This window comes from Scaptodrosophila lebanonensis, unplaced genomic scaffold (genome assembly GCF_003285725.1).
Source record: "Scaptodrosophila lebanonensis strain 11010-0011.00,11010-0021.00 unplaced genomic scaffold, SlebRS2 tig00000001-arrow-pilon, whole genome shotgun sequence".
NCBI classification, from domain to species: domain Eukaryota; kingdom Metazoa; phylum Arthropoda; class Insecta; order Diptera; family Drosophilidae; genus Scaptodrosophila; species Scaptodrosophila lebanonensis.
Window position 1 is genome coordinate 15,056,381 of NW_022060529.1, and position 137,016 is coordinate 15,193,396.

At 39.6% G+C, this 137,016-nt stretch overlaps 22 protein-coding genes across 42 annotated transcripts; 11 read left to right on the plus strand and 11 right to left on the minus strand.

Annotated features, from left to right (window-relative positions):
* The first annotated feature begins 16,627 nt into the window (after positions 1 to 16,627).
* Positions 16,628 to 17,245, plus strand: LOC115629117. The gene is made up of 2 exons (XM_030525450.1): positions 16,628 to 16,996; positions 17,050 to 17,245. Exons 1-2 carry the CDS (start codon positions 16,718 to 16,720, stop codon positions 17,212 to 17,214), a joined length of 444 nt encoding a protein of 147 aa, XP_030381310.1. The 5' UTR covers positions 16,628 to 16,717; the 3' UTR covers positions 17,215 to 17,245.
* Positions 17,246 to 20,156: 2,911 nt separating this feature from the next.
* LOC115633441 (NADH dehydrogenase [ubiquinone] 1 alpha subcomplex subunit 11) lies at positions 20,157 to 21,299 on the minus strand. Its single transcript, XM_030530899.1, has 4 exons — positions 21,222 to 21,299; positions 20,753 to 21,014; positions 20,596 to 20,690; positions 20,157 to 20,527 (listed from the first exon to the last, which is right to left on the minus strand). The coding sequence occupies exons 2-4, from the start codon at positions 21,007 to 21,009 to the stop codon at positions 20,328 to 20,330; spliced, it is 552 nt and encodes a 183-aa protein (XP_030386759.1). The 5' UTR covers positions 21,010 to 21,014; positions 21,222 to 21,299; the 3' UTR covers positions 20,157 to 20,327.
* A 453-nt stretch (positions 21,300 to 21,752) lies between these two features.
* On the minus strand, positions 21,753 to 29,889 carry LOC115634690 (resistance to inhibitors of cholinesterase protein 3). 12 transcript variants are annotated; one of them, XM_030532556.1, is made up of 12 exons: positions 29,841 to 29,889; positions 27,898 to 28,343; positions 27,630 to 27,743; positions 27,129 to 27,283; positions 25,914 to 26,054; positions 25,731 to 25,857; positions 25,479 to 25,499; positions 24,504 to 24,805; positions 22,776 to 22,946; positions 22,566 to 22,658; positions 22,240 to 22,389; positions 21,753 to 22,178 (listed from the first exon to the last, which is right to left on the minus strand). In XM_030532556.1, the coding sequence occupies exons 2-12, from the start codon at positions 28,106 to 28,108 to the stop codon at positions 22,044 to 22,046; spliced, it is 1,620 nt and encodes a 539-aa protein (XP_030388416.1). In that variant the 5' UTR covers positions 28,109 to 28,343; positions 29,841 to 29,889; the 3' UTR covers positions 21,753 to 22,043. The 12 variants fall into 12 exon arrangements, 10 of the variants coding, with proteins under 10 accessions (XP_030388416.1, XP_030388415.1, XP_030388417.1 ...); XM_030532555.1 differs by lacking the exon at positions 29,841 to 29,889 and adding an exon at positions 28,969 to 29,063; XM_030532557.1 differs by lacking the exons at positions 25,479 to 25,499; positions 29,841 to 29,889 and adding an exon at positions 28,969 to 29,063 and having other exon boundaries at positions 21,754 to 22,178.
* A 379-nt stretch (positions 29,890 to 30,268) lies between these two features.
* LOC115627750 (cyclin-Q) lies at positions 30,269 to 33,904 on the plus strand. Of its 2 annotated transcripts, none has more exons than XM_030523537.1 (5): positions 30,269 to 30,407; positions 32,688 to 32,839; positions 32,898 to 33,042; positions 33,099 to 33,320; positions 33,389 to 33,903. In XM_030523537.1, exons 2-5 carry the CDS (start codon positions 32,703 to 32,705, stop codon positions 33,716 to 33,718), a joined length of 834 nt encoding a protein of 277 aa, XP_030379397.1. In that variant the 5' UTR covers positions 30,269 to 30,407; positions 32,688 to 32,702; the 3' UTR covers positions 33,719 to 33,903. The 2 variants fall into 2 exon arrangements, with proteins under 2 accessions (XP_030379397.1, XP_030379404.1); XM_030523544.1 differs by lacking the exon at positions 30,269 to 30,407 and adding an exon at positions 32,511 to 32,527 and having other exon boundaries at positions 33,389 to 33,904.
* On the plus strand, positions 30,594 to 32,375 carry LOC115627745 (E3 ubiquitin-protein ligase RMND5A). Its single transcript, XM_030523524.1, has one exon. The coding sequence runs from the start codon at positions 30,744 to 30,746 to the stop codon at positions 32,049 to 32,051; it is 1,308 nt and encodes a 435-aa protein (XP_030379384.1). The 5' UTR covers positions 30,594 to 30,743; the 3' UTR covers positions 32,052 to 32,375.
* LOC115627737 (U2 snRNP-associated SURP motif-containing protein) lies at positions 33,799 to 37,783 on the minus strand. The gene is made up of 14 exons (XM_030523511.1): positions 37,680 to 37,783; positions 37,510 to 37,626; positions 37,357 to 37,450; positions 37,106 to 37,298; positions 36,862 to 37,042; positions 36,415 to 36,804; positions 36,314 to 36,357; positions 35,925 to 36,257; positions 35,623 to 35,865; positions 35,366 to 35,549; positions 35,052 to 35,307; positions 34,605 to 34,984; positions 34,164 to 34,525; positions 33,799 to 34,091 (listed from the first exon to the last, which is right to left on the minus strand). The coding sequence occupies exons 1-14, from the start codon at positions 37,683 to 37,685 to the stop codon at positions 33,968 to 33,970; spliced, it is 2,907 nt and encodes a 968-aa protein (XP_030379371.1). The 5' UTR covers positions 37,686 to 37,783; the 3' UTR covers positions 33,799 to 33,967.
* Positions 37,784 to 37,886: 103 nt separating this feature from the next.
* LOC115629443 (transcription factor grauzone) lies at positions 37,887 to 40,031 on the plus strand. Its single transcript, XM_030525901.1, has 4 exons — positions 37,887 to 38,075; positions 38,169 to 38,923; positions 38,988 to 39,573; positions 39,637 to 40,031. Exons 1-4 carry the CDS (start codon positions 37,941 to 37,943, stop codon positions 39,868 to 39,870), a joined length of 1,710 nt encoding a protein of 569 aa, XP_030381761.1. The 5' UTR covers positions 37,887 to 37,940; the 3' UTR covers positions 39,871 to 40,031.
* A 789-nt stretch (positions 40,032 to 40,820) lies between these two features.
* On the minus strand, positions 40,821 to 42,300 carry LOC115625554 (GPI-anchored wall transfer protein 1). Its single transcript, XM_030520685.1, has 2 exons — positions 41,559 to 42,300; positions 40,821 to 41,503 (listed from the first exon to the last, which is right to left on the minus strand). Exons 1-2 carry the CDS (start codon positions 42,298 to 42,300, stop codon positions 40,821 to 40,823), a joined length of 1,425 nt encoding a protein of 474 aa, XP_030376545.1.
* A 917-nt stretch (positions 42,301 to 43,217) lies between these two features.
* LOC115630504 (CDK5RAP3-like protein) lies at positions 43,218 to 45,204 on the plus strand. Its single transcript, XM_030527100.1, has 4 exons — positions 43,218 to 43,256; positions 43,382 to 43,556; positions 43,619 to 44,470; positions 44,537 to 45,204. Exons 1-4 carry the CDS (start codon positions 43,251 to 43,253, stop codon positions 45,040 to 45,042), a joined length of 1,539 nt encoding a protein of 512 aa, XP_030382960.1. The 5' UTR covers positions 43,218 to 43,250; the 3' UTR covers positions 45,043 to 45,204.
* A 65-nt stretch (positions 45,205 to 45,269) lies between these two features.
* Positions 45,270 to 60,793, minus strand: LOC115622049. Of its 2 annotated transcripts, XR_003995316.1 has the most exons (8): positions 60,076 to 60,793; positions 51,785 to 53,172; positions 50,905 to 51,715; positions 50,708 to 50,840; positions 50,126 to 50,580; positions 49,404 to 49,506; positions 47,071 to 49,334; positions 45,270 to 45,634 (listed from the first exon to the last, which is right to left on the minus strand). XR_003995316.1 is itself a non-coding variant. In XM_030515925.1 (7 exons), the coding sequence occupies exons 1-7, from the start codon at positions 60,112 to 60,114 to the stop codon at positions 47,299 to 47,301; spliced, it is 4,965 nt and encodes a 1,654-aa protein (XP_030371785.1). In that variant the 5' UTR covers positions 60,115 to 60,793; the 3' UTR covers positions 45,270 to 47,298. The 2 variants fall into 2 exon arrangements, 1 of the variants encoding a protein (XP_030371785.1); XM_030515925.1 differs by having other exon boundaries at positions 45,270 to 49,334.
* Positions 60,794 to 61,030: 237 nt separating this feature from the next.
* On the minus strand, positions 61,031 to 62,257 carry LOC115629995 (proteasome subunit alpha type-4). Its single transcript, XM_030526627.1, has 3 exons — positions 62,126 to 62,257; positions 61,778 to 61,983; positions 61,031 to 61,721 (listed from the first exon to the last, which is right to left on the minus strand). Exons 1-3 carry the CDS (start codon positions 62,126 to 62,128, stop codon positions 61,139 to 61,141), a joined length of 792 nt encoding a protein of 263 aa, XP_030382487.1. The 5' UTR covers positions 62,129 to 62,257; the 3' UTR covers positions 61,031 to 61,138.
* Positions 62,258 to 62,388: 131 nt separating this feature from the next.
* Positions 62,389 to 64,554, plus strand: LOC115633892 (augmin complex subunit dgt3). The gene is made up of 7 exons (XM_030531397.1): positions 62,389 to 62,406; positions 62,487 to 62,815; positions 62,871 to 63,048; positions 63,105 to 63,289; positions 63,357 to 64,019; positions 64,080 to 64,257; positions 64,313 to 64,554. The coding sequence occupies exons 1-7, from the start codon at positions 62,389 to 62,391 to the stop codon at positions 64,475 to 64,477; spliced, it is 1,716 nt and encodes a 571-aa protein (XP_030387257.1). The 3' UTR covers positions 64,478 to 64,554.
* Positions 64,555 to 67,136: 2,582 nt separating this feature from the next.
* Positions 67,137 to 75,107, plus strand: LOC115625632 (atrial natriuretic peptide receptor 1). The gene is made up of 16 exons (XM_030520798.1): positions 67,137 to 67,419; positions 67,485 to 67,596; positions 69,106 to 69,271; positions 69,787 to 69,861; positions 71,582 to 71,858; positions 71,927 to 72,036; positions 72,092 to 72,422; positions 72,492 to 72,575; positions 72,668 to 72,695; positions 72,755 to 72,870; positions 72,928 to 73,006; positions 73,073 to 73,716; positions 73,772 to 74,099; positions 74,155 to 74,494; positions 74,554 to 74,827; positions 74,887 to 75,107. Exons 1-16 carry the CDS (start codon positions 67,137 to 67,139, stop codon positions 75,105 to 75,107), a joined length of 3,468 nt encoding a protein of 1,155 aa, XP_030376658.1.
* A 2,125-nt stretch (positions 75,108 to 77,232) lies between these two features.
* LOC115633886 (fukutin-related protein) lies at positions 77,233 to 79,500 on the plus strand. The gene is made up of 3 exons (XM_030531389.1): positions 77,233 to 78,196; positions 78,268 to 78,384; positions 78,451 to 79,500. Exons 1-3 carry the CDS (start codon positions 77,453 to 77,455, stop codon positions 79,318 to 79,320), a joined length of 1,731 nt encoding a protein of 576 aa, XP_030387249.1. The 5' UTR covers positions 77,233 to 77,452; the 3' UTR covers positions 79,321 to 79,500.
* Positions 79,501 to 79,764: 264 nt separating this feature from the next.
* Positions 79,765 to 82,915, minus strand: LOC115625727 (dynein intermediate chain 1, axonemal). The gene is made up of 7 exons (XM_030520915.1): positions 82,838 to 82,915; positions 81,906 to 82,224; positions 81,497 to 81,840; positions 81,015 to 81,441; positions 80,871 to 80,948; positions 80,001 to 80,814; positions 79,765 to 79,948 (listed from the first exon to the last, which is right to left on the minus strand). The coding sequence occupies exons 1-7, from the start codon at positions 82,913 to 82,915 to the stop codon at positions 79,765 to 79,767; spliced, it is 2,244 nt and encodes a 747-aa protein (XP_030376775.1).
* A 3,699-nt stretch (positions 82,916 to 86,614) lies between these two features.
* On the minus strand, positions 86,615 to 90,345 carry LOC115632034. 3 transcript variants are annotated; one of them, XM_030529004.1, is made up of 3 exons: positions 90,044 to 90,345; positions 88,444 to 88,704; positions 86,615 to 87,124 (listed from the first exon to the last, which is right to left on the minus strand). In XM_030529004.1, exon 3 carries the CDS (start codon positions 86,870 to 86,872, stop codon positions 86,735 to 86,737), a length of 138 nt encoding a protein of 45 aa, XP_030384864.1. In that variant the 5' UTR covers positions 86,873 to 87,124; positions 88,444 to 88,704; positions 90,044 to 90,345; the 3' UTR covers positions 86,615 to 86,734. The 3 variants fall into 3 exon arrangements, with proteins under 3 accessions (XP_030384864.1, XP_030384872.1, XP_030384855.1); XM_030528995.1 differs by having other exon boundaries at positions 86,888 to 87,124; XM_030529012.1 differs by lacking the exons at positions 88,444 to 88,704; positions 90,044 to 90,345 and adding an exon at positions 87,211 to 87,506.
* A 1,846-nt stretch (positions 90,346 to 92,191) lies between these two features.
* On the plus strand, positions 92,192 to 93,992 carry LOC115625812. The gene is made up of 3 exons (XM_030521039.1): positions 92,192 to 93,145; positions 93,670 to 93,831; positions 93,885 to 93,992. The coding sequence occupies exons 1-3, from the start codon at positions 92,192 to 92,194 to the stop codon at positions 93,990 to 93,992; spliced, it is 1,224 nt and encodes a 407-aa protein (XP_030376899.1).
* A 111-nt stretch (positions 93,993 to 94,103) lies between these two features.
* On the minus strand, positions 94,104 to 96,194 carry LOC115625893 (beta-alanine transporter). The gene is made up of 5 exons (XM_030521160.1): positions 96,057 to 96,194; positions 95,607 to 95,916; positions 95,293 to 95,551; positions 94,449 to 95,242; positions 94,104 to 94,391 (listed from the first exon to the last, which is right to left on the minus strand). The coding sequence occupies exons 1-5, from the start codon at positions 96,167 to 96,169 to the stop codon at positions 94,104 to 94,106; spliced, it is 1,764 nt and encodes a 587-aa protein (XP_030377020.1). The 5' UTR covers positions 96,170 to 96,194.
* A 369-nt stretch (positions 96,195 to 96,563) lies between these two features.
* Positions 96,564 to 98,365, minus strand: LOC115632003 (protein lifeguard 1). 3 transcript variants are annotated; one of them, XM_030528953.1, is made up of 3 exons: positions 98,231 to 98,365; positions 97,339 to 97,448; positions 96,564 to 97,280 (listed from the first exon to the last, which is right to left on the minus strand). In XM_030528953.1, exons 1-3 carry the CDS (start codon positions 98,244 to 98,246, stop codon positions 96,672 to 96,674), a joined length of 735 nt encoding a protein of 244 aa, XP_030384813.1. In that variant the 5' UTR covers positions 98,247 to 98,365; the 3' UTR covers positions 96,564 to 96,671. The 3 variants fall into 3 exon arrangements, with proteins under 3 accessions (XP_030384813.1, XP_030384804.1, XP_030384795.1); XM_030528944.1 differs by lacking the exon at positions 98,231 to 98,365 and adding an exon at positions 97,508 to 97,614 and having other exon boundaries at positions 97,339 to 97,445; XM_030528935.1 differs by lacking the exon at positions 98,231 to 98,365 and adding an exon at positions 97,508 to 97,585.
* A 577-nt stretch (positions 98,366 to 98,942) lies between these two features.
* On the minus strand, positions 98,943 to 101,946 carry LOC115634142 (protein lifeguard 1). Of its 3 annotated transcripts, none has more exons than XM_030531755.1 (5): positions 101,853 to 101,946; positions 101,030 to 101,147; positions 100,211 to 100,536; positions 99,887 to 100,135; positions 98,943 to 99,823 (listed from the first exon to the last, which is right to left on the minus strand). In XM_030531755.1, exons 2-5 carry the CDS (start codon positions 101,067 to 101,069, stop codon positions 99,464 to 99,466), a joined length of 975 nt encoding a protein of 324 aa, XP_030387615.1. In that variant the 5' UTR covers positions 101,070 to 101,147; positions 101,853 to 101,946; the 3' UTR covers positions 98,943 to 99,463. The 3 variants fall into 3 exon arrangements, with proteins under 3 accessions (XP_030387615.1, XP_030387774.1, XP_030387688.1); XM_030531914.1 differs by lacking the exon at positions 101,030 to 101,147 and adding an exon at positions 101,204 to 101,256 and having other exon boundaries at positions 101,853 to 101,944; XM_030531828.1 differs by lacking the exon at positions 101,853 to 101,946 and adding an exon at positions 101,204 to 101,240.
* Positions 101,947 to 102,028: 82 nt separating this feature from the next.
* LOC115633900 (aspartate--tRNA ligase, cytoplasmic) lies at positions 102,029 to 104,438 on the plus strand. 2 transcript variants are annotated; one of them, XM_030531444.1, is made up of 5 exons: positions 102,029 to 102,111; positions 102,538 to 102,644; positions 102,748 to 103,073; positions 103,137 to 104,161; positions 104,227 to 104,438. In XM_030531444.1, the coding sequence occupies exons 2-5, from the start codon at positions 102,558 to 102,560 to the stop codon at positions 104,388 to 104,390; spliced, it is 1,602 nt and encodes a 533-aa protein (XP_030387304.1). In that variant the 5' UTR covers positions 102,029 to 102,111; positions 102,538 to 102,557; the 3' UTR covers positions 104,391 to 104,438. The 2 variants fall into 2 exon arrangements, with proteins under 2 accessions (XP_030387304.1, XP_030387378.1); XM_030531518.1 differs by lacking the exon at positions 102,029 to 102,111 and adding an exon at positions 102,251 to 102,437.
* Positions 104,439 to 108,478: 4,040 nt separating this feature from the next.
* On the plus strand, positions 108,479 to 126,119 carry LOC115634054 (protein vestigial). The gene is made up of 7 exons (XM_030531638.1): positions 108,479 to 108,574; positions 115,193 to 115,640; positions 116,953 to 117,288; positions 123,899 to 123,990; positions 124,225 to 124,412; positions 125,509 to 125,582; positions 125,773 to 126,119. The coding sequence occupies exons 1-7, from the start codon at positions 108,479 to 108,481 to the stop codon at positions 125,820 to 125,822; spliced, it is 1,284 nt and encodes a 427-aa protein (XP_030387498.1). The 3' UTR covers positions 125,823 to 126,119.
* Positions 126,120 to 137,016: the final 10,897 nt, after the last annotated feature.

Here is a 137,016-nt window from a genome sequence, read left to right on the forward strand (position 1 = left end):
GTGTGGGTTTTTTGTATATACATACATATGTATGTATGTATTTTCAAATGATTTTCTAAAGCCAGCCCATGACATTATTGATTTGACACGGTCGTCATCATCATTTTTACATTGACACTGAAAACCATTTAAATTGCTTGTTGCTGGTGTTGTTGCTACGAGTACTACTACGGGCACTAATTAAGTTTACTAGTTTTCTGAATGAATTGAAATTGTTTTGCGGTATAGAAACAATTATTATCGTTTGCACTCCCCATATCTTGCCCGAGCTTCGGCTCCGGCTCCGGCTCCGGCTCTATCTGATCTCAAGTTGACTGTGTCAAGGGCTGTCATGCTTAATTGCAATTACGTAATTTTTGGTAAGCATAACTGTTCTTGAAGACAATTATGTGAAGAAAAAAAAGCATGCGAAATGCTGACCCAAGATTTTTACTTGTTCAGCAACAAAGAGTGCTCGGCAATCAACGCTGTTGGCATTCTGAGCGTTGCGATACATGTACGATACATAATATGTTTGTATATACTTCCATACACATGTATATACACCGTTGCATGCATATGTACATATGTATATATGTATGTAGGTTTATGTGTAGCAAGCGTAATTTATCAATTTCATAAGAAATATGGCGACTAAAGGTGTGATTCATTTGAAACAGAGCGTTCAAGAACAGAGGTATCAACATCAGAACACCTCGACGAATGAATCAACAATACAAACGTGACATTTCTCTTCACTGGTTGGGCATCGATGTGGAGAGGCCGACGAGCCGGTGGCCAAGCGGAAGTAAACAATATCGTGACAAAGCAAGCATTCATAAGTGGAGCGGGGACGCGTGCATATACATAGTAGCAGCATAGAATGAATTGATGGCGAACGTATGACCATTTGAGAGAACAAAAGGTGAAGCACATTTCCACGACATTAACACCCACAATTGTGTGTCGGATTCGAGCAACCCCCTGCCCCCACCGCTCCAATAAGTTGCCTTGCACGTGCATGCGTTTACCAACACTGCATAATGGGGTGCAGCTTCGCGTGTGGGTGTGCATGCCACTTGCGAAAGATCATAAATAAATGTCAGATTGCAAAGAAAAAAATATTCTACTACACAAGAATTTTGCGAATGCATTGGCTGACTTTTTTAAAATTTCTATTTCCATTGTTTTAAAATTGTTTAGTTCTTGTAAAAGTTCTTACGGATTGAAAAAGCTTTGCTGTTTTATTTTGTTAAAATTATAGTGCGATCACAAATGATAATAATAAATGAACAAGTGCAAAATAAACCAAGTAAAAATTTAGTTCTGATGATAGATACAAACACACGCACAAACGCACACGAGGAAAACTGTTTTGATTGATCTAAGTTTATATACAGGGTGCGCCATCTTTTATGTCGGTATGTAGATATTGAATAATTTTGTCATTAGTGAACCGATTGACTTGAGTAGACCAGTGTTGAAAACCTCAGTTCAAGAAATTGTACAGAACCAAATTAAATAAAAATATCTCATACTTGAAAATTGGTTGTTTATTTTCAAGGATATTGAATGTTCAAACATAAAAGATAGTGCACCCTGTAGCTTCGAAGATGAAGGAAATCAATTTTTAGCTTCTTCCAGCCAGCCTGGCTTTTAAGTGTCCTGTAGCCAGCCTTTTCCTTGATACAGCACTCAATTGAAATACATTTTGTTGCACCAGCTATTTCTATGAAAAGTACCAATACGAGAGTTTTCTGTTTAAACCACAACAACATCTGAAAATTCGTTATTTCTGTAGCGATTATGATCCAAAAACAGTTTTTGTCAAAGCTCAAGTTTTTCACAGTTCGTCTCGTTATATGTATGTAAACGCGCCTACCATTTCTGCTTCTGAGCTACACACCTAAAGCGTATAAGACACCCTATATTCAATCTCAGGCTATCTCACCTATCTCAAATATGTTTTGGTATTACTCATTTCTGGCTAATGTGTAATGTGGATGGCATTTCAAAGTAATCACGTGACGTCATTGTTTTATTTTCGATATAATGTCGTTTGACACTAGTCGAAATCTGCACGAGATCTATATAAATATACATATGGTATGTAGTAAGGAGGCAGCGTACTTAACGAACCAACAACTTGTGGCGTGCTTGAAAACAAAGGTGTGCTCCAAAAATCTGAAGCGGGTTCACACAAATCCAGAGTCAGTAGCTGTTTATTGTTAAGACAGTCAAATTATAAGTGCTATGTACTCTTACATATACTTGTATACTATATATTTTTTCACCCTCTTCCTTTCTCTCTCTCTCTCTCTCTCTCTCTCTCTCTCTCTGGCAGTGGGACTCGCACTCGCTAAGCCACAGAAATCTACATATAAAGATATCCAGCTGCTCTTAAGCACGCAAAACCGTAGTCGTAATTTATGCAACACCCACGCTGTGGCAGGCAGTGACGCAGGCGCAGAAGGTGGAAGATGGTAGGGGCCCCGATTTTTGGTTTCGTTTTCTCTGTTTTTTTTTTCGCACTAAAGCGCTCAACCATTACCAAAGCATATTCGCATGTTTTGTGTGTTAAGCTGACAATGCTACGAGCTTGTGACACATTCTGACAACATTTTACATTAAAATTGTAAAAAATGTTGTGTTATTTTTTTTAGTTTAAATATATGAGCCGCTTTATCGCCTGTTTAATCGCAGACCTTGCATTCAGCGCAGTTAACCAACAAGACTTGCATATACTATAAGTCTATTGCAGTAGTACTGTCAGTTTGAGTTTGTTTTTGCATCGCTTACACATACATATGTATACATAAATACACACACACATATGTTCATATCTATGTATGTAGGTACATTCGCATTTAGTGAGCGTGTAAATCGCTGTGGGTTTTGGTTTAACGCTACGGATCGGTCGTTTTTCACAGCATTCAGTTGGACGCAAAGAAGTTCAGTTCATGCTTTCCGGTCAGTGGTTCTATTGTCTTGCTGCGTGTTGGTGAAAATTAAAGTTTATGTCTCTAATTAATGCGGGTTAATGTTTTTCCATTTTAGGTAAAGGCATACTAGCATGCGAACTTTCGCTTTCCATGGACCTACAGAAATGTACAGAATTGGATTTGTACATATGAACGGATTTATACATACACACATATGTATGTATGCATATATAACAAATAAATGCGTCGAAAACAAAAAACCTCACTTCATTTAATTTCATCATTATCGCAAATGATCAAAAGCCTTTTCACTTTCACTCAATTTTTGCAATTTCTGGAAACGTTGATAGGACCTTGGCGATTTTTATCAATCTTCATAGGCAATCAAACCAAATTAAATTCAACATTTTTAATTATTTGTTGTGATTGGTAATATTGCGCATTATTCACATTTCAATAAGCAAAATGTCTTTAATAAAAATATATATATTAAATATTACAAATATTAAAAAGAAACCCAATCTGCAATTGGAATAATATCGAGGTCAAAATTAGTATTATTAGTCTTGAGAGGCAGCACCCTTTTGATCTCCAAATAATAATGCTGGGCTTATATACGAGTAGACGACGGTCTATTACCGCCTCCATTACATTCTCCTATAAAAAGTCTCTCTGCACTGATTTAAATATCTTATATCTGAACTGGAGAAATACAATAGGTTAGATAAGTTTTCTAAAAATGCACCTTGTGTATCCGATACTGTGGTTATAGAAATGGTTATTGTTCACGACCTATAAATTGACTAGCATTCCTGGTTTTCGCTAGTACTAAATATAATAATTTCTATTTAACATATCATGTCTGGGACAGCTTTTCAATAGTATGGACTAAGTTTGCAGATTTTTGTGTGTATTCCAAACTTTCATATTAAATAGAATGTACCCTTTCACTAAAGTGAAGGGTACTACTTATGTCAAATATCATAAATAAAACAGCCCATATCGTGCTTGCAGTCGCGTTTGTTTAGGATTTTGTGAAAATCTTGTGTTCTTCGCATTTCTGCGGAATGAAGGCAATAAATACCGAGTTAAAGGAGCTGAAGTGACAACCAACAGAGGGTTGCTTTGTTTATTTTGGTTTGCTTGAGGACTTAAGTGGAGATAAACGGCGACTTTTACAAGACCGCCAAATACCAAATACCAGTTGTGCAATTTCAAAAAAAAAAAACAGAAATGCGTCAGGGGAGTCGACGTTATTGAGGGCTGAGGGAATGAGAATGACTAGGGACGGGGCGGGGCTGAGCTCAATGTTGTGCGCAATCAGAATCAGTGCAGTCAGCATTAAAATAAACGTGAGTAATGAAATCAGCGAGGCATTGCCTAAGCTCAGCAGACAAGGGTCCGCATCCAGATCCCGTGCAGCCCTTTCAGCTTTGAGCACTAAGGGGCAGCTGCCGTGTTTCTGTTTGCCCACCGGGGTTAATTCGACTTCCTTCCGTTTCTATTCGTCGAGGACGCGTGCGGTAGTCACATTACTCAAATCGCCGCAGGATGCCACGTAAGTGTGTCCTTATGCTGTGCGCGTAATTCTATTTATTTCGTTTCATTTTCTTTTCTTAAGGGTTGTCTGCCCCCCTCTGGTGTACCGGTTCCATTCCATTGGATTGTGCTGCAATTTACTTAAAAATTTATGCAATGCAAATGCAAACCAAATTAACTTGAAAATGAGAAACTTTCCTTTCATCCCATGCAGCGTCTGTTTACATTTTCTATACACTGCCCCCACCCTCAACCCGCCGCAACCATGTCGAATGCAGCTGAGTAAGGTCCACCCCCGAGACCGCCCGCTTTCGCATTTATTTAGTTCGACTTCGTTTTATTGTTTTGACAGTTCGACTTTGAAATTGTCGGCCCATAGAATGCTGTTAAAATGTTTGCAAGGCGTGCGTCACAAATTGCTTAAGTGATTGAATTTCGATAATGTTTTCGAGCAATACACAAAGGTTTCTGAGATCTAATACGAGTATACTGCCCCACATGTGCTCACTTGCTTCGGGGTTGTTTGTTGTGCCATGTGCGCCGAACATAAATTTCATAATATGACACTCAATAAATATTGAAATAGAAATAGAAACAACACTATATTTTGTTAATTTTACATTACCAACAAAGGATCTGATTTGTAAGGTCTGCACTCCCCTCCGCATACTTGCAACGTCCCAAGGCCACTTCGGAGCTTGTTACGCACAGTTGTTGAAGAAATACAGTTTTCAGAACGATTTATGGGGTAACTCATATTTCAGAAGGTTTTATGTACTCGCATGCTCTGAGGAGGTGCAGTCTTAAGCCTAAAGCTATATTATTTAAAAATCCTTTGTTATGATTGACTTTTATTTTGAAAGCTAGAAAATATTTTGTTATATTAATCTTCAAATGGCATCACATATTCGCTGTTCTTAAAAATAAATAGGTGTTTTGATATCTCTCTGATGTAATACCTCTCTTGACCAGGCAACAACCATCGGATGCAGGTTCTTCTCAGCCAGAAAACGACTTTCGTAAAATGAATAAATAAAATTGTCTCAGACCATCCAAAAGCTATTGTTTCAAATATGAATGACTCTAGAGAACATGCTTTACAAATATTTGAGTACCCGTTAATTGAAGATGTTAATACTATGTTGTAAATGAAACAATTTTGATTTAATTAACTTGTCTACAAAACTCTATACATGTACGTATTATCGGATCTGGGAAAAGTTTTCAACATCAATTTAGCCAAATGTCACTATTTACTGAATTGAAAGCCTATGCTGACCCAAATAGAACAACCTACCCATTGTTGTCGACACTTTTTTTTTTAAACGACGCGGCACGCTAGAATTACAACTATGTATTTTAAATTGAATGAAATGTCGCCCCTCCCCCGCCCAAGACGCCAACTTTATGGGAGTTGTGCGTGTTGACAGTAAATTATGCGACCAGCAGAAGCAGCAACAGAAGCACACGACTCCCAAGTTGTGTGGCGGTAAAAATTGTGAGTTGTCAGCGACAAATCTCGAATGCTGGAGCTACGAACTCGTCATAAAATCAAAACCATGTCGGAAAGTGATAATCGCTTTAGTGGAGGCGCAGAAAATGTGTCTACGCGTACTATGTACTTAGTTGTAAGAAGCATGATGTTTATTAATTTTAGGAACAAACATTAAAGCGCAATAAGAGAACTGTAAACTAGACTACAATAACATGAAGAAATGGAAAATGTCACGAATTGTTACGCACAGGTAGGTAAGTGGGAAGCTTTGCTGCTACAATATAATTGCAGCCAGAAGTTCTTCTCTACTGGATATATGATGGGGAATAGTAATAGAACTTGGTATCTGAAAATGGCGGAGACTGCTCTCCATAGCAGTCAATGGCCCATAGTTTGCAGAGAGCGGCAGAATTGCAAGTCTCATGGGTACGTGTGTATCTAAAAGATGGCGTACGCATAGATAATAAAAAGCGATACAATGCGATCAAAAATAAATGACAGTATAAAAGCCAAAGCTAACAAATATACCGCAAATTGGCACACAACGGCAACGGACTCCGGAAGCTAACGAAGCAAATATCAGACACGACGATGGTGACGACAACAGCCACGACTCGTACAAGTTTGGTAATTAAAGCAGCAGTAAAAACGCCGCACGACGCGCCATACAAAAAGAAAAAGTTCAATAGATAAATGCGAATCAGCCCCCAGACATACTCGTACATAGCAGGCCCAATAAACGAATATACGAGAGTCTATCTATTTTCTATGTACGTCTATTGACTTCCACTCGCCGCACATTGGTGCGCCACAAATTGAATGTTGCCTGCTGAGTGGGGAGCACGGTAACAATGCCGCCCATGAGTGTGTTTGTGTGTATGTGGACGCCAACTGAATAAAAACAATAGCTACAGCAACAACAACAACAACAATTGGCCCGGTCACTCACTTCATCCGCCAAACAACAGACGAATCAATCGCCCCAGTTTGGGAGCCCAAGCAAAATTAAACGCCCTGCCTCCCAGCCAATGCACAGTGCAGTAATTTAGAATCCCAGTGAATAAAATCATTAACATCATAAATAAAGTTCTAATATAGAATACGTAACATAAGATCATTCGCAAAGACTTTAAATGCAGCTTCTGGATATATGGAGATACATAAGTACCCCTGTAAAAGAATTGTATGTTCAAAAAAGGGTTTTCTGTGTTCCCCATTGGAAAATAACGGTACTTTCTCTCATTTTGGAATGCAGTTTTTTTCTTTTAAGTCCAATAATGTTTGGTTTTGGCTTAAACGTCATTTTATGCATTACACATATAATTATTGTACTCTTATAATATTCTTAAGTTTCAAAATATATAATCATAGCGATTCTTACTGTTTTTAAAGACAATGAATGAAAAGGGAACATTTACAATTTTTCACCAACTTTTGTTTCACCAACCATATAAATTTAGACAATATACTTATGTGAATAATTTCAAATGGCATCTAGTGTTCCTAAGGCACAAATTTTGATGAAACTTCAGAAAAAGCTCATGGTTGCATAAGTTTTCTTCCAAAAAAGTTATCAATGTTCTATGTGACATCTATTAATTAATAAGACTATATATGGTTTGTAATAAAAGCAAACTCTACATACCTAGTGTCACCAGATGTTATGAATTAAAACTTCTCGGGTTTCACACGGACAGACAGACATGTCTATATCGATCCCTAGGCTCTGCCACGTCTCTTTCTGCCTGGCACATACATTCGGCGTAGAGCCATGGCTCTTCGGGAACAGAGTTTATTTTTGTAATTTATAAAACTAGAGGTGATAATGAAGCATGACTTAAAACCCATCTGAAAAGGAAGGACGGTTTTCAAATCGAACAATAACAATTTTATATTTCAAACAAGATTAATTCTCATTTTATTTTATCCACATGCATTTGCAAAGCCACCTACTGTGCGATGCTAGCAAGCCATGTCGTTTAATACAATTTCCCCTGCAACTCTTAGTAAGTATGTATTTGTATCTAAGTATCGCCTAGCCATGTTCTTGGCATTAGATACGCTCGAGTTTTTGTGATTCTGATTGGAAAATTGGCGGGCTGCGTTGGCTGTGGCGTCGACTTTCCTCCCTTCGTTCGGTGCTCGCATTTCACTTCCTGGATAAGTGCAACTCTAATTGCAACGCAGCAGTATTATCTGGGTCAAGTGGTTAATACTAAGTTATGGCAGGCTTACCAACAATAATAACTGCCATTAGATATGTAGTTAATAGAGTGAGTAACAGTTGCAGGCATTCCCAGCGAATTTTTGCACATGACGCTATTTTTAGGCTCCCTTTCGAGCTCATTATTCATTTATTATTTCAACAGCCCACAGAATTGATAATAGAAAGTTATGATGGCCTACAAAGCTGTCACTTATAATTGTAAGCATTATGGCTCTCAAGTGTATAATGCTCATGTGAATCTTTATAAATAGAACATATGAATGTTTTTCACGCTCAGAAATATGTCCACGGGGATCCTGGTCATCCATCAACAGTCCGTGAATGAACTGTAGTGAGAACAAATTGCAGTTGACAGTAACACTTAGGGCATTCAAAATTGTAGTCTACCGAGAGCCAAACCCAAACCCTAAGTTATGTGAGTCATGCTGTAAACTGTAAAGGCCGTATAGAATTACAGCGATTGGGCCGTTGAGGACGCCATTTTGCCTCTGGCCTAATTGAAATTATTGTATTTTACGAGTACGAGTTGATGGAATGGATGGGGAAAACAAAAAACAAAAATTATGATTTGTTCTCCATAATTGAATCAATTGGGTGAGGCCACATTAAGATTATGTTGCTGCCGGTCTGAACGTTTTCATAAACATTTCGGAGGCGCATTTAATAAAATTGTTAATAATGCGCCGCACAGATTTCTATGCGCCTGCATAAAAATGCAGAGCACTCATGAGTGTGTGGTTGAAAAAGAAATACATGTGTACAATAAAATATCACTGAGATAGTGTAGGGGCTACAAGTAGCTCAAGCCAGTTGCTGGAAAGCTTCAAAAGCGTTCAGGTCTTTTCCGTTTTGGGGGAAATGTTGCTAATGGCCGCGCATGCGTTGCCATTAAGAGCACTTAGCTGTCTGTCCCCCCAGTTATGCGTCCCTCTTGTGTGGCGACGTAAACAATAAAGGCGCCCAAATCATTTCTAAATTGCCTGGCAATAAAGTCAAATCGTTTATTTTGCGTGCTTTAATTTCATTTCTTTTTTATCAATTGATAAAGTTTACTGAACTACTGGCTACCTTCTTCCCCTTCTTCCTGAATCTGCTGATGATGGTTCTGCTGCTACTGCTTCAAAAGAGTTCAACTGAGTCATGGCGAGCAAGATCGCCCACACCCACCGCGAGTGGCGACGCCCCCTTAAGAGATTTATTGTGCTGGCTGCGCCACCGACTAGAGCAGAGCAGAACTTCCAAGAGGACCAGGCAAACGGAAGCCACTTCAAGTATCAAAAGGCAAAAAGGCAGCCCAAGAATGCCACTCGAGCAGCGAACGATGCTACAAAGTATGATATATATCCCCAACTCACAGACACTAACAAAGAGTTGAACACAACATACATATTAATGTATGTATAGTATATATGCGATCTGCGCAGATCTTGTGTAAACTGCGAAATATTCGCAGACAACAGCAATGAACTGAGCAATCGAAGAAGTAAAGACACCCAACAAAAGAAATTTGTAGCAGGCCTTATAATTGAAGGCGATCTGTCGTCTGGTGGTTCAGAAGCCGCCCAGTGTGGGCTTGGCTCGTCCGAAGAACATGGGCGCATAACTCAAGATCAGCAGAAATCCATTGGCAATGGCATGTTGGACCACGCCCGACTGCTGGCCAGGAGTTTCTGCTTTTGCTGCATCATCATCATCATCATCATGCTGCTTCATCTTCAGCATCAGCATCAGCATCAACATCGGGCTGATCACTGGAATCGGACGTAATTGCTGGCGAACCAACAACTGCGGCTGAAAGTATTGAGGCAGCTGCATTCGCTGCCAAAGTGTCGCACTTCATTTGCCACAAATGTTGCATGTCCGTGGCCACCACCAGCAGCTAAAGTCAACCCACGATGTTGTTGTGCTTGTGACGAATCTTCGGTTGATTTATGTATTTGTTTTTCGCGCCTCTTACAACTCTTTCATTGTCCCACTCTGGGGAATCATGTGTGGTTTTTGGCTGTGGTTTTATGACCAAATCAAAACCAATTCGTTTCTAGTTGCTGCCTGAGGCACAACATTTCCATCTGCAATGCTTGTATGTTGCTCATAAAGGGGGCGATTCACAACCAAACGGGCACAATTATGGAAACTTGGATCTTAAATTTTAAAATTAATTTCTAGGACAACAACCCATACAACATTTGTCCAACATTTGAGATAAATACTTTCAAAATGTTTCAATTCTTACCATATAGGTTTTGATTCAAAAATAAAAAATAGATCGTACTAAGATAAAACTTTGAATCTTGTAATTGATTAGCTTAGACTTGTTTCGTTTAAATTTCCACTTTCCGCTAAGAATATTGTCAATGTTTACTCGAATAATGTTGCTCTTGCAACATTGCTCTTGCCAACAAAAATGAATGACAGAATAAATGCCCTCTTAACATTGAAAGACTTCAATCACAACAAATGAAGCAACCATCGGACCATCATGGCATACGAGTTTTGTGATGAGGGTGGCTGATGAAGTAGAATCTGCTTTAGAGAACATATGCATGTACTTAGGGCATTTGTTATTGATGTTATCCCATGTCTTGGGTAAGGAAAGGGTCATATGCATACACATCTTATACATATAACCATGAAGAGAAAAATTGAAACACAGAGCACATTCAATAAATTAAACCGAGAGAGAGTGTACAATTATTTTCTATTTTATTACACAGAAATAAAGAAATAAATAAGTTATATGCATATATATGGTAGAGCAATGTCCACTGTACACAATTAAATGGGTGGTCGATTGACGTATTTGATAGATTCAAAAAGGAAAGTCTTTAAGAAATCAATCTCGTGCTGCTGCGACTGTATCCCCCATCTCAATGCGATGCTCCCCCGCCTCCAGCATCCTCACAGCTGTCAAATGTTATTGTCAAACTATCGAATGAATCAACCACACAAATTGCTGGATGCTCATAAAACCCAACCCGAACGCGTGCTATTGTCATTTGGAGACCAACATCGTCTCAGTTCCAGACCAGGCAGCTGCGTCTGCGAAACGCATTCAATCAGTTCATTTGTTTCGTCTTCGTCCGCCTTCGCCGTTGCCTAACACAAAAATATTTTATTTACTCTGCACTTATGACCCCAATGTTCGCGCTGGCTGTCGCAGATCGGGTTAAGTGAATCTGATACTGTGCCGCTGCATTTGCATCTCGCCACTACGATCGTACTACAAGTATATGTGTGTGTGTGAGTGAGAGAGTGGCTGGAGGTTATTGAATGTCATTGCAACGACGAACACGAAGCTTCTTCATGCATCCATGTACATACACATGTACCTAGATTGCCAGCGCCAGCAGCCCGCTCAGCTTCATGCCGCGCTTGTTGAGGCTGTTGTGGCAGTTGCGGACGCCTTGGAGTTCTGTGCGATGATGAATTGTGGCCCTGGCCTATAACCATCTTTAGACTCACACTGGGACAAAGATAGAGCAAATAAATCTTCTCCAAAAGGAAAGAATGTTGATTTTTCGAAAATTAAAACTAATTTCAACCCAAACCAGAAGCTCCCAGTACCAATTGAGTCCGAATTTGTATCTCTGTTATACAATTTTTTTTTAGTAACAAGGGCTGTGGTAAACAACAGTGCTTAACATATTTTAAAAATATTAGTTGCTTCTCATTTCTTGTGAGAGTTAGACGAAATACCTCTCTGGCATGAAATTAAAAAGAATTAAGCATCTGCAGACCTGCTCTACATTCCGAACGTCTTTTTAATTTTTAGACTCATCTACAAGTATAATGAAGCATTTAAGAAACATGGATGTCATATGAAACTCGAATTTAAATATTTAAAGAATGAGTAGCTTTTAATAGCAGTTTTTTAGTTTGGTAATAATTTGATAATAAACGCATGACTTGATCAATTTAAAATAGATTTTAAAGAAGAATCTTCAGTATATTTGTTAGTCTAATATTATTAGGCCATTGCAAATTCTTCTGGCCCCAGTCACTCCACTTTTATAATTTATCCCTTTTTCCTAATATAATATCTTTAAGCATGAAACTACTCGTCTTTGCGCTTTAAGGTAACATTAAATGTTTACTAATAAGCTGCATTACGTTTTTTTTTTTTTTTGAAAAGACCTTGTATTTAATATACAAACATTTCAATTATATACTATATGATGGGATTTTAAGTTTAATAATAAAACTGTTTTTATTAACAAATAAGTTTTTATACCAATACTCTATAAATATTAAACAATAGATTTGCAACCAACGAATTGGCTTGGAATAACTATAATTGCACTTATTTCCGAGGCACCTCTTTAGAGCTTAGTTAAAAAACAATTTGAGCGAAGCGAATTCCATACGGAGGCGGAGAGATTTATGCAGATGTGTTATATGTTCGATAAATTCACTGCTATGGCCCACTGTGGAAGAGGCGAAACGCCAAGTCGTTGGAGTTTGACACCGATTGAATGGCAACAGCTTATGCGCATCCACAAAACAAACTCTGAGATATTTTTTGTATCTATAGGAGCCCACATACTATATGTATGTATGCATATATGAATAGGAATATATGTATACATATAGTATGTACAGCTGTATATTAAAAATGCCGCGTTTCGTGTGTGAGTTACTGTGTCGCCGATCTTTAATTGCAGAATTGTGTAGCCGCCGTTTGCATCCATCTACGTTGCCTAAGACGATATGCTAACAGTCTTCCACAAATGCAGATGCGCGCTGTCTTTCTGATTAATTGCCGTTGGTGTCGCGTGAATAGCGCGGGTTTATTAAAAGGATTACATGAAGTGCGCCGTCAGCTTGATGTGCGTTTCCATAAAAAAGAGAGACAGTGGACCTCGACGACGGCAACAATAATAAGATTAATTACGAGCGACACTCCGAGACGCAAGGCCAGCGGGCTTTGCACTGGAAAACGAATTGAAGAGCCTGTCCCGCACGTGAGTACTTCAAATGCGGACTTGAATAAGAGAATAGTGTTTTGACAGCAGAAATTGAAGTTTCCAATTTGGTCTTCAAGTGTTTCATTTATTTAAAAGCTTCTCTCTGTAAGGGGTGGCCGAAGACGAGCCATAATTTTGAATAGTTATTTTTGGGCGGGCGTACTCTCAGCCAGCTGTACATTCGTGCATCCGCACATACATACATAATCCTTGCTCGAAATTAGCATATTTAATTTTTGTGTGCTGTTGACACGCGAGCATAAATTTTGGCCTGCAACAACTCCCTGGAGAAAAGCAACAACAATGTGTTCTGAGAGGCGAAAATAATTGGTTTTTAATAGCGTGCAGTACTCGGCAGGGTTACGCCAATTAGCAACAATAGCAATAAAGGTATAAGCGAGGGTTTGGGTGTGGATAACTGTCACTTGAGTCGTGCGACCCTCTCAGACAATTTGAATTATGTGCCCCGACTGAAGCATTTCCGTTGACATTCTTCCATTCGAGTGAGAAGGGAATACATACGTAAAAGTGAAATTTGCAAATGTCTTGTAAAAATATGCAATTTATTTTATTTAAAATTAAGTTTTCGTCTCTTTCTATGGCTATCTTTTTCTCAGCCGCCTGTGTAGAATGCACAGATCGGCAAGCCGGCGTGCCATGTTGTTGATGATGATGTCATGCTCCGCGTAAATGTAGCGCAACATGTCCAAATGCTGCGCGCAACATCCAATAAATCACGAGGCCGTAAGCGCACTGGCGAAAATTTCAGATTTCATGCTGAACTCCGGCAGTTGGAGACGCAGACTCTGACAGGCAGCATGCAGTGAAGTGGAGCAGCTGCCACAGATTAGTCACTGACATATTTAGAGACTGGCACACACTTTAATTGTGCTGGGGTAAGCTGCTCAACTGGTTTGCGGTGGGGACAAGAAGTTGATCCGCGTCCGAATACTCACATACATATGTATATACATATGTATCTATGTATAGTGAGCAAAGATCAAGGCGAGTTTCGAAATAAACATACACATGCTGAGTTTAGAATGCAGCAAAATGCAGCAATCAACAAACACTCACTTAATGTATTTAACAATCGATCTAGCTTTACAGCATAATATGTCTTTATAGTATTTGCTCGTTGCAGTAATCAAGACTCGTTTTCTATCCTTTAAATCCTCTTTAGTTATGTAGATTCTTCAGCGCTTTCTTTCAGTATGGTATGTTCAGCAACTTTTTAAAATGACCCTGCTACAAACTGATTTAAATTTCTAGTAAATAAAACTATTACAAATCTATGTCAGTTGCAGGATATTAAGAATAATGAATAATGAATGAATGAAGGGAGGGCTCGGATTTTGGTAGAACAATGTAAAGCTTCTGACTGCCATTAACGTGGAAATGGCCAGAGTGATCTTTGTCTCTGCCATCATCAAGTTGACACACGACCTCCTCGCGGTGCTCTCTGGGTAGCTTTCCGGCTCCATCCGGAGTTGGTAAGTGAGCAAATGTGTGCAGCGCTTTTGTGCGTAGGGCTTGGGACCCACCACATGAAAATTTTTTACTCCCAGTGAAGGACATAACAACAGCCTCGGATAAGGAACACCCAAAAGTTGACGACCCTAGCAAACGTTTAAAGGACCACGATTTAAGGATATGCACCTGGAATGTCCGGACCCTTAACAGAGGAGGTGCTACTATCCAATTGGCGGATGCTCTCAATAAAGTAAGAGCTGACATCACCGCCATCCAGGAAATGCGATGGACAGGTCAGGGTTGCTCCCAAAGAGCAGCCTTTGACATCTACTACAGCTTCCATGCAGAAAGACGCGAATTTGGATGCGGTTTTGCGGTCAGCAAGAGACTGCGTAACTGTGTCTCTAGGTTCACACCTGTGAACGAACGGCTGGCAACCATCCGTGTCAAGGCGAGATTTTTCAACATAAGCCTGATTTGCGTCCACGCTCCGACGGAGGACAAAGACGAGATTACCAAGGACGAGTTCTATGCGAGACTGGAGACAGTCTATGACCGCTGCCCCTCTCATGACATTAAAATTGTTCTTGGCGATTTTAATGCCAAGGTTGGAAGAGAGCGCGTCTTTGCCCCGACAGTCGGACAATTCAGCCTCCACGAGACAACATCCAACAATGGACTGAGGCTAATTGACTTCGCCGCAGCACGAAACATGGTGGTGAGTAGCACCAGATTTGAACACCTTGATATCCACAAAGCTACCTGGCAGTCACCCGATCGAATGACAAAAAATCAAATAGACCATGTTGTGATAGATGGAAGGCATGCATCCAGTGTGCTGGACGTGCGTACGTTCCGTGGTGTGAATATTGATTCGGACCACCAACTTGTTGCAGCCAAGGTCCGCATGCGATTATGCATGGCGAAAAATGTACGCCCCAACACGCAGCGAAAACTAGACGTCGGAAAGCTGCTAGCACAACAGACTGCCGAAGCTTACTCCGCTCAACTCTCTGAGCTGCTTTCTCAACCGCTCTCGGAAACCGATACTGGTAGCGGACTTTGGGCACATATTTCCCGCTCACTGCACACAGCCGCAGAAGATGTCATTGGTTTCCAACAGCCGCTACCGAGAAACCAATGGTACGACGAGGAGTGCCGCGAAGCCACTGCAGCGAAGAATGCCGCGTACAAAAGAACCCTGCAGACGGCGACAACGCGCGCTGTGCATGATGTATATCGGGAGAAGAAGAGGGAGGAGAGGCGGCTTTTTAGACGCAAGAAGAGAGAGCAAGAAAAGCGAGAGCGAGAGGAGATGGAGCTTTGTAGAGACAGGAACGACGCTAGGAAATTTTTCCAGAAGGTGAAGCGTCTAACGCAAGGTTTTAAGCCCGCAGCGTCAGCCTGTAAGAACTCGGAAGGAAATCTGGTGGTGGACGGGCAAGCGGCACTGAGACTGTGGAGGGAACATTTCTCCAATCTTCTATCAGGCGAAGATGTTAACAATTCCGCCAGCGGAGATGACCCCACAGAACCGATCGCCGACGATGGTATTGAAGTACCGTCACCTAGCCATGACGAAGTCGAAACAGCCATCCAGCGGCTCAAAAACAACAAATCTGCGGGAGCAGATGGGCTGCCTGCGGAGCTGTTTAAGGCAGGCGGCAATGAGTTGGTAGGGTGCATGCACCAGCTCATTTGCAAAATATGGCTAACTGAAAGCATGCCTGATGATTGGAATCTCGGTGTCCTATGTCCCGTCTTAAAAAAAGGTGATCCCACGGTCTGCACCAACTATCGTGGAATCAGCCTTCTTTCCGTCGCATATAAGGTCATATCAAGCGTAGTGTGTGATAAGCTAAAGCCATTTGCGATAGCACTGATTGGGCCTTATCAGTGCGGCTTTATGCCTGGTAAATCCACCACTGACCAGATATTCACGCTACGCCAAATCCTGGAGAAAACTCATGAGTTTCAAATCGATACCCACCATCTTTTCGTCGATTATAAAGCAGCATTCGATAGCCCGAGGAGGGAACGTGTATATGCCGCACTGTCTGAGTTCGGTATCCCTGCAAAGCTAGTGCGACTTTGCAGAATGACGTTGAGCAACACTCGTAGCTCCGTCAAGGTAGGAAAGGACCTCTCCGAACCCTTTGATACCGTTCGAGGTTTCAGGCAAGGCGATGCCCTCTCGTGCTATCTCTTCAACTTCCTGCTGGAGAGTGTGGTGCGCAAAGCTGGTGTACACCGAGGCGGAACGATCTTTTTTAAAAGCGTTCAGCTTCTTGCGTACGCTGATGATATAGACATTATCAGCCGTACCAGGAGAGGCGTCACCGGAGCATTTGCGGCTATTGAGAAGGAAGCTGCAAAAGTGGGTTTGGTGATAAATGAGAGCAAAACTAAGTATATGTTTTCCTCTAGCAGGGACACGCGGCAACCAGACTCCCAGATCGCGGTGGAAAACTATACTTTCGAAATGGTGAAAGATTTTATGTATCTTGGCACCACCGTCACAGCAACCAACGATGTCAGCCTAGAAATCAAATGGAGATTAACTCTAGCCAATCGATGCTACTTCAGCCTCAGTAGGCAATTGAGTAGCAGAGACCTTTCCCGAAAAACCAAGCTAACGCTCTACAAGACGCTCATCCTCCCCGTGCTGCTTTATGGTGCAGAAGCATGGGTGATATCGCAGACTGATGCAGCAGCTCTTGCAGTGTTTGAGAGAAAGATGCTTCGGAAGATCTTCGGTCCCATACGCGTTGGCGACGACTACCGCATACGATGGAACAGCGAACTGTACGAGCTCTACGCTGACATTGACATAGTCAAGCGAATAAACATCCAGCGGCTAAGCTGGCTAGGTCATGTCGTGCGTATGGAAGAAGACGCTCCAGCGAAAAAAGTTCTCGATGCGGATGTTGGGGGGAGACGACGACGGGGGAGGCCTTGCCTACGTTGGAAGGACCAGGTAGAGAACGCACTTACTACCTGCGGAGTGACCAACTGGAAGCGACGCGCGCGAAGCAGAGGCGCGTGGAGAGCTGTGTTACGTCAGGTCATAGCCCGATAACGGGTTTGAAGACCAGTCAAGAAGAAGAAGAATGAATGAACATTTTTTCAAATCAATTATTTTTTAAAACAAGTAAAAAAGCTAAAGTCGGGTGTCCCGACTTTGAAATACTCTGTACATATGTTTACAATAATTATAGAAAATAAAAAAATTAAGAAAATAAAAAAAAAAAATTGATCGATTTTACCTCTCTCGGTATTCGAACTCACGTAAAGGGTTTATAATTGCACATTTACATAGCAATTGCGTCTGTGTGAGTGTATGTATGCCTATGCGCATCTATTCGTGTCTGTGTAAGCATTTTCGCAGTCAACCAAACAGCAACATCAACAACAGCCGCGGGTAGCGCTTGAGCAGCGCTGCAGCAGCGCTGCATCAGCAAATATATTTATGGCTATAACTTCTTGTTAAATCGGTCTATCATAATGAAATTTGGTATACGGACACATAATAACCAACTGGGGGTATTTCCAAAATTTATTTTATTTCGAAATTCCAAGAATTACGGGAGTTACGATTTGCGGGGTAGAGGGGGGAGGGAGGGGAATTCCAAAATATACATTTTCTGCGTATTCACATAAGGCATCTGGGACTAAAATTTGGTGTTCCTAGGTCTTATAGTCTCCGAGATATAGGCGATTATACGAATGGAAAATCGGGAAAACCCCCATAGGGGGGAAGTGGGGGGGAAAATCAAAAAAATAAAACAAACTCGTATAGAATACACACATAACGCATCTTTGTGCAAAATTTGGTGTCTCTATCTCTTATAGTCTCTGAGATCCAGGTGTTCATACGGACGGACAGACGGACAGACAGACAGACAGGGCTAGATCGACTCGTCTCGTCATGCTGATCAAGAATATATATACTTTGTGGGGTCTGCCACGCCTTCTTCTGCCTGTTACATTTTTCAGCTCCCGCAAACCTAATATACTCTTGTACATTTCATGTACAGAGTATAAAAAGCTTTACCAATTTTTTAATGGTCAGAATAATAGGTGTTGCCAGCAAAATTGTTTAATTAGTATTGAATTATTTGGAACGCATTTAATATCCTAATTGTTCGCCAATATTCTTCAAGTTATCATCTTTCAACAAGTTTCTAACACACATTTAAAAAATTCGTTTTTTTAAATCTAATTTAATTTTAATTTACATATTGGAAACCCATCAACCTCTTACAAAAATGAAATACACATATGTATCTTCTTAGTTTTAAATTAACGGACTTAAGTTATTTTAAAGCTGCAAAAAGTTAACAACTTTCAAGAGAACTGAAAAAAACTGCACATGAAACCGCAAAATTTATGAAGAGGTCTCCAACTCTGATGCTCCTCTCACCGGCAAGAAAACAAGCTTGCGAAACTACAACGCGGTATCTTCATCGAAACGAGATTCTGTAAGGGGCAGAAAGTTGCGGTTCCTGCCTGGCTTACGCTTAAAATTGGCTAAGGTTAAGGTAGTGCCCAAAAGCAACGCACAAATATACATAAATGTAATAAAATAAGTTACTTTAGAGGTGGGAACAAAATCTGCGACGGCGGACTCCGCAGTTCAACGGCATTTCCTGCCATTTTACCTATGTTTCTGGCTGCCTGACTTGGCAGTGCGTTGGATGCTGCGTCCACATCGTCTTTGCATTTGCATACTACATATGATAAGGAAACCTACGATGGGAGCAATGGCGGCCCTTCTTTACACAGCCTGCCTGCAGTGTGGACCAATCACCAAAACCTGTTTACCACAGGCATGAACCCACCACATTCCCGTGATGCGCTAGTTTCTGATTAGCTAAGCCCCAAACAGCCTAATATAAGTTGAGTTTTCTCCCGAACCGTCTGACGTATGCCCATGTACCTTCATTATACAACCAAATGCACTCAGGCGCGTGCACACCAAGCCATGAATGTTGTTGAACATCGCACGGCACGTTTATGCGGTGTGACTGTGTTAATCGAAAGCTTGGTCATAACTTTTTGATTGCATACACATATGTATGATTGTAAGAATGTGCCTACCACTATGAGTCACTGAGACAGAGACGCGCTTAAGAAAGGTAAAAGAAATAAGAGAAAAGGCCCAACATGAGTAAGTGCACATTCATGGCTTTTTAAATGGGCCGCCGAAAATAAAGAAATAAACATTGTGCCGCTTAGCTGTGAGCGTGACTGGCACCGCAATTCGTATTGCTGCTGTTTGGTTTGTTTTTTGTTTGGTGGCTTTCCAGTGGTCACTTTGGCGTCGTCGACGCCGTCATTCATTCACGCCAAGCGCTGATAACTTTTTGTGACATGTTGACTTATTTGCATATCTTTGTGCCAACGAAGTGGCTTTTCGAGGCTTGGACGCAGACAATAGATACACACATTTCAAATGCAGCTGCAATTGTTGGACACTTATATTTCAACTCGGAGCATTGCAAAATGGCTAACTCTTGGCAACGATGTGGTATACATATGTATGTATGTGTTATCACTTGTTAATTCGCATTTATTCAGTTGCTACATTTTGTTTTCGGGTTTCTAGAAATTCGCATGCTTGACTTGTATTTCGCGATGCAATTACAATGGTCAGTATACCTCCTTCTTCTATAACTTTATTAACTAAACCAATGTAAGAGGATAACTTATTTCCTCTTCTTACTTGGGGCAGGTTCTTCTGGCACTTCTTCTACTGGCTTCTCCGCGGTCCAGTTCTTGGGGCGCTCAGCAAACAAGGTGTAGTCATTATCTATTATATTAACGCCACCAACTTGGTAAGTAGGCGTATCGGGGAAAAATTCCCAGCCCTGTTCAATGGACATCTTCTTGATGACACCAGCGATACCTAACAAATTAAAGTTTGTATGTACTGGCATGTTCGATTATGCACAAAACAAAATTAAATTAACTCACCCAGAAACAGACCGGCGCACAAACCAGCCACATGATTGTGTTTCCATGCACCAAAAACGCCTCCAGCGGCAAAGCCACCAAGGAAATAGTTTATTCTACAATGCACAACCACATTAATGATGGCAGGGACTCGGGATGACTCTTTCCTAGTACTCACTTGTCATCCTTGCCGCGTGCATTTGTGGCAGCAAGCGTGGTTAGCGTAAATGCGGTCGCCATACCCATCAATGGCCCTGTATTGTAGGCGAAACGGCCAAGTGTGGGCAGATAGCCTTGCGTCTTTGACAGCGTCAGCACATCCACTGTGGACCACGCAAGACCAGTGATGGCGGCGTATTTGTTGATGGCCACAATTTTACCAAAAGCGTCCTCGCCCTCTGGAGCGTCATAGTATCCTGAACGCAGGATCGACATGGTTGCTGTTTGGTGCATACGGCAATGAATGAAGATGGTGTTATTAAAGACATATAATTCATGTGCAGGGCTGAGGCGCTCTTGATGCACGCGGGCACATTACGCCATCTTTGGTTGATGGGCACCAAGCGCATAATTGCCCCTTTATCCTGCGTCATTCTTTTACGGTTCTATGAATTTAATTACAGTAAAATATTGTTTAATCAACTAACCTGCCGAATTTACGTAATTCCAAACAGCGCAAACGAATCAGTGTATACCCATTCGGCATTTTGACAGCTGACAAAAACAGCTGTTGAAACAGTGTATACCTGTTCCTATAACAAAATACCATAAAATACTAAACCCTACAACCTACCAACTATTTTAAAAAGCTGTTAAAGAGTATTTAAATAGTTGATAACAAAAACCACTAAAATTATGGTTCCAGCAACATATGAATCTGTGTATTTTTAAAAAGTTAAAGGACAAAATTGTTTGAATGTTTATCGTACCGATTTCAATTTATTCGCGCTTTATTCATATCATATAAACTAGATTCACAAACACTGTGGTACTAATATTAAATCTTTAATCATAAGGTGCAATCGAATAATGGTAATAGTTGGATGTGTATTTTCTGATACCTACAGTTTAGACGATGAACATATAATGTCTACAAATGTTAAATATGCACTTAGTTCTTATGTCGATAGTGGTAGACTAGTTTGAATTACGTCTGAAGCGGAAATAGTTTATACAACAAACATTATTTAATTATACATATAGGGTGATGAAAATATTCATTTAATGAACTTTTTGGCATACAAATACACAGCTGTATTTAATAAGCGGAAATAGTTGAACATATTTGAGGGCAAAATAAAAACTGAATACATACAGGCAAACACAAAATATATATCATATGTACAGACACAAATTAGAGTTGATGAGTTTCAAATTAATAAATTTCTTTTAACAAATTTTTGGTTTTTAAATCAGTCATAATGTTACGCTTCTTAAATTTCGCTCGCATTTTCCACAATATCAAATGTTTACTGTTCCTCGTGTCCAATAATATCGATATCATCTGCCAAGGGACTTTCGATTTCTTCTTTGCTCTCATTACCATTTTGTTGATTTGTATCCAAATTAATTAATGATAATGTCATCTTGCTGCTCAGTACAACCTAATCCAAAGACAAGTGAAATCAACTCTCCATGAGTATTGATTGAGTTCATTAGACTTACCGCAGGTTCCTCGGGTGAACCATTCAACTCGACATCGTATACTTCTTCCCGTTTGGTTTGCGAATCGGTCACTAATATTTGAGCTTCATGACCCAAAGCGCCCTCCAAGTAAATGGAATGCGGCTCGGGCAGTTGTTCTTCCAATTTAGACTGAAAATTGCATAGTCAAATAAATATCTTTGTAAGAGAGGATGTCTTGGGAATGAAAGTGCACAGTTGTTAGATCTCTTCAAAGTGTTTCGTTGCTTAGAACTTTCTTTGAATCGTGGTAAGTGGAAAGTTGGAAGTTGACGGAAGTTATTTAGGTGCAACAAAGGTGCACTTACATGCTCATTCGGGGCGCGCAAAACAGGCGTTGGAGGGCGTCCACTCCACCGTTGGCCACCCTCGCAACTGGCTGTTACCTCCATGCCTAGAACCTAATTGGCGCACATATGTCAACGCACATAAATGCATTCATTTATACATGAACATAAACGAACAGAAGTGTACAAGTATATCAAAATAATTAGATTATCAATTAAATTTGAACTTACCGTTACTTCGCGTTCTGCACTAATATCGCGACGTTTGCGTTGCTGTTGATGTTGTTGACTGTTCCTTTTCTCGATTGCCTCATCCTGCTCCTTGCCGATATTTGTATGCCCATTGGAAATGTTGCGCTTCTCTACATTTTTCAAAGTCGAATTTTCGTCGTCGTTGTTTTCCTGTACGGCAAAAATTGTAAATTAGGCAACTCCAGAACCCAGATTTAGTTTACGTTCAAGATTAACAATTTCTTAACAAACATGTAACGCATTATTGGTTTATTGGGCAAAAAAAATTGTAAAGAACATAAAAATAAAAGATAACGATAACGGTTGAAAACAAATTTAGTTGTTAGAAAAATGCAACAAAATTAAATTAGCTGAGGTAATTCTGTTACTTGCTGGTACACTTAATAAATATATATAATTGCTGGTTAATTAACATAAGAGTAATTAAACGTAATTAAACGGTGGCTGCGATGCCGTTATTCACGGACCCATCAACGGCGCTAACCTTATTCAAATCAGTATCACTTGTCGTCTTAAGCTCATCTCGAACGTTCAATTGCTCGTCGGCAGCGTCTATTAAACCTTGTATCGCAGTTACAACTACACACACACATTTGGATTTGGATGTTTTGTGTCAAGTATAAAATTTATACAAGAATGCATATATGAAAAATGAAAACGAAGAAACGACAAAATGTATAATACATTTAATAAGGATTTCTTAGTGCTTATGTTTCGATTGCCAACTAAAACTAAACTAACGGTAGACTAGAGCTTTAGATGTACGAGGTATGAATGAGTTGTGAACCTGCATCTGCATGATGCTTGCGATGATCATCGGCACTCTTGAAATTAATATAAACGTTGAGAACGTGTTGTTGTTGTTGTTGCTGTTGTTTGATAGTCTCGTTTTCTGATTTGTTTTATAAATATGTCCCCATCATAAGAATTTAGTTGACAGTAGAAAGAGATATGGATAAACATACTCGTATATGTACAAGTATATATTTAGCATAATATCAGATAGTTAGTATGGCATGGTAATATGACGAGATACAGGTTGGCATGCTGTGCAACATACGAGTACGACATTGGTGTCGTAGACGAGCATAGTAAGAACATAGAGGCTTTTAGTAACAGTGCGATAACAAGGTTGCATAATTATTTATGCAAATTCCCGCTCATGCACAGACAGAGAGGCGTAGAGAGTGAGAGAGTACGAGAGTTAAGCCAGAATAATAGGATACACATACATATGTAGGTACCAACGAGCATTAAAACTGCATCTGTATGATCCTCAAGGCTCTTCCACATTGGCGTCAATCTCTGAACTAGTCTGGCCCTCAATGCATATATTTTTAATGCTCGTTGATCAACACAGAGGCGCTTTCAGGAGGAAACAAACAAAATTGCAAACAAATCGAGGGTGAAAAAGAAACTAATTTCGCTAAATTGAAAAACAAACTTATTCGTTGTTTGTACTTGTACTTAGTTTGATCATTTCTGTAAATTGCATGTATGAATTAAATGTTTGTTGTATTAAAAATTGGGTTGCCGCTTGAGAAACTTCATGGCAATCATCTTGAAAATGAGAGTACAAAAATAGGAGAGTTAATTAAAATCGAAAATGTACGGATGAAACTATAAGTTCTAACTAAAACTTTAAAAGAATACTAAGACCTAAAGAGATGGTACCGCCCTGTACTTTGTCACACATTTAATGCTAACCTTTGCCTCATTCTGATCGGTGTTCATTTCGGCAATCAGCTTGGCCATCGCACGCTCCGTATCCTCGAGCTTCTTACGCAATTTCTCAATTTCCATCAATTGTTGTGTTTCCTTATTGAAATGTAACTTTTCCGCCTCACTCAGCGCCTTCGCAGGTTGCTGGCCATGGAATTGCTGCTGATGCTGCTTCAGTGTGGTGGAGAGATTCGTGGCCACCGCCGTGGCCGACAAGCTAGCATTGTAGAGTTCCTTGCCATTGCGCTTGCCATTGGTGGCGACTGGGGACTCGTGAGTTTTAGTTCCTAAAAAGTTGGCGTATGATAGCTTTAACTTTGCCGATTCTTGCAATGCGTGCTTGCCACTAACAATTAGAGACAAACAACTATGTACAGAGATACGAAAATGTGTGTATGTGGTGGAGGAAAACTCTATGTGTAGTCTTTTGGTGTGCTGTGACCAAGTTGTAACGATATAGTATATATAAATGCATGGGAATGCTCTAACATTTATTCGTGCTAATATATACAGACATGATGGCAACGTATACACACATGTAGTACATAGAAATATATGGTAATGGTTGGTGAATTAGTAAGCATTTATGTACAACATTTAGGAATATAAAGCAAAAAACAAAAACAGTCCATCATATACACAATATATATATTATAATCACATCAAATGACATCAATATCCATTGCTTATTATTAAGCTTAATTAAAGATTGTCTAACTTAAAGCCAATTCAACTACGGATCATTGTTCTTGCCAATCGAAGGTCTACTAAACAAAATGAGGAGGACATATTTCAAAACGCATACATAAGCTGCGATTTCGAATTCAATTCTGATTTCGCTCTCGAAACACTCAAACAGCATCCTTTTGCTTACAATCATACAAAACGAATGCCAAAAGATACATACAAATAGTACATAAATATACGTGTAGAATATAAATTTGAATTCTCTGGGCTTACTTGTTTGATGTTCGCGCCAACCTTTTTGCATATGACAAGGTGAGGGCAAAATTTACAAATACAAATGAACGAGTTGATTAGATTTTATTGTGAGTTACGTGTGGAGTGATGTAATGTGTGATGCGAATATGTATTTCTTGGTGCAGTGTGTCTGTGTGACTAACAAAGTATTAAGTATATAAGTATATTGATACCATTTCAAAAATATCCCAAGCAAAAGTTCAAAATTAAAAATGCTGCCCGTGAACTTACCCAATGTGGTGCCATTTAAGTCCTCCACCTGACTGTGATTCTCCTGACCAAAAACTTCGCGACGGAAACTAGGATCGGTTGGAGCTGGTCCGTAAGGCGCATTTGGTATCTGTTTTTTGAACACGATCTGCAAATAGGGCTCGTTTAAGACATGACCATTGCAGAGGAGGCAGCAAAACAAACCTTCATGATTGTATAGCCGAAAAATACGACAATCCCAATAGTATATAGTGGCATTAGAAAGCCCATGCTGCTGCCCCTCTGTTGAGGTTGCTGTAAAGCTCCTGCCCCCATAGGCGGTCGCATACCGGGTATCGGTCCAGGCTGTCAAGTAAACGAATATGCATTTTATATTTATATCTCAATTAAAACTTAAACCTTATAATGCGTACTATTTCCTACTTTAAATGCTATGCTATGCTGCTTGGACTTAAGAACTTTAGTTTTCAAATAGACTGTGGTTCTTCCCCTTCGACTATCATTCAAATAAATGAAAAATAAATGCCCAACTTTTAAAGAAAAGAGCAATTAAGAAACCCGAAAGCCATAAATGTGCTAAGACGTTCGAAAAACCCCTCTATAAATTTCAAATACAAAAGGAAGCCGGGCTTTCAGTATCTCTGACCTTGGCATTCACAATATATTTAATTACTTTTATCAATATTTGGAAAACCTTGGGACTAATATGTGGTACATAATATTATCTGAAAAGATGGTACTGTTTAATGACATGACTGATCAATACTTCCAACTCATTTGGGACTGTAGCTACAAACTTCCACTTGGCGGAGTAACAAAAATTCAAATTAGGAGGATATGTATGTATATGATATTATGAAAACTTTGGAGTAAGCATTAGTATTTAGAATTTGTCATTAATCATAAGCCTAATGAAATGTACTTTTACCAAAAGTCACATTGTATAACATTCCGGTATGCACTTTCTATTGCGTCTGGTCAATAATTGTGACAAATGTCAAACGAATTACAAAATTGGCTGGCTCCTCTAGCCTCTGCTTTTTTTTTGTTTTTCTTAGGCGTACACAACAAATAGATGTGGGGGGCACTGGCACATTTTATTTGGCACAAGTTCAATACAATAATTTGCTTGCTCCCCACCACTCTTTCCTCACACAATTTGTTGTGTATATTTTCTTTTCTTGCCCATTTTGCATGGTTTGTCTATGATTTTTTAACTTTTGGCTTCCTTCATTTTGCGTGCAGTGTCATAAAAACAAAACCTAAAGCCAAATTAAATAAACGAGTCTATTTATAAAGTATGTACAAACATCCAATGAGCGGCAAGTCGAGGGCGCTGATTTATCATCGTTAATATGCAATTCAATGGGAGGAACTCGTAGTACATACTTGTACATACTCGTAAGTAACTAAACTTACCCTTCCATCAACAATGCGAGGCGGTGGATTGCTGGGGGAGCTCTTGCGCTCGACTACAGGCACGGTGGGCGTGGCAGGTATAGCGCGCCCACGTTCGCGCATTGCCTGATATATGGACTCCGGATGCAGGTGGGCCGGACGTTCCTGGCGCAAACCTGTGCGAAAATATTCTTTAATTATTTAATGTTCGCATTCAACAATGCATGCCAAAAAAACAAAATAGGGAACACCTGGGTGTTAAACTAAATAATCAACATAAATAATTCAAGATGTTTAGGAGAAAAGTATAATTAACCAGCGAGCTAGCCAAGCAAACAGTTTTTAGTTTAAAACGGCGTTAGGCTTTCGATTTTGGAATCAAACTGCCTTAAGATGCGCGCAAGAGCGGAACGTGTAACTTACTCCAGATGGAGCGTTGGGTGGGGAGTCTCATGCTAAAGAGCAGTTGTTAGTCAAGCTTAGTTAGTTAACAAACAGTTAACGGCACTTGGGACCACCTACTTATTTCACCCGTATACAAATTGATCTGTTTTCGATACAAATGCGGTCCAAATGGTTCAACGATCTTCGTAGAATTCATGAACTCTTCCCTGTCGAGCACGACATCACAACAACCTATGCAGGCGAAGGGTCATAGGTCATAGGTCACAGATCATGGCAACACAACACCAATACGCACACGTACACAAAGACGCGTCATCAATATTAAATAATAGATGAGCAAATACAGATTTTTTTTTTTTTTAAATATAAAATTTGGGGCACTCACCTCCGGGGCCACCACGCTGATCCTTTAAGTTTTGCTTGGGCGGCGTTCCGCCAAACATCATGGGATAGAACACCTTCGGCCAAAGTATGGCTATGCAGCCAATGACAGTAACTATGATGAGCGCCGTTTTCTTTGGAGTCATGCCCTCATTAAGGGATTGGCTAGCCGCGGGACGCTGCTTCATCTTTGCCTGCTGCGTTGCTGAAGACATTGTGTAATTCTATTTCGTATTTAAATCTAGTTATTAAGGCAGCTTTGCTTGTGCTCTGCTGTTTTTAATTTATTTATGTCTGTGAATTCCTATTTCAAGATTCGTTGGTTCCTTTCCTGTGGCCTTACTTAATTATCAGGTTAGCTCTGACGTTGACACATTTTTGCTAATTTAGTTCCTTTTGCAATTTCTTGTTCATTTATTTGTTTTGGGCCTTTTAATTTTCGCGCATTATCTGGAAAAGACAGCCAACAACATATATGAATCATTTGAAAAATTGTACATACATATGTATGTACGGATGTACAATTAGTATATACACAATTATGTATATGTATGTATATTCTGGGCCGCCCATTAAATTGATGCATATAGTATATGGCATATATAGAATACTTAGTAATTATGCGGTTCACTGAATAAACATTACTGTTTTCAGCACACATATGTTTGTATGTAATTGGTATAGGCCGAGTCTATATACATATGTATTCATATATTACACACAGAAAAAATAATTTCATACTACATAGTCGGACACAAATAAATATTTATGCATTTGAATTTTTTTAACAACACAATTTTATTACATAAATAGCAGTCCCGATATTTTTATTTTTAGCGCTCACAATTCGGTTTTTCTGGTTGTCTAAATTTTTTCACAAATCTCAATGTTTGCTGTTGTATCACAATTTTCACAAAAACGATCGCATAAATAATTATGTATGTACGTATATTTGTATGTATTTTTCCAAAATACATTTTCATAATATTACACTACACAAAACATTATGAATATGTATAGTACTTAACTACATATGTATGAATAAAATATATTTATGTTTTTGGCGACTGCTTACGCAAAGTTCGAATATTGTTTCCGAACTGGTCAAGCGAATTCTTCAAACTATTAGCGAATTTTTAAAAACGGCACAACAACGACAACGACCGAAGACGACGACACGCTACATGCCGCTATTGGCGCTCTGTGTCTGCTCGTCATAATCATCGAGCGTCGCGGTGCGTTATTTTAGCCGCATTGGCTGCGAGTTGGCCAAAATGACGAGCCTGACAAAATGCCTTCCAACGTGCCCTGCGACGATCGTATTTTTTGGCTGTGTGGATGCACATGCCGTTGTCAGAGTGTAGGGTGCCTCTGCATATTTGTTATTTGTTTTGTTTTTTTATATATCGCTATATTTCCACCGCTGGCGCTCTCTATGCCCTACACATGCACATGTGAGCATTTGCCGGGACCAACCAGCCGACAAATGGCTGAGAAACGCTTTTCAATTTTTCCATTTCGCTTTCGTGTACATACATATATGTACATATCTATACTATGTACATATTACCTGGCGAAAGTTTCAAGTGAGCAAAGCGTGTGCAAATTTTCAAATTATTTCACTGCTGCATATTACACAGCCGCATCGTGTGCGTAGCGACATTTACGGAGTTCAACAAGAAAATGGGATGGAGGTAACGAATAACACTTGTAATCATTATCCAGGTCGCAACTTTGACAATTTCTTACGATTTACATCTATTTATAGGTCCACTGGCATTGTAATACAGTTCAATGTCGTACGTTTAACAAATATTTTCATAATTTATTTTTAATCTCGCGAGCTTATAGGTTTCGCTTTTGTTGCTGCTATTTTTTTTAAATTTCGTGGCAAGCGATTCAAACTAGATCGGCATATTTTAATTTATTTTGTTCTTACACAATTACCTTATGTAGCAATTTATTTCTTGATTTTTTCTATTTATTATTAATTCAAACTGCCAGTTGTGTCGTTACTCGTTAGTCGAAAATTGAAAAATCAATATGGCTAGACGACAACAAATGGTATTTTTGGTGGGTATTTTCCAGGGATACACAAAAGAAATACTAAGGAATTTGTCGTAACATTAAAATGTGTTATTCATATATCTATGTTTTTTTAATGTTATATTTAATATAATAACATAAATAATAATATATATATATATATATTTCAATATAAATATAAATGTTTGATACGCCTTCCTTAAATTTATGAAAGTTATATATTGAAGCAGAAATTCACAGACTCAATTTAGTTTTCGGGCTAGTAAGAGTTCTAGTTCCGCTCACCACTGAGTCTGCCCTGGTATCAGCGCACACTTGTATGTACATTCGTATGCATGTGGCGCCGGTTTAATGTGAGAAACATTTTTTTAATTTGCTTGCAGTAAAATAGGCGATTTGCGCAAGTTCAGCAATACTAAAATTACATAAAGCAATAAAATCGGCTCGACGTTAAAAATAACTTAAATGGTGAGTTTTTAACGCAAGTAGTAACAATTTGCATGCGTGTTGGCTTGTTAAACAGCTGCGCAGACGAACAGAGTTGCCGCCAACCGTGGGCCTTTGAGGTAGACAAAAAATAGAGAGGTTTTTGCTTGAAGCCAGCGACCTGGTTACCCTTTTTAGTGATGGTGCTGTAATGTTGCTGACTTCTTTGTTATTGTAGACGTCTTACCCGAAAGCAAGCTGAAATTAGCAATTTTTAGAAACGCAAATTCAAAACGGCAGTGAAAATAATTGTTTTTCTTCAAAGCTATTATATAAAAAAAGAAAACTATATATACTGTGTCTTAAACCCAATGCACAATGGATAACGACGCTTGCGCTTCTGTTGAAAAGGAGCTAGACCGCGTAGTAACGAAATTGGAGCAACTATACGAGACTTCCACCGCCGAAATAGGAGACATTGCGTCTTTAATGTCCGAGCTAGTTAAAGTGCTGAATAAGGCTGAGAACGAGATGGTCACTACACTGAACACCAGCACTCAAATGAATGCACCTGCCAACGTGGACGACCCCATGGGTGATGGCGTTAGCATGCAGGTGGAGACGGAGCCGGCGGAACCACAGCGTCTGACCGAACGCCAAATAGAAATAATAAGAGAAGCGTTGTCCAAGTGCAACGAACGCGTACAAAAACTCTCAACAGAGCATCGGGACCTCCATGGAGCTGTATCAAAGATTGGTAAAGCTATTGATCGCAATTTCAGTGCGGATTTTAGCTCCACCATGCGCGTTGATGTGCTGCAGGAGGAGGACAATCTGATGTTGGTCAACAAAGCTATCGCCAAGCACTACTGCCGTCAGGGTATGGATAGTGTGGCCCGAACCCTGATCAAGGAATGTAACATGGCCGAAGATAATGCCCAAGATGTGTTCGACTCTGAGCGAGAGTTCGCGGAAATCTACAGTATTTGGCTGCAGATACAGAAAAGATATCTAAGGGAAGCGTTGGAATGGACCATACGTCATTCAGAACAACTTTTAGAAAGGCATTCTATCATTGAGTTTCGTCTGCATCGTATGCGTTTTATGCAACTGGTCTCGCAAGGAGTTGGCTCACAAAACGAGGCCATAATGTACGCTCGCACCAATTTCAAGAAGTTTGCAGTACGCTATGAGCATGAGATTGCCAACTTAATGGCCAGCTTCATATATCTGCCCGGCGGACTGGAAAATTCGCCTTATAAACATTTCCTGGAGCAGGAAATGTGGACAGAATTGTCGTTCATATTTTTGAAAGACGCATGTCAATTGCTTGGCATAAGCAAAAATTCTGCGCTCTCCGTGGTGATCAATGCTGGTTGTACAGCTCTGCCAGCACTGTTGAACATCAAGCAGGTGATGCAATCACGCCAGGTGCTGGGCATGTGGAATGGGTGTGACGAGCTGCCAATTGAAATAGATCTCCAGCCTGAATTTCGTTTTCATTCAATTTTTGCCTGTCCGATTTTACGGCAGCAAACCTCGGAGGACAATCCGCCGAAGAAGTTAACGTGCGGCCATGTTATTTCGAACGACGCCTTACACAAGCTAAGCAACGGGCATATCCTTAAGTGTCCATATTGTCCCGTCGAACAGAACTCCGAGGAAGCTGTTCGTATTTACTTTTAATTTTAAGTCTCTGATATGTAAAACGATAGCAAATAAGTGAGCCTGTTTGAAACGAGATGTTTGGCTTGGAGTTTCTTAGATTCGAAATTTCCGTATCAATGAATTTTAATGGTTCCCCAGAATTGCACGGAGCATACATTTGCAATATATGCATCGGCTTTTAGAAATCTTAGCAATTTATAATCAAACCTTCAACCGCGTTTGTACTTGTATGTGCTCCTTCTTGATCCGAATGATACAACCATCAGCCACAATAATAGAGAACAATGTAACGTTTTAGTTTTAAATAAATATACATATATATGAGTAAAACACAAGCGTAAATTTAGCCGTTGTTATTTAATGCAAGAATCGTCTGGTCGCCATGGTTTAAGACATCATCAACGTTTAATGCATTTTACATGCCCAATGCGAACAACAACCAATGTGCCGCATGTCACTGTGACATCGCTTACTGGCAGGCGACCATTGAACCGGTTTGTACACAGTGGTTTTTGGTTGAGTTAGGTAAACAAATGAACGAATGTATCGTATCTCGAAATTTCAACGTTACTGCTACGCATTTGCCAGTCTGCCAACTGATCTGCAATTGGATGTATACCAAAAATTGACCATTTTATATATTTTCATATTTAGTGTCAACGAACCTGAATGCAAATTTGCCATTCATCTCAAAGCAACACCCCCTGTTCAAGTGCTGATAAAATGAAGAACGTTTTGGATGTGATGTCGTTACAGCAGCACGTAGAAACGAGCAAAGCGCAAAGCATGAAGCCCATCGATTATCGGTGAGTGAGTGAAAACGTAGCGCCTATATGGTCAAATATTAATCACTTTCATTTGCAGAAAATCAAGTAAGCCCGGCCTAGTGCCACTCTATATTTTTGAATGTGCCACGAAACTAAAAATGAAGCCACTAACGGCAGCGTGTGCTGCCATTGTTTTCCATCGATTCTATAAGGAGGTCAAGACCAGTGATTACGATGAGTTTGTAAGTGAGCTTAGAAATTAGTAATGAAGAACTTTTGCTGATATTACTCCTTATAGCTGATTGCCGCCTCGTCACTTTACCTGGCTGGGAAAATCAAGGACGATGACAGTGTAAAAATTCGCGATGTTATCAATGTAGCTTACAGTACGCTTAATCGTGGAACGGCCCCTCTAGATCTAAACGATGAATATTGGGCTATGCGGGATGCTATTGTGCAAGCCGAACTTTTAATAACCCGTACCTTAAGCTTTGATTTAAACATTGATTTGGCGCACAAGGTAAGTTTACAGCAAAATATGATATATCCTTTACTATTTTATATTTTATATTGTTTTATTTACTGCAGTATTTATTGTACTACATGAAAACACTTCAGGACTGGATGGGGCCTCAGGTTTGGAATTCTGTGCCCATTGCGCAAGCAGCAGCATCATATTTGCAAGATTTTCACCACAGTCCCAACATTCTTAAATATAAGCCCACACACGTTGCTGTTGGGTGTCTCTCTCTTGCTCTACAAACTTATGGAGTACAAGTTCCACTAACTGACGAATCTGAGGAGGCTGCCATGTGGTATAAACCCCTGGTCAAAGATTTTTCCAGAGAGAAACAATGGGAGATCATTGAAGATGTTATCGAAGTATACAAGAATGAAGCAGCTCTTAAGTCCACATAAGCATCTAACATTGCTAACACTGCATTTCATCATATAGTTAGGTACTTGTGATAGCCCAGCAAATGGTACACTATATGCCATTTCCATTCTGATATAATTTATTTTCGAACATAAATCATGCGAATATAAGCTAACCATATACATATTTATACGGTGTGTACGCACATTCTACACAAATGTTTACTGAATTTAATGCGTAATTATAAAAAAGGTCAATGAAATGAAACACACAACTCCCGTAGTATATTCTTAGTTCCTGTACTTATGCTTGTGTTTATCTGCGCGATATCTTGAAGGTGAAGAGTTTCCACTGGCATACATATCTCGTTCGTCGTGTCGAGTGCGCGATCCGTAAAATGATGGCGATTGTGACCTAAAAGGACCATTAATGCAAATGTCAATGGCATTGTTATCATCAAATGATTACATCCATTAATTTGCATACTTGCGAGACCGTGAACTGGACGATGGTGTAGGACTTTCATAACGAGAGCTGCGCGATGTGCGCTCCGAGTATCGCTTTGGCGACTCTGATGGGCTGCTGGAACGATTGCGCTTTGAGGACTTGGCGCTGCGACTGCTTTCGGCCGAATAGTCCCGTCGACCATGTTCTGGTGAGTAGTCACGACGTCTGCTGTCGCTCCCGCTGTAAGGCGAGTGGGAACGTTTACGACTACTCCGCTGACTCGGACTGGAGCGTGAGCTACTGCTGTAATGCTGTGCGTGCCGACTCTCAGGACTCTCGCTTCGCTGACTCTTTGAATGCATATAGCTGAGTGGTGAGTCTACAATATCCACAACAGCATCCTAAAAAAAATAGTTTTTAGAGAAGAATTCAATAGGGATAAGTATACACGTAAGGAGGGGAACATGATTGAGTACGAACCTTCTTTAGTAAACGTTTGCGATAGTATTCGACTTGCTCTTGCAAGGTCCAGCCTGGTTCCAAGCGTCGCTTGCCGGATTCCAATTCATCTTGATACTGCATAGTTTTGAGCTCTATATCGCGCAATTTCTGACGCTTCTCATCACTGTACTTCTGTGAATTACCTCCGTCACTTTCATCATCAGAGGAGAAGAACTTGGGCGGATCTGGAGGATCCAAAGTATCCCACTTGCTTGTGGTTATGGCTTGGGCTTCAACTTGTTGGGGATCGACCGTTTCCCATTTTGAAGGTATGAAGCCACCGACTTTAGCTTGGGTCTTGGTGCTACTACCTGGCTTCTGCACTTGCTCTAATGGTATACCGTCAAAATCTTCGTCCACTACAATTGATATAAATGATTCATTTTAAACATTAAAAAAATATCTAATATACTTCACACAACTTACAGGGTACACCATCAATTTCATCGGAGTACTCTACATCTCTATGCTTCGGAGTATCCCGCTGTTGTGCAGCAGACTCTGGCAGCACGCGTTTGAGTACACCCTTCAGTAACGCTGCTCCGTCAAGGGGGACACCGTCCAAATCCTCGTCATCCTTTTCCTCACCTGACAGTGGAGCACCATCTATGTCTTCATCTAACGCCTCTTCTGATCGCGCCTCTTCCACTTGAGGCGGGGTGTTTGGTTGCTGCATTACAAACTAAAAATCCAAATTTTAAACATTTGTCGGTTCTATAGTCTCATGAGAGAACATTTACCTGTCTGCCTAGAAATATGGCTCGTAATTGACTTAAAAATTCCTTTGGGTAAATTGTCCATTCTTCCCACGTGCGTATCACGTTACAAACACGTGTTTTAAAACCCTCAGCCTTTAGTCGACTTTCAATTGTGAGATAATAACTGTGAAGACTTTCAAATATGTCCACAAGTTGCTTTTCCACGCTGCAAGGGAATCAAAGCCAACCACATTATTTTCTGAATTTAGGAATAACTTACGATTTTGACAATAACTTACGACTTTCGAAAGAACGAAGCATTTGCCACTTTTACAGTGCAATTGTGAAGAATATCGGATATGAGATATAATCGGCCAATCTTCTTCGAAGCTAGTGTCGATGCATTGGCAAGTGATTCTGCAATGCATTCACATATTTCATCAGCTGCATCTGCATGCTCAATGCAAAAGATCATGGCGTCACCGATGCGTGAACGTTCGGGCGTTAAGTGTCTAATCAAATCCTCCAAACGATCACGTTGGCTGCAAACAAGTGTTATGGCCATAATGGTTACAAATTAAGATTAATGCATTTAACTTACGCATTGGATAAAGCGCCTTTATGAACAACAGGTGCATCGGGATCCACGACTAATTCATCGGGCATGCCTTGTGTGTAAAAATTGGCAACTGGTGGTCGCCAAATAGGGCCGCCTTTAAACATGCGGAACTCTTTTTCTCGCCACTCGCTTGGAGTATCACCTTGCAATAGGGAGAAGAGTTTCCAACGATAATAAATGTGCGCTGGGCTTTCATTGTCAAACAGAAAAGAAAATAGGGGATTATCCATTTCCCGGCTCATAATTAATGCTTCAAACATGGGTCCTTCGCGTATGACAAACTCAATCATTCGATGTATGACATTAAGCACAGATCTGAAAAATATATCACTTTAATACGTCCACATTTTAAATATGGTACTCATGTATACTTTTCAGTAGGGATGAAGACTTTCACAACAGACTTGTGCAAGAGCTATAAAATAATATTATTAGTTAAAGTTTATCAACATTGCGAACTTAACGAATTTACCTTTTCCATATTTTCCTTCTCTTCGACTGATTCAAATTCCTTATAGTTCTTCTTAGGTAAGTTACACATTTCGCTTGGCGGCGGCTGTGCATTGAAGGGCAGACCAGACGATGGTGGTGGCATAGTCAACTCTAACAATGCAGGCGGCACAAAGATCGGAGTATTCATTATGGGTACAGTTTTTCCCCAGCCTAACCGCATCTCGTAGCCCATAAGATAGCGGCCATTGAGTAACTTAAGCGCACGCTCTGCGTCCCTGCGGCTCATATACGCAACAAAACCGCAATTACTACCTCGTTGTTTTTCTTCCTCAGAACGAGGCCACATAATTTTAATGCTAGCCAAAGGCCCATAACGTCCAAATATCTCCATAAGCTGTTGCTCTGAAATCTGCAAACCAAAATGTTTAACAAATGCCATATATTTGTAACTAATGTATGTGGATACCTTCGGATTGAGGTTGCCCAAATAGACATTGGTAGTGTTGGGATCACCGGTATCAAATGAGCCCACCTTACGTGAGGCACTTGAGTGCTGTGTTGAGCTTGAACTTGGCTGTTGTGTTGTTGGGGCATGCGAAACGGCCAGATGTTTATATTTATGTCGCTCTTCACGTTCTTCTTGTATTCTACAAAAAACAAAAATCACTTGAATTTAATTTTCTTACACTCTAAATTCAATTGTTGCTTACTGCCTCAGCTCTTCCTTGAATAGCTCCAAATTGCTTTTCTTCTTCTCCTGGTTTTTCTTTTTTAATGGACCCGTCTCCTTTTTGAGATCTGAGGCCAGCAGCTTGGCATAATCCTCTGCTTTATCAGTTGCATTCTTTTCGCTTAATTTAGATCCGGGTTTGTACAGCTTGCCCTTTTCGCTTTTATCCTCCCCTACACAAATAAGATTGCAGGATTATTTAATCGTTACGGAGACTAAATGAAAACTTACGTCTCGAGCCAGCATCGTAGGTACCGGCTTTAATCCAGACCTTAGACGAGGGTGTCGGCGCTTCTTGAAATGTCTCTACGAACTCTTTAAATGCCTGTTAGTGTACAATACATATATTATGGTTGAAAATAGCTAGAAAATGAGTTGACTAACATGTGCGGCAGCCGCCTCATCCTCCTTTTTCTTTTGCTCCTCGAGCTCCTTTTTCGATAGTTGTCGCTTCGCAAAGGTGCCAACAGTGAATGCCTCCAGTTTTTTTTCGCTGATGCGCTATCCAATACAATTTTAGTATTCCTCAGGATAAATTTTGAATTGCAAGTTACCTTCATGCTGCCAGTTCAGTTCTATTCTGACCAATGTGTTTTATTTATATTTTTCTAAATTGTTTATTCTGATACTCTTCTGACCACTCTACAATTCCGATGGGGTGTAGTGTTATCAAACACCAATATATGAGCTAGCCGCTTTCTCAACACTGAAAATGTGAACTGTCAAACTCACTATATCGAAACAAACTTGTCAACAAGCCGAGAGCTCTACTGAAAGCAATTAAATAGTGAACTTATAATATAAAACTCCAAACAATGGAGCTGCAAATATGCCGATTGTGCTTGCGCGGCTCCAAACATGAAGAAATGTTGAGTATTTTCGACAAAAGCAGACAACATAATCAGAATCCAAACGTTGCAAATGTGCTTCGCCAACATTTTTGGTTTGAGGTAAAGACACACACACGTATACATGCGTACACGCATAAATATGTATACACTCCCTTAGAATGGTTTTATATCGAGAATGCATTGCTTTTTCAGGTAGTGCCGAATGACGAAATATCAAATGTCGTGTGCAATGTTTGTTGGACACAGGTGTCTGAGTTTCACCAATTTTATGTGTCGATACAAGAGGCGCAGGCAATTTACGCGACCACATCAAAATTTAAGCAGGATCCAGAACTAGCCAATACGTCATGGCCAGAGGAAGTAATGTTGCCGGCTGATGTTTTAGCGGTGGACACTGCTAACACGCAGCTTAATGTTAATCCGCTTGATGAACTAGAGGTACCGACTAATTTAATATCGGATGAGGACAACAAGGTAGATATAAAACTGGAGAGGCAATCACCTGATCTGGATGATCGCGAGCCTTGTCCTGACTCCCCTGGGGACGAGAGCAATGATAATGAAGAACACGTTGTTGTGACACGAAGTGGCAGGGGCAGAGGTAGACCGCGCAAGCATGAGAAAGTTGATCTTCCTCCAAAGAAAAAAAGAGCACCAAAGGGAACAGTCAAACCCAGGGAAAAGCGGGGGCCAACAGAACGGAAGCTGTTCAAAAAACAAAAATGGCCGCCATTCTGCAAAGAGGACGAAGAAATAATACGAAAATATATTGTAATGGGCTGTGAGCTGTGTATATTTTTGGCAGAAGATTTCGAAGGCATTAGGGAGCATTTTAAGGAGAAGCACGAAGGTGAACGGCCGTACATAAAGTGCTGTGGGCGTAAACTAAACAAACGCTGCCTAATCGTCGAACATGCGCGGCGACATGAAAACCCCGAATACATAAAGTATGTTTATAGCTTTAGGCATTTTAATAACACTTTAACGTTTATATAATTATTGTTTAAATAGGTGCAATGATTGTGGCAAAGTTTTTGCTAATTCCAGTGTCCTGCGTGCGCATTGGCTTGTTCATCATGTGCCGCCCTCCGAATGCGATTACCAGTGTGACGAGTGCGGAAAACGCTTTTCGCGAAGGAATCTGCTCGAGTTGCATAAAGGCTCTCACGTGCCTGCAGACCAGCGCAAATTCATATGTCAAGAATGTCCAAAACATAACGCATTTGCCACTGAATATCATCTGCAAGTTCATCGGAGCATGCAGCATAGGAAAGCTGCCAACATATGCGATGTTTGTGGAAAAACAATAAAGGATAAGGCAGTTTTCGAAAAGCATGTACGCCTCCATTTTGAGGAAAGTGGGCCCCGCATCAAATGTCCTCGTCCGGATTGCGAGAGTTGGCTCAAGGACGAGGATAACCTCAAACAACATTTGAGGCGTCACAACGATGAAGGCAAACTGTTTATTTGCACTGAGTGTGGCAAAAGCTGCAAAAATTCACGCGCCCTCATTGGCCATAAACGTTACTCACACTCAAACACCATCTACACATGTGAGCAGTGCGGCAAGACATTTAAGAAGGACATTAGCTTAAAGGTGTGTGATGCCGGTTTCATTATATAAAACAAACCGAAAATTAACCCCTTTTTAAATTTATAGGAGCACATGGCTCAACATACTGGTGAACCACTTTACAAGTGCCCGTTCTGCCCACGCACATTCAATTCAAACGCTAACATGCATTCACATAAGAAGAAAATGCATCCAGTGGAATGGGACATTTGGCGGAAAACCAAAACTGGTAGCTCCCAGAAAGTACTACCTAGCGCACAGGTGGCCCAAATGTTCAGAGATGATGCCGAAGCATCAATTGTGCACGATTACAATGTTTAGCGAATATCGGTTGAATTCTGACAAGAGAGAAAATCCTTCTAATTGGATGTTGGTTAGATAAAAGTTTTGTTAATGCCAATCCAGAAATGTAGCTAAACCAGTGAGCTAACAAACTTAATCGGTCAAGCCAATATATTGTTGCTCTCTGATAGAAAGGGTAACTACAGTTTTTTATTTTCAGTATGTCTATTGCACCGACCTTGGATGTAGAAAATATGCGGACTTTAAATCAGCTTATAAAATATTACTCACCTGACTTCGGAACAAATAATTGATCGTTTCCGACTTAATACATAATTTTCCACAAAGCATTTATCGATACTTATTTATTTATTTTTGATTATTTTAAACAATTGTATAATTAATTGTAATCAACAAATGTTATTGGAAAATATTTCTTTGCAGAATGGTTCTTTCTCAAGCCCTTTCTACCAACAAGCAACAATTTTTAGATTACTATATATATTATATGCATACATTTATTAAACAAAGGTTTTCAAATTTATTTGTGTTAGAATGTGCTCTGCCTAAAATATAGAGTTAGTAAGCTTTTATCTTTATTATGCTTTTCCAAGAAGCCCTTCTAATCAGAACTTGTTCCGATACCGATTGGGATAGAGCGCAATATGCAACCTGTTAGTAGGGCGCAGCACATTAATAATAAAAACAGTCCTATGATCCATAACTAAATGCCTAACAACATTTACAACAACAAAAGAATTAGTTTGATAACAAATGTTCATATCTATAGGGCGTTTCGATTTTTTTTTCTACCCAGTACTTCTTTTTATCAGTGGCAAACAAGCATTCACTCACCTTTTCCAGTTTTTTATTACTGTTTGCTGATACTAAACATTCTCATGTTAGTTTATATATGTATTATATTTACTTATAAACTAAATCAACAAATTCTTTTCGTATCACAGCACAGAATTTAGGCAACCGCGGTTTTAGGCTATGCGAATACGTTTTTTAAAAAGTATATAAGCTACCCCTGTTGCCAGAAGCATGTAGACCAATAAAATGCCCACCGATGCACTATTGGACCGATTCTCAGGACTTAGAAACATATTTACACAACCAGTAAGAACATTGGCGATCATAAAAAATGTCAAGCCATTCATATTAAGAGCATCACAGATAAGAAAACCGCTGTGTATAGTTTTAGAATGATTTTGGGGTGTAGAGTGAGTCAACGGAATTCCTTCGTCCAGGGTGTCAGATATTGTTGATGTTGGTAACGGTAGCACAGTATTGATTATGAAATCAAATATGAACATGGTGAGCCAGAGCATTGTACTTATTATGCCAAATATCCACACGACATAACCAAAGTTGCAGGAGACGCGAGAAACACCGAAAAGGTAGGCGCTAATTACGAACAAACCCCAGCAGAGAAGCATTATGAAGAGCATAGTCCTTAGCCTTTTAATCATTTCGGCATAGCTGAGGATCGTTTTAGACATCAACCACCTGCTAAAGTACATGGAGATCAAGTATAAAACCACAAAACCGGGCAACGAGAGCAGACCCTCGCGATTAGCGCTGAACACTGATGAACGGGGATTGTCCTCGTTCATTATGTAATCCGAGATGCCGTGGCTCAAGCCCAATTGATGTGCAAAGAGCAGTCCTAAAACGACACCAACCATTACTAGGAGATCCTTTAATCTGTATCGATGACTTACCAAACGCCACCAATAAATATTGAAAGTCACTGCATACCATTGCACTTAACATTGTACCGAGAAGTTTAGTAAATCCCAATGTAAAGAATGCATTTAAATGTTCACCATACTCATGTGCATCTTGTCCATACTCAATGGCCATAATGATAACGGTGCGTCCGGTTCCTAACATTAAAAGTGGTAATACGGACCATAGCAAACTACGTCGCACATCGGCACAATTGCGTGGTCGACGAGACACTAAGCCCATTGTTACGACGAATAATCCAATGCCAGAATCCATTAAGTGAGCCCCAAATCCCGGACTCTTGCGAAAGGGCCTATGGAAGCTATTGAAATCGATGGCCAATATGCATATGGCAGTAATTATGTGAGTCAGGGCTCTAACCACTGTCAACGTGGTGGGACGGGCTCCCATGTCAAAAGTCTGACGTCGACGGGCAAGTCCCAGCGATCGCGTATGGCAAATGAAAATGGCGAAAAGTAACACCATAATTGCCATGTAATGGGCGCCATAATCGCTGCCCAAGTTTGTCACTATAAGCACGCCCGGCACAACGATCAGTACGAATTCGATAAGGTAGCGAATACAATTATTACTAATATTGTGAGTTGCAATCCGTGCCAGAACGATTCCCGAAAATGTCGTCGATATAACCAGCAGCGAGGAAGCACATTGCGCGAGCGACTCGGTCGAGCTCTTATCGTACACCTCGACCAATAGAGGTGTTAAGCGAGTCATAGCTGTTGTCTAGATACTGTTTTAACCGTTTGGACTTAACTATAACGATACTCATTTTTTTCAAAACCTCCCGTTGACCAACTGTTTTGTTGATAAAACATAATCTACATGCTGATAACTCAGCTCTTTTCAGTGCGCTCTTACTATTGACATATGGGAAATATCTATTTATTTACAGCCTGCACTCTATGCTAACCCAGCGAGATTTTTAAGCGACATACTTGTAAATGGCGAGACGAATCGATCTAATCCATTTGCATTTTTTTAGCCATTATTTAGCTAAATATTTTTCGAGTTTATAGTAAGGTAATCTGCAATTTCTTTAATTTACAACAATAAATGCTGTAAATATTGTTAAATTTTACTTAAACTATATCACATAAGAAGGTGTCTATATTAAATTTCATCGCCTTCAAATTGAAAGTAAAATTTAAATTGATGATCATAAATAACACAGCTTAATACATCATATTTAGTATGTATCTTTAAAATACCCATGGCTCATTCCATCAATGCTGCTTATTGCTCCTTTAAATATGCGTATAGGCCAAATATAGCAGAATATGCTATTTCGTTTCAACTAATGTCTGGAAAGTCGTGAGCATTTCATTGATTGTGTTTTTTCTTATAAATCTTAGTAAAACTTGGAATAGTGTTTGGTTTTAAAAGTGATCAACACAGCACATGAATTACTCTGTCTGTTACAATCAATAAACATTTAAACGCTGTCGTCCAATGTGCCAATGTTTATTTTTATACTTGGAATTTTTTTATTTATTTTTTTTAATTTAGTAAATGTTTAAAAGCCGTTACCTAGTGATGCCACCTGCTTTGTAAATTTTGAAATGAGAGCACAAGCTGGCAACTCTATTGATATTAAAATAAATTAATCAGGTGGCAACGGCCAGTTTCACATTGGTTGTTTGCGTGGACAAAACATAATAAAGAAAATGAATGTGAGTTTAATTCATTTCCTTATTTCTAAAAAATTTGCTAAATAAATCAACCTGATTCTCCCCAATATCTTGCAATGTATGCCTTAACTTACTTTCTTCGTTGCAACTTTGTTTTTTTCAAACAGGAATCTGAGATTCCCATTGACATACACACGTTGAAGCTGCAGGATTGGCTGATTAGCAGGCGCATCGTACCCAAGAACATCCAGGCAGCCGTTAAGGATATACATGGAAAAATTGGCAACGCGCTGCAAGACATGCCGTCTAATGAGCAGCTTATCAAGTTGCTGACAGGCACGAGTAAGTCTAAGAGACATGGGGCGCCCTAAGCAAGAATGTATCTTGAATGTTTTTTTTTGCAGATATCAACTATTTCCATGTCAAGGAGATAATCGAAATACTCAAGCAAACAGAAAAGGATACTAAAAGTGTTTTTGGTACCTACGGTAGTCAGCGTATGAAGGACTGGCAGGAAATATTGCGCCTGTATGAAAAGAACAGCACATACCTCGCCGAAGCAGCTCAGATATATGTACGTAATATTAACTACGAAATACCGGGTCTGCGAAAACAAATGACCAAACTGGAGCAGCAAACTGATGAGTGCTTGAAAAGAGCACACGACCTCAACAAGCCGGAGGCTCAGCTTCTTTCCGAGCATACTGCATTGCTGCAACAGCTGGGAGTTAAGGGTGACAATCTGCAAGCAGAATTCGTTGAGGTTCTTGCGGGCTTGCCTGAACTGTATAACAAGTCCATAAAAGACATTGGCAGGGTGCAGGCGGCTATCGACATATACGCAGAGGTCAGTGGGCAGCAGCAGGGCCTTCCTATCTTGCGTCATCTGGTGGAGCATGGCAACACAACTGTCTACCAATATATTCATAAAGAGGCACCACTCAATGTTGAAGAACCGGCCATAAAACTGAGCTTTAGTGAAGCCAACACAAAAAAGGATAGCGTGGGAGAAAATGCAACCAATGAAATTGATTTTGGCACTGATGATAATGGTGGCACTTCGTCAACTGTTTCAGGAGAAATGATCGACTATGGCGACTTAGGTAACTCTGATCTGCCGGAATCCGATAATGGTAATATTGATTGGGGCATTGAGAGTGCCCCAACTGATGCAGTAGAAATAAATTTCGACATTCCAATCGAAGAGTATGGCATTGTGGTCGAGGGTACTGGTATGGATGGTGGCACTGCTAAAGGTATGATCTGATTTATTCTAATTTATCATCCCTCTAATAAAGTATGGTGTCCCAACATTTTTTTAGGTGAACAGGCTTATACACTACTTGACTCACCAAATTATCGTGATCGCTTTCTCGATGAAATTTACGAGTTGGAGGCATTTCTACGTTTACGTCTCTACGAGCTCAATCATTTGGAAACTTCCAGTAATATTATGTTCACACTAATGGACAATGTTGGGAGTCATGACTCCCAAGACGTACGCAAACTACTATCGGATGTTGAAAAAATTATAAAACAGACGTCCGATGAGCAAACGCGTCACTTGTTCCAATTGAAGCATTCGCCGAAATATGCCGATCTTCTGGCTACAAAACTGAAGCAGATGACGAATGCTGTGGAGAAGGTCCGAAATACGCGTGAGGTGCTTAAAAAGCGTGCTGTAGATCTGCGCGAAGAGCGACAGCAACTGAATCCTGTATTGGACGAGCTGATTGCACAAACCCGGGTATTACAGTCGCATATTGAAAAGGATATTTCTAAACGCTATAAGAATCGTGTTGTAAATATTATGGGTGGAGTAAACTAATGACGTTGGATGTTTTGTAAGTTCATGGTGTTAAAATATAATGGCATATAAATCAATTGTTAAAAAAAATTGTTTTTTTTTATAAACCAATGTCTAATAGACTGAATTATTCAGACTGTGTGTCTAATAATTCAATCAAGGACTACGGCCATATGCTTTATAAATACGTCGCATGCCTGCCAAGGACAATATATTAAAATATTAAATATTTTAAATACAAGTAATGATGCATTTTTTAAAAGAAATTTATTCATTTTTATTTTGCTATTTTTATTAAATATACAAATTTAATTTATATTTTCTGTGTGTTTTAAATTTCTGTTGCTGCTTATTTTTGTATGCAGAATACAAATCTAATTAATTGTAGTTGCTGGTTGCATTTTGTTTTTGTTCATTAAAGTAGCCTTACAGAATTAACGTTTTAAACTTTCACTTATGTTATATATTTATATTTCATCTTAGCTGAACTGTGTGCCATTATAAACAAAAGAATTAAATCTTTGATACGCACATTCACTATATATATATATATATATAATTTTTACTTTTATAAAAACAAGAACAAATTCATGCGTCTCTAACCAAAATGGGCCTGAAAAGATTAAGGAAATATTTATAAAACTGTTCACGTAGTTACTTTTGGAGTTAAGAGTAGGAGAAGGACATTGTAGGGGAAATTTAAATGTGCATTAATCATTAATAAACAATTGACAAAATAATATGTAAATACAATTAAGAAGAAAGCAGGATACACGTTTGTTTAAGGGACAAGCTATACAATGTGTATAATTACTATACAAGTTTTGGGTGTAAAAAGCCACAAAATGGGTATATCTATAATGGATAAAAAGTAGACTTAGGCACTAGGCTAACAAAAATCGGGGTCTACAAATCATTACAGGTTCTACATACATACAAACGTTTTGTAATTGTAAGTATATTGTTGAACTAAATAGAAAATAACAAGCCCTAATAAAAAAAATAAATTGTAATTATTATACTTATACAGTGGCAACGGGCCTCATGATATGGTTACAACTTCTGTGTTCTGGCGTTGCTTGGCTTGTTGGTCTATTGTGATACGGGGCTAAGAGCTACGTGCACTTTTCTTCATCAAATAAATCTACAATTGGTTAATGGTGTTGCGTTTTACGTGAATATCGATATTGGGGTCGTATATAATGTCAGTGTGATTATACATCAACGTACGTATTTGTGTTCTCGTATATAGTATATGTATGATATAAAGTTAAATAAGCATAAAACTTGAAAAATTTGTTCGAAAGTTATTTGTGGTCTGCTGTTCATTTCCTCTTTTTTAGTCGAATAACCTAAGCCTAAATGGTTTGTGGATGCATTATGTATTTGTTATGCATTAATTTCGTGCTTTAACTTGAAAAAGCATTTTCGAAACAAATTGTCATTTCACAACTGTTTGCTTCTCTACTTTTTCTGAATGAATGCCTTCTTTCTTTTTGTATACATTTCTGGTTCTTTTTATAGCATTCCTATTCAATAAAACAATTACAACAGAATTGTACAAGAAAGATACCAAAACAAGGACAAAAGCCGCTCTCAAGCACATGTGAAATTTTTTGAAAATTTTCTACCTTTGTCGTGCGTTTGTTGTTGGTATGAACGTACCTGTATTACTTTCTACTTAGGGACTAAGCGCATATAATTTATGTATATATGTATTGGATTTTTTGTTTTGTTTTTGTTTGGCTTACACGCTACTATATATATTTATATGTATCTGTATATGTCTGTAGTCATGTTTTTTTTTCATTTTTGTTTTTGTGTTTTGTAATATAGACTTTGCATAGATTTATACACCTATCATAGCGCCGGTCGGATTAGAAATTATCGAGCTTAGTAGCTCCAATCTTTAAGCTATTGCTCTAAATTTCATAGCATACATGTGTGTATGTGTTATAAACCTTAACTAATTAGAATCTTTTTGTTACATATTTTTACCTACAAATTACGAATAGTACTCTTCAATGGGCTCTCAATTTGTTCACTTACAGATTAGAGAACTTGTTGCTGGTTGTTTGTTGCTGTCGGCTTATGTTGTTTTTTGTTTTAATAAAACACATCGCCTCTCTTAGCGGCAAAACTTGTCGGCGCTGGCCACCAACGGGGAGGAGGTTGATGATGATGCTGCGTGTGTGGGTGATGCTGCGCATAGTAGTGTTCCTGAAGTGCATTTGCCGCCCCCCCGCGCACACCACCCAGCGGCGACTACTTTGGCTGTCAATCATTCTTCACTGGATAGTAAATAAGATCCGGTTGCTGATGTGGCGGTAACTGTTGCTGTTGCATGTGATGCATGTAGTCATTAATGGGCGGCAGTACTGCCTTGGACTCGTCGCCGAGCATAGGATAACCCACTCCAGCGCCTCCAGCACGATCATAGACGGTGCCATGTGGGGGCGGCGGTGGCAAAAGGTGCGGGGCACCCGGAAGCGAATGCAGAGGATGTCCGCCGGCTAGCGTCGGTTGTTGCAGTGGATGATAGGGCTGGAAACTATTCTTTTGCTGCTCGCTGACCAATTGCTCACTGAGCGCATTGTGATGTGCTGCCGCAGCGACTGCCGCGTGATGCTGCTCGTACGCACTACTCCCATACACATTAGCCGGACCGCCGTGACGCATAAGTCCACCCGCATAGGCGCCGGGAGCACTGTGATGTTGTTGTTGTTGTTGCTGCTGCTGTTGCTGTTGTTGCTGCTGCTGCGGCGGGGGTTGTTGTGGTTGCAGAATGTCAAAATTGTACTCAACGGGCGTGGGATTTGTGTCGATGAGATTCGTGAGTATGCTGCCAATATTATTGTAATTGTGCGGATCAGTTGCAACACTTTGATTTCCTTGCGCCTGTGGCGGTTGATGCTGCTGTTGTTGCTGTTGAGGTTGCTGCGGCGCTTGTCCAACATTACCAAAACCTGGCGCTTGCGGCCACATATGTTGGAAGTTTAGCAGATCGTTACCCAGAGGTGCTTCCTGCTGCTGCTGTTGTTGTTGCTGCTGTTGCGATTTGTTCACTGCCTGCTGTTGTTGCTGCTGTTGTTGTTGGTTGGGCGGCGTGGCAGCGCCAACATTCATTGGAAGCCCCAAAAATTCAGCCGAATCAACAATATAAAACTTATTACTGTTATCCTTCATATCGTCCGACTTGAGCACGTGTTGTTGTTGTTGCTGCTGCTGCTGCTGTTGCGGCTGGCTGTTGGGCGCGGGAACAAACCCAATATTACCCCAACTATCTGCAGCTTGTTGTTGGTGTTGTTGTTGCTGTTGCTGCAAGTACTGTTGTTGCTGTGTGGTCGATGTGGATGGAGTTGGCTGGGGCGATTGTAGCCGCGCGTGCTGAGGCGAATGGGATGGTGCCTGATGTTGCTGTTGCAGTTGTTGCGTCGGCGTCTGATGGTGATGCAGAGGAGAGCGTTGTGATGGCTGTTGACTGTGACGATGCTGTTGCAATTGATGCTGCATCAGCTGATGCTGGTGATGCATTTGTGGTGGCATGTGGTGTGGGGAATTAAAGTGCTGTTGCTGCTGCTGTAGCTGTTGCGGGTGCGGACTCTGTGGCGTGTGACTGCGTAAGTGTTGTTGCTGCTGTTGCTGCTGCTGCTGGGTGAGATGATGCTGCTGTTGCGGCGGCGGTGGTTGCTGATATTGATTTATGAGCTGATGTTGTTGATAAGTGGCCGCTCCATTTCCACTTGCATCGAAGTGAAATTGATTATCTTGTCCAGGAAAACTGTTAATGCGCTGCAAATGCAACTCCGGAGTGGTGTTGTTCGGCGTATGGCGATGATGCGATTGCTGTGCAGGCGCCTGTTGTGCATTCGGAGGTGGAGTAGGATGTTGTCGGTGTAGGGTATTTTGTTGTTGTTGCGTTGGATTGCACTGCGGTGTTTGCTGCTGCTGCTGCTGCTGTGGTTGTGGGGGCTGCTGCTGTTGGGCCATCAGCTTTTCAGCGCCAAAGCTCTGGTTGTACATGGAATTCTGCTGAGATTCACTCGTCGACACCGAATGTTGAGACGTTGAAGCCGTCGAAGACTGTGAGCTGTTGCTACTGACCATGGCTGCATTGAACGGGTCTGGTTGCGAAGAGCCAGGAGTAGTGGAGAGCGGTGGTGTTGGTGTAGCACCCATAGCCTTCTGAGCGCCTGCCAATTGCATTTGCTGTTGTGATGCTGACACGACTTGTGACTTGGCTTTGCTAGCATTTGACTTCTTAGCGGTCTTCACTGGTGGTGGTCCTGGCATGTCTGGCAGCGGAGCCATATCTGTTGAAGGCAACATTATCAGAATCAAAATTCAAACTGGGTCGTCACTATTACCAAAAACACACATACCTTCATCGGCCTTTGGAAAACGTTGTTTGCCCTTCTTCGGCGGTGGTTGATTACCGTGCGTCGTCTGTTTGTGGCGAACCAGATGTGTCTTCCATTTAAAGGTCTGCAATAGACGAAATAATCATTTAATCAAATTTTGTGATAGAAATGAAAATTGAATTGCCCAACAAACCCGTTTACATACATAATTAAATATTTCAAAAGCCCCAACACATTTTTGATACGAATTACATAAGAGAATTCAGAATTAAAGTCGAATTGTCGAGTTTCAATTTAAATAATTTTTTGATGAAGAAGCACACTTTTAAGTCAACATTTGGATTGTTTTTGATGCTTAATATACACAAATTGTGCTCGTCACATTGCTAAATTGCTTTGTTATTATAAGGAATGCTTTTGCAACGTATATACATATTTCAATTCGTACAATACATGCGCATATTTATGCAGCTTTGGAACAATGAGTTGAATGAATGATATATAGTTGAAAACTAGATTTTAAAGGTACTTGCTTCACTACTTATATATATTCTTTTGAAATTGGTATAACTTGTACTCTTATAAATCGAACTGGTTAGCTATCAGTCCTAGCTAGTTATCTATTAAAGTAATAAGGGATTGGTAAGGGCAAATACCTTAAGATCCGACCCTTTACTAATTTCACTACATGCTGATATTGTTCCAGTAATTTGATTTGATTGGAATTTCTGCCCAATAGCTACCTGATCGCAGTAATTGCAACAATGCGGACGCTCCTCCGAGTGCGATGGCAAATGGCGCTGCAACGACTTGGCCGATCCGAAACGCTTGCCACATAGGGTGCACTTGCACTCGGAGACATCTACGTGGGCATTGCTGTAGTGCTCCTTCAGCGCGGGATATGTAAAGTAGGAAGAGCCACACAAATCGCACACATATGTACGCTTGACTTCCGTGTGCAGCTGCACATGCCTCTCCAAGTTGGCCTTAAGAGTGAATCGATTATGGCAAATGTGGCACTCGAAGAAATTGTCCCGTTTATGCTCCCGTATTATGTGCTGGTAGAGAGCATTCTTCGAGGGAAATTCGGCACCGCACACCTCACAAATGGCACCGTCGGCCTTGTGGCCCGTCTCCTCAAAATGTTGTTGCAGCTTCTTTTGTGGAAACTTCAGGCCGCACTCGCCGCAAGGAAAGGCTACAAAAGAAATGTCGATTAGTATATATAATTGTTAATAGCATTTTATGGGGCGATCTATTGAAGATGGCGCTATATATGTTTGCATCGCATTGCTTTGGTGAAATTTACATTCACGCAGACTCACTTTTGAATTCCTTCTTGTTGTGAGACTCGACGTGCGCGTGAAATTGCTGTCGCCTGGAGTACGATTCTCCGCAAGTCTCGCAGACAAAGGGAAACTCCTTAACGTGCATAGTGCGGTTATGTTGAATAATTTCCTAAAACAGAAAGAAGAGTAAATTAATAAAATGTTATAATTTATATGACCAAGATTATTGTTACCTCTAGAGTATTGCCGTTAGGCTGGCCACAATCATGACAATAACCTGGATGCATCTTGTAGTGGTCTAGAAGTGATTTTCGTTTGCGATATGACTTGGGACACAGCAAGCAATTGTAGTTCGGTTTATCCTTCTTGCTGTTCGGCGTGTGCGCGCCTGCGTGTTGCGATGGTGGCGCCTGTAGAGAAGTGCTGCTACTACTACCGCCATCAATGAGCTGTTGCTTGGCCGCATCCAATTCATCTAGATCATTGTCAAGGTCATCATCATCCTCATCAGCTGACAGATCATTATCATCCAATTCAACGGACGAGTTATGTTGAGTCGCAACGTTCGGATCATTGCCCAAACTCGATAACGATGGCAAATGCGATGACTGGCCATGAACATGTACTCGGTTATTCAACATGGATGGCATGCCGCCCGTATTTTGTTGGAATTGGCGCTGGTGCTGCAATTGCTGTTGCTGCATGGCCACATGTTGCTCCATCATGCCGCCCATCATGGAGAGGGGCGTATTGCTTGAGCCATAGTGATTCTGATGATGTTGTTGTTGATGCTGCTGCTGCAGGTGCATCTCATTGGGTGCTATTTGTGCCATGGTTGAGGACATACCATGATCGATTTTGATGTTATTTTCTAGCATGGACAAGTGAGGCGGTGGTGCGTGTTCCTTTTTGTTGCAAGTTAAACTTGCAACATTATCAACTGCTTGCGCAGTCAGATGCTGCGACAGCGCAACACCATTGTTGTTGTTGTTTGTGTTGTTGGTATTGCTTGACGTAAGGCCGTTGATCACAAGATTTGCGTTTCTGTAAACAGTAAATTATAAATGTACATTATTAAAGATCCAAATAAAGTATTCTTAAAAGCACACTTACAGCTGCTGCTGATGATGGTGAGGAGGATGATGGTGAGCTCCAGTGGAAAGTGCTGTGTCCTCGCCATCTAGAAGCGGGCCAGGGACGCCATTGTCAATGACACCGCCGCCGCCGCTGCTACTGTTGCTGCTGTTTCCGCTACCACTGACGCTACCAGCACCACCAGCAGCCAACATATCATCTATTTCCGGCTCCATTTCCAGTCCATCGATAAGACGACCCGCGCCTACACCCTCGTCAATGAACTCTTCGAATTTCATAATCTCTTGTGCTGCCGACGACAGCTGCGACTCAGTCTCCGACTCCAGTTCCGAGTCGCCGAATGAGATAGCCGGCAGTTGGCGCTGCTGCTGCTGCTTCTCTGCATGAAGTGCAGCTGCCGCCGCAATTTCTTTACGCTCACGGTGCCGTCGCCATTCCTCCAACCGCTGCTCACGTAGTTCCTTAAGCACGCGGGCAGAAGGTGTGGTGCCTAACAGATGGCCGGTTATGACAAAATTCTCGAAGAATTGTTTGAGGAAAGGCTTGTGATGTTGGCTTATGGCCAATTTGAGGAGCGCCCGAAATTGTGCCTTAAACGCACGCTCATTGAACTCTCCCGAGCTGTGATGATAGCGCACGGTGTACTGGCAGTCATCGTGGAAAACATAACCCTCGCCAAGTCTAGGCCGCGTCGTTTTCGCCTCGATCAGTACGCTATTGGTACTTTCAAGCAGTGGCATATGGATATTGTTGGTTCGCTTTCGCTTTACCAACGCTTTCGATGCGATAGCCTTGAGTTGGCGTACCATAGACGCATCACAGCTATTGCTGCCATCATCGTCCTCATCTTCCTCGTCTGCACCAAAAGTTGCTGTGTACTTCCGTTTGACAAGGCAGCCGGCCACATTCATAGCTACTCCCGTGTGTATCAGATCAAGGGGATCACCGCCCCCTATACCAACTGCGACATTATTTCTGCGAGCTGCACTGCCCCGAAAATGAAGGCGCTTGCTCAGGGAAGACGAATTATCAGTGTCGGCATCGTCGTCAAGAAAATCAGGCTCATCATCGAGGCACATAAACTCCTCTTTGCAGAGGATTTTCTCGAAATTTTGATTCAAATCGGTGGAGGCGGCGGCTTCATCCTCGTTCTCCCTTTTAATTTGCCCCACCCCCAACCCGGCCTCCGTTTTCTCCTTCTTAGCGAGTAGCAGTTGCAACTGCTTGCTGTGGGCTAGCTTTGCTGAACTGGCGTCATTATCATTGGTTATGTGGCTGAATAGATTCCTGACGACTTGGTCGCAGGCTTCTGGATATTTACACTTAAGCGTTTTCAATAAATATTGGATAGCATCGCACTGCAATGCCGCATTAAGATGGCCCAGTAGATTTAAAGACTGATCCACCTGTAATATAAAAAAGGGGTAGAACATGAATACGGAATTTTTTTTATTAACTGTTAAGCAAAGCTGTAAAATAATATGCTAAGACCCATTCCGAGAATCACATGAAGCTTTTCCATCGTAAATAAACCAACAACTCTCTTGTGTCTTTCAACATATAAAACTAACTTGATTCTTTGATAGAGCAATGCAAACGGAGTAACTTGAGTCTTGGTGTCAGAAAATCTCATTCCCTAGTTTTTGTGTCCGCAAAACCGCTAAGGTAATACATATTTATGTATACATATAAGGTATATAAACAACAAGTATTGCTAAGAGGTAATGAAGGAATTTAATTAAAAAATCTATTTATTTATTTATAAACTAATAATGTAATATTACTGAGGTATATCCAAATTATTTTTAAGCCACTGTGCAATGCTGTTACTGGTCCAACAAGAAATTTTATTAAAGTTTCCTGTAATAAATTACCAACTTCCGTTTTGTGCTACCCATTCCCAGCCTACTACTCTGTCGGCCCCAAAGAAACCAAATTCGTATTAGGCTGTATGCTTTATAGGAAGGAGATCTTTTCGTTTAATCCCTAGCTGGTACGAGGATAAATTTAAAGTGTAGAGTTGCCACGTGTGCCCAAATTTCTATAGCTCTGAGCAATTAGGCTTCAATTAAATTGAACAAATCCCAAACAAACCAACACCAAAAACACATGTACGACTCAAAACTGTCATCAAATGCAATTACTGATTATGATTTTCCAAACAATTTAATGCAATTAGAGCGCCAAGAGAGTGAGCGCATCAATGAAACAAACGGTGAGCAGACAGCGCGGCGGCAGCGCCATTCACAACAGAGCGACGGCGGCGCCAGCAGCGCTGTTGACGCAAGCGATTAGCGTAGATGGCAAAAGCAAAAAGTGTGCATACTTTCATACATACACATATAAAACGACAACAATAATAAAGAAAAAAATTAAAAAAAAAAAAACAAAACGAGCTCGCTGCCAACGACGACGATGACAACACGTTGGTTGCTAAAGGGGGGACCGAGACGTGGCGCAGAGAAATTAAAACAGCTCACAATTTGTGCTACTTTTTCCCCATTCCACAATGTTGCCATCACTTACATACATACAAACAAACATTCAGCGCACATACACACACACAAACATTTGCGGATATTTGTGTGCAGCACAAGCCATCCCGTCCAACCAACCGGCCGACCCACCCGATATACATACATACGTATGAATGTATATGTGTGAGGGTATGTATTGGTAACAACATTTTGCTCACTGTGAAGCTCTCTCCCACAACCCACCCACTCCCAGGCATTTGTTGTTAGCGGTAATAAATGGAAGAGCGTGAGAGATAAAGAGGAAGGCAGGCTTCGAGGAGTTTTCTGACTTGGCTTGGTTGAACTTTTTAAATACCCTTTAACAAAAATCCACATATTGTTGAACGCGTTGAAAATGTAATCATTTAAGAGTAGGCATACATACATATGTATGTACATATGTATGTATGTGCATATGTATGTATGTACATCATTGAGTGCGCATTAAATTGTGTTTAAAATTGATAAAATATTTGGTATTCATGCATATGTATATACCTGTTAAGTATAATTTAATGCATGTAGTTTTATTTCGTAGTGTTCTAGGACTTGTATTTGTTATATACATACATACATATGTACGTGAATTGCCGACTCAGTAGAAAAAACTGCTTTTAGTTACAATGACAAATATATTTTTTTATATACCCTGTACCCGAAGAGTATACTGGTTTACTGCGAATTTATGTAACATCCAGATTGCAACGTTGTTAGACCCCACAAAGACTTAGTAGTATAGCATTACATTAATGGTTTTTTATTTGAGTACAGGGATTTTATGAGCTCGGACAGAACAACTCTAGCATAATATTCCACTTAAAGCTTGATTTCAACTTTGTACCTATACATTTATGTATATAATATATATGTATGTATGTAAAATGACGGAAAATATTGGCTGCATTAAATTTTTTTTCAGGTGGCAACGCCATTGGTTTGCGTTTTAATTGACAATACAATTTTTGTTGTTTAGATTTTCAGATAGCCCAACACGCACAACTAATACACACACACACACATACTTATACATATGTATATTGATGAGCTGAGTTGGTATGCGTGTGTGTGCAACGACTGGTGCGCAATGTTGACAAAAAGGCACATACTCGTATTAATTACATTTTATTTGTGTTCTAATTAAATTGTCTTTTTTCTATGTAACTCGCATACAGATGCATACACACAAGAGCCGGTGAGATGATAATATGAATGTATTCACATTCCTACTTACATATGTATGTACATACATGTATGTATATGTACAAACACATACATGTGTATACACATGTACACTTTAAATAACTCGGAAACCCAATTGAGCACAAGACTAACAAACTACTAACAATAAATTAAACAAAATAAACGCATCGATAAGCATACACATATACAAATACATACATACATATGTACATATTAAAGCAATGATTATCATTTTTTACTACACACAACATATCTGCGTATGGTTCTTGTTTGTGTGGGAATTGTAAATGAGTGCGACTATCTTGTACCCTTCGGCTTTGAAAAAAGATTAACCTTTTAGTTTTAGATTGAAATATCCTAACCCTATATTATTATTAAACCGGCGAAGGGATTTAGTTCTTTTATCAGTTTTCGAGTTAAAAGTACCTTATTCGTTAAGTGGACCGAACAGTGCTTGGTGATTGTATCGTTGTATAATTGCTAAAATAAAAAATAACTTTAAACTGTGTGTAATTCTAATCAGCTATTGTAGCTTAAAACGAAATGGAAATTTATTCTTATCTTTATAGTGCTAATGCATTGTGAAATTAAGACCAAAATTATTTAATCCATTTTGATTCCCTTACCTAAAGGATGTTCTAAGAAGTCTCAATATTTGAAAAGGCATGGAAGCCCAATTTCATTTATATAGAGATATGAATAACATGATAAAAGTAATTGAAATATTATACATATAAATGGACATCTATTATATATTGACGTTTGTACCTACATACATATGTATATAGCTTTAATTATTTATAGATTACTAAAATATTTCTTGTTTGTTAAGATATAACAATAAACATATTTCTGTCTTTTATGCAATACCTCATTATATGATGATGTTTATGGGGTGCACTACTCTAACACATCTTTTGTTTTATTTTGCAGAATCTACAGGTATTCCAGTCTTTATAAACTGTGCACTGATTTGTGAATTTTCCTCCCACTGTCCTTAGAAAGTTCCTTATTACTTACTTGAATTTCTGAACATCCACAAATATCCCCATTCCCAATAATTTGTTATTTCTTAAGTTAAATTATCGGTTGCTTGCTTATTCCATACACATTAAACATTTGTGACTAATTGATCTTCTGTGATTTTAAATTTATGTTTGTCTGGTTTTGCTTTCTTTCCTTTTTCGATGTTAATTTATAAATTATTATTTTTGCATAATAAATTCTAATACATACGCATTTACACATCATATATACATATGTATAATTCTTGCATAATGACACATTTATTAACATGGTAAACCAGCTAAGATCATGTTAGAAATAAAGCATTAATTTATTATTCTCTGAAATCTATTAATTGGATCTGTTGTAGGGCAGTCCAAATCCGCCGAGTCCCGAGGTGAATGCATTTCGTCTTGATTTATTTGACTTTAGCTGCCTTCTTTTGCTGTTAGTTCGTTTTGCTATTGTTATGTGGATATTCAACACATATATACACACATATACACGCACAGGGAAAGCTATCTTCAAGATGTATAAATATGTACTATACACACAATGTACATATTTAGTATTTGGGTTGCCAGCCAAACTGTAAACGTTGCAGTGGCAAGTGGGGCATAGCATTGGAGCTTGCTGCATTTTAAGCAAATTTATGTTATACTACGTTTTGCGCGTATGCGACTTGAGCTACACATTCGCACATATATATTCATGCACATGTGTACATATATATACGTACACTCTCAAAAATACAGACCAGAGATAGTACATGCACTAACATACACGCACACGGAGAAACATACCTTCTTATGTATGTATGTATGTATGTATGTATGAACATGCTCTCATAGTTTTACTAATAACATAAAAATAGCATTTTCGTTCGCTCTCTTTTGCGTTTTTGTTTTTCTGTGTTTCTGCATAGATATGTATTATTAGTAGTGTAACATTGTATATGTTCCTGTCTTAGCACCACTCCAATACACAAAAGAGTTTATGCTAGGTATGTACATATAGTATGTATGTATATAAAGTCATACCAGAGGGATTACAAAACAAAACAAAGTGAAAAGCTCCCGTCTCGCTCCGTCCAGCCGTCTTGCTCCTTTCTTGTTTCATCAAGCGAAACAACATTCATTCATGTCGTAAACTCAATTAAGGGCGATAAAAATTTAAATTGAGATGCATAAAAGCGGAATTAATTAAAACAGCACAAGCAACAACAAAAACAACAAGTGAAACAAAGAGCAAAGTAAAATTGCATTGAGGACCACTTAAATTAAATTTCCTTTTTCGTACAATAAACTAACGTTTCTAACATGGAAAATACCATTTTAAGCTAACCACTGCATAGTTGATGGAATTTCTTAGGCCAGGTGATACTGTTCGGATCCTGGCCAAAAATTCAATTGCGAGAAGAATGCTCTTACAACAAGAAAGATATGTATGTATGTCTGCATGTTCACACATACATATATACACGTAGAATATGTATGCACATGCATACATGTGTATGGGTTCATCCTGAACGTTAGCTTCGAACGATATTTTTAATATCCCCATAGGAATACATAGCCTTATGTGAACCTTACCAATTTATTATGTTGCTTATTAATAGAAGTTTATTTTGTTTATGTTTAAGATTTGCGTAAAAGAAAAAATAAATGATACGCTATTTGTTTTCCATAACTAAAAAATAAAATCAGTTTACCTTTTAGAAAGTTCTTATAAATGGCGTAGTTTATTTAATTAAAAACAAAAACCATTCCGCTTTTTAGTTTGACATAATTTGATTAATTTAAAGGCTTTTCTTTTTTCAAATAACGAAACACTTAAGAAAATCCTACATTTTATTTTAAACAATTTTATAAGAATGAAATAAAGAAATGCCACTTATTAATATAACCTATTATTAAAAGAAATCTCAAATTCTTTTCTTTTATTCTGAATATGAACATAAAGGAATTGAACGCACTTGCTCCACTGTGCATGGTGTTTACTATTCTCCGCTTGTGCTTTGCTCGTACATTCGTACTCATGCTCCTTCTCTCTTACACCAATACTCTTGTTATAAAACACGAACACACACACTCGTACACTTGCTCTTGGGGGCTTTGTTGTTTTTGTGTAGTCAAAGCCGCGCGCACGAGTTGGATTTCGTAGTATTCGTAGTATATACAGACATACAGATATATTTACATATACATATGTATATACATATATATAAATATACGTACATATTTATATATGTAAATGCGAAGATGTGTGTACGTACATAATAACTATGTACGTGTGTGTCGTTTATATGTATGTAGCGCCTGTTTGTAATATACCATGTATTTTTGTATAAGCGTACATATTTACATCTATGCATATAAATTTGTATGTGTTTGCTTATTTGAATTGTATGTACATATGTATGTATGCAGAAGTGTGCAGCCAAGTAATGTAATGTTGTTATAAACTAATAAAAATAAAAATAAATATTTTCTCAAAATAACGAGGAAAACAAAACAAAAGTGAATAATAGCAACGACAATATCAACAACAACAACAAACACGTCGACAACAGTAGAAAAAGTAATGAAATGGGTATGGGTCGAAAAGTGGGAGCAGCCGGACGGACGGGGTCGGGCAACAACAAAACTACAATTCATTTTAGAGGCAAATAGAAATGAAAAAAAATACCATTATGTGGCACTCTGGTCTTGGTCTTGGGCATGAGGTAAAGGGAGTGGTATGGGTTAGTACGTAGGTCTATGTGTGTGTAAAGCACCGCCTCAGATAGGGTGAAGTAGGGTGGGTGGTTTGTGTATGCTGGCGCAAGAGGAACGATACGGCGGAAGTTCACACAGACACAAGCACAATATAAAAGTGTGTGTTAGTATTTGAGCGAGAACTGATTGCGGGGGAAAACTGGTAGGTTAAACGAACGAAGCTTTTAAATAATAAAAACATCCAGAAGTGGAGGGCAGATGGGAAGCGAGTCGCCAAGATTGTATGTTTATTGAATGGAACTACATTAAAGACTACCAAAATATATATAGTTTTAGACAATTGATCAGTTTTAGATCCTAACCTGTCAAATTTCGAGAAACTCATTAACATGCATTTTTGTTTACTTCTCATGCTTCCGTTGATGGGCAGGAGTATGCGCGCTTGCATCTGTCTAATTGGAATAAGCAACGTGCATGTTGCATGGCCGCTAGCGATAAAAATTTGTACAAATTAAACAGTTGCTTATAAGTAGACTTTTCCATATTATACAAAGTAACGAATAGCTAGCCGTGCAAGTACATAAGACAGACGGGTCAACAACAACAACATAAATAACAGTGCACACTGTACTTCACTACATTTGTTATCTCTTCTCTATCTCACGCGTTTGCCTCCGTATTCGTACATACCGCGCGGCGCTGCCGCCGTCGACACCGCTGCCGCTCTCTTCTTTGCCTACGTATTACACGTTATTTGGCTACTCTCAATTAGACAATCGCGCGGAATTTAGAATATACATATCTACATAGATATACCTCACACTTGAGGGCGACCGGGAATGGGGTAAATTAACAAACATTATTTAATTACCAGTAATTTAAAATCCAACTGTGTAGTTTTGTTATCCATTTTGTTGTTGGCTTCTGCATTTGGCTGAATTTTATTTATACGTTTCACTCACACATACACTTGCACTGTGTGCACGACGACCACAACTTCAATTATACACATGCATATACAAATACAGATGTACGCGTGCATGTGTATTTTATTATTTCGATTTTTCTTTTGCTTGTGTTTCGCGTTTCTGTGCTTGCTTCGCTACAGCGCTGAGCTCTTTTTTTGTATTATTTCATTTTCCTCTTTTGCTTTCGACTTTTTGTACGCTGACGCTAGCAGCGCTGCTCGCACTCTATTATTTCGCTGCTGCCGCCAACGTTGCTGTCGCTGCGTCCACATACATCTCTCTTTATTGACAACATTGAGAAATTCCCATTGGGTTCACATATTTATGCATGGATGTGTGTGCATTTCACAGATTTCGTTGTTGCATAAATTATCAATAGATTCAAGCGAATCTTTAGCAAATATACACTTAGTTGCTCCTTGCTTGCCACCTTTTGTGGCACACACACACGCGCGCACAACGCACTCAATTGGTGCTGCTTCTGCTGTTTCTGTACCGAGCCAGTGGACATATGAAAAAAACGTTTTCCACGTTGTTTTTTATTTGCTTTTCAACGCGCGCACATGTTATACACTTTATACCATTGATTTGTCACTAAGGGGGAGGAAACCAATGCGCTACATACGTAATTTAATTAAATTTATTTACTACAAAACTCTCGACAAAAGCGACGGAATTTTCTTGGATCGGGTACTGGAGCTGCCAATCTGTGGTTCTTACGAAATTTGTGTAGCGCTGGCAACTCGATAACATATTTTGCATGGCGCGTTTTTCAACACAGCAACACTGCAGTGTTTAGAATAAAAAACAGATGCTGTTTATGATGCGCGGATTTCGAGTTTAATTTGATTTTATTGATTTAAAATATCGCTTAACTGAAATTGTATTTCCGTTTCTTTTTTTTTCAAGTACAAAATTTATACGTGGTGTATTGACGTCTACCATTACCCGTAAACTCTAATATGTCTAAGATTTTGACTGCGACTGTGCCTGTTTTTCTTTCTTAGCTGCTTCAGCTTCGGCCTCTAGTTTGTTGTATTTGTTAATGAGCTCTTCCACATCGGTTCTATCCAGCACTCTGTAGACTGTATTGTTGTCAATGCGCTGCAAAGTGGCCATTTCAACCTTTTCTGTTGTTAGCTTCGTGGTGTCCAAAGTCTTGCTCAGCACTTTAATGGCCAGATCCTTGGCTTCAGCAAGCTTAATGTTCTCCTTGTCGCCCAATTCCTGCTTCAGCATTGAGATGGCAGCACCAAAGTTGTTTCCAATGCAAGTGGCCTTCCAGCCACCGTAGTTACCACTGGGGTCTGACTGATATAGTTGGTAACCGTACTTGTTATCCCAACCCATGTACAGCAAAGATACTCCAAATGGACGTTTGCCTCCATACTGGGTGTAGGCCTGTTTAATGTCGCATAAGTGAGACACTAACTGCTCACATGGCATAACTTCTCCATAGCTGTACTGGTAACGCTGAGCAATTAGGCGTAACTCCGATGTCAACACATTTGCATCGGAAGTGATGCCGGCCACCGAGCAAACCATATTACTGGAAAACCCAAACATTAAGTCCAATCTATGATGCCTGTACGTTATAGTACTTACTCGTTTAGACGGTATATCTTTTCCGATGGGACGGCGCCGTCGAGCAACTTGTTTGTATTGCGACATTCAGCGGCCAGTAAAATGCCGTCTTCTGCCAGAATGCCCAAACATGTGCCGGCATGCGAGATGGCCTCCATGGCGTACTCAACTTGGTACAGGCGACCCTCTGGCGAGAAGATTGTAGTACGGGAATCATAGCGACGTGCCTACCAATGGCCAAGAATATTAATATTTCTTTATTTTTAACAATAAATGACATTTTGCGTAGCAAATTTATATGAAATACATATGGTGGCGCACCATTTGTACCATCAGGAGATCGGGCACAAAGATGTTTCATTTACTCACCATTTCAGATGAAAAATTGAATATTAAATTTTATTGAAAATTAAATTGCCCGTCCTCAGTTTCTGTCGCTACCAACAATTTTTTCTTGTCATTCAGTGTAGGGATGGAAGCGCATCAAAGTAAACAGAGGTGCCACCCGCCTGAAATCAGAGTCGCATAAGTTTTATTGTCGGCATTTTCGACTGCTGTTAAATAACATTAGCCTGCTGTATAACAACAGAGCATTAGCGCGGCAGATTTTTAACTTATTTCGTACTCACGAAATGGGCGATTTGCTAAGTGTAACTAAACTTTTTATTTTACTAATCATTAAATTAATCAGCATGTTTATTTATTTAATATTAAAATATACTTATTGCAGAATTGTGAAATATTCAAGAAGCTTGGCTTCGACAGCGCACATCAATGGATCTTATACGACGAGAAATTTGAAAAGTTCTTTAACTTTTTATCTGAAAGCATCACCGACGCCAACATACTCACAGAGCAGGAGGTATTAGAGAGGAACGAAATGATTGAACGTGGCGACTGGCTTATGGAATCGGAGCGTCTCCTTAAAATGCAACAAATTGAGTCGGAAAATCCCGGACTTCTGAGGTACACGCCCGATGATGTAAATTCTCTGACCGCTGAGATAGCCGCGTTGGAAGAGGCAACAAAGGATTATGTAGTTTTGATCGAGGACATGCAGTAAGTGCGCTAATTTAATGTCCGCATCAATTCCCCATATCATTTTTCAACGAAGAAACACGAAGCATCGAATCAACAACAATCTCAGTGAGCTGGAATGTGCGGTGACGGCCCTGCAAAACACGGAAAGGGAACTAATACAGGATTGCCAGAAGAAGGCCAAGCAATTGGAGGAAGTGGAGCGAGAGAATTTTCGGCTAAGTGCTGAGGCAAAGAAAAGCTTTACGAATATTGTGGGTATATCTGTCATACCATTATTCTGAGCAAATGTTCAGTTTTTAATTTGCAGCAAGTGCCTCCACTGTTTATGCACCAGTTGCCCCTGGAGCAGTACTTTCTTAAATGCGATTCTTTCATGCAGTATTTCTCATTGTATATGAAGGACAATTTTAAAATACAGGACTTTGCCGAATTTGAGAACGCCGATACTGATATGCAACACATCAATAGCAAGCTGGAGAACTTACAAAACTCGTAAGTCCCACATCATGAGACATGACTTTCTGTATAGGCCTGGACATTAAAAATTCACCATTCACAGCATTCAATACTACATGCTGGCATACATCAACGAAAAGGCCAAAGCGAAGGCCACGCAGGCCTTAATTGATCACATCGATCTTAACCAGATACACTGCATCAGCCTAACGGATATGACACGGGAAACGCACGAGCTGCAGCTCCTAAATGAGCATCATTTAAAGAACGCACACGACACACTACTGAATGCACTCACCATTCATGTGCAGCAGCACACACAGCAACGCATTGAGTTGGTTCTCTACGAGAACACGAAACAAAAACTCGAAAGGGCATTGCGACGCCGTGAAAATGACAAGCATCTGACTAAGATCATTTCGGATGCGCTGTCAAATGCGGAGCTCGTTTGGATAGCCATACAACTTGATTTAGAGAAGAAGCGCAACTACTTGGACAACAGTGAGCGGCTATCTGGGCAGGCCCAGGCCAGTTGGCAACGTGTCCAGCTAATGCGTTCACTTAACGCCACCCAACAAGGCATATACAATCAGTTTCTGCATGAATTAGCAAGTCTACTAAACACCCATCTCGCCCAAACTATACGTCCAGAGGCAAAAAGCTGTCTGTATGAGTATGAGAAATTTGTACGTCTGCTCTCCTATGCGCTACAGACTATGCTGAACCAGAAGTCCTACGCGACAGTTAATGAAGAACTTGCCGAGTTGTAAGTCAATTTTACGATGTGCAGATAAAACATAATGCTGATTTCTTTAACAATGTTTAGAAAACGACTCGAGCAAACGCTGCGACCGTTCGTGTACGACTCTCCCCTGGAGCAGCCGATGTTTACACATGTGCGCTATTTGTGTCCCATATTCAATGCAACGCGAAATCAGCAACGCTTTGAAGAAATGTTGCGTCACTTGCGCTTAGAGTTCCAGGAAAAAATTATAGAGCGCATGGTAAGTTGTGAAAGGTCTGTTAATTGATTCAGATAACTAAATCAAACTCTTTTAGGACAAGGAAAAGCTTTGGCGGTACAGCAAGCTGCTATGGATTTGGTTTCTTACTGAGCCGCAACGCGTTATTCACGCCATAGATGAAGTCAAGAAAGCTTCGGCAAAGATACCTGCACTTACTAGCAGCATTATGCGACCGGGTGGCGGCATTCAACGTAAATAATTGAAGTAATTAATGTAAATGAAGTAATAATATGAAATATTGGCTTATAAAGTCTTACTTTGTGTTGAGAAGAAGGAATCCACTAACATATATACATATTAAAATTTAATTTATTTATTGGCTTGAAACCAAATGTTTAAAACTTCATTTAAGGGACTGTGCGTTTTGTTGCACACAAAAAAAAAACGAAGAAAGAAAATAGGGTAGTAACACAGACATAGCCTAAATATACGCATTCTAAACATAACGTGCATGCATAGGCTGCAAAAAGTATGCCTACATATATGTATCTTGGTACGTGCTCTCAGTTCAACTGTATATCTTACCTAACGTCGTGCACTACCAATGGCTATGCATACAATTCGTGCTGTTTCGCGCAATTTGTCTTAGTACGGAGGCTGCTCGAACATCATTGTAAGCTAGACCATGAGGTAAAAAAACGAAAAGGTCGATAAGTTTCTTGGTTTAATCATTAGCCACAATCTTGATAGTCTTGTCTGCAGTGCTTTGACTTTTAATAGTAAGTCCTATTTCGGGAGTGCCTACCTGATCAGTTGATTGTAACTAAATAAACTAAAATATATGATAAACCTTCTGTAATCTTAGGAAATAAAAACGGACTTTTACAAGTATGCATTCGCTTGCTTCATGATCAGCTCTGGTGCTCCCAATGGTGCTCCCGAGTTAGTGATTGATACAATTAATACAAGCAATATGGATTTTTGAAGATTTTTGTGTATATTTTGTTGGCCCCAAATTAAACTTTAATCTTTAGATCTCTGCTATATAAAGCGTTGGTAGAATTTCAACCTCTGTTTGGGCTTCTTATTCACCTTTCGTGAATGTCCCTAGAACAGTAGTTTAAGTAACGCTTTTTCACAAACATAGCTAAGATCATAGTTTCTCTTGTGCGTTAAAGTTAACAATTAAGAATCTAGTAGTAATCTTTTAACCAAACTATCTTGTTACTCAATAAAAGATTCCCTGGTTAGGCTTTTTTATCTTAACAAAATATATAAAGGCTACTTACTTGCAAAGACACTTCACAAATTGTTTGAGTTGAACTTTCACATCCGGGTGCCAACAAACTTTGCCTAGGCAGTCATTGGCCATTGTATACATCCCGAATAGATTAAGCACACATCATGCACAAACTTGGAGACGCACACCCACACAGATAGACTCATTAACTGTTTGCAGCACGCGACACGTCGTCTGTTGACTGTTGCTCCTTCTAGCGGTGAAATAGACCGGCAAACAATTTAAATTCAAATATAGAACAGACGACAACATTAATGGCAAAAACGACTAGCGGCTAGTACAGAAACGGGGACAGAAGCAACAAAATGGCAACAAGTGAAAACAAACAAGACATTGGCATTGAAGTGGCAATGTTTGAGCATCCCTTCCCCATCCGGTCATCCCCTATTCCGTTAAGGACACACGTTGCTTGTGTTTGTTTCTAAGAGTGGGTCGCTTAAAGCGTGCGTTGTATTGCAACTTTAAAAGCCAAATGCAGGTTCAGATGCCCCTCGACTTGACAGTGCTGACCAGCATTTGCATTGCCGTCGCCTTTTCCATATGCATGCATGTAAAAAGCTGCAGCACACACTCACCCACACTCTCACCATGTAACGGACCGTAAATGGCCGAACCGTAGACGAAGAAGCAGCCGCCATTGCCATTGGCCGAATCGTTCGTAAAGCTTCGTGTGATGTGCTCCTTCGTGCTCCTACGCGATGACGCTTATGTCCTGTTGCCGAGAGGACCCTTAGTGGCACCTACGAGTATAAAAGAACCAACGGCACTCGCCTCTATCTCATTCGCCGGCCGAGCGCCTCAACGGGACAGTACTTGAATTTCCATGGCTAAGAGACATATTGAAGTGAAAGTGTTTGGCTAAATTATCAAATAAATCAGTGTCTGTGATTGACGGAAGAACTCTTCAATTATTGATATTTTACCGAAGACAATGAACTTAATAATTTAAAAACCTACTGGTGGCAAGTAAACAAACGCCGCTAAAGAGTTCAATTGTGATCTTTTATAAATAATAAAGAAAGTGCAACAACTGTGAAAGTTCTTAAAGCAACAGCATTAATATCTTCAACACTTAGACGCCTTTCCTGTGCACTTACAAGAAGCAACAACTGAACAATTATTTTCACTCCATTAGCTTTATTACTTGAGATTTGAATTAATTTCTAATTTCTATGTTGTTTGCTCTTGAAACTAAATGCTGACAATTTCTGAACGAAGCAAATTCTTTTTACAATTTTGATTTAAAATTAAAACTGTTGCTTGGTGGCCATAACAGTGAGTATAATTTACGAAAATATTTCAAGATTCCATATTCCAAAGAGCATGCGATTTATGAAATAATTTCAAGAGTTTTAACATTACACAGTATATAGTATATCTATTTAAAATCCTTGGGTAAACGTGTTTTTAATCCGTTTAATTATCTAGCATTGGCTTTATGTTGAACGCTTAATAATAATTTTTGTAAAAGAATGAAAATATAATTTCATTGCCTGACCTGAAAGTACACATTTAATTGATTTGCTTTGATTCCGATATAGATATAAGGATATAAGGCTGTATTTCCAATTTGATCTTAAAATAAATTTACGAATTTGTAGCAGCTAGAAAATAGAAGATGTTTCTTACGGAAATCAGCGTCGTTGTCAGCATGCTGATGTTTATATGCACAGTCAGCGTCCATATAGAGTGTAGAAGCATTGACCTCGACAACTGGGAGGACATTTCCAAGGAATTGACTACAGTGCCGCAGCAGAAGGGCAGCAACGAAAGCCTCGACATTGAGGTGTTCGAGCATATAAGAGACACAAAGCATCAGTCGTCTGAACTTAGTGAGTTCGAAATCGACTATAGCAAAATGCGTGTCTACACGGTTGGCGTCCTAATGGCATCTCATTTGGGTAAGTAGTCGGAATGAGTCTACAAATTGAAATACAGCGTCTCACACGCAACTTTCATCAAAAAGATTCACCATTTGACTTGGAACGTTGCGGCCCAGCAGTAGATTTGGCTTTAGACCAAATTAATAAACGATTTTTAAAGCCGCACAACGTCATGCTTAAAAAGAAGCAAGCCAGGTTAGTAAACAAAATTGTGCACGTTACCCAAATAAAAAGCATAAGTCGATTTTGAAATAAAGTTTTACATTTCAATGCCAATCATTATAGTAGGGAAACGTTTATTTTGTAGAAAATGTGGTAAACCGAAGAAGTCTACTGTTTGTAGCTATTAGAATATAAGAAAAAATTAAAAAGCAAGTATGTACGTCTGTCTGTTTCCATCACTATTACTAATTGAAAATCAAATTAAAACTAGGCACTGAGTATATTATTTTCTACAATTCTCTCAGACCGCTTTATATTATTTAGCAGTCATTTGATTTGAAAAATCAACTTTTACAAATTTACAAATATTTTTGATTCCAATGACTTTGTATAAAGATGTTTCTCTAATCCAACTACAGAGTTCGAAATGTTTGCAAATCAAATGAAATAACAAAAAATTAAGCATAGGCGTACAATTCATGTGAAGGCTAGAAAGACTCAAGAAGGAGTGGAATGTTAAACAAGATAGAACGCTACAGTCGAGCAAGCCCGACAGTAAAATAGCCTGTACTCTCCACAAATTTTTAAATTCCGAGAATTACGGAAGTTATAAGAAAAAATACGAATTGCGGGGGAGTGGGGGGGTGTATCAGAAAAAATAAACAAACTCGTTCTGCCTAGGGCTTATAGGAACCTTGATACCAATTTTGGTTATCCTAGCTCTTGTACTTACTGAGATCCTTGCGCTCATACAGACAGACGGACAGACGGTCAGACGGACATGGCTATATCGACTCGTCTTCTCATCCTGATCAAGAATATATATACTTTGTGGGGTCTGCCACGCCTCCTTCTGTGTGTTACATACATGCGCACAAAACTAGTATAGCCTTTCACCCTTTGGGTACAGGCTATAAAAAACCACTTTAATTATTTAAATTAAATTTGTAAAATTAAAATCTATGTCCTTTGTGTTTATATTAACGTATAGTACGTGCTTCATTTCATTATGAATTATTCTGATGAAGAGTATATGGACGTTACAAAAACTGAACGATTTCAAAATACCCATTAACCTTTCGAGTATTCTACAACTACGAGTATACCTGATCGACTTGGGCTGGCCGTACCCGAACATGGCCACTAATTGTTGGCCTTTCATCTTGTTAAATCAAGTCGATTTGCCGTTGCCGTTGCCGTTGCCAAGACACTGGTACTCGAACATTTATCTTTACCTTTTGCCTCGTCTGCGAGCACTTGTTGCGTGCAAGTCGGGCGAGTTAATTACTCGAATTTCATGACCGCTTTTTGATTGCGCACTTAAAGCGGCTCCTAAGCCTAAGCCGCCCACTTGGAACGCATTTGAAGCTGCTTTTCTGCATGAAAAAGTGCATGCTGTTGCCGTTTTGTTGACTTTTTGCCGTCTGATAAGCGAACCGTTAGTCGTTGACTTAAGTGTGCTCCTGACTTACATATCATTCTCTTCTTCTCCTCTTAACGCCGCCCATACAACCGCAACCTCAACCTTAATGGCCTTAACAGCTACCCATCGTGCTCGGGGGCCAAGGCGCCGGGACTGGCAGCTGATATGCATTTCAAGGACGATGTCATTGCTTTCATTGGACCCGCGTGTGCATTCGCCTTGGAGCCAGTTGCACGTTTGGCTGCCTATTGGAATACGCCCATTATAACGGGCATGGGCGATCAGGTGAGTAAAGCGTAGCCTTCCCTGGTGTCTTTGTCGACGTTAAAAGCGCGTGTACAACACGCTTAAAGTCTCCCTGCTGTTGTGTGTTTTTGGCTTGCGGTTCGCCATGCTCCACACTCAACACGTATACGCCCTGTGGCCCCAACGCACAGCACGACGCTTTAATTATTTGCTGTAGTTTAATGCACAAGACTAGTTAATCCCTTCCGCTATGGTTAAACACGGTCACTTCTTATTTTTCTTGCGCTGGCTCGCTTTTGTAATTACACGCTTTTAAATTTCTTTTGAATACGGACCTTTTCTATCGCCTGCTTTAATTTCAAATTCCTAAGATGCACGAAATTGCACAAAATGCGAGGAAATTGTTGTCAATTCACATTTTCATTAATAAGAAGGTGTTGTGCAGTAAATACCTGCATTTTTATGAAAATTCTAATCTTTTCTTTACTCCTTCAATTATCAATGCGTGTTATTATTTAACGCTCGTCAAATGCATTTTTTTCCTCTTCGAATAGCCACCTTCGGAAGGCGAGTTGACGGTCACTTCTGGCATATTAGGTCGGATTCACAAGTGGAAAAACGAGAGCACGGTAAGTGGAATAGAAACAATGTAAACAGAAACAAAAGGCACTAAAAATAGAAGAATGTTTAAAAGGCTATACAACATGCTTTAACCGAGTGGGGTCATCAGCGTTGACTTATTTGGTAAACCGATGATGAATTGATATTAAACATTCTAAAAAGTGTCATGAAGAGTCGAGTGTCACAGGCGCAGGCTCTAAATTAAGTATGCCAGTCAACGATGTTGCGAGTGGAACGTGCCTTGCAGAGGACACATGGACAGCCAACTGCATTCATGAGTTGCAGTTGCAGTTTGTGGGTGGACTCTGAATTGTTAGGAATGCCTTGTGGGGACGACTCCACTGTGTATGCATTTGTGAGCTGCTGATAAAAGTACAATACGAATATTTCCGCCTATTTTGAATTTCGGTTGCACTTTTGTCCTCCCAAGCGGTGCATTGTTAATTAAGCCCGAGTGCAGAGACTAGGAAATTTTGATTTCTCACACCATGGTGTTATTTAGGCGGTACATGACATGGATAATTGCTTGTTTCGGGCAGCCATAATACAGTGCACATTAATTGTATTCGGCACCACATCACCATGGACGGCAGTCCATGTAGTGGCGAGGCGTCGCGCACATGGTCTGAATATAATGTGCCCTTATTACAGCTTTTGATTGACAAAACATTCAGAATCTATATTCAGATGTTGAAAATTGGGGGAATATTTGCAAGTTAAATTACTTACGACATTTTGAGGACCTTAAAATCGTCATTCAACAATCTAACATTTTTAAATTTCGGGTCTAGGGACATGTTGGAAATAATCCCTATAAATCCATATCAATAAATCTATATAAGTAATAAGCAATTAAATGTTGCTAATCATAATTCTTTTGTCTGTTTCTTTTATTGGATTTTCCCTGTGAAACTTCGAAATATAATCTTACGGCCATTCAATTTCTTAATCTTCAAAAGGGTTCATGTTTTAAATTGATTGTAGGAAAGGCAATAAATGTCGCTTACAATAAACTGTTTTTATATATTACAACTATTTACGTAAACAAAATGTCTTAAAATTTAAGTGAAAAAAAAATTAGGATAAGAATTGCTTTTGATTAGAATTAAATCAAACGAGTCGAGTCCGATATATCCTCTACGCTGTTCGAACACATTATTCTTAATTAATATTATTTTAGCTCCTTACATTTTGTTTAAATATTTGATATTAATTTGCAGCAGTGACGGGGCAAAAAATTCGTTTACAATTAACAAGCATTCAAATACAAAATGGTGCAGGAAAAGGTGAAAAACTGACTCAAAAACTGTATAATGATTATGCAAGAATTAAAGAAGCATTGAAAAAAAAATTGAGCTTGCCCTTTCCTGGCCTTGAAAGTACCTACTTGTAGATATCTAAAATTGTCATGCGGCCGGACGGATATATCTAGATCAACACTTCATATCCTGCTGAATATATATTTACTTTTTGAGGTCTACCGCGCCTATTTGCCTTCAAATTTTGAACCAGTTTTCCATCAGTAAGATTGTTCCTACATTGATTTATATTTTCCAAGTGGGTGGTGTTTTGCGATTTTGTGTAAATTATTTCATGGTTGTTTACGAGCTATATATGTATATACTTATATACTCTAATATACTAATAACACTTGGAGCTTTATACAGCGCTCTAACAACTGCCTAATCTTGATTGATGCATTTGGCAATTGTTTTCCAAAACACACAGGGCGTGTTTAAAGACAAATCGAACTACCCTACGCTGACCCGCATGTCATACTGCCAGTGTCGTCTCAAGTTGGTCTTTGCCAGCATTTTCCGGCAGTTCAAGTGGAAGCATGTCGCCCTGCTGGTCGACCGTTCCGACCTCTTCTCGTTGACGGTCGGCAAGAATCTGGAATATGGACTACGCCAGGAGGGCTTGCTGAGCTTCGTCCGCGAGTTGAATGGCAACGAGGAGGAAATCTATGAGAACTATCTTAAGGATGCCAGCATGTATGCAAGAGGTAGGTCGAGCCCCTCACATCTCGAGTATATGATGATGCAGGCTTGCGATTTCTCAAAACATTTACAGTCGTAATACTATCGGTTCGAGGAGTATTAGTTCGAAAGTTCATGCTGGCAGCACACAGTCTTGGTATGACAAATGGCGAGTGGGTATTTCTGGATGTGGAAATATTTCAGGTGCGTCTACACATTTGAAAAATGTTAAAAATAAACATAAGATATTGAATTATAGAGCTCCTACTGGGGCGATCATGACTGGGAAATGGGCGATGAGAATGATAAGAAGGCTCGGAAAGCCTATGAAGCTTTGCTGCGTGTGTCCCTGTTGCAGCCGACAAGCCCAACTTTCCAGGATTTTGCTGAGCATGTCCGTGAGATGGCCAAGAAGTACAATTATACATTTGGAGAGGGCGAGGAGGTAAACTTTTTCATCGGTGCTTTCTACGATGGCGTCTATTTGCTGGGCATGGCGCTCAATGAGACGTTGACCGAAGGCGGCGATATACGTGATGGCGTTAATATAACGAGACGAATGTGGAACAGAACTTTCAATGGCATTACCGGTACATAAGGCTAGCTGTTCAATCAAAAAGTATTTGCTAATAAATCAATCTTTCTATTTCAAATTGCAGGTCATGTTCGTATTGACGATAATGGTGATCGGGATGCAGATTATTCGATTCTGGATTTGGATCCCATAAATGGAAAGTTTTCAGGTAGATTCTCATTTTCATTTTTGCAAGAAAAAATATGACGGATTTTATTTATAATTAAAATGTTTGCTGTCTACTTGTATTATATTTTGTAGTGGTGGCGCACTATTATGGTCTGCATAGGTAGGTTTTTTCAGCCGCTCATTCAAAAATTGACGACAATTAAGTTTTTAAAATTTTAGGGAATATGCCGCTGTGCATGGAAAGAAGATTCATTGGCCTGGGGGACGGGAGGAGTCACCTCCTGATGTTCCACCATGTGGGTATCTGGGAAACTCTCCAGATTGTTATAGCAATGGTAAAGGGAACTAATTCTGCGCTTAAAACTCTGCAACAATTGTTTTTTTTCTTACAGAGACAACGATTATGTATTCCATTTTTGGACTGGGTCTATTTCTTGGGCTAACATTTCTGGTTATCTGCCTGCTTCAAAAGTAAGTACTCGTATATTTTTGCAGACGCACTATATAGATAGGAAGTCAATGTTAAATTCTCTGCAGACAGATGAAACTTAGCAAGGAGCTCCACAACATGTCGTGGCGAGTGCGACCCGAGGATGTTCTAATCGAAATGGGTGGCATGTTTGGCTCCAAAGGCGGCCTGCAACGTCTCGATGTGGAGAACATATCTCTGCAACAGTTCGGCATACATTCTGGCCGAGCCTCCATAGCCAGCTTTGCATCCCTGCCTCCACAGGTCTTCACCACCATTGGTCAGTTCAAGGGAGAGCGTGTGGCCATCAAGAAAGTGAATGTCAAGAAGGTGGAAGTCACTTCCACGCTGCTGTGGGAGATCAAGCAAGCACGCGACGTGAGTCACGAGAACACGGTGCGGTTTGTGGGCGCCTGCATTGATTTGCCACGCCCTACTGTGCTCATATTGACGGAATATTGCTCCCGTGGCAGCCTAAAGGATGTGCTCGAGAACGAGGCCATTGAACTGGACTGGAATTTCCGCATGTCGCTCATTCACGATATTGTCAAGGGCATGAGTTATCTCCACAATAGTGACGTGGAGGCGCATGGAAAATTGCGGTCCTGCAACTGTTTAATAGATGGGCGATTCGTCCTCAAGATATCAGACTTTGGTCTAAATACGTTGACCACACCGTCCGATTTTGTGCGCGATCAAAACTATTACATCAGTAAGTCCTCTTATGAATTTCAAATAAACTATCGACTCATAACGAAACACGGCAGAGCTCTTGTGGATTGCGCCGGAACTATTGCCTATGACTTCGATTCCTGGCTGTCCGGCTACGCAACGGGGTGATGTCTACTCGTTCGGCATCATACTTGAGGAGATTGTAAATCGGGGCGGACCCTATCAGGAGGCGAGACAGCAAATGGACGTGCACACAATTCTCCATAAGGTGCGTCAGTGTGAGTATCCACCGTTTCGGCCGCTCATACGGGAGCGGGAATGTCCGCCTGACCTGCTGGTTCTGATGGAAAAGTGCTGGGCCGACAATCAGGAGGAGCGACCCGCATTTTCAACAATTAGAAGCAACATACGCACCATTATGAAGTGAGTATCAGGCTGTCTCGTAGTTTATTCTTCCTCAAACAATATCGTATTGCAGAGGATTCTGTGAGAATTTAATGGACGATCTGCTCAATCGCATGGAACAGTATGCCAATAATTTGGAAAGTCTTGTTGAGGAAAAAACCAGACAACTGAGTCTCGAGAAGCAACGCACCGAGGAGTTACTGTATCAGATACTGCCCCGGCCAGTGGCTCAACAATTGATGGCTGGGGACTTGGTGCAGCCCGAGGAATTCAGCAGTGTGACCATATATTTTAGTGATATCGTGGGCTTCACCGAACTCTGTGCCCGCAGTAGCCCCATGGATGTTGTTAGTTTCCTAAATGATCTCTACAGCACATTCGATCGCATCATTGGCTTCTACGATGTTTATAAAGTAGGTACAAGATATTAATTTGATGTTTAAATCTAACATTATTATCTTCTACTTATTAGGTTGAAACTATTGGGGACGCGTATCTGGTGGTTTCTGGTCTGCCGGAGCCGAACGGTGACAAGCACGCGCGTGAGATTGCTCTCATGGCTTTGGATATATTACAAGCCGTGTCTTCCTTCAACTTGAAGCATAAGCCCGAATACAAAATCCAGATACGCATTGGCATGCATTCGGGATCCGTGTGCGCTGGCGTTGTGGGCAAGAAAATGCCCCATTATTGTCTCTTTGGTGATACTGTAAATACTGCCTCACGCATGGAGTCGACGGGATTGCGTAAATATTGGTCTTGAATCGAATGTTTTTCGGGGGACAATGAATCCGTTTCTTTACAGCAGGCAAAATTCACGTCTCCTCGGCCACCAAGGAGATTCTAGACAAGTTCGGCACATTTGAATTGGAGTCTCGCGGCGATGTCGAGCTAAAGGGCAAGGGCACTGTAACCACCTATTGGCTAAATAGCACCACCGAAGAAGATGCGCGTCCACCAACTCCACCAGTTGCAGGCATCGACGAAGTACCCTTCCCCCTTCTGTTCGCCGGTATGAGCAAGTAAGTAATACGATGGCTGGGATGGCCAGGGATGGCTGGTAATGTCTAATTAGGCTACAAGTAAAGTTTTGAAATACTTTATCTCTAATCCATACTAATACTCCATTACTAATACATTTTTTATAAATACATAATAGGTGTCTAAATTGATATTTACATGTGTAGTTTTTAAGTGTATAAATGGAATGAAGCGAAAGCACTGTGATAGGAAAAAGTTTTGGCATTAAATATCATGGCTATATGCACGTTGATACAAAATTGATAAAATTACTGTTTAACGCCGCATTTTTCTTTATGCCTCTCTAAACACATCTTAAATATGAAATTAGTAAATGTTCTTAAATATAAGAGTATAGGTACGAGAGTATCTGTTGGGCGTTTAATATTCTAAAGTATTTATTCGAGGAGTTTATATATTAGATATATGTATAACATGAAATATGCTTGTTTAACAAAAAATATTAATTGAATACCTATTTCAAAAGATCTGATTTTGTAGGGAACACTTACTTGTAAGCAAGCAGTTTGCAAACATTTCATGAAAGAAGCACACACAGCGAGTGGATGCCTATGAAACAATTTTATGTGGAAATGTCTTTAAAAGCATGCTCTAAATGTTAACATAGTAAAAGGAGAAAGTATCATTATAACATACATATATATTTGGTTTTATGTTAATGGCATTCTGAACACAGATATTCTTTCTCTCAGAAAGCACGAGCATTATAAGGTTTATCGAAATATTGCCTGGTGTGGGTCCAAAGCAAAGTGTAAGAATTCAGCTTTTATATATGTATACATATGATATAACTGCAAAGAACCCCATTTGTTTTCTTTCATTATCTTATATGTATGGTTTTCGAATTACGCCGTAACCATCATGACAAAAAGAGCATGATTACAAAAATGTCAAAGTTATCATAAAATTTAATAACTTTCCAACCTAGGACAGATCTTAAATAAAGAATAAAGATTTAAAAAATAACAGATTTAAAAATAATAATAATATATGTATTATAATTATTTCCTTAATGTCTATACAAGTTCAAACATGTAATACATTATTGCTTTACATAACTTATATAATGCATGTATGAAACGCTTAATGGAACTAACATGAATTTGAATTCAAGTATTCAAGTATATATACATATATATATATATCTATCAACTACCACTTTTTATTAAAAAATATGTTGTGTTTTGCCCAATAGCAATAAATAAGTATTTAAATATTCTATTCAAGTACAAACTAATACACCTAATTCTGTTTTTACACGGTAGATTGGTTCCAGAAAAAGTCGTGTAGGAAAAAACATGTTATGTTATTTTAATTCGTGCTAAATGGAATAATGTCATGTAACCATATATAAAATGTTTAATTTTTAAAATCGAAACCGTGTAAAAAAAGACAGTGTAAAAACAGAATTAGGTGTAACCACTTAATGGAGCTAAAATGAGTTTGAATTCAATATCTACCACTTGTTAAGAAATAAATAAGTATTTCAATATTTTTTGCTCTACATAACTGAGAGTATTAACCTTTTAATGGAACTTAAATGAATTTGAATTCATCTATTAATGAACTAATATGTATGTAAATACACATACACCAAATTCTGTTTTTACACGGTAGATTGGTTCCACAAACAACCGTGTAAAAAAGACATTGACCATTTGCAAAAATAGGTGATTGGTTCCTTATCTCTAAAGAAATATATATGCAATTTTGAATTTTCAAACCGTGTTTTATCAAAATCGTGCAAAAAAAGACCGTGTGAAAAGAGAATTAGGTGTATTTATGTAGCTAACACCCCTTCTATGCTTTGCCCAATTCAATTGAAATAATATATTCATGTATTAAAGTGTTTTTTGTATTGTAAATCGGAACCGTGTTATTTCCTCAGTACGCAGCCAGACCTTTCAGTCGAATATAGAAGTCTCGAGGGTGAGCCGAGGGTGAAAGCTCACAACTAAGCTTTGGCCAAGCCTCCCCTTCATTGGGGTACAAAAAGTGGTTACTTTTACTCAAGCAGCCATCAGCTGTGCTTGTCACGAAAGCTTTCACGGGATACAATATTTTTGCACTGCTAGCTGGGGTAGTTGGTCCATAAACAAAATTGAAAAGCAAGTGCTACAAAAAATTGAGAAAATGTTTGGGGCACACAAGTCTCAAGCCGGGATTTATAAGCACATACCGTAGATTGGTGGTGCAGTGCGTCCGCTAGCCATGTAGTCAGCGAACAAAGTGTCGCAGTGTACATACATACTTACATACAACCTGTAGTTTGGGTCTGGTTATCATAACAAGGCCTCAGAGATAGTGGATAGTGAATAGATTGCCGCAAGATGAAGATCTTTCGGTTCCGTTTGGTCAAAGTGCTGCTCCTGGCCTTCCTTATCGTCAATCTGGTGTTCTTCTACTACACCTGGAACACGCTGCTCTGGCGTCGAATTAGCAAGGCACTGGCCAGCAGTAGCAGCGAACCCAAGGCCGGACCGCAGGTGGGCAAGCTATCGGCCAAGGACAAGGCGCGCAATGCCAACAAACACATCCGGAAGTCCATTACGATTGTGTTCTACGGTCACTATAACTTTGAGCACGATCTGAAGGCGACAATAGACAGCATATTGGATGTGATACCGAACATGCCGATTCTGGTGCTGCAGGAGGGTGCTGCGGAATACGCCTACCCGCCGATTAAATACGAACGTAATTTAACCAGCGGAGAGGAGCATACAGTGCGCTTTATGAGTCTCGCTTTCGATGTGCAAAAGACACATGACCAGTTGGATCCACTCCGTGAGATACATACAAAGTACGTGCTCTTCATGCCCGATAGCGTGCGGCTGAGCAGCAAGAATCTGTTGCAGAAAATCTTGCGGGAAATTAACACGGTTGGGGGCAACATTGGCAAGTCGTCCCAGCAACACCGTGTGACCATCGCACCGGAGCAGACGGTGCGACGCCTGCTCATCGTACCATTTGTTGGTAATCTAAAGTCCTTCAGCGGCTGCACGCAAATCAAAATGGATCTGCCCCACTGGACGATGGAGTACGTGGCCACCAATAATAGTGCACATTGTGACTTGGTATGTGGGACAGAATAGTACTTTTATGCATAATGAAACCTTTCTAAACTGATATTGTTTCTTACAATTAGTTTGTGCAAAAGCACGCCATATTATTGGACGTGGAGGTGCTCCGATCCATGCCGGAACCATTCACGCTGCCCTTCCCCGAGATGCTATACATTCAGGCGAAAATTGCAAACCTGGCGGTAAATTGTACTTGAAGCCCTGCGGAATATATTGATATGCTCATTTGTTTGTGTTTGCCTTTACAGACGACCGTATTTCCCCAATACTTCCAGGAAGGTCGTCGACTATTCTCTTCATTTCATACCAAGCAGCGACGTATGGAGCTGCGGCGTCGACAGTTCAGAGACATGTACAGGAAGCTACAGATCAAGCGAATTGTGCGCCGCACCCACAAAGTGAACACCAAGGCCAGCACAAACAGCAACAATGCCAACTGGCAGCCCCATAGTCTGGTACTGGACTCACAGTTCTCCTCGTCGAATTTCTCGCTGCCACAAGTCACGGAAATAGATTTGTTCGGATGCGAGCGCACCACCAAGTCATGTATAGGAACAGTGTACAACAATCGACCCTTCTACTACTATTTGGGGAAGCACACGCCGCCCTGTTGTCTGGATAAGCTGAAGACCACATTCAATCACGTGCTCGAGGAATTTGAGAACGTTGGCATACGCTACTGGCTAGACAATTACTCCCTGAAGAGCGCCATTGAGACGAATCAGCTATCCCCAGATGCCTATGACATCGACATTAGCTTCAATGTGCAGGATCTGGAACGATCGAATGCAATGAAGAAATCGCAGAGCAAACCCTTTGTGGACAATGAGGGTTTCTATTGGATCAAAGCCACCGATGGACACTACTTTCGGGTCCAGTTCTCCAAGCTCAACCAGGTGGGCGTCAATCTACTTCCGTACGAGATCACGGGCAACGAAGTACGAGCTAATGGCTTCTTTGGCTGGAAGGCAAGCAGCTTTTCAGCCGACTACCTGCATCCCATGTCGACAGTTTTGTTTCTTGGGAAGAGCGTTATGTGCCCAAATAATGTGCTTGAGTATCTTGAGTCCAAAGATATTAAAGTCAAATCCGAAGATATGGCCATAGAGGATGAATAAGTAACCGTAACCGTAATTAGTTTCACATTTTTGTTGAATATTTAGCATACATCTACCATTAGAAACTTTATATTTCTAAAAGTCTGAACTATTTGTTGATTTATTTATAATGAAAAGAATTCGTTCCTTCATTTGTTTGCCAGTCTAAGTTAATAGCTGATTTGTATAGATCTATTTCTAAGTAGCGAATGTAACGGGGAGATTCATGATTCTACACGTATATTAATGTTTGTATACAATTTGAATAAATCTTAATGTGTAACATATACCTACCGCAATAAAAACTATCTGTCAACGGACATACGTGTATTACTTTATAATTTCTTGACTGGTAAAAGTTTTGGAAGAACATATAGCTGATTCATTCTGGGCACGGGCTGCTCTTGCTTTTTCTATAGGGATTGTGAGAACAAGAACAGCTCTGATCGTGCCCAGAATTTAATCCTAGCTGCGTACAGTTGTGGCTGTGTCCGGCACAATTGTGCCCTCGGGTAGTTCGCGCACCAGGGAAAGTAACTTTTCCAGCTTCGCAATTTGCAGTGTAGTCTGGTCGAGGTACGACTGCTTCTTTGGAGGCTTGACCATGACGCGCAAATTGGGCGACAGCTTTAGTGAGGTGGTAACGCCCCTGTAAGGACAAAAATGCATAGCATCTGTGAACTCTAGTACCTTCTACTCACTTCTCATCTCCAACAACAATGAAGGGAAGCTTCTCGTTGAAGGACAAGCGTGTCAGTTTGTTCTTCCGTTTGGGCACAACGGCCTGCACGCAAATGGCCTTGTATTTGTTCACATTTAAGTCGAAGACGTAAACCTTCCCCTCTGTGGTGACAGCTGCAAACACTGTGCTGGAGTATGGAGCCCACTTCACATCGCCCACCGCCGAGCCCAGATCGAATATGAAAAGGGGATCGGCGCGCATGTCCTCCCACACCTTGACGCGCCAGTCGCCTCCACAGGACACAAAAATGTTGGAGTTGAAACGATTAAAATCTATGCGGTAGACAGACATATTGTGCGCATTGTAGGTCATCAAGTACTTGGAACTAAAGGCTGTGCTGCACTTGTAAATAAAACCGTCCTCGGTGCCAATTAGAAATATTTTTGGATCTATCGGATGAAACTTCATGCAGCAGCCACAGCTTTTTAGAGTGAGTTTTGTGCCATCTGGGCCATCCACCAAGCCATTCTCCAGGTACAGCGTAATTATCGTAGTTACCCAGAGCTTGTTCTGCATGAGGATCCAATTGAAGACGCGCCCATCGGAGGAGACTGAATAGAAATTGATTTCGCCATCGTTCATGTCGGGACCCCACTTGAGTTGCCACACGCACTCGGAGTGCTTTCCGTTGACGCCCTTGGACATGTACAAGGGCTCGCGGCAATTCTCGCGCAGGTTATAGACAGCCACATTGCCATCGTATAGCCCAACAACAACGAGAAACGGATAGTTCGGGTGTATGTCACAGCACATGACGCCGCAGTCGGTTTGTACTAATACAAAATATTCAAAAGTATTCCAAGTCTATTGAAATGATTCAAAAACTCACTTATGTAGTCCGGAAAGGAGGGATTCTTAACAGTAAACAGACACAAGTAGCCCTCATTGGCCTGCTTCATAAAGTCATCTATTGCAATCGTAAGGGTGTAAGGTGTAGACTGGAAGGGATGTTTGCAATTTTGGGTATACTTACGTGATCCGAAGCAGACGGCGAATAAATCATAGTAGCATGGATTGAAGATGATGTCTGTAACACTCATTTTCTTTGTTTTCTCATACTGGAACTTCCACAAGGGCAGCAGATTGCCTTCACCCTCGCGGAACTCATCCGCCGAGTCTTCCCAGTAGCGATAGTCGTGAGCAATATCATCGAAGATGTTCTGGTTAATCATGCGTTCGAGAATTTGCCAGCACTTGAGATATTTTCGATTCAGCTGCTCGGCCTGTAGAGATTTGTCAGTGAGCTTCTTCTGCTGCATGCTGCGTTTGCGATCTGCTTGCTTCGTACTGTCTTTCTGTTGCTCCTCAAAGTCCTCCAAATAGGAGTCGTAGATGACCCATTGCAAGACATTGGCTCCAAATTGTGAACGTGGTGGTGGAACGGTTTGGGTATCCACACTCTACCATTTAAAATATTGGGTAGGGCATTACTATATAGCACTTGTACACTCTTACCCGTTTCGGATAGGAGAAAGTCAGCGCGGCTCTCTCACAATAGTTGAACTGATTGATAAGTTTCCGTTTCTTCCCCTGAGAAACTACCGCCTTTTTCTGGTCAGCGGGCTCCTCATCTTCGACAGCAGCCTCGCCGTCGCCCTCCTCGGCCTCTTGCTCGCCATCTGCTGCCTTGCCTTCTTCTTCCTGATCGTCTCCTTCGGTTTCTCCCTCGTCACCCTGTTTGTCATCCCCTGCATCGCTTTTATTTTCATCGTCCGATTCGCCGTCTCCCTCCCCGTCGCCTTCAACCACGGGCTCTTGTGCCTCGACCGCTGAATAGTTGGGCATTGGCAGCGGAACACCTAAATATCAATTCAACTAAATCATTAAACGAACTAAGCCATTTCACTCTCTATGTGCTCTTCACCGATTTCATCGGACTCTTCGATTTGTAGTCGTGCTTCCTCAGAGTCCACATGCAGCGAATTTCCCGGGTAACTTATCAGTGTGACCGTATTGCCTGGCAATGGCGCCGGCACATATTCGCCCTCCTTGAAGCTGAACACCACCAGATTGCGAATAACATTGGTGTTGGTTGGAGTTAGAACTTTCGTAAACTCCTCTCCCAGTTCAGCTTCAGTTAAGTCCAGTTGGTCGTCTGGTTTCGCCAATTGACGCGACTTTGTCCAGGGATCAAAGTCCTCGGAGTCGCCACCACTTTCCGTCTTCGACTTTGACGATCTAATCTGTTTTAAAGAGTTCGAGGTTCTTCAATCTACTCATGCTATTGGCGTGCAGCACAGAGCTTAGTGTTGTTGTTGTTGGTGTATGAAATATATTTGTGGGAAGTGCGGCAAAAAATTGCTTTAGAAAAAGGCTCAGCATAACAGAGACTCAGAAACTCACCTGCCAGGACACCACATTGCATGGCTTAGCTACTCAATAGGAATCAAAAAGCAATTAGTTGAGAACTAAGGTCGAATAAAAGGTGCAGCAATTTTGATTTAACAATCCAACAATCTGGACGATTTGTTGGCGAAAAAAGATATCTACAAAAAATAGAGCTGATAGTTAAAGTAAGAAAGTATAAACAAGCATGCAGCATGCGAATCATTTACATGGTTATCATATTTGAGTTATTGTTGATTTTACTCGTATATATTTGTATGGGGGGGGGGCACCCTTTCCAAGGATGAGAGCCAAATTAAATCTTGAATTTATAATAAATGCAACGCAATAACTAACTCTCTTTTATTTTAGTGAATTTTTATTCACTCTCTGGCACTTTTCTTGGAAGGGGTACTGAATTCGACGAACCGAATTCGGTGTTATATTTGTTTATTTCTCCGTTTCAGTTACCTCCTGCTCGTCTTGCTGGTCCGACAGATCATCAGCACTGCCCACATCCTGCGTTGGCGCGACTGCATTGTCTGACATTTTGACTAAACTGTACACTGGGAGAGTGGGGAGTGGGTGGAGTGACTTGATAAGCGGCCGATCAGTACTTTTTACTATACATTAGCAATTCGCTGTTAAGCTACATTGATTGACACTTGGGTTAGCGAAAAGAAATAGCTTAGGTTGGTATTGTACGATATTAACAAATAGAGAAAGAAATAGAGAGCATATGCGATATTTACAGTACTTATTTACACTTGGGTAGCGTTTTTGATTGAGATGAAGGTTTCAAAGCCAATTATGAGCGAGAGAAATGTTAAAGGTATACGTAAAAGTTGCTACATATTGTATTTACAGAATTGCCATTGTTGTTGTTGCTACAAAACTACCCACACACAGATACGCACACACAAACGTATGTACAATACATTTAATTGGTCTACTTGCGAAACAAAGCAATTTGCATTGGGTCTAGCGATTAGTCTAACTGCTCAGTTACGAAGCATTAATAATCATATACCGCCATAGCTTTGTTGGCCAGTTTCCACATCTCGGTACAACTTGTCTGAGAACCCGAACTTGAACGCGTTCAATTCAAATGGTTTCTACTTATGAGTGCAAGCGAAAAATCACGTATACGCCCCGTTGATCAACTGAACAGTTTGGAAAACGCAGCACAACTGAACCTTCTGTGTGGTGCAAGCTAATAATACAGCTGCGGCAAGCAACAACAAACAATATAGTCAGTCCTTATGAAATATGACAGAAGACAATGCCGACGAGGAGGACTTTGGCGGTACGAGGTTGACGCGTCAGCACGCTCTTCACGTAAACTTTTCAACTCGCAACCAAAAAACTTCAACGCTGACGGTGGCAGCCACGTCATAGGTCGGAGCTGTTGCTACTTTTGATGATGATAGTGGGTGAACCTGGTCTAATACACTATGTGTGTGTGTGGGCGAATAAACAAATTAAAAGGAGCACCAACACCATTAACTCAAATGTCGAGCGTTACATAAATGAGAAACATATTTATTTTTACGACCGCCTTAAAGGTGAGTAAAGAGTCATATTTTGTTCTGATTTATAGACTTTTTTATTGTGTTACATATGATTGCCGTCAGCACACCTCCCAGTCAGTCAGACAACTAGTCATAGCCATCAGGAATCACAAAAAACAACATTTTTTATAGTTGATCAAAATATAGTACATTTATAATGGACAGCTGACGATCTGCAGGCCCGATGTGTCACGCACACAACTGAGCCAGACGCCCGCCACCAAGTACGGACACCCATGCTCCCCAATCCCAGTCCAGTCGTTTGGGTGGGCTTCTTTCCGTTTACAAATTGCAAATTATGTTTCGTGACAAAGTCACATCAGAGCGCCAATAAGTTTTCGCTACGCTCCAGCAAACTTATTAAAAAGTAATCGCAAATTTTTAAATAAACTCGTGTGACGAAGGCCAAAGTAATACGTAGGCAGCTGGCATTATGTGTGCGTCCAAGGACTACCAACAATCATCAAAAATTTGCTTGCATACCGTTTGGAGCTGTCGACGCGTTTAGACGTGGCTGCCTTAGCAGCTCCTCATTGTGTTTTGTTTGTGCAAATATTTTCAGTGTAGCTGTGTGTGCGAATGTGTTTGTTGTGGTTCTACAACAGTGCTTCGTGGCTTGGTCTTGCCTTCGGTGCCTTACATGCAGTTACATAATTTACCTTCATTCTATACGCAGTATAATTACCTTTTGTGGCTTATTCTGCTTGCCATCGCCCTTGAATTTTTTATCCCCCATGGTAATTGTTTGTTTGTAGTGTTCAGCACCTTTTCTCTGTCTTAGATTTCTTAAAAATGAATGTTCCTGCGCACACAACTCCACAATTTTAATCAAGCTCTTCTCATTAACTTTGCGGCTGACTTCTATTTCAGAAGTAATATTTCTGATAAAAGCGAATAAACGTGTGAGCCTCTTCAGTAAATTTTTTTTACGTAATGGTATGCGTGGTGTGCTCTATTGTCTAATCCGCTGGCATTGTTTACTGGAGTTTCTATAGAGATTTGCCACAGCTACAGACACACTCACGCACATTCTCTCATTTGCATATCGATTCAGTTTGGCAAGCAAAAAGTACGTCATCCTTTAAAGAAAATACTAAAATCGTACAACTAATTCATATGATGTTTAATAATTATCATATTAATTACAACAACGCAAGTCCAATATGATACACGATTTTCCGCTTACATTAAAAGGTCGATAGCTTCTATTTACGTATTTGTCAACTTATCAACTGCCGACTGTTTATTTGTAATCTGATCTGATTTCAATATTTAATAAAGTAACGCATTTAAAAGCATTTTTTGTTCGCTTAAAATTCTGTCCTAAAGGTGTACTAAAAAATTTGATACATACTACATAATAGGTGAAATGAGGCATGCTACAAGGTGTGTTCCAAAGTAAACCGGACTTTAAAAAAACAGAACAAATGCTTTTTTCGGCAAAATCAATTTATTTTATTCAAAATAGTCTCCTTCTTCTTCAATACAGCTTTTTGCATGATCCAAAAGCATGTCGAACGAGTGTTTTAGCTCGTTGGCCGGTATGGCCGCCAGTCTGCCGGTGCAAGCCTTTTGAAGGGCCTCTACGTCTGCAGAACGCTTTCCTCTCATGGGCAAATGCATTTTTCCGAAAAGGTAGAAGTCGCACGGTGCCATGTCAGGTGAATACGGCGAGTGGTTAATGGTTAAAATGTGATGTTTGGTCAAAAACTCGTTCACAAGCGTCGATCGTCTGAGCAATTTTTGGTCGTCAGTCAATTTGTGCGGAACAAACCGTGCACACACCTTTCGTAAGCCCAAATGTTCAATTCCACTTCCATCAATTTCAATGATGATTTCGGCTGATTTTTGATGAATTCACGTACAGTTTCGATGGAATGATGATCACGATGATCACGAATTTTGATAGGCCCACATGTTGATCGTCATTTATGTGCTCACGACCACTTTGAAAACGTTGAAACCACTCGTGCACTCTGCTACGGGATAGGCAATCATCGCCGTAAACTTATTCCATCAATTGAAACGTTTCGGTAAAAGTTTTACCACTTTTAAAACAAAATTTAATGTTGGCTCTAGTTCATTTTCGCACCGATAACACAAACATACTGACACTTAAAACGCAAAAACTTCACTTCCAATCTATGAAATGTCATGAAATTCTCACTGGACAATCGATAAAGATAGCAGATTCTAACGCACCAGTCGACATATAGTTAGCGCAACCAGGGGGCCAACTTAATGACATAGGAATGATTGGTATACACTTTTTATTTAATAACTTATTGTATTTATTTCAAAACTAAATGCTCGCTAAACAGTAAAAACAAAACAAATCCATATGAGAATGTGTACGCGAAATGGCATGCAATGAATATTCAAGCTGCCTAGTATTCTTATATAGTATAGCACTTAATATAGCTGGTATACCCTTTTAATTTTGATACTTTGATTGATATAGATATCAAAAAACGATTGCATTGATATACTTTTACCTTTTTTTGTTTGCTTTTAGTAGAAACTCGCGAGTATTACTAAGTATTTATGTATCGCTTTCCGTTTTTCTAAGTTATAGGTTGAGGCATTCCGTTCTTTATAGCACCGACTGCGACAAACCTCTGTGGTCGTGCTCTAGTGCACGCTTTTGAGCTCACTTTTTGCATTAAACATCTAAAGGTCATCTTATATATCAATTTGTTTATTGTACAGAATACAGTATAGCTATATATATACATCAAGATCATGTTTAAAAGTTAGGTATGACAGGTATTTAAATTCTATGTATTTGTATGGAATTTTATGTATATTGTCTCATGCTCTTCACATATCGCACTGGTAGTTCCGGCAAATAGACGCTGATAAAGAACATTATAGGTCCGAACAATATCATGCAGATTATCCAGTAAATAATGTTGAAAACTGTAAAGGCGTCCATATAAGAACAACGGTTGCCAGTTTCGATCCGCAAACTTGTAGTGTTATAAATTATTAGCTAATATCACTAAACACCTGGCGGGGAGATAATGCAATAAACCAAAACAAGTTTATCGCGCCGATGTTTCCAATAAGTTTCAAATAAAAATCTCTGCAGGTCACTTTAGGCTTTAGGCTTATATGTCACGTCACATAATCTTAAGTTCTCATTGACCGTTGTAGATGTGTGTTTTCGACTCTTTAAGCACGCCACCTTTAAGTAGAAGAAAATAAAATACTTAGTTAATATGAAGCACCAAGAAGAATGCGAAATTAAAAAAGGAAAAGTAAAACGCTTACAGCACTGCAGTTAACACTTGCCGCGACCTCGCAACTGAAGGAAATGATCGAACTGCCGAATGACTCAGGCGCTTTTATATCGGTCAGACTCAGACTCGGGCTCAGAGACACAGTTTCGGTTTATTTTTGGGAACTACCCCAGCTTTGGGCCATTCACCAAAATGTGACGTTGTACCTGGTTTTTTACGCAAATGCCACAACGTGACGCTCTTGGCTGCAAACCTGTAACTGATGTGTCGGGTCTGAGGCTGGCGCTACTAGAGCTCGAACTGGTTCTAAAGCTTCCCCCCACAATTACACACAATCGCGTGCCGCTCACTCATGAGTGCCTGCGAATATATACTATATGTATGTATAATGGTTGTTGTTTTCATTTTTAACTGTGTTGTTGTCGTTGACAATGAGCTAAAAGCTTTCAAATTGTTTGCGCCAAATGTTTGTTTTCTATCTATAGCACATACATATATGTATGTATGTATGTATGTATGTATATGCGTTTGTGTCCGTAATTGGCCAAGGCAACTAAATAATTCAACTAACTGGTTTTCAATTCAATTTGTGCTATGGCATTATACTCGCAAAGTAGAACCTGTACTGGCCAGCTGCTATGGCTCCATTCTTCAAGATATTTATATTATCGATTTTGAAAAATATTTATTAATGTTTAATGATAGCAGTATGGCAAGTCATAATGTTATCAACTTACTCCAAAATACTTGTACATATATACTTTTCTTATATGAACGCTTATCGTGTTCTTTAAAGATTACAGGAATCAATGTTGCTTGCATAATTGTCGAAAAATATCAACAATAATGAAATGGTATTTCGAGCTGATAATGGAATCTCAACATTGAAAATCTCTCTATGCAAATAGATATATGTAGATTGTCGTAAATGGCTAGAGATCACAAATTAAAATGTGTGATTGATAGTGTTATCAACTTACTCGTAAATACATATATACTTTTATTCGTATATGAACGCTTATCGCGTCTTTTCAAGATTACAGCAATCAATATTGCTCACCTAATTGTCGAAAAATATGATCAATAATAGAATACAGTTGATAATGGAATCTCAACATCGCAACTCTTTGTAAACAGATAGTCATAAAATATATTTAGAGATCACAAATTACAATTTTGAACGCAAAACTATTGTTCCCATTTGAGAGTCTTCTTAAATTTATAGGGAGAATTGTTAGTTTTTAAAAACGTGTATACAACTTACATTATGTAAAAATAATTGTCGCTATCCTTGCGTTTGGGATCATATTGATTTATGTTCTTTATGGCCGATTTTCCAGAGCTGGCATCCGCAGCATGCAACTGACTGTTCCAGCGCGGCCAACGACCTGTAATGGCATTGAGTCCATTTTGTTGTTGCCGATTTCCGAGATTGTTTTCTTTGTTGGAGTTTGCAAAAAACGATTTTACGCTATCCATTATGTGCCTGATGTTATTATTGCTAGCGTTGCCGAGTTCAAGCCGACTAGGAAATAAAATTGGCAAAGCCATTAATATTAAATAATACAGATATAAGTATAATAAAAATATTTTTAGTACATAATGAATGAGTATTTATTTATTTGAATGGTTGCTACGAGTCCAGTGCTGCTATAAGTGATGGTAAGTAACTTAAGAGGTAAGTGTTCTCGAATTTCTGAGTAAGTATAAGTATATACTACATGTATTATTATGAAGGCATTTTTACTGCGCCTTAATTTTAGAGCGCAAACATAACTGTAACGGAATTTAGGCCACAAATATAAATTGCCACATAAACAATATTAACTGTGGTAAATGCGCAGTTCATGGCTAAGATTACTATCGCCCATATTTATATGCATATATCCACTTCTTTAGCAGCGAAACAAAGAGAACGTTCTCGATTTATACTCTACACTGAAAGGGGCCTATAAGGTTGTTGATCAGCAAGACGGGGAGAGTCTGCCAGTTCGTTGAATATAATCGAATAATTTGCTTAAAACTAGTTTTGTTTTTCTGATTTTTTTTTCAACACTGTTTTAATGCCTATTTAGGTCCCGGCTATTTTTAACAACCATAAGAAAATTTCTGTAAAAATTGTAAGCCCTGTCTTACAACGGACGATTTTTGTTGCTGCTTGCATGACGTGTTCAGTAAACAAGCAGTGCAAAGCAGTGCCGTTGCTGTTACTTTGAATTTTCGCCTTCATTTTATAAAATATTTTTGTTTCACTGGCTATCTAAGAGTGCGTCAACACATTCCACCACTTTTTAAATAATACTATACTATGTGCTACTCTGTACATATGTATATACATGTATATACAGTAAAACACACTGATCTAATTGGTAACATAAATAAACATATGTATTTGTAGTATGTGTTTATTCTCGTATGCGCACACTTAAATGCGCAAAATGCGTCTTAAATATTGCATGTGTATTTTGTTCAGATTAACATCTACCTACATACATATAGTATATATAGCACAATCCTATTATCAATGAATAGCTCTTAACAGTTCAAGACAGTTCGGTTGGTGCTGCTGATAATAAAATGATTTGAAATTATCAGCCACGAGCACATTTTTTTTTTGTGTATCTAAAATACATGCACGTAGTACAGATTTGAAAGCAATATTTTATTTTATATCTAAAGCCTTGTTACTATAAGCCGTCAAGGAATACAAATGAAGTGTCACCCATGCTCCCATAATTGTTAGGTTATATGCAGGCATATACATAGATACATACATACATATATGTACATATGTATGTATGTTGTATGTGATTTTTATTTCAGTTAAACATAAACAAATTTACACAGCTGTAGGGTAGACCTACCTCAAGATTATTAACAAGAACTGTATTTAAACACACTCTAACTGTGGCAGCAAGCGTGGCAAGTTCTTTCTTCAGTCCTAACCAACGCCCAGATTCAGGGGCTCGTTCACAAATGTGATTAGTTTGACACGATTTTTTCCTATGCCTTTTCTTGTGCTCTGCAGTTTGCTTTAACTATGCAAAATTATGTGCATATGTATGAACGTGTGTATGTAATGTGTTTGGGCTTGGCTCCACTTAACCGACGTCACGAGCGGCACAAAATGCTAAAGCGAGTAGTGAACTGTTTCGCACAATGTCTGCGATCGCACTGATCGGTCCGCTCGATCGGACCGCCGTTGCCGGCTTCAACCGAACGCGCTGGGTAGTTTTTCAATTAATTATGAAAGGCGAAGGCGTCGTATATACTAATGTACGTATGTATGTATGTATGTATGTATGTACGTTTGTACTAGTGTAGATACAGTTGTGCAAACATAAATAAACACGCTGCTGTATGAATATGTATGTTTGTATGTACCTACATATGTACATATATACTATATATTAATGTTGCGTTGCTTATTGCTGGTCTTTATGTACAAGCATACATATGTATGTATATAAACATGGTCATGTACATAAATATGTGTGTGTATGTATGCATGCATGTTTGTATAGTACGCTACGGTCTGACATGGAAAGGCGGTTTTTCTAGTTTGTTTTGATCGTTGCTTCTGTTTTCGTTTTCATTTTCATTTATTAATTGATATACAAACGATACGAGTACAAACATACATATGTACATGTTTTTATGTACATACATACATACATATGTACAACTACTAACGTCTTATATATGCATGTGTATAACTGTTCAACGTATTTTAAGCATTAACGGCTGTGTTATTTTTGACATCTTCTACCTGAAATTTAAATGACTTCGCAAATGTTAACAATAACGACAACACCAATGCCAACCTCTCTGCATTTTAAGTATAAATGCCTCTACCTTAGCGATAATTGTGCATCTGCTTCCTCCCTCGACGCGTCGATACGCTTCAACGCTCTGAGGTTGTCAGTGATAAGGCGCGCTGGCATGTTGTATATTTAGATACTTATGTACATACATACATATGTATGTGTTTATATACATCGGTATGTGTACATACAGACAATATGTACATACATATTTTTACAACGCCAACTGCTAACCTTACGTTTTTAAGCAGAGCGTAATATTACTTTGGACTTTGGACTTTACAGTTTTTCTCTTCGAATTTTTCAATGTAAATGAACTTTGCTCGCACGCCGGCTTGTTTATATGTATGTATGCATGTATTTCCTATACATCAGACTGAATTAACTTGCTAATAGAGTCCGGTGCGTTCAATCAACATTGACGCATACAATTAAAATTTAATAGGTTTATTATTCTGGTAAATGGAATACTGGAATCGAGCTGTTTTCTTTTATCAATTGCTTCAACCTAAATGATTTATTCAAATTTAAATGCCGAACGAATATTTGTAATGTTTTTTAATTTGACTATCAACGGGCTGACTATGAAATAGACAACAAACATAAACTACACATATGTAGATAAGTACATTATAGTAATAGTAGTAATATATATATCAAAAACATCAATAAAAAATTAATCAATTTGAAGTTGTATACCATGTTTCGCATCTAGGAGTACTCCAAATTATGTGAACGAAAATAAATAACAACAAACGACTTATCAGACCAACTCTACCTATACATATCTATAGATGGAAAGACTAATCAAACAATCCAATCTAAATTGAATTATTTTAAAGTTTATGAAAATTGTTTTACATTCTTAAAAGATGTTGCCAAATATAATACAACATTAAATTCGCAATAATTTGTTGCAGATGAATATGGTTGTGTATCCAACAGTATGCATCCAATATTATAGCACATATTTTATTTCGACCTAAATACTATCAAAAATACAAGTACTGTGCGTTTGGTGACCTTAACACGCTCGATGATTCTTTCGAAAACCAAAAACTAAATGATTAATAAATTACTTTCTAATGGTTTTGCACATTTCACAAATCGCTGCACAGATAAAGCAGCCAATCGAACTAAATTGTGGTCTGATGTTGGGGTTTTGTGTCAGTCATCGCGAGTTTAAAAATGAACAACACACGCATACTGCGCACTACAAATATCCTTTTGCTATTGACGGGCTACCAACTGCATTGGTTCGTGGCGAAGTCGCACCGTTTTCGAGTGTCCATCGTCCCCGTCATTGGACTCGTAGTGCTCAGCTGCATTTACATTGCCTGCCTCGTGCAGCATTTTGAGGCACACTCATTGCTGCAGTTGGTCAAATCCATGTCTCCATTTCTGCATGGCTTAATACGCCTTCAGGCGCTACTGGGAGTCAAAGTATTTATCTACGCCTTCTATGCGTCCGCACGATCGATAGGCCCCGCTAATGACATTGCAAAGACATTGCCCTTTAAGTCCAATGGAAGTGGAAATGACAGGAAGGACTACTATGCCTATGCCCTGATTTTCTCTACCTTGTCCGTGCTGTTTGGTTTGGGATTTTACATAGCTTACGAAATGGATTTTGTTTTGCCGCCCCTCGAACACATCATGATCGGATTAGGGCTCTTCATACCACACTATGTATTGGGTGGTGCTTTGAGATTCTTCAACATTTTGTCCTGGCTGAGCTGTGATCAGCTGCAGCATTTACGGACCGATGTGGAAGAAGAGCTGGGCGTCTGCATGGCTAAGCAAAATGCAAAAATTGAACTAGCATCCACATCGTTGGCTACATCAGGGAGCTCAGTCAGGATGGAGGCACTGCAGCGTCAATGCCAACAGTTGGAACAGCTTGCAGGGAGACTGGAAAGACTATTTCAGGCAATGCAACGTTCACTGATCTTGCTTTTTGTGGTTAATTCTCACTGTTTGCTCGGCGGCATTTACATTTATATATACTACTACAACGTCTGGTATGTATTGTTGGAGGGTTCTTTGCGCCGTGTCTTCTATGCCGGCAATATACTTATCTATGCGTGCATCCTTTGCGACTATATCGGACTGCTGCTAACACAGATGCTACTGCAACGAGAGGTGGGTTTTACTAAACTTACATATATTGATTTTTGTTGTTGTGTCTAAAATTACGGCTCGATCGTATTTAGGAAATTTTTAATGTATAAATGTATAATGTATAAATATACATTAAAAATTAGGTATGAGAATAGGTCGTAAAGTATATTGCATATCCCAATTACTGTTCGAAATTAATATTGATTTTCGTAATTTCATTTTATCCTTTAAGAAATCAGAGTATTTTTGTTTTTATCGGCTACAGCTCCCTTTCTGTCGAGGATCTCATTCTCACAAACTTACAATACATTCGTTATTTCAAAATATTCAATGGAAATAATTTTTATATCAGAGCAACGTTTGACAGGTTAGCTGGGGTATATATATATATATATATATATATATATATATATATATATATATATATATATATATATATATATATAACTGATAACAATGCATTTAAAGATTTATAGCGAACAATATAAAAATAAAAATGATGCATATTGAATGCGACTGATTAGCTAAGCTTCTATTGTTTGCAGCGTTCCAAATTTTTGGAGCATCTCAAATTGTCACTGAGCCAAAGAGAATGGATGCCCAAGGACATGCGTTCAGTTGTTAAGGACATGCGAAACATTTTGTGCAGCGCTTTCAATTTCAAATTCTGCTCCGTACTACGCTTTGATGTGGCACATTTTGCATTGGTAAGTGCAATGAAAATAATGAATTAGCAAGCATTTATGGATTTTTCTTGTAGCTACAAATACTTCAAGGACTAACTATTGCAGTCATTGTCCTTTATGTATATTTTAATGATACGATTTCCGCTATAAATGACAGCATTGGAGGCAACGATGATGAGTAGTTGGAAAAATGTGTAGCCTACTTTGAGGCTGAGATGAAAAGCCATCAGTTTGGTTATAAATTGAAACTGTAATAAAATGAATTTATTTCAGTACCACATTCTTATACTTAGTTATAATGTGCGCATTTCCTTATTACAAATACTGCAAACCACCTTACAGGGTGCAGGGGCAGTGGTTAGTCGACGAGCATCCGTTGTGGGGGGCATGCGTCTTGCATTTGTCACCTTACCGCTCTCCACGCAGCAGCAAAGCAGAAAACTCAGCGGCACCGCCTCGCCCTCCTCCAAAGTCTGTGGCAGATTGCGACCACGCGTCTCGGGCAGGAAGAGGCTGGCAAAACCGCCAATTATGAGCAGTCCGCCCATTATGATCAATGGCAGTACCAGCATGTGCTGACCCTGCGGGAGGAATGTCCATGACTTGAATGCTTGTTAGGGATTGGGGAATTAACTTACCATGTGGTTGATTATGGGGATGACGATGGGTCCAATCATTGCAATCACCGAGCTAAAGCTCATGCCCAGTCCACGTACCACAGTCGGATAGAGCTCGGAGGCCAGCAACGGTAGCACCACAAATGCAGATGATATTCCCATTTTTCCGATGCAGTAGAGCAGCAACATGATATCTGCTCTCTGTTGATACAGCAACGTAGCCACACAGGCTACGCCTCCCACCAGCATCGAGATGAAGAGTATCCATCGTCGTCCAAAGTAGCTCAAGCCCGGCCAGAGCAACAGGTACGTGGGCAGCTCGACAGCGCCAGCCAGGAAGAAGTTCCAGATCTCATCACCACCAAGAGCGGGTGCGTAGTAACTGAGGCCCACATATACGCTGGTGTTGGCAAACCAAATTAATGTGATGATCAGTGTCTTGCGACGCATGTTAGTGCCGCGAAATAGATCCAAAATGCCATAATGCATTTCCGCTGGCTTTGGACACACCAGCTTCTGCTGAAGATTCGTTACAAACTCATTGGATACGCGGACACCATTCACTCGTGCGATAATCTTGAGGATTCGAGCCGCACGCTTTGGCTTTCCAACCGCCATTAACCATCGCGGCGATTCGGGCATTACAAAGAAGCAGGAAAACAGCATGAGTAGCGGTAGAGAAACCGCCAAGGTCAAATAACGCCAATCCCGAATCACATACACAACTCCGGCTAGCAGGACGAGACCCAGGGAGTAGGCTATATTGGACACAATGGTGCAGAAGACTCGACGATCGGGACCCACCAGCTCGATAGCTTTAAAGAGCACATTAATAGCATGGTAGAGAAATCCATTGGAAACTCACCCAGAACATAGGGACTGGCCAGAATTGCTGGTACTGTCAGACCCACAACGAAACGAAATCCCAGCCAGGAATAATAGTTCCAGGCGAAAGCACTAGCTGCACAAGCCACGATCTCCAGCAGTAAATAAGCATAGAAGGAGGGCCGGCGACCCCAGAAATCCTGCAGATAACCAAACACATAATTACCCACCAATCCCCCAATACCAAAAATGACCAGCGCCAGGGTTACGTATAAGCTCTTGTCGCAGACTAGGTTCCACTGCCAAGAGAAACAACTTAGAGTTGTATAATATAATGGATTATTTGCTACCCACCTCCTGAACCACAGTGTTGGGATACATGGACTTATCATAGTGCCAGCCATGCTGGCATGGCACAGTGCGTATCTTATCAGTTCTTCCCATGTGCATAGACTGTTCCCGCTGTAGATCGTATGGCGTTCGATACTCGAGATAGCGCACCAGATCGCTATAATTCCTTAGGTACATAGAACACTCGGCGTATTCGCCATTGGCATGTCGTGGTATACTCAGATTCTTGACCAGCGTTACGTAATCCTGCGTCCATGGCTCCAGCTCGGGAATGCGACACCAATGTGTGGGCGTGGCTGCAATAAACAGCTGACTGCGTCGTACACGGTCAGTAACAAAAGATGAATGAAAAGGATTCGGTGGGACTGGGTGTCCAGTATTCTAAACTGAATAACTGCCAACGTAAAAAGGCAGAAACTGTTCAGTCTAAGGATGACTTTGGAGGTCACCCACCTGTAGGCGTGAAAAGCGCATGGCAATGCAGCTGGCAGTAGGACCGAACATATAATGATCTTTTGATACAAGCCAAAAGATCCCACCTCCTTAAGTACTTCATCGAAATCCATATGTATATGTGGATTGTATGAGAAAGTTGATCTGTTTTCCAACTGCTGCGCACCCAAATCAAACGCGCTCGCCAAACTAAATGAAAACCTTGCGCACTTCCAGCCAAGGAATTGGCGAGCCGATTTGATTGCGGAGACTACACCAGTGGCGCATCCGGAAGGGTGCATTCACCAAGGCCCAGAAAAGCTGGCCCCGACTCTGGGCCGCCTGTGCTGACGAGCCGAATTTCAATTGGACATAATTACATTATGGCTTTTCATGTGTTTTAATTAATTGGACACTGCTGCGCAGACAAGGCCCGAGGCACGCCGGGAGATCGTTAGGGCGACAATAGCTGGTACAAAATAGAAGAATAGCAGCGCGGTTGTAGTTTTCTAAGCTGAACACTGCACACATGTTGAATTCGTTGTTTAGTTTTATTTCTTTCGTGTCGTTCTCCACTCGACACTAGCACGTAATCTCGGTTAGCTTATATAATAAATAGATTAGGTGAGCTCCCATTTAGTTGCGAGCAAGCCCAATAATGGTAAGTATGTACATGAAGATGTTGATGATGTCCAGATAAAGATTCAGAGCTGCAAAAATGTACTCCTCCGGACTGATCGAGTACTTATGATTCCCACCGAGCATCAGTTGCGTGTCGTACACCAAATAAACGGAGAAGAGCAGAGCACCCAACGAGGCGTAGACAAGTCCGATGATCTTTCCAGGTATGAAGATAGCAATGATGCCGAAAATGATGAAGACCACCAGGCAGGCGACCAACACTCCTCCACACATCGTGAAATCGTATTTTGTTTGCAGTGCAAACAGCGTCAGTCCTAAGCTCACAGCTGCCGTGATGCCGACAGCCATCAGGACCTCATCAGCCTGATATTGTCCGGCAACTATGCCCAGCAAAAAGGATTCGGCCAGCGTGAAGAGGAACAGGAAGATGAAATTAATTGGCGTCTTTCGGCGCACGCTCTCACAGCAGGCCATGCAGATCATGGTCACTATGAGCACTGCCAGAGCAATCCAGAAGAGCGACGGATGCTGCATAGTCCAGTCCTGTGTGGCTTTCGAGAACGTGAAAACGCTTACGAATCCAAAAGTGATCAGAAGTTGGCACTGAGGGTAACCAGTTATTGATGTTAACATATATCTTTTGTATTCCAACAACACTTACCATTAAAATGAGGTAGACTTTGCGGATGAATCCTTTTCGTATGCTCTGATCATCGAATGAAAAGTTCTTGTCCGCCTCCGCATCCGGATAGGCGCCATTGTTGTCACCTGCTGGAAAATTAAATTCGAAAAATTCACATCATTTTTATGATTAATAGGGACTGCTTCACCATATTGAAAATGATTGCTCATTGCCGTTCCAGAAACGCGTTCGTCTAAAGTGGTTTTATTTAATATGTACGTCTTAGTCGTTCGAGTTGCGGAAATTGCCTGAAAAAGCGCTCAGGTGTCCATTTAACGTCCATATGAAGATTAAGCTAAAACTTATCACACACACCTAAAACTCTGCCCGACTGCTGTTATAGATAACAGCGAAAGGTGTTTTTGTTCTTTTTTTGTGCGTCACTACAGTTCAATTTATTATAGTCCCACAATATCGTACATATATATGTGTATATAAAAGCTATATTGGTAATTGTTACATTGCTATATATAGTAGTATATTTGAACCATTCTGAATCACACAGATAGCTTGTCTTATCAATGCATTTGATAAGAAAGAAGAAATCAAGCTAACAAACACACAGGTAAATACGTGTATGTGGAAAAGCTTTTTCTCCCCACAACAAAGGTGAATGAAGCAATCGTTGCTCCACATATGCATAAATATTTCATAATAGAAACATAATCAAAACAGAGTAAAGTTTAAAGATCGCGCTTTCTAGTGGAAATTCCACACTATATATGGAAAGGGTATTGTATGTGTTAAGGTCTTTCTACTTATTTACTAGCAGGGAAATACCTTATACATACATATATGCAAGTACATATATATGTACCGATATAGCTAGATGCGGTTAATCTTATCTCCCACATCACATTTGAAAGCTTACCTTGATATTGGTACATTTGATTGCAATGAATATAATTTGTCGCAAGTACTTGTATAAATGACCAAATTTATATGACCTTATTAAAAATATATTGTAGTATGCCCGGTAGCCTTTTTCGATCGCGTTGCTCGAAGATTCGAACTAAAACTGTGGAGGTGACACACACACACCAGGTGGTTGGGCAGTCAGTCGCCAGGTGTGCCGGCACAATTTCCAAATATTTGGTAGTGGCAGACTTATCGCGAGATAACAGTAACTTAGACACTCGAACTGATAGTAGTAGTGTGATGGTGTGTCTGTGTGTGTGGTAGGCGCGTTGATTATGCTAAGTAAATATTAATTTTAAAACACTAAGCGAAAGCATTCACAAGCAACTCCATCTGGCGACTGACGAGCTCAGTTTCTAATCGGAGCCGACAACGCCCCTGGTTGAGTTTCAGCCAAAGAAGACCTATAAGTAGTACATTGCCCGTTTCTTTACTCATAGTCGTTCGATTTGTGCAGTTGATTCAAAGTATATAGTATATAAAACACAATGAGCGGGTTTCATTATAAATAAATAAATATATGCCCTTTATTCTTGACTATTACACTGCTAGTTACAATGTTTCATTTGCCTTACATCTCTGAATACGAATTTAGTGCTTAACAAGAGCTGCAAGCAACATTGCTTATACAAACTTGTATAGTAAATATTGTACATATATGTATGTATATTCAGTAATTGTTTTTATTGTTGCATGTAATATAATTTTTTGGTTTTAATATTCAATCAGGTAAGTTCGTATGGAAACAATTCTTGAGCACTTTCAAAGCATGTTCCAAAATATATAACAAACAAAAAATTTAAGTAACTTATTCATGCTAAACCGAAGGCCTATACTGCATATTAAAACATAAACAGACTTCTGCATACTTGGGAGCTAAGCATAGGCCTTAAACAACATAATACTCCATCCACATAACGAAAATGTCAACTCAAAATATAATTCAATAATTTCGAAACAGTTTTTTAGTCGAAAAAGGTAACTCAGAAAATAAAAATTCACAAAGTTTAAGATCTAAGCAAGTTTGCTGTGTAACAAATGAGATATAGCTGAAGTTGGAAATTTCCACATTTTATAGAATTTGGTAATGCAATTTTAGTGCCAAATAATATTAATAAGCAAGTTGTAGCTACGTTGCATTGCTTGATTTCTGTAATCAAATTTTTGAAATGCGCGGCAATTGAAATTAGTCTCGCGAAGCGCCAATTATAGTAAGAATGTAGAGGAAAATATTAATAATATCCAAATAGAGATTCAAAGCAGCAAAAATATACTCTTCCGGACTAATCGAATACTTGTGATCGCCGCCCATCATCATTTGAGTGTCATAGATTAGATAAACCGAAAATAGTAGAGCGCCGATGGAGGCATAGACAAGTGTAATTACTCTGCCTGGGAAAAACATGGCTATTATACCAAATAACATGAAGACCACCAAACAAGCGACAAGAATTCCGCCCATCATTGTGAAATCATATTTTGTCTGCATGGCGAAAAGGGTCAAAGCTAAGCAAACAGCTGCTGTAATTCCCACAGCCATTAGAACCTGAAAATAATTTACAAAATTAGTTAATCCATATAGCATTGATATACTATGCATTAAAAATACCTCTGTCGAATTAAAACGACCAGCTGTAACACCACATAAGAACGATTGAGCCAACGTAAATAATCCTAAGAAGATGAAGTTGGTCGGTGTCTGGCGTCGCACGCTATCGCAGCAAGCCATGCTCAGCATTGTAATAAGCATCACGGCCAGAGCCACCCAGAACAGCCAAGGATTCCTAGCGGCAAATTGTTTGGTACCGTCGTGGAATACAAAGAGTGAAACAGCGCCAAAGGTGACGATGAGTTGGCCCTGATTAATAATTGGAAACGAAAGACAATTAGTTAAAGAGTTATTGGATGTTTTAAATCACCACAAGGTGCTTACCATTAAGATCATATACACTTTTCGTATGAATCCTCTGCGAATGCTTTGATCGTCAAAGGCGAAATTCTTGGGCTGACTCTCGGGATCATCGTAGGCCCCATATCCAGAAGGGGGTTGAACGAAGCCGGGTTGAGGCGCATATGCCCCTTGTGGAGGATATCCTCCTTGTGGTGGATATCCACCTTGTGGATAACCACCTGGGTATCCACCTTGTGGAGCATAGCCACCCTGGGGTGGATAACCGCCTTGGGGCGGATATCCCCCTTGAGGTGGATAGCCACCTGGTGGAGGATAGCCACCGCCTCCAAAATATTGTTGATTGGGATCTGTTAAATTGAAAAATACATTTTAAAAAACACTTCGTGCCTATGAATGTGATGTTTATGTTCTATAGAATGGAAAGACATATATGCGGTCCCGTAATATGGACCTGCACATTATTTACTGTGAGTCGCAAGTCTGGAGCTATTTAAAGTACTCAAAAACCTTTAGTTTCTTTAATCTATATGAACGAAAATAAAAAAATTACAAATTGATGCTCAGACATGCAAACATATACCCAAAATGAACAAGGAAAAATAAGAGCTCCTTTTGAATAACCTGAACTTTAGTGTGTTTATAGAAATCTCAATTTCGTATGCGTCTGGAATAATCACTGAATTGCTAAACAAAAGCAGGCAGAACATCAATACTAACGTAAACAATGAAAAACAATGGCAGACAAAACGAAGCTTGTAAAAACAAGATGAAAGCATGCGAAACGGATAAGCAGAACCAAATGATTTAGATAACAACTAAAAGAATTAAATTAAAGTAAACCTTGGTACTGCGGGTATTGTGGTACACTTTGCCAAGACATTGCTGCTTTTTTGGCGAATTTGCTCAACTGTTGTTACAATGTTTGTGTAGGTGCGTGTTCTCTAACGCACTAAATATGCTGCAAAGTAAACCCAAGAATCTGTTAGTTAGCATTGTCTTTGCTAGCACACTCACCATGCATTTTATCAGGTATAGCTGGTTTCTAAGCAGGTTTCTGGACAAGTTACCTGAAAAGGATAAACATGATAGAATAGTAAAACTTAAGGGGCATCAATTATATTAAAAGCAATATGTACTACAAAGTATGGCACATCTAATCTGTTAGTGCTGGTGCTAATTAAATTAAAAGCAACACTTTCGTGGCTGAACACAACTACAAAATTAATTGTTGTGCCAGGAGTTGGCTGTCGCTAAGCGGTCTATTTGAAGTGCAATTAGTCTTATTTTGCGTTTGCAAATCATAAACATTGCGTGCCTCCACACGGTCTCACGGCCACTCATATTTTTGTTATGGCCAGTTTTGCGAGTTTGATGTGAGCGACTTCCGAGGTTTGGTTGCTCACTCAAGAAGCCACTGGCGTCACCATGTTCTTATTTCAAATATATACATACACATGTATGTATGTACATATGTACATCCACTATCTACGCAATAAAGGAGAGCAAACTTCTTGAAAAATTGCAGCTGCCGATACTAAGTGGTGACTCACCATTTGGTAAAAAATGGATCAAATTTTAAGGGAAGAACACGTATTTATTAACCGTCCGACAATTCTGTATGCCCAAAATGAACCTTTTTGCACCCGAGAAGTACAACACTTACCTTTTTAATGTTCCTTACGAAGTATATATGGAAAATACCAACGTCTACCTTATTCACAACAAATTCTTCTGGAAAAGTAAATTACAGATGACAATAAAGTCATACAACGATAACTTTTAGGAATATCGATGTTTTGACAGGGTTGCCAGACTGCGAGTATACATCGCGACTAGATTTCTTCGATAGCCCCAGCTCTGCGAGCATGCTGCAACATCTCTCTAGCCTGGTGTAATCAATTCGCTTTTTTTGTATTAAAAAGGTAAAGTATAGCAAGTGATGCACTTATTACAACTTGAAAGTGTCATAGTCATTGATAAATTGTGTGTGAAATAGTGTCAGTGGACGCGTGAAAGCTGTGCATGCGTCACTCGTTTAGGTTATGTGTGTGTGTCAGCCGCATAGAGACAATAAGCCTCGGACTATATGCAAACGCGTCACAAAGGGCTGAAGAGCAATGCGTGTGGGTGATTGAACTGACGCAAAAAGCCGGAAGCGAGCTGATCTAAATTGCAATTACATGCAAAAGTAGACGCTGTGCTAAATTCTATTTATATATACATATGTGACGCAATAGTTGATCTCTTGGTAACACAGACATACAACGTCCCTCGCCTGTTGCTTATCAGCTGCGGTTTATGAATTTATGTACGATACTAAACAAATTATTTGCTGATTTATTTCACAGCCGTTTTCGTGCATTCCAAAATGGTCGAGGACAAGGAGAATGTAGCCGTTGTGGGTCAGGAGCAAGTCTCCAAAAAGGCAGCGAAGAAACAAGCAAAGGCAGCAAAAGTAAGTTTGTGTACGTGGCGTGCAGCTTGCCCGATAACGCACATACATATGTTCTTATACATTTTTTTGTTTCTGTTTTACTAACACGCCATTATCTCGATAGAAAGCTGAGCAGAAGGCAGAGACTGCAACCACTGTTGCTGCTGATGGTTCGGCCGGCGATAATGCAGTTGATACCGCTGTGGGTTTATATGGTGTCTCTGAGCTGATACAGTCTAAGGACAAGCGGACGGAACGCAACTTTGTAGATGTGCACGAACTGAGTAATCATGTAGGCAAGGGCTTGGTCTGGGTGCGGGGACGTGTGCATACTTCTCGTGCCAAGGGCAAACAGTGTTTCCTCGTTTTACGTCAGCAGAGCAGCACGGTGCAGTGCATCCTGGCAGTTGGTGATGTCGTTTCCAAGCAGATGGTCAAATTTGCCGGCAAGTAAGTGCATGTCTCGCCAGAGAGTTCCTATAATTTACTTACATAGCTCTGTGGCATTTGCAGCATACCAAGGGAGAGCATTATTGATATTCAGGCAAAACCAGTGTCGGTGCCAAACAAGATTGAATCATGTACCGAGCAATTATTGGAGCTGTGCATCGAACAGATTTTTGTCATCTCGCAGGCAAAGGCTCAGCTGCCACTACAGATTGAAGATGCAGCACGCCCTGAAAATCCAGATGATGTTGAGAGTCTCAACATTCGCGTGAATCAGGATACGAGGCTGGATAACCGTGTGCTCGATCTGAGAACGCCAGCAAATCAGGCAATATTTCGCCTTGAAGCTGGTGTATGTCGTCTGTTTCGCGATATTCTTACCGAAAAAGGATTCACTGAAATTCATACGCCCAAGATTATATCCGCAGCTAGTGAGGGTGGTGCCAATGTCTTTACTGTAAGCTACTTTAAGGATTCAGCATATCTGGCTCAATCACCACAACTCTACAAGCAAATGGCTATCGCAGCTGATTTTGATAAGGTGTTTACAGTGGGCGCTGTTTTCCGCGCTGAGGACTCAAACACACATAGGCATTTGACCGAATTTGTGGGGCTTGATTTGGAGATGGCATTCAAGTATCACTATCATGAAGTGTTACACACCATTGGCAACACCTTCACCGCTATCTTCAAGGGGTTGCGCGACAAGTATAGCCGGGAAATCGAAGCTGTTGGACAGCAATATAGAGTGGAGCCTTTCAAGTTCTTGGAACCACCGCTTATATTGCAGTTTTCAGAAGGCGTCGCTATGCTGCGCGAAGCTGGTGTGGAGACCGGCGACGAGGAGGATTTGTCAACACCCAATGAGAAGCTGCTCGGCCGTTTGGTAAAAGCCAAATACGACACCGATTTTTACATATTGGATAAGTTCCCATTGGCGATACGTCCCTTTTATACAATGCCTGATCCCAATAATCCTATCTATTCGAACTCATACGATATGTTCATGCGGGGCGAAGAAATTCTGTCTGGCGCACAGCGCATACACGACCCAGAGTACTTAATTGAACGTGCAAAGCACCATGGCATTGGTAAGTAATCCTCACATTAAAGATTATCAATAAAAAAACCTTTCATTTGAATTCTCTTTTTACAGATATTTCAAAAATTGCGGCTTATATTGAATCGTTCCGATATGGCTGCCCACCTCATGCTGGCGGTGGCATCGGTATGGAACGCGTCGTCATGTTATATCTGGGATTGGACAACATTCGGAAAACATCAATGTTCCCACGTGATCCCAAACGGCTAACACCTTAAACATTGAGCCTTTAATTGAAAATAATTGAATACAATTCGAACTTTTAATTTAATTTCCTTATGACTTTCCAAACTGTGTGCGTTCAGTTAACAAATTTCTGTTCGGTTTCTGTAGACCCTTGCCTATTTTTATGTTTATACTCTGCCTCACAAAACTTTCATGCTGCAAAGTTGTATAACAACGAGAACTGTAAAGACTGTATAGAGTCTAATTGGTTTAAATGAACGGTATCAAATAAATCTTTGCGAGTGTGTTTGTACTTTATCCCGATGGTGTCTTTTCTATTATGTTGCAGAGAGATATCATTAAACATGATTTCAAAAGGATTTGGTGGTTATCTAATATATTTTATTTGGTCCTAAAGGTGAATAATTCAGATGTGAATATGGACAGTTCTAGAGAAAATGTCTAGTCTATAATTAGTCAGAAAAGGAAAACTAACTCTTGTGCAGCTACAAAGCAACTGTTAGTTGATATAGAAAATCTATAATTATTTGATAACTTGAGCCTAAATATTACGAAAAATAAAATATGCCGTTTTAATGTAATGGACACATATTGAACATTTATTGTAAAGCTATGTATGGTAAACAAAACTCAAGTTGTCAAAGGATCTCCAATACTCATTTATTGGCATTATCAAAAAAATCCAGCCAAGATTTAACTGAAAGCTACTTCAGTTAATCCATTTCAATCTTTTACCTGTGCAACGAAAATTTACTGAAATACCGTTGAGACATGCAACTTATCGCACAAGTGCACCTACTCGACAAGCAAAACAAAAACACAATAAATTGTATACACTTCCAAGCAGATTATTATCAATACGTCACGTTGTACCCAACTGGAACACTGTTGACACAGTTGAGAAATACTTTTCGGCCGAACAAAAGGACGAATTCCTTTCAATAATCTCTGTGTGTTTGTGTGTGCGTGCATGCATTGCGCTATCGGCAAACGAACTTTAAAATCAGACAACAGAACGACAAACAGAGCAGAGCATACTGAACAGAAGAACGGCAGCAGAACAGAGTCGCTGTCTACTTCAAGACAAAATTGAGACGCACTCCATTTTATTTTCACACCGCGGCATCGTTAACCCAGACACCCGCACTGCAACCCCTGCCCGCATATTTATCCTCAATAGAGCGTGGAACGCACACCAACAAAGAAATGGGCGGTGCTGAGACACAAACACAAGCACACACTCATGGATACACAGTAGTCGTCTCGTTCGCACACACACAGTGGCTGCGTTAATGAGCGAGTCGGCCTGCACTTTATGCCATTTTGTTTGTGCGTTTCCTGCGCAGCTGCTGCTTCCGTTGCTGCTGCTGGCACTGCATTGAGCAACTTTTGGGCCCAACTGTGACTCGCCAGCCAGTTGCTATTGTCTCCGCACAGCGAATGCGCGCGTCTTCCAATCGAGCGGCGGTACATAACTTCTTCATTCACGAATTGTGTAGAAGCTCGTCAGCTGGCAGCGAGTCCCCAGCTTCCGAGCCCCCGTCGACGTCGTCGTTGTCGTCATCATCGTCGTGGTCGTCATTGTGTGGCAACGTGAAAAGTGAGCGATCGCCGCAAGTGCAGCTCGAGCTTGTTGTCGATGCATGCGGTAGCAATTAAAAGATTTCTCCTGCCAACTAGCCGCCATCTATTTGATGCATCTCAAGTGACTATAATGCTTTAAAGATATATCCACACGTATGTAAAGCTCATCTGAGCATCGTCGTCGCAGCCGTTGTCGTTGTCGTTGCCACCGCCGCCGCCGCCACAGCCGCCGCGCGGGTAACTCAAAAGAATTTATGGAATTTGGCATTTGTGGATTTAGCGAAAATATTTTCATTGAGTGTGCGAGCAAATGTTTTTGTGTACGCTTCGGTTTCAGCTCTGGCTACTGCCGATGCTGCTCCAAGCGACCGACTTGTGTGTGTGCGCTGCCGTAAAAGTTGCGTGAAAATTTTAAATATTCACGTGCGAATTCCGCAGTTTATGATTATTAAAATTACTGTTTCCACATCGAATTCAAATTAACAATAAACAAATGCAAATCAGTTGAAATATGTCCGAAATGCAAAATGCGCTGCAAATGTCATATTTACTGATACACAGAAAAGTGCTTTAAAAAACAAAACAACCATTAAAAAACAATTCATGAGCTACCCTTGGATTACACATTCGAATTAAAAAGTGGTAAGAACAAATGTTTGTGTATTTTTAATATTCATATACATATAAGCTCCTCAATTGCCGACGGAATGTAAATCAGCTACAAGTATGTAAATACATATCATATTGGATATACGCCTTATAATAAAATCTTTTACCGCTGATATTAATATCCACAAGAAGTAACAAACCGCTTAACTTGCAGTTTATTATGACGCCGAAGTTTAAGGACTATATTTTATTAGGAATTGAAAAAAAAAAACAACTTCTGAAATTATATGTGAATGCCAATACTAATACTATTTAAATCATTATTGAAAATGTCAAAACCTTTCTAATGATTTGATTAATATATATTGAAACATGATTTAAAAAATTTTCTAGTGTCTTTCCCGGCGGCAAATCTCATTACGAAAATCCTTCATCTTTCTATCATAGTTCAAAGTATTATTCAAAATTTTTGATATTTATGAAAATTAACAGCAGAAATGTTATTGTCGAAGTTAGAAAATATAATATTCCATCAATCTGACTTCTCAAACTGTGTTGAAGTATGAGCTAAAATCAAGTTTACAGTGGAAATAAATCGAGTTGGTATTCAAAGCCCTATACATTAGATTCTCTTATTAAAGAAACAAGCTTAGATTTTAAAATTGTAAGCGAAAACAAATACTCATGTAAAGCTTATTAGAATGTAATTTAGAAGGGTCTCTGTATTGTAATTTATTTTGTTCTCCAGCCATCTCAATTGTAATTTGTATTTCTAATTTTTATGGCCCATCATATTGAGCATGTAGTATGCACAGATTACATTTTTACCCAATCAATTTTAAATGCATTTTTCTCTTCGTTTTCACAGCTTGCACTTGTAGCGGAAAATCTGGAGCATCACATTGTCATGCCAACGCCGCAGGGAGTGGCAAAAAATGATTATGAGAGACACAAACAAAATAACATCCCATAAAAGCATAAACAACAATAAGAATAATAACAAACACTGCAGCAATGATAATTGCAAGTGCCTGTGGGTACAAACAAAGCAAAACCAGTGAAGAAAGTTTCAGGCAAAAAGTGTAAAAGAAAAAAAAAACAACAAAATAAGTAGGAAAAATTCGTAGAAAGAAGCTTGTGGATTAAACAAAAGAAAAACATAATGGAAAAGGAGTAAAAGAAATGCAATTAAAACGCTTTTAATACAAACGCGATGGTGTTTTACAATATGTAAATATAATTAGCCGAGCGGAGTTTTCATTCCTGGAATTCGCCATTGCCAACCGCAGCGGCAACAACAACAACAACAACTGCAACAATTGCAACATCTACAGTAAAAACAACAACAACAACAATATAAATACAAAAACACGCTACCACAACTAGAGCCGGTTTTATAATTACTCCACTGTACTGCAAACTCCACTGGCGGCAAAGTTTTTTTTTGTTGACCAGGCCTTGCGAGCTCACCTAGCCACGTCGTTGGCCATAGGCGGTGGGTGAGGAGTGTGTGTTGACGTTGGAGTTTGAGAGGCAACTGCAACTGCCAGTGGCCTGCAGCTGCATAGAAAATTGCCTGCGATTCAGAAAACAGCAATTGCAAATGCAATTTTCATGAAAACAAGTGCCCCTTCACAACAAACCGACAACCGACGACCGACAACGACGTCCACGCCACGTCCATTTTGAAAATCTATTGAAGAACTGCCTGCACAGAAAAAACGAAGTGATTTCCTTGTGTCCGTGTGTGTGTTGTATGTGCGTGTGCTTGTGTGGGCAAATTTAAATTAGTGCTGCACTTTGTTACTCATACGTGTATGTGCTGTGCTGTGTGATTTAAGTCCGAATAAGGTCTAACTTCTAAGCCGCTCCACCCGTCGCCCCGATTGATCCACCTCCTAGCGACCCACGGACTGCTGCAGCGACGATGGCAGTGTCCTGCCCTGAAGTAATGTACGGTGCTTATTATCCATATCTGTATGGGCGCGCTGGACCAAGTCGTTCCTTCTACCAATATGAAAGGGTAAGTGTTGTTTAATTTTCCACTTTTAGATTTGAACCAAATAATATGTGTGAAAGATGCGCATTAATGGAGTAAGCACACCCCGAACAATAGATTAAGTATATGTATGTTTTTTGAAATGAAATACGACTTCAATAGTATAGGCTATATTTTAACGATTGTTTTCTCCAGACAAGAACTATGTTAAATATTCCCAAACAAAATCTGAACGCATCTATCAAGAATTTGCATAATTCAATTCAATTTTTCATAATTAAATGAGAAACTAAATTAGTGTACACTTGTTCTGGTAACTTTGGATTTTTAAAGCGAACAATTAAGTGGAAAAGGGGTGTATGTATACGTTGTTATTCTGGTAGTTTTGGGCTTTTAAAGCAAACAATTTAGTATAAAGAGGTTGAAAGAAAAAACTACTGTTTAATCGCATTATAATGGAGTACTAAGGTGATGGCCTTTTATGAGCAAATCTGCACAATTTTGTTAAATATAGATACGGAGCTTTCTAAAACTAATACTTCATAGCATTAGAGATGACGATTACCTGTTAGTTTTTAGCTTCTTCAGCAATCAGCGATTGGCAAAAAGTTGCTGAATGTTTCTCTCCCATCATTATCAGTCTTCTCTGTCTCGGGTGTTTATATTTATTCAAATCTAAAGAGAGCTGTAATATTCCATCTAAAAACACATTCAGTTAATGTGATAAATGTTTGTACAACGAAGTTGGAAGTCACAATCGAAATTATTATTCTATACTTAGTAATAGTTCTAAATTGAAGTCAGCTCTTTATTTTGGGACAGCAAGTATCAAACAGTAAGCAAAATAGATGCACAGATAATCTATTTTTAAGCTGAAGTGTACAATAGTAACACTAATTGACTAGAAATAAAATTTTCAAGAACACACTCCTGAATAAATTATTATTTTCGCTAAATATAGTACAAAACCTACTTGGACCGGTCTACTATTTAGTATTTTAATACATTTATTTAGAATTATTTGTACTAGACTCAAATTGTTTGATTTGCCAAAAAACTCCAAGAAGTGTTACAAAAAAATCGCCTGAAAGCAGACGAACCATTGTAGCCTTTATCTAATTTTAGTGTTCATTCAATATTAATTGAGTTTAATCTTTAAAACTTTCATGCTTTGAAGATCATTGAAGTAATCAGAAGTTCTATCACACACATGTTGCAGTTAATAATTCAGCTCCCAGCCAATTTGTTCGCTGTGTTCCCATGCATAATTACAATCGACTAACAAATCATAAGAATTCACGCAAATCGCTAAATTTTTAACGAAATTTTTTCAAAGAATCTGAGGCAATGTTGTTTGGTTCGCATTTTGTTTGTGGCTTGCCCTTTTGCCAACATTGATTTCGAAGATTTCTGTGACAAGTACAGAAAAGTTCTCACGATGCCAAAAGCGTTTCGGACATCACAGTTTCCAAAAGGGTCCTCCTCTGCCTTCGTCTCCCTCGGTCGCGCCCGGTTTGAGGCTCTTCTGTTTTTGCCTTGAGGCTGCTCAGCTTGTCGCTGGGGCACAAAGAAATTCTTGTGTCGCAAGTTCCAATTATACAAGGCCGCGGCACCAAATCGAAATTGGCCTTTTATGTAAGTAACCGATACGACACGATTCTGATTCTATGCTTTGCATGCCCATAAACAGGCCCAGATAAACTCCAAATCGCCAATGTGCACGGGCCTCTCGAGCTCTTCGAACCAATCGCCAATCTCCAGATTGAGTCAGCACTACTGCTCTGACCGGTTTATTTGGCTGCCCACAGTCAGAGTCATAGTCACAGTCGATGTCGATGTCGCAGTTGCGGTCGCAACTTGGAGACGGAGACTCACAGTTTTGTCTGCCAGTCGACACTTTTTTGTCGCTGCTGCATTGCCGGAGGAAAACCTTTTTGTTTGTTAATTTATTGTGTGTATCGCCATTAGTTCTTGCCGAGCTCCGATCAAAAAACAGCCCCCAAAACGGAGCGCTTTGTGTTTTGTCAACTGGCAGCCCTACGCAAGCCGCCAACACGACTGCGATCAGATAAACCAGCAGCAGCAGCAGCCGTTGCCTCTTCAGGCGACAGTGTCCGAAAGAAAAAGTTTGCCCAAAAAGCCCAACTGACCAACTGTCTCTTTGTTGTTGCTGTCGTTGCCTCTGTGGCCGGTGCTTTGGTACCTTCTTGCCTGCCTCTGCGTTCAGCCGAAACGTGTCCCTGGTTCCTCTGGCTGGCAGTGTTCCGCCTGTCCCGCCGACCGGGCCCGTCCCCGTGATTTATGCCGTGTGATTTTCATCCTGACTGCTCAACATAATCGAAATATCGTTTCACCTAATAACAAGTACGCGCCAAAGCCAAACAAACCGCATCGTCGACTGCAGTCGCTCGAAATTCCTTTCGTCGTTTCAATTTAAAGTCCAATACTGTTGTATCTTTTGCATTCTACCCGCTGAGCCGAGCGGAGAGGAGCGGACAGGAGAGGAGCGAAGCGGAGACAGACAGGCAACCACAGTGGCCAAGTGGCCGCATTTGTTTGTAGGCTACTGCACTTTTGCGCATGTTGGGGCGATTTGGCAATTTGGCAGCCGATGGCAGTCGATGTGGCTGGCGATTGATCGTGTCTGGCGATAAGCGGCACGCTGATTATGTGCTTAAAACAACTGACAGATACAGATACATTCGCCAGCATTATTTGTCGCAAATGCTTGCACTTCATAAAAATGCATTCGGCCGTGAATACATCTGGCTCTCATATGCATATACCCATGACAATACCAACTGCGAAATTTTCACAAATATACATGTATTTTGAAATCAACATGAATAGAAGAAGAGCTTTCAAATATGGGTTAAAAAGTTCTTTATATAGTAGTATACAAAATCCTATTTCAAATATATGAAATGGTTATAAAAGTAGTAGCTATCAAAGATAAATCACATTCGTGGTAAAAGAGTAAGAGCTGCGGCCAAAAATTCTTAATAATTATTGTGCTGAAATGCACAACTCTTTTAATCTTAAGAACAACAAGTACTCGCAAAATAATCCAACACTTTAGTGGACGGCAGAACTATACATAATGCGGCCTATTAGCCTAGTCGGTCTTTTGGTTGCAAAAAAGTTTTTAGAGCTGAAATTTAAATTGTAATTAAATGCTAGAAAGCATATATTAGGTTTGTGCAAGATGAAAAATGTTGCAAGCGGAAGCAAGCATTTCCGACCTTATCGGCATGAGCATATGCGGCCGAGTCATTTAAGCCATGTCTATCTGTCTGTGCGTCCGTCTGTATGAACACCTAGATCTCAGTGACTATAAGAGCTAGAGACAACAAATATTGCACACAAATGTCTTAACTGTGACCACAGTACTAGTTTATTTCAAAATCTTCCTTCTTCCCTTTTTTCGCCTGCTACAGCATTTCGTCAAAACTGTCCGGAATTAAACAGCCTTATGAACTAAACTTTGTGTATATTATTTATAAGTATTCAATAATATACTTTTATTTTAAATTGCATCTAAGTTGGGAAATTTTAAGCAAAAGTTATTAGCGAAATCATTATACCCTGAACATTAAGCGTAAGAGGGTATACTAGTTTTGCTCTTTGGGTACAGGGTTTTCACTGACGGCCTGTTTGACTATAGCATTCATTTTATATTATTTGCATTGTATTTTATGTTATGTATAAAACGAAGTAATTAGTTAACAGCAGAAGTAATGAAACAATAATAAAAATCGATTTCATTTTTAGAAATTAGAAATTAAAGCAGATGCAAGTTTAATTTACTTACTAAAGAGCAAAAATTAGTTCCAACCCATCAAGTAAACTGATATTAAGACATTCCCTTTGTATGCGCTTGGTATGTGGTATTGAAGCTGACATTGCCTCTTCAACACACTCAGCACCTTTTAGATATTTTCCCCACAAGTAGATGACTCGGCAGTTGTGTTAATTAAGCCGCAGATGTTCAAGTTGCCGCAAACAACTTAAAAAACAAATTAAGACTTTGTAAACAAGGCGAAACAGCCAAACAGTTGCCACCTTGAACAAGAGAACGCAAATGTGTTCACTCGTACAAGATACTTTTTGGTTGTTAACCTCCAGCTAGGTTAGCACTTAATATAGGGGGGCGCGTAACGCCACATAGTTGTTGCACATAAATCAATGGCGCTGTCAATGAGTGCAGTTTTCAAATGGATCGTGCTGGTTAACCCATTATTAACCCTTAACACTCTGAGAAGCGGCGCGTGCGGGGGAGTTATATTTAGAAATCATAGCATGGCACAAAGACACCAAATGCTCCATGACACTGGGTTATCAGCCACTTATAGCATATATTTGGAGCAGCGACCATGCTAATGGGCTCATTAAAGAGCATAAACAGCAGCAGCAGCAGCAGCAGAGGCAGCAGCAGCTAGGGGCAGGGAGCAGTTCGGGGTTAGAAGGTGTTGCTGTTGCTGCTCGTAAATTGTCGCGAGCGTCGCATTATGCCTGACACCTCGCTAAGCTTGAAGATTGTGGCGTGATTATCGCCTGTCTGTGCATGGTGCCATGGTGACCTAACCAGCGCCTAACCCCTCCCCCATGAGACGCCCTCAACCTTTTCGGTACGTCTTCGGCGGCGACTGCGTGACAATATGCGGCATGCTCGTAAATTTAATGGCTTCACTGCATTTTCCATCAACATAAATTTTCGTATTGTGTCATTTTCAATTTGCTGAAACGCGCTCAACGTGCTCATAATTCATTGCACACACACACTCACACTCACACACACACACACTAACTCCTCACCCACTTGAAACTAAACTCAAATATCCATTCGGCTATTCTCCGATACTTAGAAAATAGTAAACTGATATATTTTTCGAATCTATCGCTCGACTTGTTAATTTAATAATGTAGTCAGCGTTAAAGAAATGAGTAGAGGGAGAACAAGGACGCTCCAACCCACTCCCACAAATACGAATAAAATATTTTAGCTAAATAATAAACTAGACTTTTCAAAAAGAAAACAAACAAACAACAATGTTGGCAAAATCCATTTAGAAATACACTTAAAGCATGTAGAACGAGTGTTTTAGCTCGTTGGTTCATACCGGCCATAGGTCTTCAGTAGCTTTTTGGATGCCTGCTACCTCCACATAATTTCCTTTCCTTTTATCGGCAAATGCATTTCATTAAAAACTTAAAAGCCCACCGTTCCGAATCAGGTCGTCAATTCTCTGTCCCTTACTTTATAGACTTCTTTCTTTAAATCTCATCTTGTTTTCTGCGACCATATAATCCAAAGAATATTTGCTAAAATGGATTATATTTGGCCTCCCTTGGTTGAGGTCTGATGTTCAATATTAATACTTTGAATTGTATATTTCAATTCCGCCTGACATACGACCTTTGACCCCATTGTACAATAAACTGAAAAAAGGTAATCAACTCATTTCACAAAAAAAAAACAATATTTTGTATTAACGGCAATTAAAAGGGGGCGTAATAATGTTGCTGAGTTATTAACATACAAATTGTCTAAGGGTTGCAATCAAATTAAACCACCCCAAAAAAATATATCCTTGATACGCCCATTATTATATTGAAGGGCTTATGGACCAATTGAAGTCCACTTCTGTGTGTTTTTTTACAGAATTAAGTTATGATTTAAATTTGACAGTATGGAATGACACTTTTTAGATCAAGTTCTAAAATAGGGACTTCTAAATATGGTAACGCTATATATAACGCGATTATAAATAAATATGTGAACCACAAAATAATATACACATACATATGTACATATACTGTTCTCGTCAAGTGCAAATGAAGACTTTATATTGACTCCGAGAGACCTATGCAGTCTGTCAAATACCTTCAAAGGGAAAACAGGTACACCTATGGCTATATTTGTAAAAAAAAAACAACTTTATTTAGATTACATGATAGTTAAAAATAGAGATTTAAAAAGATTGTAGAGTGTTAAAGTCGTGCCAATCCCACTCAGTCATTCAACTAAAATAAATTTTGTTGTTCCAATCATTTCGATGATTATATGAGTAAGCTTTAACCGTAGTATAATATAGAGGCAATATAAAAAGTGTATACTATACAAGTAGAAAAGAAAATATCGAAATAGACAGAAAAGTTTTAAGTACTATGACTGGAATTAGAACCGATTTACTTAACTTTGTTACGATATCTAAATAAATAAGACCGTTATCCTATTAACTAACCCATCGGTCCTTCAGGAGCTTCATAAATAATCAGACTATATATGGTTTATAATAAAATTGTTCTGCATATATGGATAAGACAAGTCTGCATTCCAAGTTTGGTGGCCTTAGTTTAATGTCCAGGCGATCATGTCTATATTGAATTGACTCGTCATATCCTTTGTACCTAAGCCATGCGGTCTGCCACGCCTCCTTCTGCTGTAACTTACACTGGGCATAGAGTTTCTATTATTATATTATAATATTCTTTCATCTTTTGGACACAATGATAAAAAGGGTATTATGGTTTATTCTAATTACACATTTCTTTTTCACTTAAGAAAACATAATTACTTTAATTGAGTGAACTGCAAATATAGTTATTTTTCTATTTCTAATCCTTCGATTATAATTGCAGTTCAACCAGGACTTGTACTCGTCATCGGGCGTTCAGTTGGCCGCCTCCTCAAGCGCCTCTGGCAGCTCTCATTCACCCTGCAGTCCCATCTTGCCACCATCGGTGAGCGCCAATGCGGCAGCCGCGGCTGTTGCAGCAGCGGCCCACAATACGGCAGCAGCTGCCGCAGCCGCTGTCGCCAACCAAGCCAGCTCCTCAAGCCTACAACTGGGCTCAGTCGGTGCGTTGGGTGGCGGTGGTGGCAGCGGTGTAGGGGGCGGTGTTGTTGGCAGCAGTAGCGGCGTTTTGGGCAGCAATCTGGGCAGCCAACTGCCAACCAGCGGCGGCTCAGGAAGCACTGGCCTGGGCATGAGTCCTGGTCTAGGCGGTGCGCTTCCTAACACACTGCACAGTCGGACGCATCAAACCAAAGAAGAGGATCTCATAGTGCCGCGCAGTGAGGCTGAAGGTGAGTTTCCTACCGTAAATAGAATAAAAAATCCAAAACCAATGCAAGCCTAACCTACAGTGAAAGCTTCTACTAGCGAACATTTAATTCATAGATAAAATATTAAAATATATATATAGCTAAGAGAGCTTTAAAGATGTATGTATAAAATGGCAGATGAGTAGATTGGAATATATTAAAACATACAAGTATATTTAAAAGGCAATGAGTGAGTGCTTCTACTAGCAAACATTTAATTCATAGATAAATAATAATTAAAACATATAGTGTATTGTATGTATAGTTAGGTATATGGGAAGCGTTAAAAATGTATGTGTAAAATGACAGATGAGTAGATTGGAATATATTTGTATAGATAATTAAAAGAGAGTAAAATGCACAAACAGATAAAACAACATTTGAAAACAAACAACCAACAGCATATTAAGAAAGTGGCACAAATGCCGTAAAAGGAAGAGTACAACTAAACTAAAAGACTTATTGCACTTCAAACAAAGATAATACTTCGCACTTTATAAAAATCATTTAAAAATCAAATGAAAATAAAAATAAACAATTTGTATAAGGAGCTGACGAATCTTTTTAGGACAGTTAGGAAGAAGGAACGACTAATAGGCAATACCTGAATAAATATAAATTCATAAATAATTTGGTATGTGGAGAAGATTTAATTTAAAAACAACCATCTAATTGAGTCTAAGTATTAGGTGGGCTGATTTGAATACTTATTCGAAATGATTCATGATTTTGCAGGCATTTGCAAATTTAATTAATTGATCGAACCGAAATGAATATTAATTAGAGTGCTCTCAAAGTCTTGAAAGGCTAGTTTGTAGAAGCAGGAACCTAAAAGGATAAAATCCGCTGCTAGAGCTTTCACTGTGCGTGTTTTTCTTTTTGAGAGCTCAAGCGGGACGCCACAAAATTGTGCGCAACTAATTAATTTGCAAATTGCTGAGATTGTTCGTTGACAATCATCGGAGTGGTGGTCGCGTAGGTTGCTCTGTCGTATACTGGTGGTGGTGGTGGTGCTGGTGGTGCTGGCGCATTCCAGCAAGTTAACATTCAATAATTTATACAAAATAATATTCTAGATATGCAATGCAAATTGAATGAAGAACAAAAAACAGCGATGAAAAGCGTGCTGGGCAGCGTTGCGCAGCGCAACGCCACTTGCCGCATTTTAATGGCCATTAAAATGTTAATTAACAAATGTTTTCTGCACAAAAATATGCTGACGTATCTTTCTGTATCTCCGTATGGATATGTCGGTGTGTTTATGTGCGTGTGTGTGTGTTTGCTTTGATTGCAGCGCGTCTCGTGGGCTCCCAACAGCATCATCACAATGAATCATCCTGCAGCTCGGGTCCGGACTCGCCGCGGCACACGCATTCGCATTCACATTCTCTGCATGCGGCATCGGCGGGTGCGGGAGGGGGCGCTGTCGGTGGCGTGGCATCTGTGACGGGTGCCATGTCAAAGGATCTGCCACTGGACACCAACAGCAGCAGCGGCAGCAATAGCCAAGGACGAGCTCAGTATCTTTCGGCCACCTGCGTTGTATTCACCAACTACTCGGGCGATACGGCCAGTGTGGTCGATGAACATTTCTCCCGAGCACTTAACTACAACAATAAGGACGCTAAAGGTAGGTAAACCACATTAAGTTGTAAGCAGACTTGATATATCATTTAAATTTGTGTCATTCATTTAGGGGCCTGGGCCCCCCAAAGCCCCTACACACATCCTCACGCATCCCAACGTTTCCATTTTGTCGTCGGGATATGAACATTTTGATCAAAAGACCGCGCATGTCATGTACTTGTCCCAGCTGTCAGTTTGCGTGTTTGCTGCTGCGTTTGTATTACATTTTCCCAGAACGCCGCACCACATACACAAACTAGCACACTAACTAATTTTATAATTACACTCAAGAAAAAACGAAACGCAAACATTGGAAGTTATTAAAACGTTGCACGCCATTTCAATGGTAGAAGTATATGTACACAGTACTACTCTCACCTCATACTTGTAGACACATTTTAAAAATCAGTTGTCGTTAAAATATAGTACTATCTATGTAATACTGAAGCTGCAGCAAGATACGAACTCAATATCCCTCAAATCAACATTATTTTGGGCTTTACATTTTAAACTTACTTGTCTGACCATAATTTAGTATAAGATTGTGAATAAATTAAATTTTTTTTTTGACAAAATCTTGTTTCTTTACTCTTCAAAGATTTCAAAAATAATTGAACTGCAAACATAGCACTTTTTCCATTAATAGATTTTACCATTTAAGACATTTAGTCAGTCATAGAGGCAGACAATGCGCTAGTCTAAAACAAAGTCACAATTTTGTGCGATATACAAAAAATATTTTTTTAAAACATGTTCATCCATCAGATGCATTGCATCAGATGAGTCCATTATTAGGAATTTACCATTTAAGACATCTAGTTAGTCATAGAGGCAGATAATGCTCTAGTCCGAAACATAGTCACAATATATATTATTTAAACTAGTTAATCCATCAGAAGCATTGCACCAGAGGAGTCCATTTAAGATATGTAGTTTTCGTAGAGGCAGATAATGCTCTAGTCCGAAACATAGTTACAATTTTGTGCGATATAGAAGATATATATTTTTTTTAAACTAGTTTATCCATCAAATGCATTGCATCAGAGGAGTCCATTGTTATGATTTTACCATTTAAGTTACCTAGTTAGTCATAGAGGCAGATAATGTGCTAGTCTAAAACATAGTCAGAATTTTGTGAGATATACTATTTTTTTTATAAACATGTTCATCCATCAGGTGCATTGCATGAGAGGAGTCCATTTAAGACATCTAATTAGTTATAGAGGCAGAGTTTATGCATCAGATGCATTGCATCAGATGAGTCCATTATTAGTTTAGTTTAATACAGATTTTACAACTACTTAATGAACCCATGCGTTCAACTTATAGAAAAAAATAATGTAAATTTACAACAGAAGATTCCTTTTCATAATTTGTAACAAACTTCTCCTGTTTTATTTTAATTTAACGTATTATTCACCACTATAACGTACAACCATGGTTGAACAAATCCAATGCAACCATATAATTAAATAATTGTTCTCCTTAGGATAAATCTTAAAGAAAGAATAAAGATTTTTAAAAAATAAATAAAAAAAAACTTATTCACTACTACCACTGATGTTTAAGTAGTTCGATTTCAGTATTAATTTTATAAATGACGTTTAACTAAAGATTAGTTTACTATTCGTAGTGCATAACCTGTTAGTTCCAGTACAGTATCTAAGACATAAACAAGGGGCTAGGTTCAAGCCGCAGCGACCTAGAATTTTTGTGGTTCTATTTTTGGCGTGTTATTCCCAGCTGAAATATTTTTGTACACCTACAGGATTGTATTTTAGCGTTCTACTTGATAAACCATTAAGAAAGCCCTCGCAAATTCAAATGACGTATGCACATTTATTTTTTTTGAATTCACTTTGAAATGACAGCGTTGGCATTCGCGCAGTCGCCGGTGGCCCCCTCGACTGCCCCTCCGGGTGCTAACCAAGCAAATGCCACTGACGAGTCGTCGCTGCAGTGCGTCGCACACAATAACCAAATAAATCAAGTTGCCACTTGCCACTCGCTTGTTCTTTCGATTTCAAAATTAATTACCTCCTTTAATGAAGATAAACGTTTCGTTTGTTCATGCCTGTCTGTCTATGTAGTGCCTTCTTGTTTCGCCTTTACTTTCCTTAAGTTGTTTTTAATATACGAGTATGTATGAGTATGTTTGCTTTATTTTTGTACATATGTACAGAATTCTTGTTAGCGCTCGTTGCTTGCATGTGCTATGCAGTGCTCTAAATTTGTTTTAATTTCATTAACACGAGCACGAGCTGTGCATATGCCAGTCCATATCCATATCTACATATATCCATAACTACTTGTATATCCAGAGCCATATGAGCAAGAGCAGGCTGCTAATCTGCAGTGAAAGGTAATGAATGTGAGCTTCAATTCCCAATCAATTATCCTTATTGTCACCTTGAGGCGCGTGCAGGTTGTAAAGCCATTTGTGGCCCACACATTTGCATGCTAAACAGATAATGCTAGGTAATGGCTCGTACGTGTTGCTCAGAGTCGGCTTTAAGAGCTGAAATCCACACCCACGTACAAGTACAGACACAATGAACATTTTGTGGTGTATCCAGCATTTACCACCAATCGCAATACCTGTCTACCTTTTGTTCAGCTCCTGTGGCTCCCATTTGCCATTTGCCGTTTGGCTGCGGAATGAAGCAAGTGCGGCAAATGGAAGCTGCTGCCATTATTGGCACTTTGATTGCAAAATTGTGAGGCATTTAAATTTCATTCGACACGCGATAATTGGAAATTTTCGTGTATTTGGTCAACTAATTTGGGGAAAGCAATTTGCAAACGACATGCCACATAATAAGGTCGATGATGCTTCAAATGTATTCAGGCAAGATATCATCTTTAAATTCAATTTAATTACAGCTAGTACATAGAATTTAAAATAAATGCGTTACAATGTTAACTGGGAATTTTAACCTATTTGGGTTGCGGTGTCCTCAACTATTTAAATTATATTTATTGGCCATTTAATACAATTACTTAAGGAGATATCGTAACTAAGAGATATGTATTTTCATCAATAATTGTTGATGAAACTTTCATAAAAGTGCTTTTGCTGCTTTGGTGCTTTTGTGGAGAAAATATTCAAGATCTTCAAAATTAGAATTCTTGTAAGTACTCTTAAAATAGGGCCAATGCGGTCTTTGTTTGTAAACGACTTTTCCCTCACTATAGTTGTGGTTATTAGTTAAATAATATCTGTATTTTTCTTCCTTCCCCATTGGATCGAACTTACTCGTATATAAACAGTCAGGAATCTATGCAATATCGCGTGAAAAAATGCCAAATCCTCTGTCCTCGGCCGAAGCAGTTTTGCATTGACAAAAAATTATCAATGATGTGGAGTTATTATACTATATGGGTAAAACATAAAAAGTTTTCATTCAACCTTTCTGCAATTATGAAACTTACTCTCCAAATATAAGTGTTCCTTCAGTGTACAATAAGCTTTCTGTCAAGCACATGTTTTTAATAAATTAGCTAAAATTGAACAAGGTAAGCAACATATACTTATAGAGCTCTTAAGCTAATAATTAGCACATTAATTTGTGTTATGTTACGAGTAGGCTTTGAAAAGTAAGCCCAAGAAAAGGTTTTGTAGCAGAAAACTATATTTTAGTATAGAACTCCTATTCTGTTAAAAAAAAAGTAGTATTGCACTTATGACATGCTTGGGGAATTTGACCAGTTTGTGCGCAGATTGTTTGCCTGTCTGACCGAAATTCAGAATTTCACATCCTCGTATGTCATTCCCTTTGAATAGTTATTTCACATTGTTTTTGAACTCTGAGGACGGTACAACTTCCAATAATCAAATCCGCCAAATACGGACGTATGTGGTTAAAAACAATTATATGAATGCAATAATCGATTGTTTTTTTACGAAGTTGTAAGAAAAACCAATTTTTTGCTTGTATAAACAAATATTTGTTTTGCAACAATTTTTTTTCTAATTCCATGCATATCACGAAATAGGCCCAATCTCAGCAATTAATGATTGCCATAATAGTTGTGGTTAGACAGCTCACTTAACACATTCCGCTAGTGAAAACGAACTCAGCCTACACGATTTTGGTTAACAGAGAAAAAATAGAAATTGTTTTATTTTCATTTTGTTTTTTTTTAGATAGATGGCAGCGCATTGCTTAATGGTATTTAAAGTTCATTTTGGCCATTTGTCTATCTGAGCGGTTTGTTGTCGTAAATACAAATACACACACACATACGCACACACACACACAGACACAGACAGGCAAGCGAATTTACATTGATGTGTACTTTAAAAACTATGCAGTATTTATATAAATTTTTTTAATGCATATATAAAGCCATGAAATGCATGTGTGTGTGTGTGTGTGTGTGTGTTTGTATATCTAGTTGGAATGTGCTATGAAATGTCGCCGGAATGCGATGCGGTCTACGCTGCTGTTGTTCTTGTTGTGTTGCTGTTGTTGTGCGGTTCGTCTGGCGGTGCCAATGCCGAATGCCGCATAGATTCCTCATTACGGTTTTAAAATGCATTTCAATTAACTGCTCACTCGAGATATACCAGCACCAAACAACAACAACAACAACAACAACTTCAACAACTAGCATATATGTATATATGTATATAGAGAGTGTGGCACGCTTGCACTTTCAGTTGCCGCTGACTCGGGCTGCTTTAAATATCATCAGCGCTACAACAAGAAGAACAACAACAACGCTTCGATTCCGTGGATCATCCTCGTCCTCAGCTGCGTCGACTGCAGTTGTTCTTTGGGTGTTTTGGGGTCTCTTTGCCTCTCGGTGCTCGCTCGCTATTTGCCGTGGCACATTCATATGATATTCGAATTTCGAATGCTATTTAATTAGATGCTTGAGAAATTCGATTTAAAATTCCTTGGCACCCGCTGTAGGGCACACAACACGCGGCTATTTTGATTACGATTACCGTGCTGTATCTATTTAAAGGACAAGGGAAATGTGACTGCGACTCGCAATCGCATCGATGGCCATGTGTGTGGTTTCGGCTTATCTGCCAAGCCATAAATTTAGGTTTAGCCCTAAACTGGACAGCTTCATTAGTCGTAGGACGAGCGCAAAGTGCCGCTTGCCGGGTGAAAGGTGAGTTGCAGGTAGGCTGACAATTTTTCGGCTACTTTCATGAAACATGAAAAGAAAAGGCGTGTCGCCAAAAACAGCAGCAGCAGCAGCAACATCGGTAGCACCAGAAACTGCAAATACTCGCTGCTTGGCTTGCACATTAATGGGAATTCCTTGCCGCCATTTGACGTCTTCTTGCGTCGAAGCGAGTGACTGAGTGAATGACTATGACGACTTCTTGCCCGACAGCCGTCGGCTGTTACTCCTGCACTGAATGGGCACGCGGCATCGCCAACCAGCCAACCAGCTACACAGACAGTCAACTAGTCAGCCAGGCAACCAGCCGCATCATCAGCATTCAGTGCACACACAAACAACGTGCCTGGCAAGTCGCGATGCCGCGGCAGTCAACAAACAGGCCAAACATTACACATCCACATCCTCGTCTTCGTCCTCGTCCTCGTCCTCGAAGTCGCCAAACCCACCCGCCTCAGCGTCCAACTGCAGCAGTTGTTGTATATTTTTCTCTCGAATTGAGTTTGGAATGTTGTCAACGCAAATGCATGCGCCTATGTATGTTTCTGAATCGTTCCAGAGACGATTCAGAGCCCACAGAACAGATGAAGAAGGGGCAAGGGCTGGCTGCATATGTGCATGCCACAGACGCTGCCAACCAACCAAAAGTTGTTGCTATTTTCGGCAACAATTTTCCAACGTCAACAGCAGCCCGCTGCAGCGGCTCCATTACTCGTACACTTCGTGCGCCTTCCCAATGTAATGAAGATGTCTTTGGGAGCTGCCTCCGCTGCTGACGCTGCTGTGCATTTTCATAAGCGCGTAGATTTACAAACATTTAATACAAGTGATGATCCTGAACACGGACCCCACTAAACATTCCGCGCAGTTATTTGCAACAAGCCGTGGCGCCGCAAGCAACAACGCGACGTGCCATTCAGTTCCTCTTCACTGCCCACCTCTTTCAGAATTGTGCTCCTTGTGTTGTGTCGTTTATTTAATCATTGTATGGTTAAAGTAATGCTCTGGGGTGATGAAAAGCCCACTATATTTGAATAAAGTATTTTAAAGTGTAAAACAGAACTTTTACTTATATTTTTTGGTTCAATATATGGTCAACGATAGCTCTCAAGATTCCACAATTACCGAATCGTGCCTTTGAAAGATAAAGCTTGACAAGGTCTCCTGTGCGCTCGTGTCTCAGTAACAGCCCCTCTAACTGTCCTTTCGGGCACCCAATTGATTCATTTTCTCTGTTCCCCCACTCTTATTGCAATTTCGAAAAATCTATAATAAATTCCAGTAACTTCCTCAAATAGAGCGCGCCCGGGTTGAGAAGCATCTTTGTTTAAATGAAATCATTTGAGTATTTATTATTAGTTCTTACAATTTGAATTATAAATTCCATTTTATAGCCACTTTAAGTCCCATACACACTGATCCAAATTGCCAACACTGTACAATAATCATTCGATGATGCTTTGTTATTCTAGAAAGCAACAGTCCAATGTCAACTCGCAATTTCCCACCATCGTTTTGGAACAGCAATTACGTGCACCCCCTACCCGCGCCCACACATCCACAGGTGAGTTCCAAGTGCCAGACAATGCCAAAAGTAGCATCGAAATCGATTAACTGTCATGCAAGCAACAATTACCTGGCGGCCATAACAAAATGCGCTCGGACCCAATGGTCCTTAGCTTCTGCAGGCACAGCGGTCACTTGGCATTTTAAATAAGTTGTAATTCGGCCCCAGTGCAATGGTCCAAGCTGATTGTGCATCTCTGCTCTGCTCCTATCTCTCCTTCTCACGCAACAGGTTAGCGACTTGTACGGCACAGCGACGGACACAGGCTACGCCACAGATCCTTGGGTGCCGCATGCGGCGGCAGCACACTATGGATATGCGGCGCATGCGCACGCGGCACATGCGCATGCCTATCACCACAATATGGCGCAATACGGTAGCCTGTTGAGACTGCCACAGCAGTACAGTCATGGTTCAAGGTAAGTTCGATTACAGTAGAAGACGCTTAAGACGAAGCAAGTGGAATGATATGAGCAATTCCAATTCCCCCTTCAAATCCCTAAAGTATATTGACATAAACATTGTTAGACAAAGCAGGGAAAATTCGTCAAGCATACAAGTATAAATGAATACACAAAACACTCCAAACCAACATAAAATGGACCTTCTCCCTTGACTTGAATATTAAATATCTTAAGTTTCAATATTTTAACAATTGGAAAACCGGAAAAGTGACCGAACTAAAGGAATAAGTTTAATTGTTAAAATTTAATCCCCTGTATTGCTTCTTGGAGTTTTGAATTTACAAATTATGGAAAGTAATTCACATGCCTAGAAACTAATCGGTTTTTTGTCCCTTTTTTATGTGACTCAAATATTATTTGACTAAGGACAATATGAGACATGTTCTATGTGCTTCTCATTATTATACCCTGTAGCCGTAGGGTAAAAAGGGTATATTAGGTTTGTGCAAAGTATGTAACATGCAGAAGGAAGCATCTCCGACCCCATATAGAATATATATTTTGAATCAGCATGACGAGAGAAATCGATTTAGGCATGTCCGTCCGTCCGTCTGCCAATCTGTCCGTCCGTCTGTCTGGATGAACGCAAGGATCTCAGAAACCATAAAGGCTGGAATAACCAAAGTTGGTATCCAGATTCTCCTAAGTCCGAGAAAGGACGAGTTTATTTTACTTTTTTGAATTTCCCGGGTACAGGGTATTTCACTGTCGGGCTTGCTCGACTGTAGCGTTCTCTCTTGTTTTGTTGAAGAAATGAGCGTTTCTACACCTACCTACCTACAGCTCTAACTGCTGTATCTGCTTTAGTTCTTTTACCAATATTTTATTTATAAATTAGATGTAATTTTTTTCTAAGCAATAGATGACTAGGTCAGTTATTAACTGGATGCCAATTCCAAGTTCTCATCTAACTATGTGTATAAGAGCTTGAAGCTCTTAAGCAATGTCTACTGTATTAGTTACACTTTGAATTGTTGTAGCAGCCATTCTAACATTTCGCCTCACCCTTTGCCTCCTTTGGGGGCCAACTGGGCTCGTTCTCTCATTTCAGGTTACACCACGACCAGCAGACGGCTCATGCGCTGGAAAGTGCGGCGGCTTACTCGAGTTACCCAACAATGGCAGGTGTGTACGAGTATACTTGACCAATGCACACCATCCGACTCTGTGTTTACATCAAAGGCGATTTACATGCCGGCGTTGTCAGAGTTTATTGCGTTGACATGACAACCCTCTTCATATGTATATTCTTACGTTTGTGTTTTAATAAAATATTCTCTCTGTTTACCTTTTTCATTTGCTATGCCGCACAAAGGCTTGGAAGCTCAAGTGCAGGAATCATCAAAGGATCTGTATTGGTTCTGAAGAACCACATCAAGTGTGTTATCCTTTCGCTTCAACCAGCTGACGTGTGCCGTCTACAAAAACACAAAGGAGAGCTGTTGTTTATGTATAATAATAAAATAAAAAAATACGCCCAAATACTTAAAAGAATTCACAAAAAAATACTAAGAAAATGAAATGAAATGTGCAAGCTTACGTTTGAGAAATCTACTACAAATTAACAAAGAAATGCCTATAAATATAAAAATCATTTACATCTACAATTTCAGGTTTAATTATTGTAGCTAATTACATGTGTACAATACCTACATACATACATACATACATACATAAATACTTGGCAAATATTTGCGTTAATTTGTAATTATTAATTTAATTAATGAATTCGCTTTTAAGCAAAATGCAGTCTGTGTTTCTTGTGAGGTTTTCGTAAGCATTAATTAATTTTACTCGAAATGTATTGCAAACAAACAGTTTCATATTATACGTATAGATATATACATATACATATATATATATATATGTATGTATATACGTATGTATAGAACATACCTATGTATTTTGTATTGTACAACCTTATAAGTTTAGCATCCCATATCAGCAAATTAGACACTCGTACATATAAATAAATATAAATTATAAATATACGATATATTCTTATGCATAATATGCGTTAGTTTTTTCGGCAATGTTTACTTAAACGATAATAATGCTAACGTTAATAAGTAACCGACATTTCTTGTATAGTTAACAACTTGAAGATAAACCTAAAGCTAGAATTTATTTTGTTTAAAACTCAAATTTTGAATTTCACAAATTAGGTTATGAACAAATAGTTACAAGCGATAAACATTTAAAGACAAAATCACACAATTGACTAAAATAAAACACTTTGAATACAATCGAAACAATTGATTTATTTTCATTGTTGGTGGAGGGAGGGGCAATCAAAGGGAACGGAATAATCTTTTCCATTCAGCACAACATTTCTCTCTGGATTGGATTACTTCATTGCCTGCGGTCATAATTTATACGTGCCGCTTGCTGCCTAATGATTTCATTCTGATTAAGCAAATATGTATGCATATGAGATACCATCTAAACGGCAGCAAGATAAAATCCAAAAAATAAAAAAATTTAATAATCGTTAATTTCACATGTGCATGTTTTCCACGCCATTTAGCCAGGCGCCTTATTAATCTCGAGCTATTTATCATCTGCAGTGGCGGCATAAAAACCAAAACCAAAACAAAAACAAACAAGCAAAGATGCATAATTAATGAAAAACAAATCTCAGATAGTCTTCTTCACGGTTGGCAGCGGCTTCAGTCTGCAGCTGAGCGGCCAAGTCATAAATAAGACACAGAAATGTGTGACTGTGGATAAGACCGATGGGATGAGGACTGCAGCAGTAGCTACTACGTGCAGCGCTCCATTGATGCCTAAACCAGTGGCTTCTTTTTCCATTCACTTCCTTTACGAAGCCGTACTTACTTAGCTTCAGTTAGTTCTATACTCTCTATTAAGTTTTAAGCTTAGTCTATACTATAAGGATGAGTCTCACTATCTATTGGAGGAGGCTGAACACCGTAATGGTGCTAGGGCATGAAATGTATTTTGTATATACATATGTGATACAAAATACACAATGAAATGAAAAATATATTCCAATTACTGTGTTTTAATTGATAAACTATCAGGTATACACAATTATTTTCTAAATAAACTAATCTATTATGAAGTAAAGTTATTTGATTTGATTTTGTTTAGGCTTTCTTAGCTTAACAGGTTTTTATTTATAATTTTTATGTTTTCCTAACAAAATACACAAAGAAATGAAAAATATATTCCAATTACTGTGTTTTAATTGATAAACTATCAGGTATACGCAATTATTTTCTAAATAAACTAATCTATTATGAAGTAAGGTTATTTGATTTGATTTTGTTTAGGCTTTCTTAGCTTAACAGGTTTTTGTTTATAATTTTTATGTTTTCCTAACAAAATATAAAAAGAAATGAAAAAAAAAATCAATCAATAAACTATATGGAATACGCAATTATTCTCAAAAGCGATATGAGTAGAAACTAATCCCCTTATGCAGTAAAGCTATTTGATTTGATTTTGTTTAGGCTTTCCTAGCTTAAAAGTTTTTTGTTATATAATAATTTTTACAATTAGTTATAAATTTAATAATAACAATGAAATTTTGTATATATTGTTTTCCCGAGTCGACAGTGAGTGTTTGTTGAATTAAATATAAATAAATAAATAAAGTGTATGATCGCTTATCCCATATGTTGAATGCAGCTGAGTGAGATATAAATAATTGCATCCCAAATCTATAATTTATTCACAATAATTTATTCAGCATTAAACGACCCATAAGGCACAAATAAAGGACTCCATAAGTTGGTGGGGAAGGGTATACTGTATCCGTACTTGTATTCTCTTGTTCATAGGATTGCTATTATACAATGCGAGTACATTGGAAAATACGCAACATATTATTGACTTTCAATGACTTATCGCGCAGTTGGCCAACTTTGCGCGCATCACTGAACATTTGGTCGATTCAGTCAGGGCAGTCGGCTCTCCAGTTCTCCAGCTCTCCAGTCACCCAGTCAGTGGCATTAAGGCATCGATCCTCGCTCATGAATTAAAGAAACGTACAAACGCGCGACATGCGCCCGTGTGTGTATTTACATTAGCCCTCTTTTTTTGCCACTTGCTCACCCGCCCGGTCTTAGTTGGCCAAGTCGGCTGGCGTTGTCGGGGCCGCCGCTTCTCGCACTGCAACGGAACAAATTTATTACTGATCGATGGCAGCGGCTGCACTGCATCTTCTCTCTCTATCTCTCTCTCTCTCTCTCTCTCCTTCTCTCTCTGTCCTTCTATCTACCTCTCCTTCTCTGTCGCTCTACAATTGTGTAGGCACATTATTTTAGCATAAGAATTCAATAATTCCGACAGCCACAACTCGGGCGGCTGCTGACGCCGTTACCAGGTCGGCCAAGGTGTTCAACAATTCGCCAATGCCTTGGGTTTATCGCTTTTTAATAACTGGAGCTGCCAGTGTTTAAATTTTGTTCTCCTTTTCTTTTTTCTGTTTCTGTTTTTTTTTTATTTATTTTTTTTTTTTTTTGTTGTGCTGCACTCGAACTGTTGTCACTCATTTTTGACCAGAGGACGACAGATGGTTCCGTTTTGGCGGCACAGACTTCCTTCCGTTGCTTGCGATGGACAGAACCAAGACTCGCATAAATTTGCGATGCATTGTGGCATTTTGTTGGCGTGTACATTAAGTTTTATTGTCGCATTGTGTGGTAATGAGTTAGTTCCTCAAAAAACTGAGCAAAACTTGTTAATGTTGTTTTATCAAGCGAGGTGAATGGGTAGGGAATTGGGCTTAACTGAACAGAATGTGACATATGTTGGGTATTACACAATTGAAAGGGTATTAGCCGCCTTGGTTGTAAATCGCGAATTTTATGGAGTAGTTATACAAAAGGTAATATCAAAAGTAATTTAAAGTTTTCATCTTTTTTCACGATTGCATGTAATTTGTTTAGAAACTGGACTAATTTACTCACTTGTTCATTTTCTTCACAAAACAGAAGTCAGCTTTCAGATGCAGTTCTAAGTATAGAAAGCCTTCAATTGAATATATTCAGAATAAAACAACCCAATCTCATGAGTAATCTGTATACAAGGGTTCCAAAATCACTAGTAAATGGATCAGAGGCGCTCTTCACGAGATTCAGATTAATATTTTAGCCATTCTCTACAATATTGTCAATCCATTGATGCCATTTTTACTAGCTTTAGAGAGTGTATTGTTTAATAAATAAATAAGCATAAATTAAACTATTTTCTAATTTGACACTTTTTTTAATGTATAATAACAAAGGCGAATTTGTGAAATTTTAAAGCTTAATTTATTGGGAACCACCTACCTGTACAAAAATAACAGTCAAATATTTCAATTGCTGACAGAATCTGAATTTGAGTCCAGAGCTTTCTTGTCATGAATATCTGTAATACAATACAATATGTTTTATATATTTGGAGGTATTAGTTTAAAGATTTGCTCTTTTCTGTTTGTGCTAAGATTATTTATGTTTCAATAGAAGTAATTAACATTTTTCTCGATATTTATTTACATTTTTTATCACAAAACTTGGTAATCACTCAGTTGGTATATTTGAAAGATTTGTAGTTTTCCACAATGTTTTCCAAATATAAAATCAATAAATTTGTTAAAAATGCACAATAAGAATTTATTAGTTGCTCTCAAATTATAAGAAAATTAATTCGGTTGCAGATAAACAAAGCACTCCAGAATTGTTAGTGTGCCATGGAATGAACAAATCGCTGTATGTGATAAATTTTGTCAACAAAAGGCAACGCCAAAGTCGATAATAAATAAAATAGAAAAACAATCATGAGTGGAACGGAAAAACAACAACAGAAATCTGTATATTTTTGGTAACACTTGGGCCCGTCGAGTGAGTCTACTTGGAGTGGGTGCGAGGGCGGAGGAGAAGGGGCCACGAGTAGCAGAGCAGAGTGTCAACTATTAAAACTTTAGGCCGTGTGGCACACTTTATGGGGCGCAGCTCGTGGTCTGCCCACAAAACATAAATAAACAAAAGCCATTGAGTGGCGATGTCGGCTTCTGTGGCGTTTGTCGTCTTGTTTGTCTTTTGGGCATTCGCATCCACGGTGCACGCGCTCGTCACGCTCCCGACTGGCACGTAGAGAAAGTAAAAGTGGAGCTGCCCTAGGGCTCTTAAATGCTTAATGGCCAATCGTAAATTTGATCAAATTGAATTGGCTGCTAATTGTGTACACTGTATAGATATACTATACTACTATAGATGTGCGTACGAACTCCCCGAACTGAGTTATGACTGTCAAGGTGCACACTGACATTTCTCACGATCTCAAATGTCCTGAGAGCGAGCAGAGTCTGTGGCAGAGGCAGAGCCTCTAACATGCCACGGTTGTGCGGTAACCACTCACACAAAGTGCGCTCAGTCAGAAATCAATTTATAATTAACGTAGAATTAACATATTTCGACCACATGTTCGCTCATTTGCTCAACGGCGTCGTGTTGTGTGTTGTGTCGTCCATTGATCCCACATGCAGCGCAAAGCCAACCTCGGCAATGCCGTTGATTACAGACAGCCAGCCAGCCAGCCAGCTACTGCTAGTGCGGTTTGCTGGTCGCCGCATCCCGACGGCCATGGCTCCAACTTCAGCTCCTGCGGCTGCCATGGACTATCAGCAGCGTTAAAAAAGCAATACATCATTTTCCACGGCTCTGTCTCTCATTTGGGTTCATTTGTGCCTCGGCTGCGGTTTCAACTTGAGAATGTGTGTGTGTGCTTCGGTTTTTGTAGGCTGGCCAGAAGCAGAAGCAGACGTTACTGTTACTGTTGCTGATGCCTGGCGTTATGGTGATTTATATGTCTGATCTTTCCCTTACTCCAACTGTAACTTTTTGCCTTTGTTAAGGTGACGCAATTGACATTTCCGGGCCTGTTTGTGCATTGCCACATATCCGAAAACACACATGCTTCATTGATATTCTAATTAATGTGTGAGGTTGTTTGCCAGTGTAGTATATGTGTGTGTGTTCGCCACAGATGCCTTGCAACTCTCACAACCCAGAGCGACAGGACATCACTCAGCTATTTTCTAATTTACACGTTACACAAAAAATTATGAATAACAAACGCTTCAAAGTGGAAATTTCAAGTGCTTTCCCCAACCATCGTGTTCCGGAAAGTTTTGAAATTTAGACCGCGTTAAAATACTTTTCCCTTTTGTCTTTTCATTTTGCCTAACAAAGGCAGCAATGGCACAACTTTCTACTCTCACGACAGGATGCCAGGTCTCCTTGCCTCTCTGCCTCTCTGCGCACCTTTCTCCCCTTTCCCTCTGTATTGCCTTTCAAAGACTCTTGCCGACTTCTGCTGACTTCTGTGGGCGACTATGGAGTGTGGGTGCGAGTACATTTCTGCCATCACATTTTGAGTTTGGGGCGGCCACAGTTTCGGGTGGCTTTTCCTGCTGCTGTCTGCCGCCGCCTGCCATTTACTTTCAGCTGACTGCCAACTCCTTTGGAGATGGCAGCTCGTTGCCAAGACACTGCCTCACAATAAACTTAATCTGCTCATAATGGGAAAATAATTCACAAAAATGTTCGAGTTCTAGCTGCATTTGCACTCGATTGTACGGTTTGTCGGCCGGTCCCGGTTCCGGTCGGTATATTTGTAAGGCCCCCTCTCAAGGTTGGCCCTTTTAAACAGCAATTAAAGGCGCGTGGAGTCAAAGACAAAGAGTGGATGCCCACCCACTGATGGCGCAGCTGGGTTCAAGCAGGCGGGAAACCAAAGAAAAAACTTGAGTTTATTAGTTTTGCTTGGCAAGGATGCTGCTTAAGAAACATCCCTAGGTCCTCAGTCCAACTTCCTTTCGAAAGGAAGCAGTTATTTTTGCTTATAAACTGTAGCATGAAAGTTGAGGTTTCAGTTCTTGGATAGGGCCATTAGATTCATGTTTGGTTTTTAAGGTCAAGACAATCCCTAAGCGATTCTTCCCTTATATTAAGTTACTCCACACATTACATGTATACATGATTGTAAAGATTCTTTAAACAGTGGGTCATGGACAGACTCCTCCAAGCTTCTAAGCGGGAGCTGTAACGTGCCAATATATGCCCTGAAGCTATGGAATCAAGCCGCAATCGGCTTTAGAAAGAAGCATTACGATTTATGTATCACTAATCAACTTTTCAACGATTGGCTTTTCACTGATTGACACGTTTGCGACTTTGTGCTTCACCATGACTTAATTCTGGAGTCCGTAAAGCGATCAGATCCCATATGAGGACTTGATTTCACTGCTGCTGATAGCCATAAACTCATCAAAAAAGGAAAATCCCTGCCTGTAACTTTCAACTTTGTATACATCATTCTCATGTTATAAACTTGTATATGAACTACTAAGTATGTTGTAAATACTATATTATAAATACTATATGTTAAATCTACAAACCTACATATTTCAGGCCAGAACTCTGATAGAGTCAGAAAGCCTTCAAAATAAGTGTCATTGTTTTAGGTAATAATTTTAAAACCGCATACACGAATTTATTACCTGGTTTTTATTTAATTTACCTACATTGGGTGGATTGTTTGCATTTTCTTAATTTATTGTTACATCGAAATAGTACTTACTTAATACAAATAAAGCTGTGTTCAAGTACAAGTACATTTTCAAAATTCTGGGAAACAATTTTCATGCGTATTTGTAATTAAAGAGTAAATTAAATAAAAAACTTGTTTCTTGTTACAATTTATACAATACAAGCAATTTAAAAGCATGTTTAATGAAAAAGCATTAATTCTCATTAAAATTGCTTATGTACATTTAATATTATACACATATAACAAGCTTAAAAGCTATACATGTACGTATACCCTCTATTTTCACCTTATAAAAAGCACTCAAATATGAATTTCCATTTATTTATCCCCTATTTTTTAAATATTTAATGTACAAATAACTTGCTAAGGACAAAATCACACCGTAGATAAGATCCTCACTACGTCCATAATACCCTCTAGTGTGCCTTACAACATAACTTTATTCAAGCAGAAAAGATATAAAAAATAATTTGTAAACCATGTCATATGTCAGTTATATAATATAGGTCCACATATTATCTATGTCCGTCCAAAAAAACCATAGTGCAAATTGTGGAAGGGGTAGTGATGAAATGGACGGACGACTGACAAGACGGACATTGCAATTTGAATTGTTCTCATCATGCTGTACCGTGTGGTCTGTCATTTTTCCTTCTAATTGTAAGAAACGGACACACGAAAAACTATTTACCCATACAGTTTTCAGTGAACAAAAAATAAATAATTATTCATAGTTACAACACAGTAATATGTATATAATAACAACATCTGAATGCCAGAAAACATAATTCGCAAATGTGTACCTTTCATAACAAGCCGACGTTTATTTCAAAAAAAATGCCATGGAAATCATGTAAGCTGAACTGAAAAATATGCAACTTATTACCTCTGGCTGGGAGATGATAAAAAAGGATATGAAATATGCAAACGCAAAAAACAAAAAAAAGGAAATGGCATGAAATTGAGTTAATTAAAAACGAAAACCACTGCACACAGACTGCGCTCCAAATAGACGAGCAGAGGCTATGCAATGAAAATAAAAAATATGTGCAATACATACATACTCGTAAATATGTATGTATGTGTGTGTGTACACGAAAGACTCACACAGGCATGTGTATAAAATATTTGATTATTAACGCGCACGTATGCGCACACACATGCGTACTCGTATATAGTGGATGCACTTCATAACGCCAAATGCCTCGTGCATGCGAATGAAAATAGTTTAAATTGCAGAAATTTGGTAAAATATGCTGCTGGCGCAGCTTTAAAATGCATTCAAGTGCAAGTGCCGCAAATGCAGTTCACTTCGTTGCATCGATTTTAAAATTGAAACAACAACAGCAACAACGGTGGGGAAGCAACGAAAAAGAAATAAAAGGCTACAGAAACAAAAGGAAAAGAAGGAAAGCGAATAAAGGAAACTCATGTCAGGCAATTGCAACATTTTGGCAAAACTTTGCAGCGACGGCAACAACTACAACAACAACAACAACAACAGTATCAGTAGCAGCAGCAGCGGAAACATCAGCAGAGGAGCCGAAAAAGCGTCAGGCAAAGGCAGCACAGCACAGCACAGCACAGCACACACATTATGGCCAGGCCGAGAGTTGAGAGTGAAAGAGCGAGACGACCATAGTGTGTATGTTTGATATATTCGCTTGGCAAGCACACAATTCATTTCGTGCAACATATCAGCAACAACAACAGCAGCAATAAAATAGCAGCAGGGTCGAGCGGCTTATTGCCATCAGATAAGAGCAAGTAAAGAAGCAACAATAACAACAACCACAAGAGCGAACAACGAACAACAATACGAAAGTCTCCGCCCCATGCTAACCCCTTGGGTGTGTCTGTGTGAGTATTTGTGCAAACCGGTTTGCTACTCGCAATAGCCGTCCCTGTGCCTGTGGCTGTGTCGGTGTCGGTGTCAGTGTGGATGGTATATATATGTATATATAAATATATAGTATGTGTGTGTGTGTGTGTGCAGAGTAAGAGCAGCAGACATCTTGCCAAGGGTTGGACTTTATGGCAGCAGCAATAAGAACAGCAACAGCAACAACAACAACAGCAATTATCATGCTATTGCCAAAAAGGACTCTAAAGTCCATTGTCGGCTACCAACTACTGAACGATTACAGGCGTTTATCAACAGCTGAAACAGCCTTAGCAACTTGTCTTCAATGGCACTAGTATCAATGGTCCCAGCGCCGTGCTGACCTTAGCTGGAATTTCGCACACAAATTAGCCATTCATATAACTCATCTATGTACTATGTAATGGGCATGGCGCTGGGCCTCCCAACCGTCTGTCTGCTCACGTTTAATGGCGACTAACATTAATTATGGATAGCTGCAAGCACTTGTAATGACCATAAGCCAGGTTCTTTGCGTAATTAAAAATGGGCGGCTCTACCGTCGACTGCTCTGCATGTAGTGGTAATGGTAGTTACGCATGCGAGCTACTAACACACACAAACACACACACTGTCGCACACATAAGCTCAGTGGAGGGGGCGAATGGGCCACAGTGCGTATGCGCTACATAACTTACTACTAATTGCCATATGCACACAAAATAGTTGGCAACTATACATATACACGTCTATATGTGTGTGTGTGTGTGTGTGTGTGTGTGTGTTGCTGACGTTGTCATAATTCTTCCAAAATATGAAATATGCGCAGCTTTATTGCTGCGGTTACTGCTACACTAATACACATTCCAGCTGCAGTTTAGCAGTAGCTAAAATGCTCCTAGTGGTTGGCAACTGAGTCAGGTGGGAGACACTCCTCGTAAAGGGGTGGACGTGTGTGCAACTCCACGCACCCGAAACGTTAGGCTCGGTGCAACCACAATCAGCAGCAATTTTTAATTAAATGTTGTCTTTTGTCACGCATGACTTATACTTTCAATGTCATGCCATATTTTATTTGATTTATAAATTGTACAATATTTTTTTAAGTTTCTAATTAAATGAATAGTTTAGTTTTTATTGGAGTGTCTCATAAGGACATAATCAGCTCCATTGTACGAATATGTAAATGGGAGTTTTACAAATGAATGATGAAATTCATTCAGCTTAATTATCCTATCAGTTTACGACTGATCGATTTTATAAGCAATTTCTCTTAGTAAAACTTTAGATTAATCTTAAATTTGAAGCTTTCATAGAATTAAACAAAGAATTAAACAACACTTTTAAAAATTATTTAATAATTTTTATATTATATGAAATATGATTGTATCTCATTGATTATTTAATAGTAATATATAGTAAAAGCGCAGTTTAAAGATTACGTCATCAAGAATGTTTTTGGCATTTTAAAAAAAGCTCATAATAATACAATTTTTTTATAACTTAAACGGAAACACAAAAAAGGCAATAATAATACAAAAAATTCCAAACACTATTGGAATTTCAGTCAAACCTACAAGGAATATTCGAAGATAGAAGAAAAGTTAAAAAAGTGTAAATAAAATGGTTGAATTTTTAAGGCACACAAAAATCAATAGTGTCCGGACTAACTATTCTATTCTAACTATTCTAGAAAAATAACATCATTCACATTTCGATTTTACAGAACACAGTTATACTTTTTGAATACATATGTGTAAAAAATAAAATAGTTGTTGAAAAATTGATTATTCTCCTATTAAGCTTTTCCAAAAATTTCATTATTCTCCTATTAAAGGATTACAAAAAACATGAAATTATAAATTGTTAAATCAAAATTGAATATGTTGGTCATGAAAATCGTCAAATCGTTGTCGTTTTTCTGTACTGTCTAAACGACTTATTACACGGCAGAGTCCAGGGATTTCAAAATGTGTGCATTTCTTAGTGCGCACACGACTTTCGCTCACTCCTTAAACGCAGAGCGAGAGAAAGAGAGAGCGAGAGAAGGAAAACTAAACTGCTCGTGCTCCCTCACATCGACGACATGCCCATGCCGGCATGTCAAAGTGAATAACTCAATAGCCATATTGGGTG

Coding starts and splice junctions, on each gene's coding strand:
- LOC115629443 (XM_030525901.1), top strand. CDS start 37,941: ATGGAGCTGCAAATATGCCGATTGTGCTTGCGCGGCTCCAAACATGAA. Junction 38,076..38,168: donor GCCAACATTTTTGGTTTGAG/GTAAAGACACAC, acceptor TTGCTTTTTCAG/GTAGTGCCGAATGACGAAAT. Junction 39,574..39,636: donor AGAAGGACATTAGCTTAAAG/GTGTGTGATGCC, acceptor TTAAATTTATAG/GAGCACATGGCTCAACATAC.
- LOC115632003 (XM_030528935.1), bottom strand. CDS start 97,529: ATGAGCAATCATTTTCAATATG. Junction 97,449..97,507: donor GAGCAATCATTTTCAATATG/GTGAAGCAGTCC, acceptor TTAATTTTCCAG/CAGGTGACAACAATGGCGCC. Junction 97,281..97,338: donor AAGTCTACCTCATTTTAATG/GTAAGTGTTGTT, acceptor GGTTACCCTCAG/TGCCAACTTCTGATCACTTT.
- LOC115634690 (XM_030532556.1), bottom strand. CDS start 28,108: ATGTCTTCAGCAACGCAGCAGGCAAAGATGAAGCAGCGTCCCGCGGCT. Junction 27,744..27,897: donor TCAGCGTGGTGGCCCCGGAG/GTGAGTGCCCCA, acceptor TCGCCTGCATAG/GTTGTTGTGATGTCGTGCTC. Junction 27,284..27,629: donor TTTGTATACGGGTGAAATAA/GTAGGTGGTCCC, acceptor ATTTTCGCACAG/GTTTGCGCCAGGAACGTCCG.
- LOC115625727 (XM_030520915.1), bottom strand. CDS start 82,915: ATGTCAGACAATGCAGTCGCGCCAACGCAGGATGTGGGCAGTGCTGAT. Junction 81,841..81,905: donor CGAAGAGTCCGATGAAATCG/GTGAAGAGCACA, acceptor ATTGATATTTAG/GTGTTCCGCTGCCAATGCCC. Junction 80,815..80,870: donor CTCCTTTCCGGACTACATAA/GTGAGTTTTTGA, acceptor ATTTTGTATTAG/TACAAACCGACTGCGGCGTC.
- LOC115627750 (XM_030523537.1), top strand. CDS start 32,703: ATGCAAATTTGCCATTCATCTCAAAGCAACACCCCCTGTTCAAGTGCT. Junction 33,043..33,098: donor CCAGTGATTACGATGAGTTT/GTAAGTGAGCTT, acceptor TACTCCTTATAG/CTGATTGCCGCCTCGTCACT. Junction 33,321..33,388: donor ACATTGATTTGGCGCACAAG/GTAAGTTTACAG, acceptor TATTTACTGCAG/TATTTATTGTACTACATGAA.
- LOC115634054 (XM_030531638.1), top strand. CDS start 108,479: ATGGCAGTGTCCTGCCCTGAAGTAATGTACGGTGCTTATTATCCATAT. Junction 108,575..115,192: donor CCTTCTACCAATATGAAAGG/GTAAGTGTTGTT, acceptor TTATAATTGCAG/TTCAACCAGGACTTGTACTC. Junction 115,641..116,952: donor GCCGCGCAGTGAGGCTGAAG/GTGAGTTTCCTA, acceptor CTTTGATTGCAG/CGCGTCTCGTGGGCTCCCAA.
- LOC115633886 (XM_030531389.1), top strand. CDS start 77,453: ATGAAGATCTTTCGGTTCCGTTTGGTCAAAGTGCTGCTCCTGGCCTTC. Junction 78,197..78,267: donor ATAGTGCACATTGTGACTTG/GTATGTGGGACA, acceptor TCTTACAATTAG/TTTGTGCAAAAGCACGCCAT. Junction 78,385..78,450: donor CGAAAATTGCAAACCTGGCG/GTAAATTGTACT, acceptor TTGCCTTTACAG/ACGACCGTATTTCCCCAATA.
- LOC115633892 (XM_030531397.1), top strand. Junction 62,816..62,870: donor GTTTTGATCGAGGACATGCA/GTAAGTGCGCTA, acceptor TTTTCAACGAAG/AAACACGAAGCATCGAATCA. Junction 63,290..63,356: donor CTGGAGAACTTACAAAACTC/GTAAGTCCCACA, acceptor CACCATTCACAG/CATTCAATACTACATGCTGG.
- LOC115634142 (XM_030531755.1), bottom strand. CDS start 101,069: ATGTCTTGGCAAAGTGTACCACAATACCCGCAGTACCAAG. Junction 100,136..100,210: donor AAGTGTATATGATCTTAATG/GTAAGCACCTTG, acceptor ATTATTAATCAG/GGCCAACTCATCGTCACCTT. Junction 99,824..99,886: donor GTCGTTTTAATTCGACAGAG/GTATTTTTAATG, acceptor AATTATTTTCAG/GTTCTAATGGCTGTGGGAAT.
- LOC115629117 (XM_030525450.1), top strand. CDS start 16,718: ATGACGTTGAGCAACACTCGTAGCTCCGTCAAGGTAGGAAAGGACCTC. Junction 16,997..17,049: donor TTGAGAAGGAAGCTGCAAAA/GTGGGTTTGGTG, acceptor TTCCTCTAGCAG/GGACACGCGGCAACCAGACT.
- LOC115630504 (XM_030527100.1), top strand. Junction 43,557..43,618: donor CAAGTTGCTGACAGGCACGA/GTAAGTCTAAGA, acceptor TTTTTTTTGCAG/ATATCAACTATTTCCATGTC. Junction 44,471..44,536: donor GGATGGTGGCACTGCTAAAG/GTATGATCTGAT, acceptor ACATTTTTTTAG/GTGAACAGGCTTATACACTA.
- LOC115629995 (XM_030526627.1), bottom strand. Junction 61,722..61,777: donor AAGATATACCGTCTAAACGA/GTAAGTACTATA, acceptor TGGGTTTTCCAG/TAATATGGTTTGCTCGGTGG.
- LOC115625812 (XM_030521039.1), top strand. CDS start 92,192: ATGAACAACACACGCATACTGCGCACTACAAATATCCTTTTGCTATTG. Junction 93,146..93,669: donor AGATGCTACTGCAACGAGAG/GTGGGTTTTACT, acceptor TATTGTTTGCAG/CGTTCCAAATTTTTGGAGCA. Junction 93,832..93,884: donor ATGTGGCACATTTTGCATTG/GTAAGTGCAATG, acceptor TTTTTCTTGTAG/CTACAAATACTTCAAGGACT.
- LOC115632034 (XM_030528995.1), bottom strand. CDS start 88,658: ATGGATAGCGTAAAATCGTTTTTTGCAAACTCCAACAAAGAAAACAAT.
- LOC115633441 (XM_030530899.1), bottom strand. CDS start 21,009: ATGTCGATCCTGCGTTCAGGATACTATGACGCTCCAGAGGGCGAGGAC. Junction 20,691..20,752: donor GCACGCGGCAAGGATGACAA/GTGAGTACTAGG, acceptor TGTGCATTGTAG/AATAAACTATTTCCTTGGTG. Junction 20,528..20,595: donor GTGCGCCGGTCTGTTTCTGG/GTGAGTTAATTT, acceptor TTAATTTGTTAG/GTATCGCTGGTGTCATCAAG.
- LOC115633900 (XM_030531444.1), top strand. CDS start 102,558: ATGGTCGAGGACAAGGAGAATGTAGCCGTTGTGGGTCAGGAGCAAGTC. Junction 103,074..103,136: donor ATGGTCAAATTTGCCGGCAA/GTAAGTGCATGT, acceptor TGGCATTTGCAG/CATACCAAGGGAGAGCATTA. Junction 104,162..104,226: donor TGCAAAGCACCATGGCATTG/GTAAGTAATCCT, acceptor CTCTTTTTACAG/ATATTTCAAAAATTGCGGCT.
- LOC115627745 (XM_030523524.1), top strand. CDS start 30,744: ATGGATAACGACGCTTGCGCTTCTGTTGAAAAGGAGCTAGACCGCGTA.
- LOC115625893 (XM_030521160.1), bottom strand. CDS start 96,169: ATGGATTTCGATGAAGTACTTAAGGAGGTGGGATCTTTTGGCTTGTAT. Junction 95,917..96,056: donor TGCGCTTTTCACGCCTACAG/GTGGGTGACCTC, acceptor TGTACGACGCAG/TCAGCTGTTTATTGCAGCCA. Junction 95,552..95,606: donor CCAACACTGTGGTTCAGGAG/GTGGGTAGCAAA, acceptor TTCTCTTGGCAG/TGGAACCTAGTCTGCGACAA.
- LOC115625632 (XM_030520798.1), top strand. CDS start 67,137: ATGTTTCTTACGGAAATCAGCGTCGTTGTCAGCATGCTGATGTTTATA. Junction 71,859..71,926: donor TGCCAGCATGTATGCAAGAG/GTAGGTCGAGCC, acceptor AAACATTTACAG/TCGTAATACTATCGGTTCGA. Junction 72,576..72,667: donor CATAAATGGAAAGTTTTCAG/GTAGATTCTCAT, acceptor TATATTTTGTAG/TGGTGGCGCACTATTATGGT.
- LOC115622049 (XM_030515925.1), bottom strand. CDS start 60,114: ATGGATAACAAAACTACACAGTTGGATTTTAAATTACTG. Junction 53,173..60,075: donor AGTTGGATTTTAAATTACTG/GTAATTAAATAA, acceptor TTTATATTACAG/GTGGATCAGTCTTTAAATCT. Junction 49,507..50,125: donor GTTGCAATTACTGCGATCAG/GTAGCTATTGGG, acceptor CGTCTATTGCAG/ACCTTTAAATGGAAGACACA.
- LOC115625554 (XM_030520685.1), bottom strand. CDS start 42,300: ATGACTCGCTTAACACCTCTATTGGTCGAGGTGTACGATAAGAGCTCG. Junction 41,504..41,558: donor ATATTTATTGGTGGCGTTTG/GTAAGTCATCGA, acceptor GTGTCGTTTTAG/GACTGCTCTTTGCACATCAA.
- LOC115627737 (XM_030523511.1), bottom strand. Junction 34,985..35,051: donor TGAAATTGATGGTGTACCCT/GTAAGTTGTGTG, acceptor TATCAATTGTAG/TGGACGAAGATTTTGACGGT. Junction 34,092..34,163: donor TCCAGTTCACGGTCTCGCAA/GTATGCAAATTA, acceptor TGGTCCTTTTAG/GTCACAATCGCCATCATTTT.